Here is a 122292-nt window from a genome sequence, read left to right as displayed (position 1 = left end):
CCGATACGGACAATATCCAGGATAGAGGTCAATACACCCACTAATAATCTGTGATTCTCTTGTCATGAATCTCTCAGGTGTTTCAGATCCCTGTAACTTCTTACAGTATACAGTGCTGTACAGAAAGTGATGTGAGAATAGAATAAGGGGTTCACTGTGTACAGTATTGGACATGATGGCAACTTTAAAAGTGACACATTTAAATGGCATTACATAAGTCTAGATTAGGGAGCCTGTTTTAATTGCGGCCGTGCTTTGAGGAGCAGGGCTGTGTAATAGGAGCTGACAGACATATGATATGAGTCCTGTGATCACTTATTAGACTATAAAGGCTGTGGCTGCTCCTCTCTGCTCTGCTCGCCCTCCCATTCATTTACACTGTGATTGACTGTTTTATTTCGGGGACAGCTCCATTAGTTATATTTCGATGAGTGGTCGTTCGTCAGAGAAAATTATTAAAAGTAATCATCTCATCCGGGTTGTCTCACTCACTCACTCTCACACACTCTCTCTCTCTCACACACTCTCTCTCTCTCTCTCACACACACACACACACACACACACACACACACACACACACACACACACACACACACACACACACACACACACACACACACACACACACACACACACACACACACACACACACACACACACACACACACTTTCTGTGTGTAGGTAGGTTCCTCTGATCACCCAGTGTTCATGTTCCATCATTGTATATGTTTGTTTAACCCCTAAAACAGACATTTGCAATTGGAGGAGGAAGGGAGACTTTTTCCAATGTGCTTGTGGTTTCATACAATGCATATGAAGAAAAAAAAACCCTCAGTGCTCGTATTCAAAGGATTATTTTTAATTTCCAAGTGTGTCTGAGACAGTCCCATTTGCATAGAGCCTGTCTCAGACACACTTGAGGATGATGCTCATTCACAGACTTGAATAAAGACAGATTTGAATGCATCACACTGGCACACACAGATAACTTAACATAGTATCATTACTTTTGTCAATACTTCTTTCATGATACTGTAGCTATGCAGTATAAGGCAATGGAAGAGCCAGACCACAAAATAAGCGATTTACTAGTATGCATTCACTATAGCACAATTCAGAAATCACAGTTTGGGTTCTCGGTTCAAGAAGTGTAACTAACGATATAGTAAAATATAAATGCTATTAAAACTTTAAGATAAGGTGTAAATCCTCACTATTAATAATATATTACAGTAATACTAGCAACTAACTCCAAGCTTTAGGCACAACAGGTCCTCTTGTCTGTTCATGAATCCATCCATTGCTGTAGATAAAATGTCCTTATCACTTCTTCTCCAGGCCGAAGATCTCTGGGCTCTCAATGAGGATGAACTCCACTATCTGGTTCTGATAAACCATGTTGACCGCCATGTTCCCACAGTCCAGCTCAGGCCACATGAGTGTCGGGCCAAACACGATGCTGATGCCTTGTGTCGACATCAGGTTTTTCCGTGAACACGTCAGAATCCTGCAGAGAGATAATGGTTAAATTATCTGGGAAAATAAGAGAGAGCTTGGATTTAGATGGTTGAGATGGAAACAATGGGATATTAACTCATGAGTCACGAAACAAGGTTTTTCAAGTCAACATCAATGATCATCACAAAAACAGACATCTCATTGCCACCGGAAAATGGTGGATCATTTCTGCACACATTCAGTAGATTTGTTAGCAAGGCTGATTTTTACCCTTGAATGGCCCCTGTTGAAAACATCTCTTATTTCAGTATTGGTAACTCTGTATATAATTTGTGCACCCAGCTTTGTGTATTCAAAGATCCAGGTTCAGCCACAACTAAACCTCTCACTTCATGCCACACATTCAGCACCGGCAGTCAACTGCGGAACATCTATTGACTAGAGGTCGACCGATTATGGTTTTCAACGCCGATACCGATTAATCGGGTGATTTTTTATTTATTTGTAATAATGACAATTACAACAATACTGAATGAACACTTATTTTAACTTAATATAATATATCAATAAAATCAATTGAGCCTTAAATAAATAATGAAACATGTTCAATTTGGTTTAAACAATGCAAAAACAAAGTGTTGGAGAAGAAAGTAAAAGTGCAATATGTGCCATGTAAGAAAGCTAACGTTTAAGTTCCTTGCTCAGAACATGAGAACATATGAAAGCTGGTGGTTCCTTTTAACATGAGTCTTCAATATTCCCAGGTAAGAAGTTTTAGGTTGTAGTTATTATAGGAATTGTAGGACTATTTCTCTCTATACGATTTGTATTTCATATACCTTTGACTATTGGATGTTCTTATAGGCACTTTAGTATTGCCAGTGTAACAGTATAGCTTCCGTCCCTCTCCTCGCTCCTACCTGGGCTCGAACCAGGAACACATCGACAACAGCCACCCTCGAAGCAGCGTTACCCATGCAGAGCAAGAGGAACAACTACTCCAAGTCTCAGAGCGAGTGACATTTCAAACGCTATTAGTGCGCACCACGCTAACTAGCTAGCCATTTCACATCGGTTACACCAGCCTAATCTTGGGAGTTGATAGGCTTGAAGTCATAAACAGCGCAATGCTTGAAGCATTGCGAAGAGCTGCTGGCAAAATGCACGAAAGTGCTGTTTGAATGAATGCTTATGAGCGTGCTGCTGCCTACCACCGCTCAGTCAGACTGCTCTATCAAATCATAGACTTAATTATAATATAATAAACACACAGAAATACGAGCCTTAGGTCATTAACCCCTCTTGGGTAGGGGGCAGTATTTTCACGTCCGGATAAAAAACGTACCCGATTTAATCTGGTTATTACTCCTGGCCAGAAACTAGAATATGCATATAATTGTTTGATTTGGATAGAAAACACCCTAAAGTTTCTAAAACTGTTTGAATGGTGTCTGTGAGTATAACAGAACTCATATGGCAGGCCAAAACCTGAGAAGATTCTATACAGGAAGTGCCCTCTCTGACCATTTCTTGGCCTTCTATAGCCTCTTTATCGAAAACAGAGGATCTCTGCTGTAACGTGACATTTTCTAAGGCTCCCATAGGCTCTCAGAAGGCGCCAGAATGGGGAATGATGACTCTGCAGTCCCTGGCTGAAAAACAGTAGCGCATTTGGAAAGTGGTCGATCTGAGAACAATGACACGGGTGCGCGCGTGCACGTGAAGACACCATTTTCTTCTTTCAGTCTTTGAACGAAAACAACGTCTCCCGGTCGGAATATTATCACTATTTTACGAGAAAAATCGCATAAAAATAGATTTTAAACAGCGTTTGACATGCTTCGAAGTACGGTAATGGAATATTTTGAATTTTTTTGTCACGACATGCGTCCGCGCGTCACCGTTCGGATAGGGACCTGAACGCACGGACAAAACAGAGGATATTTGAACATAACTATGTATTATTTTGAACCAAAACAACATGTGGTTGAAAATACTGCCCCCTAGCCATAACAGGTTAATCTAACCACATTGTCCGATTTCAAAAAGGCTTTACAGCGAAAGCAAAACATTAGATTATGTCAGGAGAGTACTTTGCCAAAAATAATCACAGAGCCATTTTCAAAGCAAGCATATATGTCACAAAAACCAAAACCACAGCTAAAAGCAGCACTAAACTTTGATGATCTTTATCAGATGACACTCGTAGGACATTATGTTACACAATACATGCATGTTTTGTTCAATCAAGTTCATATTTATATCAAAAACCATCTTTTTACATTAGCATGTGTTGTTCAGAACTAGCATACCCACCGAAAACTTCCGGTGAATTTACTAAATTACTCACGATAAACATTGACAAAATACATAACAATTATTTTAAGAATTATAGATACAGAACTCCTTTATGCAAACGCTATGTCAGATTTTAAAATAGCTTTTCGGCGAAAGCACATTTTGCTAAATTCTGAGTACATAGCTCGGCCATCACAGGCTAGCTAATTTGACACCCACCAAGTTTGGGGCAACCTAAACTCAGAATTACTATTACAAAAATTGGATTACCTTTGCTGTTCTTCGTCAGAATGCACTCCCAGGAATCCTACTTCAACAACAAATGTTGTTTTGGTTCCAAATAATCTATAGTTATATTCAAATAGCTCCGTTTTGTTCGTGCGTTCAGGTCACTATCCGAAGGGTGACGCGCGAGCGCATTTCATGACAAAACATTTGAAAATATTCCATTACCGTACTTAGAAGCATGTCAAATGCTGTTTAAAATCAATTTTTATGCTATTTTTCTCGTAAAATAGCGAAAAAAATATTCCAATCGGGCAACGTTGTATTCATTCAAAGGCTGAAAGAAGAAAAAAATGGAGTAGTCTCGTGAATGCGCATCTCAGTCTCACTGTCCCCAGGCTGACCACTCACAAACTCTGCTGCTGTTCTTTGCCCAGAGACAGCAGACACCCCATTCTACTTTCTGGCGGATTTATAGAGCCAATGGAAGCCTTAGAAAGTGTCACAGTACAGCACAGATGCTGTATTTTCGATAGAGATGCAACAGAAGGACAACAAATTGTCAGACAGGGCACTTCCTGTATGGAATCTTCAGACACCATTCAAACCGTTTTAGAAACTTTAGAGTGTTTTCTATCCATATCTACTAATTATATGCATATTCTCGTTTCTGGGCAAGAGTAGTAACCAGTTTAAATCGGGTACGTTTTTTATCCGGCCATGCAAATACTGCCCCCTAGCCCCAACAGGTTAAATCATCCCCCGTTTGGCGAAGTTGGCTGTCTTTGTTAGGAAGAAATAGTCTTCACACAGTTCGCAACGAGCCAGGCGGCCCAAACTGCTGCATATACCCTGACTCTGTTGCAAGAGGTGACACATTTTCCCTAGTTAAAAGAAATTCATGTTAGCAGGCAATATTAACTAAATATGCAGGTTTAAAAATATATACTTGTGTATTGATTTTAAGAAAGACATTGATGTTTATGGTTAGGTACACGTTGGAGCAATGACAGTCCTTTTTGCGAATGCGCACCGCATCGATTATATGCAACGCAGGACAGGCTAGATAAACTAGTAATATCATCAACCATGTGTAGTTAACTAGTGATTATGATTGATTGATTGATTGTTTTTTATAAGATAAGTTTAATGCTAGCTAGCAACTTACCTTGGCTTCTTACTGCATTCGCTTAACAGGCAATGTAAAGCAGGTGGTTAGACCATTGGACTAGTTAACCGTAAGGTTGCAAGATTGAATCCCCGAGCTGACAAGGTAAAAATCGGTCGTTCTGCCCCTGAACAAGGCAGTTAACCCACCGTTCCTAGGCTGTCATTGAAAATAAGAATGTGTTCTTAACTGACTTGCCTAGTTAGATAAAGGTGTACATTTAAAAAAAAAAAAAAAGATCGGCAAATCGGTGTCCAAAAATACCGATTACCGATTGTTATGAAAACTTGAAATCGTCCCTAATTAATCGGCCATTCCGATTAATCGGTCGACCTCTACTATTGAATCTAATGTATCTGAATAGGGAAAGTTATTAAATAAATCTGGATGGAGTTTCAGTGTAGAGAGGAGGTCTGGAGAAGGTTTGGGGACTGGATAAAACGGGGGCAGGAAATTAAGAAGCACATGCAACTCTTGTACATTACATACATGCTGTACGATTCTATGCCGCAGTGAGGAAACTGTAGATGATATTCTCTACTGTACGATCTGCAGTGACCTGCTTTTGTTTCACTGTACAGATTTCCTCGCCTTCTTCCTTAGCCATAATCCATTAGATATATATTCCATTATCTTGACATGAGCAGTATGCTATGCAGGGTGTATATGAGGACTCAGTGGTTGTACTTTCTGGAGAAAGCACAGAGAACGTGATACAGGGAGGCTTTTTGAGAAGTATTCTTCCTGAGCTGAGGCTTGGCTGTGGGACAAAGACCCAGGCAGGCCCAAGCAGTGGGACCCACTCCGCTCCAGTCTCTACTCCCTCTGTGGAGGAGGCTGCTGCCCACAGGCCTCTGGGCCCATTATGGAGTGAGGCCTGGAACGGGATGGAAGGGCTGTGGTGTGGGGCGCATCTCCAAGCTGTCAGTGGGATCTTGACGGAGCGTTCTGAGGTGGGATGGGGTCCCTCCGTGCCCAAAACGGATCCACACAGGGCCTCTCAGCAGATAATTGCATCCAAAAGGTATTGTCAGGGTGCCAGGCTTAGGCACTGCAGCGCTGCGGCATCTGAAGCTGGTCTTTTGGAAAGCCCTAAGTGATGTTATCTATGGCTTACATGTCATAAAACAAAAAGCAAAATAAAACAACAGTCTGCATATTTTTTCCATTGCCTAAATGTAGTGCACATGTATAGTAAGAAAACACACTAAAAAAGTTCAATTTTATTTCTTTACCTTTTTCCCCAAAGTATGGAGTTAGTATTCTTTGTGACAACTACTATAATAGTTAAGTCAACATTTTATTTATTTATTTCACCTTTATTTAACCAGGTAGGCAAGTTGAGAACAAGTTCTCATTTACAATTGCGACCTGGCCAAGATAAAGCAAAGCAGTTTGACACATACAACAACACAGAGTTACACATGGAGTAAAACAAACATACAGTCAATAATACAGTAGAAAAATAAGTCTATATACAAAGTGAGCAAATGAGGTGAATTAAGGGAGGTAAAGGCAAAAAAGGCCATGGTGGCGAAGTAAATACAACATAGCAAGTAAAACACTGGAATAGTAGATTTGCAGTGGAAGAAAGTGCAAAGTAGAAATAGAAATAATGGGGTGCAAAGGAGCAAAATAAATAAATAAATACAGTAGGGGAAGAGGTTGTTGTTTGGGCTAAATTATAGATGGGCTATGTACAGGTGCAGTAAGCTGCTCTGACAGCTGGTGCTTAAAGCTAGTGAGGGAGATAAGTGTTTCCAGTTTTAGAGATTTTTGTAGTTCGTTCCAGTCATTGGCAGCAGAGAACTGGAAGGAGAGGCGGCCGAAGGAGGAATTGGCTTTGGGGGTGACCAGAGAGATATACCTGCTGGAGCGCATGCTACAGGAGGGTGCTCTTATGGTGACCAGCGAGCTGAGATAAGGGGGAACTTTACCTAGCAGGGTCTTGTAGATGACCTGGAGCCAGTGGGTTTGGCGACGAGTATGAAGCAAGGGCCAGCCAACGAGAGCGTACAGGTTGCAGTGGTGGGTAGTATATGGGGCTTTGGTGACAAAACGGATGGCACTGTGATAGACTGCATCCAATTTATTGAGTAGGGTATTGGAGGCTATTTTGTAAATGACATCGCCGAAGTCGAGGATCGGTAGGATGGTCAGTTTTACCAGGGTATGTTTGGCGGCATGAGTGAAAGGTGCTTTGTTGCAAAATAGGAAGCCAATTTTTTATTTAACTTTGGATTGGAGATGTTTGATGTGAGTCTGGAAGGAGAGTTTACAGTCTAACCAGACACCTAGGTATTTGTAGTTGTCCACATATTCTAAGTCAGAACCGTCCAGAGTAGTGATGCTGGACGGGCGGGCAGGTGCAGGCAGCGATCGGTTGAAGAGCATGCATTTAGTTTTACTTGTATTTAAGAGCAGTTGGAGGCCACGGAAGGAGAGTTGTATGGCATTGAAGCTCGTCTGGAGGGTAGTTAACACAGTGTCCAAAGAAGGGCCAGAAGTATACAGAATGGTGTCGTCTGCGTAGAGGTGGATCAGAGACTCACCAGCAGCAAGAGCGACATCATTGATGTATACAGAGAAAAGAGTCAGCCCAAGAATTGAACCCTGTGGCACCCCCATAGAGACTGCCAGAGGCCCGGACAACAGGCCCTCCTTAACGTCTAGCTGATGTTAAGGCAGATATACAGGTATGCAAGAGCTCAATCAGGATAGACATCTAAGATGGACTGACACTCATATTAGGGATAGTCCGTCTAAACAGTTGATTTCAGTGCTACAGTATATGTCAATAAAACACGTGTCTGGAAAGGTCACGATCAGGCTGTATCTCTCACCAATGGAAATATGCCTCTAAATCGTTAATCATGTGGGATGGTCAACATCTTGCTCTGCCACATGTCATTATAATATCGACCCGGCGTGTTCATGCCATGCATATTTCTCAAGCTCATTACTAAGAGAAAGGCATGATGATGATCCAACCTGACATAATCATTATGAATAATTATCCTCATCTCACTTTAAGCCAAAAAATAATATTTTCCATAAAATATGCTATCATGCTACAGTGTCAGAGCGAATCTGTATCAATGTACTGTGGTAATTTATGTATAGTAATAATGCAATAGTGCTAGCTTTAGCAATACCAATGTAGCTAGTACTGAACAGTGTCTCCCTGTGCCATAATGCTAGTAAGGCACAGAACACTGGTGTCTTGGAAGGAACTATATTGTTAAAAGAGTGCCATAATTGATTCCAGACGAGAGCACTTACGTTCACAGGTGGGAGTGTAATTGCAGGAAGTGAAATTCACTGCCACCTATTTATCGGTGCTAGCAAAGCAGAATTAGAGATTTACTGTCACCGCATGCATGTGCTGTAAGAGTCTGGTAAAATATATATTTTAGGGGATGACTGGGAAAACAAAGTTTACTGAACGCACGTACTTGAGGTGGACAATATGATGTGCAAGTGCTTTTTATTTTATTTTTGACTTTCTAAATACAGTTGTACTCACCTGATGAATAGAGTTTCTATCCATGCATTTGCCATTACTGTAGGTCTGTGTCTTTGCATGCATGTATGTCCATGTGACTAAGTGTTTAGGAGTGTGTCTTGGAGTGAAACCTGATTAAAATGTGTACACGCTATAATTTCCTATTTATGTCTGCAATTAACCTCAGCCCTGTGCCTGTGTACAGTATATCACTGTTCTCTGCCTGTCTGACCATCAGCGTTTTAACTTAATTAGAACACTGCGATGATCTAAGGGTCTGGATTACCATGCCTAATGGTTCACTAATGATTTCAAATAAGGCGACTCAATTATTAAAGTAATTCCACTGTATATTATTATTATTCATTATTAAAGTAATTCCACTGTATATTCACAGAAGGAATACATCACCTTACTCAGTTCTCAGGATCATTCTGCCTCGGCACAATGGAGACTTGTATAACTTAGTGTAGACTAGCTATTCCTCATCTCCTCTTCCTCTGACTACAACGGCTACAACCTCTAACACTAGCTATACTTACAGGAAACAAAATCACACTTCAAATACTTAACACCCAAACTTGCAAGTAATGACTAGTCACCAACACCCTGGCACAGTGTTTCCAAAAAGCCATGGTGGCATACACAGCTCATATCAGCAATGTCCATCCTACCCTACCCAGAGAGCTGACCAGAGGGGACTCGTGATTTGATCTGACGAATCATTGATGTCTCCTACATGAGCTGACGTGCACGGCCCAAGATGCCAATGGTAATTAATTAGCATCTAGTTTCTCCAGGCGGGGCATGACAGAAAATGAGAGCTGGACCATGATGGGGTCCCCTCCTTCTTCTCCACCTCCTCCTCCTCCTCCCCTCCTTCCCTCCTCCTCGCCTGGAAGGCTCCTCCTAATTGGGTCAGGATCACTGACTCCTTCAGGATCATGGGACAGATAATAAATTGAGGTGGGGATGGGAAGAGAGAGAGGAAGGGGCAGGGAGCCGGAGGAGGTGGGGTGAGGAGGAGAGGGGATGGGGGGGTGCTCTAAAGCTCGAAGGTTGAAACTATAAGTGTCAGTCTCGTAAAGTGAACAGACAGCGCCCCATTTGATCTGAACTAAAAATACCCCATGGGACCAAACATTTGAGTTGAAGTGTTGAAAAGTTTCCAAGAAGCAAACATCTTCTTGGTGCACTATGGTTAAACAACACTGCATTGTATCATGGCAGTTGAGAGCCAATCATAACAGCTGTCCTAGACAGACCTATGTCATCCATTCTGGTTCAGCAGCACCCATTGATTTTGATTCCTCTCCTAGCCTCGGCTATGGCTACCTATCACACCTATAGAGGTTTGTTTTCCACTCTGTAGTAAGGTCAGCGGGAATTGAAAGCCCATGGATTTATTTTTAAAGCCCTTGTGGTAAATGGTACCATGAACAGCAGTGACAAAAACACTTACAAAAAGGAGAATAAATAGAATGGCTAAGTGAAGGTACACTTCAGAGAATCTGGTTTCCTTGACCACATCATCACAATGCAAGTACACAGCTCGATATTGAAGCCAGACCCTATGGATTGGGGGAAAAGGAACACTGGTTCCACACAGGCAGAGAATGAAGCCACAACAAAGCAGTCAGAAAACTTCATAGACTCCTACATTACTGAAGGCACAGCCAACCCAGCCAGGACCGAAATAAAACCGCTCAGTGAAGCCTGGGATCATAAACCACTCTTCCTTCTGGAATAAAAGTTGTTTAATATGGGAGGCAGGGACACACATTCACACACTCTGTAATCTCATTTGATATCCTCGATAAGGCAACATGCACCACTGATAAGCGTTTGTCAGCGTAAACTTCGTACTCTCATTCTTTACCTCTAATTGTCTTTATAAGATTTCTTCAGTGTTCCCCCTCTTTTTGCTCTCTGGCAATCTCTGAGAATGTTTTATACACTGTGCCTGTGTGCCCTCCAATGCTGCTATGCTCTTCTCTTTGGAGGAAAAAAGGCAAATAATAAATAAAAAAAATCACACATGATCCCAATTTACTGTGGTCTGGTGTGAAATTTAGATTAGGCAAACGCATCTAGCCTATGAGAAATAAAGAGTGGAACTGGAAGTGAACGCGGTATGGAGCGAGACAGAGAGCGAGAAAGAGCGAGAGAGAAATAAGTGAATTAGAGCTAAACCACATCAATAGGTAAGGGTGTGGTAGCCAAAGTCCTGGATCTGGTCCCTAGGGGCCCGTTCTCCTGCCATTCTGTCACATGAGACGTTCTGGCTTGATTATTTGCATGGTGAGAGGGCAGGGAGAAGTCATTTTGTGGTGGGGGCAGACTTGGAGGCACTGCCTGGGATTTACTCTGTCCCCACAATCCCCTCGCAATGAAACCGTGTGAGCAAAACAATGTGTCAGTAACATTACTTCACTCAGTCCATTGATAGTTTTTATGAGGATATTATTCAACATATTCTATTATGCAAAGCTGCATAAAGGAGCTGCAAAGAAGAGCTGAGAAGGACTGAGAAATAGGATAGAAATGCCGCTGTAACCATTCCTTGAACTAGGTGTGTCATTGCTGAAAGAGAGAGAGGGGGAACGAGAGGTAGAGATAGGAAGATAGAGCGAAAGGAGAGAAAAAGAAAGAGCCAGAGGAGGGTGGCAGAAAGAGAGAGAGAAAGAAAGAGAGAGATAAAGAGAGATGTTTTGGGGTTATCTCTGCCGGCAATTCTGCATGGGGATATGAATGGGGGATTTGGACTTATTGAGGGACCTGGCATTCGAAAGCAAACAGACAAACACACACACGTCCTCTGCTGTAGCCAAGGGGTATGTTCCAGTTAGGGAGGGGCTCATCAATCTAAAATGAGTCATTTGGCCTCCTGTGTGGGGTGGTAAATATGGAGAAGGGTAAGATGGATAGAACACCTCTCCTGGGACATGGGTTTAGCCATATGGCCCCTTTAGCCTGTCCAGGACAGCCAGAGTGGACCGGGGCCAGGCAACTTGCACACGCAGGCAGCACTGAGGTCATTTCCCCCTGTCCTGCACACATGGGGCCGGGATGCCATGGTCGGGTGGGGGGAAGGGGGATTGGAGGGTCATACGTAACTTTCTACAGAGCTTGATGTTTTAGTGTGACCTCTGAGTCACCCTTTACTGTACGTTTGACCCTCTGTTGTCACTCTACTTTTTAAAAACACTGGGCTAATAGAAAAAATACTATTTATGAGTTAGTAGTACTACTACTGTAGTACTGTAGCATTCGCCTACTGCATTCTACAATGCATCCGAATTCTGGACATTGAATACAACATGTTCTGGCGGTGCTCCAATGACATTAACAGGCTGTGAACTTACTTCTGCAGGTGTCTGAAGAGTACTCTCATGGTGTCCTGGTTGGGTTTAGGGAGCTGAAGTACTAGCTTCTTTATCGCCTGCACCTTCTGCTTGCCAGCCTTCGTCTCTGTTCAGAAGGAAGATTTGGAGGAATATCGTTAAGTGGCAACACTATAAAGATTGATTATCCAAATGTAGATTTTTGTCTGATTATTCACATTCAATTCAAGAGTAAGTGAGACTTTACTTAGTTTTTTTAATGGATGATCATTATTGTTATTACTGGAAACCATTAGAGCCTTTCTGTTACTGTAACACAACACTTGGCTGACCAATTAGCCATCCCAAGGGAACGTCCTAGTCTCCAAAGGGGAGTCAGATGGGCCCTTACCCATAATGCCTTATATAGATGGCAAACTGTTTGGCGACATTGTGTCTGACCTATGACCCTTAGAAATTGGTAGCATCCATCATGTTGTGCTAGCTGATGGGTAACACTTAAGACCGGACCTCCTCTCCCGATACACATGCCTGCAGTACACTGTTCTGTAATGGGTAAGAGGAATACACCAATGAAATCTCTCAAACAATGTGCATGTCTTCCAATTAGACTTTATTTGATTGTAATCAAACCAAATAGAAACCTAACACTATGGTCAGATGAGTTAGATTATCCCAGGGAGAAAATCCTCGATGATTTAGTCCTCATAGGGGCCAGGCCAGGCGAGGACGTCAATACAACCAGTCCAGGGATCAAGCTCCTTTTCCACCCTGAATTCCACCCCAAAACAACTTCGCGTGTTATTAATCTGAACAGATGTTTGCTTTCTGTATTGCTACTCCATTTAGGAAGAGTTGGGGAAACACATGTGAATGTGTGTGTTTGTGTTGATGTATTTGCTGAAGAGGGAGAGAGTGAAAATGACTTGTAAAATAGTTTTTGTTATAAAACAAGACAAATCCAGTCCTTAATCCCTGATAAATATGACAAGAAACTGCAACACTCAGTAACACATCTATAGTCCAAAAACTGTCCCACCCACTGTGGCACTATAGCCATGCAACACCTCCCATCCATCTGTTGAAACCTGCTACCTGTTTTTTTATATCGACATCCTGCAAAGAGGTGACAATAACCTCATGCTTGCTCTACCCTCCCCGTACTCACTGCTCAGCATCCTTCTCTGACCTCCAGAGGAACCCACAGGTTAGGTTAACACTAATGGCCTAATGGAGTCTACTCAGCTCTGCTTGTTCTCATTACCCCAGGTTGTTAGCAGACAGAGCCGCAGAGCGAGGCGAGGACAATGTTTGGCCCCCTGTCTGTCGTACCGTGGAGGCTCCCCTTGAGCACGGCCAGAGCAGATGTCTGCGTGTACACCGAGCTGGCACAGGCACAGGTGGCAGATGCCCACGTCGGGTGCCAACCCTGCCAGTTGGGCACAGATGGACAAACCCGTTCTGGGAGAGAGAGTAGGGCCCCTGACCTTCTGCTCTAGGTGAGCCTAGCCTGAGCTACGCTCTGCGCCGGCCCGGCAGGATGGAATGTGTGGCAGCTTTCCCTGCCCTGCCTGGCGGACAGGCTGTGACTCTGAACAGAGTTTTCCTGTTTAGTTTTTGTCCTCAGTATTAACTATGACTGGAAGTTATCACTGAGATTATTTGAATTGACTAGAGATGACTCACTCTGAAATAGATCAGGCGATAGATCTGTTAAGTGCAATGCAGAACTGTTTATAAGAGGCACCTGCTGCTACACAACTAATCAATAGTAGGCCTCACCCTAAAATATTTAATCTAGTCTACATTACTGGCACAAAGGACATGATTCATTCATTACTTTGCCGTTGGTGGCTGACATATTGGAGATGCCCCTCAGCTCACCATTGTGGACAGATGGCGAGGACAGTGTCATTAATTTAAAGCAGGCTGAAATGCCCTGTTAGGATTATAGCATCTACATTTGCTGATTCACTCCTATGTACCACACACTGAAACATACAACCTGACCCAAAAGTCACACAGGATCATATAATATGGCACTGGATGAGCAATGAAGCCAGATGAATACGGGTAATACTGCTCTTCACACAAGTACTCTAAACCAGAATATCATTTTCAGCCTTCTTATAAATGAAGCTCTGATTATTTAATTGACTGAGCTGACTTTTGGCAACCATAGCAAGCATAGAACATTAAGTGTGGTACCATTTCCTGGAAGACCCAATTTCCTTTTTTTGCAAATCCAATATTGTTATGAATCTGGCATGGACAGGAGTCAAGCCTCTCAATGATGGGAACCATCTCAAGGGATAGAGCGTACCCCACAGAAGACTAAACGAACATTAGTCATGTCAACTTTAGTCCCGGGCCGCAGCATTATGCAGCTTTCGGGCACCTACAGGGGATTGAGTGATTTATGAGCTGCTATGACAACAGACCATTACAACTCCCCATCCAGGTCTGTATACAACAACACAAACAAACACGGCTGTGCCAATGAAAATCAATACTGTGTATGGGGTGTAACCCATGGAATAGTCCTTTGATCCCAAACAAATATTTAAGAATTGCGGATCTGTATAGATTGGAACAAGAAGGTAAATGCCAAACAAATGCATACAAACTTTTTTTAAACCTGTAAGTCTGTAAGCCTACAAGCATTTCGCTGCACCTTTTATACCTGCTGTAAACTGTGTATGTGACAAATAACATTTGATTTGTTTTGTTTTGAGGTATCAAGTTGGGACAATAAGATTTATGGAATTGTAGACATTTTTGCATTTGTGCAAAGTTACTTTCCTAGTTATTAAACATTCGCAATGTAAATCTTAAAACCCAATGTTAGTAATTTGAGAATGTCAATAGCTGTATATTCATAGAGATTTCTGTGAGAACCAATTACTGTACAATAGCCTCAAGTTTTTCTTCTCTTTTTGATTTCTGATAAGTGTTTCAATCGGTGACACAGTGACTAGATACACATTCAGCATCTAAACCTCTGTGTATATAATCCCATTATAAACGGGGAAATGTATTTTGTTTCAGGAAATCTAGCTGTACAACCTCATCTCCAGGCTTAGTGTACTGCATGGCTCACTAAAGCCCCGTCAAGGCAAATATTAGCAGAAAGCAAATAATCCTGCAGGTTGTGATTAAGATTTTAAATGGATCCCAATTGTGTGCTTTTGGTTAATGAATAACAAAGTCTTGGAGGATGGTGTCTGTAATTTATTAAACATGAAAAGCTCCTTGATGAAATATAGAAACTAGATATTTTTGCATTTCAAACGATTTGCATGGCCAGCTTACTTCGCATGCAAATTTGTTTTAGAGCGTTATAAAAAGAAATGAACTAATAAGTACCATTGAATGCCCCCGTTTCATAAAAAGGTAGTATCTTCAAGTATCTTGATCAAAGGTAAAGCTTAATTATGAGGAATTATTCTTCTCAAACTGAAACATTACCTACCAACTTAAGAAGTCTCAGCACAGTAGCACAGAAGTGCAGAATTTCTAGATCGTTTTTTCAAATTTGTTCAATCTTTAATTGCATATTCATGAGTGCTTTGCACCACATTCCCCGTTACAGAAAATACACAAACATAATTAATACTCATTATGAACACAGGTCGTAAGTTAATAATCCATCTGTGATTATGATGAGTGCTCTGTATGCTCTCAATAAGTCAGAAATAGAAACAAACCAAACAATGTCAAACTAATAAAAACAACTCCTTTGTATGCTACAGGACTTGTTGGGCTCTGGGCTCTCTGCCTTTCTGTGATGTGCGCTTTGTATTTGAGGTAGACTATAGAATGCTATTCTTTCCTACTGTAATGGTGATTTTATCAACTAAACTACACCAGATCATAAATATGTGCAATTATTTACATGTAAATGACGTGTCTCTTTGAAGCTTGAGAAGTGGTGTGTAACCCAAGATGACCTGGAGATAGCGCTGGACTGTACCATTTTCCAAGAAAATATGCATCTGATGAACTGGCCCAATTGTAGTCTGGCCCTTCCTGTAGAATATCACCATTATAACCATTTACAAACGCATTTCAAACAGATACCAAACACTATAGAGAAATGTGATTCTCTCTTACGTTTGTCATGTACAGGCATTTTGTCTTCCCTAATCTACAGTATTATCATAAATACTGAACCCACATTGGTAAAGTTATTGCTTAAGTGGGTGAATCAACCAACCCCAACTGAGACACAATAGATTCCCTCGATTCTCTCTGCAGTAATGTTTTTCTGCTGTGTTTCTGTTTCTGTGTCAGTATGGTGAATAAATAAGAGCCATGTATAAAACTGTGCTAGCTAGTTAATGAAGAGAAAGTCCCTGGCTTGGTGGAGATGCGGAGGGAGCAGTATTTAGACTTCTCTCCTCGTCTGTGTGGCCCAGTTACTAACTCACATGACTCCATTTCCATGGTTACTGAGGGCATAGACAAGGACCAAACAACTTGGGAAAATATGCATATTTTTCTAATTAGCATTTTAGAATTAACAGCAGAAGAATTTTAAGGATGCCAGCCAATCTGAAGTTCTGGGAGCCAAAATTTTTAATAAAATCACTTATGTTAAGAGAGTTCAAATCGTTGTAAATATCAACAGTTAAACACACACATGCATGCATACAGATAGCATCCACTGAGCCATGAACATGTGACATCTTAGTTCTTGTAACCAGTGTAAAAATGTCTCAACCCAAGACTCCGCTACTCCCCCGAAACATTTACACTTTTACGGCAACACTATCAATGCCGCCACCATCCTCTACAAAACTATAGAAGCAGTGCTCTAACAAGATCAAACTCAATTCATCAGTGTTTGCATTGATTTGCTTGCGAAACAAAAAGGAGCGTTTGTCTGCGAGACAGGTGGCTGGAGATTCCAGATACCCCTCTCTGATACTGAGGCCCACATGAATAATAGAACGTGGTAAGTTGGTGCCAGGATCACGGCCTGCAAACACAGCTGCTCCTCTCAGCCTTCCAAGAATGAACAGCTCACTTGGAAGGGAGACAGGGAGACAAGGCCTGCATGGACACCACCTGAGGACCTCAGACTGAACAACTAATCAAACCTACGGGGCTGAGAGGGAGGGAGGGGAGGGAGGGAAGGGGGCATCTGTTCATACAAAAGTAGAGAGAAAACAAATGAAACAGGAGACCAGAGAAAGAAAGAAAGAAAGAAAGAAAGAAAGAAAGAAAGAAAGAAAGAAAGAAAGAAAGAAAGAAAGAAAGAAAGAAAGAAAGAAAGAAAGAAAGAAAGAAAGAAAGAAAGAGAGGGAGGGGGGAGGTGTAGGACTGAAGATATGATGTGTTTGCATTGTGTTTAGGATATTTAGGAGATAACAATATCATGTCTCCATTATCCGTGGCAGAGAAAATCCTTTCATATGATGTGAATGGACTGGACTACATCCAATGCTACACTAACCATCATGTTGTAGTACTTGTAAGTCTCTTTGTCCAATGGGACCCAAGCGCTTGGCCCATGATTCCGGTAACGACACTGCCCATTCGTAACAACACATGCACACTGCCCATGGTTCCAGTAAGCTGCAACACTGTTGGCTCTTGGAACGGTGGTTTCAATTAGAGACCTGGTGATGTGTACTGAAACCTGCCTAATCAGCTCACCTCCCGTCCACACAAGCCACGGACCCATAGGATCTCCCCGTAATGCAACCCCATTACAGGGCCAGCCAGCACGGGCAACGCGACTCTAATGATGACGACCCATCATCTCCATCACCAGGAGACTCTCGCCCTGTCTCAAGGTCCTAAATGGGGCATGAAGTCAAACAACTTTTTACTAATAATGTGTTGGCTACAGATGAGGCCTTGCTCTCATGTTCTGGACAGTTCAACCAGCTCATTATCTTGGACTAGGACTAGGTCGTCTTAAATGACGTGGGGCAGGCGATTGCCATGTGCTGTCATTTTTTTTCTCAGTATCTTTGCAATGTAAATGAATGGTGTACGTCACCATATGGTCACTAATGCATCTATTTAGCTGCACAACTACATTCACTTAGTGGCGAATCTGTAGTGACTCCACCCCTGGCCGTTTCATCTCTACAGCGGAGCATGGCGTACCAGGTTATCCTAATTACACCTCCTGCTATGAAGGGCTTCCTACACTGCTAATTAGTTGTCTAAACGCTGTCTGAGACTCATCAGCCGTGCACATACTTATCTGATTAACTGGATGTAACCACCTTGAGCGCCAGAGGGGATTCTGGCCTACATTCTGGAGCATGTAAATATTTATTGCCAAATTATAACACCACCTTGGGATTGTTTTCGCAATCTGTTTCCGGGGGCTTCGAGGGTCTCAGAGAGAATATTTGGGTATGGGATGGGACAGCATTGACAACAGCAGGCACTTTTGTACAAATGACACATATAGAACAAATGAAAAAATAAATAAGGGGTAGAAGAAAAAGCATTATTCAATATAATTTCCTTATGTTTCATCCATGGAGCTCAGGAGAGAGCTGATGGCCCCTGTATTCCAACCCTGAGGTGGGGTTACAGGGCCCAGGTAGCATTTCAACACAAGTGCACAACCTTTAACAGTATTGTTTACACAAGGTTAACACTGGCGTCAGTAGGACGGCAGCTAGGGTGGGAGCCGGAACAATGGCATGATGGGGGTTAATTGAGACGTGGGTTGGAGGCGTGTGTGTGTGTGTGTGTGTGTGTGTGTGTGTGTGTGTGTGTGTGTGTGTGTGTGTGTGTGTGTGTGTGTGTGTGTGTGTGTGTGTGTGTGTGTGTGTGTGTGTGTGTGTGTGTGTGTGTGTGTGTGTGTGTGTGTGTGTGTGTGTGTGTGTGTGGTGAAGTAGAGTGGAAGTATGTCGACACATGACTCAGTGTCAGATCTGATCTTGTGTTAGCTTCTGTCTGGACTTCCAGCCCTGGCTGCCGTGACCTTTGACCCGTGGAATTCCCCCCACTAACCACCAGGGGATGTCAGGGGTGAGAGAGAGAGGTGACCCACCTCACAGTTCTACAGCGACCTCTTTTGACTGGACAGATTGAGAGAGGCAGAGAACTCTGCTACCTTTTTGAGACCACCTGGTGTAAGTGGAGTCAATGATACACTACACTGTACATACTGTGTAGATCTATCTGAATGTTTGAAGAGTTTATTCACCGCCTCCAAATGCAACCTAAAGTTCTAACTCTGAGGTTGTTCTCCTCTGGGCCCATACATACTGTATGTGCCAAGTGACCATGTGGAAATATGGCTATTGATTTCACCCCTGTTGCTTAGCAGAGAGTGGAGTATCAACTTAGCATACTGTACCGCGGCTCAATCCTCAGTGGTCTTTCTCTCTCTCAGCCTCTCTGAATGAAAAATCGTTTAGTGTTTAAGTGAGCTGCCTTGAGGACAACGTTTCTAGAGGCAAATAAAAGCGCATGGAGTACAGTATAAACAGGATTAATGCTAACACACCACAGGGCCTGATGCATGTGTTACTATATAAAACCCAGGAAAGCCTGCCCATTTCACTGGTAGAATAGCAACCGTTACACAGTTCTGACACAAACCATTATTAATCTGCATCTGGAGAATTTCATTGCATTCCATATTTTCAGTCTTCTTGACCTCAAAATGAAAGTGACTGAAATCTGACTGCAAGCGCAAGCTTTGCGAATATGCTTGAATATGCTGACACAAACTAATGTGCTGATGACAACAACAAAAAATCTAGACTGTATACTCACTGATGGCCTCCACAAACAGATCAAATAATGGGAAGGGAAACAGGGGCTCTGGCAGCTCCCGGAAAAACATCTTGAGTGCCCCGGTGACGACGTGGATGTCCTCCCATTGGCTGTCGTCCAGGTTAAACTCCTCCTCTGGGACAACACCAGGAAGAGAGGGGGCAAGAGAGAGAGGGGGAAGAGGGGGAAGATGGGGAGAGAGGTGGGAGTGGGAGACAGAGAAAGAGAGAGAAGGAACAGGAGCAGTGAGAGAGAGAGAGAGAGAGAGAGAGAGAGAGAGAAGGAACAGGAGCAGTGAGAGAGAGAGAGAGAGAGAGAGAGAGAGAGAGAGAGAGAGAGAGAGAGAGAGAGAGAAAGAACAGGAGAGGGAATAGAGCGGGAACAACAAAGCTTTAATTGGGAGAATTTGCAAAGGCTAATTACTATGCTAATGTTTACCTGCTAACAGCGGCACTCGCTAACAGGCTCCCAGCTACCCAGAGGTCTGATGAAGCCACATGTGTTGGATTGGGTTTCTGTTCTAGACTGACATATACCCTCTGTTGAAATCAGTTAATTCTGATAGGGCTGAGAATAGAGAAAACCCCTGGTAGTGACAGAGACAGGCCATCAGGTGACGAAGTGATTCAGAGGCACCAGGCTCAATATGCCACAGGAGGGGTGCAGGATGATCCAAAGCCAAGATGACAGGCCTGGAGGTCTGAAGACAGTGGAATGGTACAGCACAAAGTCACATTATGCTGTATGTTGAAACTGGAAATAAGCAATCGTTCGTTTCAGACAACCCTGTTACATGATAATAGGAGTATAGTGCCATAGGAACTTCTGAATAATTTTCATAGAGATAATTATCTTAGAGAGATTTTATCCATGATTTGAAATTAGAGTAATGTATTTGGCATGTCAAGATGATCTTAGATCTTCCCTTCAATCCTTGGCCAACCAAAAACAAAGGCAATGTGTTGGAGAGCCAGAGTCATAGAAAATTACATAAAGCGAGTGGGTATTTCTTATTTTGTTCTGCACAGTTTTAGGTACTCCCTAGAAAAAAGCCCAGACTTTCAATTAGCCAGCCTCTCCAGTGTGTGCACTTGACACATCTGAGCTGATTGCTAATCAGCCCAAGGTTTCCTTGTTTGTACTGAATCCTGGTACAAAAACCCACTCAGGGAAACTGAACCTGCTGCGTTCAATGGTCCTGAAGGACATAGTAGCCTACTACATGGTCAATGTTTTCAACCCACTCTCACTTGAGATTGTACTGTACTGGCTCTATATAACTATGGGGGTTGGGAGCACATTCAGGATAAATGGAATGTGTGGGACAGAATGTAGGCACATGGTGTCATTGTGTCAGAATGCTTGGAATGTGCAAAATGTTGATGATGTCACTCTCCCCTCAATGTCCCGCATCACAAACCACTTCTTTAATCTCTAGGACTGCAGGGCACAGTAACAAATAATGGTGTATCTAAATAAAAAGAAGGTTGCTAGCTACCTCAAGACAGAGAAATACATTCCAGAGTGATAAATTAGGCTAAAGGTCAACCAGTATATTCTTTATTCTCAGAGCCTGGACAACAACAAAAGTTATCTTGTTGGTTTGCTGGAGAAATGCCCCAGGAGTCCCTTACAGGAAACATTGGATAATTCAGATGAAGTACGTAGACGTGTTTCACTGGAGGCCCAGATCTGACTTGAATTCTCATGAGGGATGCTTTATCCTTCCTTTAACTCTGAAAGATCCCATTCTTAAGGTATTCGTCAATCATTTTTTACTTGCCAAAGAATGCCTTGTGATCCGTTACTCATTCATCATCAATGTCTCTACAGTTACTCATAATTAAGCTGTAAAGTAGAGTTACTCAGTAATTACCCAGAATAATCCATGATTATTGAAGATGGCGGCGGAGAGGATGGCTGCTGTTTTATTTGTTCTTAACCAACCGTGCTATTTTGTTCATTTTTTTTGCATTGTTTGTAACTTTTATTGTACATAATGTTGCTGCTACCATCTCTTATGACCGAAAAGAGCTTCTGGACATCAGAACAGCGATTACTCACCTCGATTTGGACAAAGAATGATTCTTAAATAAGTCAGATGGGAAGGATATACTGCAAACACCTGAAAACGCCCTCATCCCGTCATTCGCTGGAAAAAGAAACTGAGATTTTACGGAAAGAGATCGGGGTGCCTTGTGAGGACCAGGCGACGAGTGGCTAATCTGCCGTTGCCATCCGTACTGTTAGCTAACGTTCAATCACTGGAAAATAAATGAGATAAACTGAAAGCACGTATATCCTACTAATGGGACATTAAAAACTGTAATATTTTATGTTTCACCGACTCGTGGCTGAATGATGACATTAATAACATACAGCTGACGGGTTATGCACTATTGGCAGGATAGAACAGCAGCTTCTGGTAAGACACGGGGCGGGGACCTATGTGTATTTGTAAACAACAGCTGGTGCACGATATCTAAGGAAGTCTCAAGGTTTTGCTCGCCTGAGGTAGAGTATCTCATGATTAGCTGTAGACTAGACTATTTACCTAGAGAGTTTTCATCTGTATTTTTTGTAGCTGTCTACATACAGTGGGGCAAAAAAGTATTTAGTCAGCCACCAATTGTGCAAGTTCTCCCACTTAAAAAGATGAGAGAGGCCTGTAATTTTCATCATAGGTACACTTCAACTATGACAGACAAAATGAGAAAATGTATTTATTTGCAAATTATGGTGGAAAATAAGTATTTGGTCAATAACAAAAGTTTATCTCAATACTTTGTTATATACCCTTTGTTGGCAATGACACAGGTCAAACGTTTTCTGTAAGTCTTCACAAGGTTTTCACACACTGTTGCTGGTATTTTGGCCCATTCCTCCATGCAGATCTCCTCTAGAGCAGTGATGTTTTGGGGCTGTCGCTGGGCAACACGGACTTTCAACTCCCTACAAAGATTTTCTATGGGGTTGAGATCTGGAGACTGGCTAGGCCACTCCAGGACCTTGAAATGCTTCTTACGAAGCCACTCCTTCGTTGCCCGGGCGGTGTGTTGGGGATCATTGTCATGCTGAAAGACCCAGCCACGTTTCATCTTCACTGCCCTTGCTGATGGAAGGAGGTTTTCACTCAAAATCTCACGATACATTCATTCTTTCCTTTACACGGATCAGTCGTCCTGGTCCCTTTGCAGAAAAACAGCCCCAAAGCATGATGTTTCCACCCCCATGCTTCACAGTAGGTATGGTGTTCTTTGGATGCAACTCAGCATTCTTTGTCCTCCAAACACGACGAGTTGAGTTTTTACCAAAAAGTTATATTTTGGTTTCATCTGACCATATGACATTCTCCCAATCCTCTTCTGGATCATCCAAATGCTCTCTAGCAAACTTCAGACGGGCCTGGACATGTACTGGCTTAAGCAGGGGGACACGTCTGGCACTGCAGGATTTGAGTCCCTGGCGGCGTAGTGTGTTACTGATGGTAGGCTTTGTTACTTTGGTCCCAGCTCTCTGCAGGTCATTCACTAGGTCCCCCCGTCTGCTTCTGGGATTTTTGCTCACCGTTCTTGTGATCATTTTGACCCCACGGGGTGAGATCTTGCGTGGAGCCCTAGATCAAGGGAGATTATCAGTGGTCTTGTATGTCTTCCATTTCCTAATAATTGCTCCCACAGTTGATTTCTTCAAACCAAGCTGCTTACCTATTGCAGATTCAGTCTTCCCAGCCTGGTGCAGGTCTACAATTTTGTTTCTGGTGTCCTTTGACAGCTCTTTGGTCTTGGCCATAGTGGAGTTTGGAGTGTGACTGTTTGAGGTTGTGGACAGGTGTCTTTTAAACTGATAAGTTCAAACAGGTGCCATTAATACAGGTAACGAGTGGAGGACAGAGGAGCCTCTGGTCTGTGAGAGCCAGAAATCTTGCTTGTTTGTAGGTGACCAAATACTTATTTTCCACCATAATTTGCAAATAAATTCATTAAAAATCCTACAATGTGATTTTCTGGATTTTTTTTTCTCATTTTGTCTGTCATAGTTGACGTGTACCTATGATGAAAATTACAGGCCTCTCTCATCTTTTTAAGTGGGAGAACTTGCACAATTGGTGGCTGATTAAATACTTTTTTGCCCCACTGTACCACCACAGACCGATGCTGGCACTAAAATCGTACTCAATGAGCTGTATACCGCCATAAGCAAACAGGAAAATGCTCATCCAGAGGCAGTGCTCCTAGTAGCCGGTGACTTTAATGCAGGGACACTTAAATCAGTTTTTCTATCAGCATGTTAAATGTGCAACCAGAGGGAAAAAAAACTCTAGACCACCTTTACTCCACACACAGAGACGTGTACAAAGCTCTACCTCACCCTCCATTTGGCAACTCTGACCCTAATTCTAAAATTCTATCCTGATTCCTGCTTACAAGCAAAAATTAAAGCAGGACGCACCAGTGAATCGGTCTATAAAAAAGAGATCAGATGACGCAGATGCTAAACTACAGAACTGTTTTGCTAGCACAGACTGGAACATGTTCCGGGATTCTTCCGATTGGCATTGAGGAGTGCACCACATCAGTCACTGCCTTCATCAATAAGTGCATCAATGACGTCATCCACACAGTGACTGTACGTACATACCCCAACCAGAAGCCATGGATTACAGGCAACATTCGAACTGAGCTAAAGGGTAGACCTGCTGCTTTCATGGAGTGGGACTCTAACCCGGAAGCTTATAAGAAATCCTGCTATGCCCTCCGACAAACCATCAAACAGGCAAAGCGTCAATACAGGACTAAGATCGAATCGTACTACACCGGCTCCGACGTACAGACTACAAAGGGAAGCACAACAGAGAGCTGCCCAAGTAACACTGAAACATGCATGAGAGCATCAGCTGTTCCGGATGACTGTGTGATCACGCTCTCCGCAGCTGATGTGAGTAAGACCTTTAAACAGGTCAACGTTCACAAGGCCGCAGGGCCAGATGGATTACCAGGATGTGTACTCCGAGCATGCACTGACCAACTGGCAAGTGTCTTCACTGACATTTTCAACCTCTTCCTGTCTGAGTCTGTAATACCAATATGTTTCAAGCAGACCACCATAGTCCCTGTGTCCAAGAACACTAAGGTAACCTGCCTAAATGACTACCGACCCATAGCACTCACGTCTGTAGCCATGAAATGCTTTGAAAGGGTGGTCATGGCTCACATCAACACCATTATCCCAGAAACCCTAGACCCACTCCAATTTGCATACCGCCCCAACAGATCCACAGATGATACAATCTCTATTGCACTCCACACTGCCCTTTCACACCTGGACAAAAGGAACAACTATGTGAGAATGCTATTCATTGACTACAACTCAGCGTTCAACACCATAGTGCCCTCAAAGCTCATCACTAAGCTAAGGACCCTAGGACTAAACACCTCCCTATGCAACTAGATCTTGGACTTCCTGACGGGCCGCCCCCAAGTAGTAAGGGTAGGTAACAACACATCCACCACGCTGATCGTCAACACGGGGTCCCCTCAGGGGTGCGTGCTCAGTCCAGTCCCTTCCTGTACTCCCTGTTCACCCGTGACTGCACTGCCAGGCACGACTCCAACACCATCATTAAGTTTGCCAATGACACAACTGTGGTAGACCTGATCACCAACAACAATGAGACAGCCTATAGGGAGGAGGTCAGAGACCTGACCGTGTGATGCAAGGACAACAACCTCTCCCTCAACGTGATCAAGACAAAGGAGATGATTGTGGACTACAGGAAAAGGAGGACTGAACTCGCCCCCATTCTCACTGGCAGGGCTGTAGTGGAGCAGGTTGAGAGCTTCAAGTTCCTTGGCGTCCACATCACCAACAAACTAACATGTTCCAAGCACACCAAGACAGTCGTGAACAGGGCACAACAAAGCTATTTCCCCTCAGGAGACTAAAAGATTTGGTATGGGTCCTCAGATTCTCAAAAGTTTTTACAGCTGCACCATCGAGAGCATTCTGACGGGTTTTATCACTGCCTGGGATGGCAACTGCTCGGCCTCTGACTGCAAGGCGCTACAGAGGGTAGTGCGTACGTCCCAGTACATCACCGGGTCCAAGCTTCCTGCCATCCAGGACCTCTATACCAGGCGGTGTCAGAGGAAGGCCCTAAAAATTGTCAAAGACTCCAGCCACCCTAGTCATAGACTGTTCTCTCTGCTACCGCACGGCAAGCTGTACTGGAGCGCCAAGTCTAGGTCCAAGAGGCTTCTAAACAGCTTCTACCCCAAACCATAAGACTCCTGAACATCTGAACATCTAATCAAATGGCTACCCAGACTATTTGCAATGACCCCCTCCCCCCCTTTTACGCTGCTGCTACTCTCTCTGTTATTATCTATGCATAGTCACTTTAATAACTATAACTATATGTACATATTACCTCAATTACCTCAACACTGGTGCCCCCGCACATTGACTGTCTCGGTATCCCCTGTATATAGCCCCGTTATTGTTATTTACAGCTGGTCTTTTATTATTTGCTTTTCTTACTCTTACTTTCTTTGGGTATTTTCTTAAAACTGCATTGTTGGTTAATGGCTTGTAAGTAAGCATTTCACTGTCAATTCTACACCTGTTGTATTCGGCGCATGTAACAAATACAATTTGATTTGATTTCAACAGAACACACTGTCTTAGTTGTTTTCATTGTATCACAAAGAAACCCCCCTAATTGAACCCTATTTGAATCCTGTTGTGTTCATTATATGATATCCAGTAGAAACTGAACTGTATGAAGTCAAGTACTGTTACAAACACTATAACATAGTCAATCACAAGTGAATTAAACGACAGAACATACCTTGGTCAACCAAGAATCGTAACTTCTGGATGGTGGCTAGATTACCACTCACTCTGTAGATGCCATCAGCCTCTAAACCTGGTGGATACAAGTTAGACATTAAATACAAGCAGATTTGACAAAACTACGTTTTGATTTGGACTTATATGACCATAAATGACACATTTAGATACAATTCCTGGGTTTTACAATAGACAATGTGTACATTCATTGCAGTGGAATGGATAGTTGACATCTTGCCTAGATAGGGGCTTGGACTTGGACAACATACGGCTCTATTTCACTGTGACATTTTGAGCATTACTTTGATTATAGAGTCTGACTGCCATTTTCTTTTGCATCCAAGTACAGAAGACCAGCCTGCCAAACCAGCTCAACAGCATTTGATAGATTGTCATGCTTTCATTGTCCATACTCTAAAAACAAGCCATTTAAAAAATATATAAATTAAAAAGTGACCAGCATTTAAATACACAAGGCTGGAGGCTTAAAAGTTGAAACACAGGCTAGGCTACAGATTGTAATGCTAAATATTTGAGTCTCACTGTTGTCAGTGCAAACTAACACTGCCGCTGCATAGAGGTAGCTGGGGCGACACTTTCCTCTGGCCCTTTCTATCAATTGCTCTAATGAATGTCCGTCCACATTCCCGAGCATTTGACAGTGGCACGCTATGTACTGTACTATACCGCTGTCACTGGTGGGGTAACTTAAGGATATGGTTGTCTTGAAAAGTAAAGAAGACGTACGTTTCATTCTTTGCAAGGCGTTCTTGTATAACGTCCTGGCTATTTTCTGCAGCTCAAGTGTTAAGATGTCCAGAGGAATTTCACCCCAGTGTTTGGCCCTTTGTTTACATAGAAAGCAGTCAGAAGTTGTTTGTTTGTTCTTTCCCTGCTGTGTCCAGAGCCCAGCCAATGGCCTCCCAAATGTTGTTTGTGTGTTTGTGTGTGTGTGTGTGTGTGTGTGTGTGTGTGTGTGTGTGTGTGTGTGTGTGTGTGTGTGTGTGTGTGTGTGTGTGTGTGTGTGTGTGTGTGTGTGCGAGTGAGTGAGTGAGTGCGTGTCTAAAGGTTTATTTTCTAACACACTAAAGTCCATCGTGTATCAAGAAATGCAACAGACCTTTAGATCATAATCATTACAGTTAAAAGACGTTCTTAATCATTATTATTTTCTCAGCGTGTTTATCGGGCCACAGCAATTTTACCCCCAGATAACTAATAGTCCTGAACAAATGTTCAGCCAAAACCACAAACGGAACCCATTACACAAACACATAATTCAGTCTCAATTTCAGCGCGTTATAAACAGTCTGAAGTGGACTCGGAATTGGACGCGGACCAGGAGTGAGTGATTTGGGATGCCGAGGAGCATTTTCCTCAGGGTTCAGCGCCTTTGCCTGGCCAGCTATGTGACGGAGCCTGGGAAACTACTGATCACACACATTGTGTGAGAACACTACGAGTCAATGACCGGGATACACGTCTTATAAAACAGGCACTCTCAACTATAGGTCTTTTCATATTCACTCTCAAATGTCAAAACAGAGGGGGAAGTGTAAACAGTGGTGAAATGCTGAAGCAGCTACTGTAACTGTGTGAGATGAAGCATCACTGAGGTGGACAGGCTGACTCGACAGGGTCAGGGTGTGGAGAAGGGTCAAACTCCCAAATAGAGGAGGACAATACAGTACATACTTCCCACACACATCTTATCCATTGTTGATTTATTTCCCATAAACAAAGTATTAATTAAATATAAAAAAAATTGTAATAGTGCATACCTCTTTTTTCGACGGCCTCCACACACTGCCTGACAAACTTTGGCACAGTGGTCCCTTCCCGCTCGCAAAGTGCCAACAAGTGACATCCAAACACTCGATCTGTGAGGAAAAAAAGACATGATTTGTTCAGTAAAAAATCTATTTCCCAGAACTACTGAACTAGAGACAGTGTAAAAATATAGATATTAGCAGTAATCATCAGATATTGCATTTAATTGCATCAAAAGTCCTCAAACGTGGAATGTGTTGAAATGTCTGTTTTCAGATCTCAGGAATTTTGGTGGAACGGTAAAAGGTCTGTTTAATAAGTCATTCCATTCACGCTTGAAAAATCTCATTAATACTGTCCATTGATCATCATCATCATTATGTGGAGGGATAGGTAATTATTTCATAGCATGAGTAGTAACACTCATCGCTCTTGACTCCTACTGCCCTGCTTTCCTCTGATGGCTGTTTCCAGAACAGTGCTACTAACAGTAGGCTACATGGATTCCACGGCCACATTGGTAAAGGATAAACAATCTAATGTTTAATCACACACTTAGCATTTTATCGCTAACATTTTTTCCCATGAACCCTGAGAATCCCAGGCCGCTTTGCTCCAATCAGAGGAAGAGGGGAGACACATTTTCTTGCCTTATATGAACATTCCCATTGCTTCATTACTCTACTTTTGTCCATTTAAATGTACTGAGGCGTCCCTCATTTAACCTGTCCTTACTGGCAATAAACTCAGGTTCTGTGGTCACTAACTCTGGTCAGTTAATCTCCAGTAGACGCCCTATAGGGCTAGCAAAAGCTAGGGTTAGCAAAGCATACCTCATCAATCATAGACAGGAATTCAAACTGACTGTGCCCAGAGGTACACTTTCTCACTCATCAACTGGCTTATGTTACATTATCGGGACTCTTGAACAGTGCTGTCTCTCTAGCACTGTGCAACATCAAAGATCGCCCTCTCTTGTTTATACACTGGAGGGGAGTGTGCACCAAATACATAAATGACTGCAAGCACGGCACCTTTGCATACAAAATGCACTTCCCAGCGCTCGGCAGATAAGCAAGAGAAAAGACGAGGGAGAGGGGAAGGGGGGCAGAGAAATGGAGCAAAATTACCCCTCCTAAAGGAATTCAAATAACCCTCGCGTTGCATGGATTTAATTTGCATTCTGAAGTACGATAGGAAAGGGGGGGGGACCTGATTTGAGGAAGCACACTCTCTGAAGTGGCTTGCCCACCAGCCCTGCCAAATAGGACAGTCTGGAGGCCACCTGCCCCACTCCTTAATCCAGAAGTATTTCATTTATTCCGTCAATAACGTCCTCTCCCTTTGATCTAGCGTTTGTCCCGTGGACACAACATTAAAGGGTCTCCTTGAAGCTGGGGGAAATTCCAAATACCGTTACCTTCTTCTAAGGATTGCAAATGTGCTTAAATATGCCCTTTAATGGTGTATTTTCCTTCAACCGTGAGCTCAATAAATTAGTTCCCCCTTAGAGGAATGGATTCTGTGGTTGCCGGTTGGATTGGCATGGTTTGTTCAAGTAAAGTGCATTCAGTTTAATTTTATCAATCACTGTTGTTCTGTGACTCCTAATAAATGTGGAAAGACCTTTTTAAATCAGTATAATAACTCATTATCATCACTAGTTATTCTATATTTACAATCAATTATAAAATAAATTGTGACATCTGGGAATATACAGACACAGTTAACTCTCTTTTTTCTTCTTTGAAGGGCTGTCCTAATAGAAAAAGATGACAAAATGTACAACACATTTTGAAAGATTTGTGTTCTTCACAACATGTGAGGCGTGGTGGAAAATAATACACTTATACTGGTACATTTAAAACAGAATACTGTGTTACCTTTGATGATGCCTTTCTCCTGTAGAGTCTTCATAGAAGGCCGTCTTGAGATGAACTTTTTGAGTCTGTTCTTCACCCCATTCTTATCAGCACTGTCCGACATGCTGTAGGTGAGCTTGGAAGACTTGAAAACTTGTCAGGAACACACAGACACACGGTTAAATGGCAACAAGTGAAAGGGAAAGCTAGGGTGTTTAAATGTGTCTTTAGAAAGGCTCAGTAGGCCTATATGCCTTTACAATGTTCAACCAGTAAAGTGGAGGTGGATAGTATGGTTCCCCTCATCTCTCTACCTGACCCTCGCTAATTCCCCCCTCACTCTCTCTCTCTCTCTCGTTAAAGTCCCACTGTTATTTATTAATTAGGCATCCTTCCAGGGGTCTCTCCCATGGCTGTCTTTTTCTATTATTCATTCCAATTGAACTTCTCCATGTCTAGAGGAATTCCCTGCAGTTTTTTAAAGTCCGGGTCCTGCTTGTCATTCTAAAAAAAAACGAACACTGCTCCTCCCAAATGAATCAAATGACCTATTTTGTCTACGGACTAGCTTTGCCATACAAGAAACAAGTTGAATATATTTATTATATTACAGTTGGGTAAGACAGAGTTGCAAAGCAAGTAATATTGTTGTCAGGTGATTGTATATAATTTCCTGAAAACATACAGTAGGACCTACAGTGGAAAAAAAGCTATCCATGTTGCTCTCCAGTTTGTGTAAAGTACTGTCTTTTTCATGGGCATAAATTCACATGAACATAGCCAGAATCATACCCATAATGAAAGGTTCAAGTAGCTGAATAGAAGAGACTGGATCTTGGCCTCTATGTCCCTGGCCCCTAATTAGAGATTTTAATATGCTCATCCAACATCAATATATTCGTCTCGCAGCGCTTAAGGTGATGAGATTGATTTGAACCAATGACAGGGATTAACATAATTGCTACTTGACATACGATGACATAATGTTAATTAGCATGTTCTTGTGTCATGTTCCTACAAGAGCCATAATTGAAATCAACAGTCCCACACACATTTTGGGCATATAAAAAGAAAACACAAAAAGTGCCACTAAAAATCAGGAAAGCTGTCAGACCTTATCACGTTGGTGGGTAAGGGAAATGAGCACACATACATTATGCAAATGTTGAGCAACCGTTTCCCTGGAAAAGTTATGTTTTGAGCAATTAAATCCCTACAGTAGCACAGATAAGAGACAACTTTTAATCAGCATACCTCAGAGTTCCAGATTGTACTAACACGTCACGAAGTGTTTTGATTAGCAACTGTAGTAGAACTATAGATGTTGGAGACAACTTACTGAGTGAGCGTCTGTGTTCAGGTTCCTTTGTGCAGGAGGAATCAGGTGCAGGTTTTGGCAGTGACAGTGTCTTGCTAGGCAACCCATGTCTGGGTAGGTACTCTGTGCTGTTTGCTCTCTGTATGCCAGGCTTGCCAGAGGCCTGTCCTCCAGCTCCTTTAGACTACATCAGAAAGGAGGTTACAACCTTTTAGAGTCCAAGGTAACTGGTTGCATACAGTAACTCATTATTATCTGTCATTATTCAGTGAAGAGATTATCTGCACTACGTGGAACATACAATTATATGTTTGACCTGATACATAGTCAATGATTTATGGAATTGTCTTACTTTCATTTCGAGAAGCATGTTATGACTAAGCAATATTCGGAATGATTTAGTCATAATTTCAATATCCAAAATCATAAACACTTCAGAAATGTTGAACTTCAGATACACCGTCTGAAAGAAACAGGAAACTGCTTACCAAGTTGTCAGCTGTGCTTTTAATAGCATCATGCCATTTACATATTGTGGGGTAATTGTCAGCCTGGAGAAGGAACTCACTGCCAGAGCTGGTTGTTATCTGGAACAGAGAATGTTCAAATTGACCTCAATAAAGGTACAACAACAAACAGGCCTTTACCTAATGCATTCCCGTGAAGCGGGGCATAATACATATCGAATAGCAAAGGTTGGAATTCATAATACCCTAAACTAACAATCAATATTTACATTTTCATATCATTTTAATGACACCTACTGATCCACATGAGTTTGTAAGACTATGCTCACTCCAGCATCAGCAGAATTTGCACTTGATACTCATTCCCTTGGTCTGTTGAGTCTTTTCAGCTATGTGCCTGTTAATGTGTGCTCTCTGTGTTTGACAAGAAGCTCACGTTGTGCAGTGTGTGTGTGTGTGTGTGTGTGTGTGTGTGTGTGTGTGTGTGTGTGTGTGTGTGTGTGTGTGTGTGTGTGTGTGTGTGTGCGCCAAAAGAAGAGACAAATGCAGACTGTATTCTCAGAGGGGAAAACATAATTAGTGTGATACTTGTCATCTTAATATCAGGCCTGTTCTGCATCTCTGCAACAGTGTAGTAACAGCATTTGGCGCCGTCAAACAGAATAACTGTACTGTTAGTAAAAGTCTTTGAGAAACCCTGACATCAAGGTCAGCATTGTCAAGTGTGGTTGATATTACAGCTGATTAAATTTTGCTCATGTTTTGTAACAAAAATTGTAAAAATAACATAAAAGGAGACAAAATGGTATTTCATACCATACATAATGAAGAAACGTATTTTCGCATGTTATTAACTTCCTAAATTAGTTAAAATGTTGACAATTGTTCATCATTCATCTATGTGTTAATTCCTTAGAGGAAGTGTTTTTACCGTATGGAGTTTGGGATGTGAGTAACCTTTCCCCCTTCGTATATTAATATCTCTTTAATCCAGCATGAAAAGCCAGACCAGACTGTAATTATTTTTGTCACACGAAACCTTTTAACAAATTCTGAGGAGGAAATTTCATATTTTATCAACAACTATGCTTGCAAAGTCACTTGTAGCCTTGGGGAGTAGCATCTCACATCTTGCTGTCCCAATATTCCACTCATGCAATCATGGTTACCCTACATGGACCTTCAAAGTTTGGGACTATTGTGGAGCTGACTTTTGTGACTTCCTTACAAAGCGTCAGGAGCAGTTAAGCAGCATGCTTTTGTGATGCCAGATAAAAACAGAGAATGGTTAGGGGCACAATCCTTGTCAGAGTGAGTTTGCCATCCCTCCTTTCTTGGGTTACAAGCATCTGAACAAGCATGTTTGCTCTGGAACATTGTTTTTCCTGGAGGCTTCCCCAGGACGTGTCAGTAATAGGCTCTGCAATCACGCTGCAATGTGGGGGACAGGTTACGAGGAGGCTCACTGGTGAATCTGAAAGTGCTCTCAAAACAATCACAAACACACAAACCTTGGGCTCCGAGGATCTATTTTCTGTTCTCTAACATAAAGTATGTGTAGTCAGATACACAAAACATAAAAAATGCATACAGGAACCTGTGTAAAAAAAAATTCAACCATTACCATGTACAGTACTGTATATCCTATAAATAACAACACAGATCGGTTGTGTTGGTATCACCTCTTCTCTCCATGATTAACTGGAACATAATGGACTTGGATAGGTTGTTTTATAACCCAAGTTAGATGTATTTGCATGAATTTTGCATTAGTTACAGTCTGTTCCTCTTATAAATGTTAGATGGTGGACACACTGAACTCCCTCTCTATTCCCACAGGGGACTGATCTAGCTACCTTCAACTGGGATGACTGTATGCATTGATGTTTCATTTTGCCATTCACAGCCCTTCATAATTGTATAATTTGGCAGAAATGATTTACGCCAGTATGTCAGAGCTCTAGAATCATAGTACGAGTTGATTTGAAGTATGAGTAAAGCAACCTTTCACGTACATTATTAATATCAATGGGAGATTTGCAAAGATTTATAAGTTATGTGCCTGGATGTCAACTTCAAATCATAAGCCTAAAATCCTAGGCCTTGAAAGAGGAAACCAATATTAGTGACTATTTATTAACTGGTCCCTGCAACTTGGAATCTCTGTTGAAATCCAATGTGTCCATATCATGGTGAAGCTAGCCTACAATCCTCTTCATATTGGGGTTTAAGACTCAGGATTTATCATGTAGTCCATGGGATCCTCATACAGAAAAGCATCCTGAACATTACGTCCTTTCTCTTCTCCTGTCATCTTGGAAACAGAACCCTATTGAAATGTCTGGCTTACACCAAAGTATATCTGACTTCCTGATAAGGCAGACTCTTCCCTCTGAAGTTTAATCAAAAATTGAGAGCAAACTGCTTAAAAAATATATATTTTTTTAGGAGCATCTTAAAGATGCATTTAAGATTATCTGAAGCAGCGCAGAGAAATGACAGCGGACGCTTGGTGTCTATTCATTCAGTTAATCAAAAATGGAGATAAGCTCCTTCAACTAAATATGGCCCTACCCAGTCTCCATGTTCACATGTCAACTGTCCTAATCTGAGCCAGCACAAAGGTACAGTGTGTAGGGCACCGCCTCTCAGGCTCATATTGAGCTGTAGGTCCGTTGGGATGACGCAAACTCCTTAATATGCCATGATATTAATCCTGACGTGCACAGGCCTCTTGAACTAAGAGTTGGTGATTTTAATTAGCATGGTCATTTTATTCTCAGGCAAATGTTTGCTGGAGATGCTAATGTATGTGAAAGCAGATAGATCCCCCAAAGGCCCTTCATATCAACATGCTAGCTATAGTCCAAATGGAACACTACAGACAATGTAGGAGGTGCAAGCTAATGCAACACTCACATCCAGGTCTCCACAGTCAAACAAAACAATAGGCAAACATATGAATTAATAAAGAAGGACAATGGGAAATCAAAATGTAATTAAATAGTTTATACCACTGATTAACATTGTTCTTTATAACCAACAGACCAATAGTTGGTAATTCATAGACTGTTATGAAATGTGAGGTATTATAGTAGATAATCAGCTTTGACAATGCAATGGAAATGCATTGTAAAATGACTGCATATAAAGGGTATGACTTGACTTCTATTCAGGGAATATATTCAGCTCATTGCCACTATATAAAAACAAAAGTCAAAAGTTTTATGTTTATTTTTAAGAAGTGAAATTCAGTTATAGTAACCAGTGCAAAGTAGTGTTTTGCTTTTAGAAATGAAAAAGAATATGAAATAAATCAATTTTTTTCATCACATTTCTTAATAAAGAGGGTGTTGAATTTCTGGGCTTTATTTTGACTGGATCCATTAATATTTAAATATGCACAGCGGAGCAGAGAGGAGAGTGCCATTTGTGCCTTTACATTTGCATGTGGCTCTTAAATTAAACATTAATTGTGGTTCTTCATAAAGGAACAATGCAATGTTGAAGCATTCTACTTTGCCAAGTTAATTATTTCCAATTTGCAACAAAATATCTGTAGATGTGTCAAAACTGCGATGATAATCACAGAAAGAAAAGTTCTTAGAATAACAGTGGAAACAGTGTGAAATTAAAGAGTATCTAAGTGTTGGATGCTTTTTATTTAGGTCTGACCTGAGCAGAATGTTAATCCTGCAATGTACTGCTGAGTTATCTTAGGCCAAGGCAACAGTTGTCATAAGAATGTTCTATCATTTGCAGAAAATGTAATAAATCTCCACAATTTATAACCCACAAATTGCTCACTGCTCTTCTCTTTGCTCCATGACCTGAACTCATCCCAGATGCTCAATCTTGGTGGCTCACATTTCTCCACATAAGAAAGGTATAACATTTAATACTGTGTGATGCATGTCTGGCTAGAATTAAGTCATGTGGTTTAACTGAAGTTCATTTCTAAGTTGTAATCTCCAAGGCAATCTGCTGTTGGGGGTTTAAATCCTTCCACCGTACTGGCGATTAACATACTATATACTTTCACTGTTTCTCTGAAGAACCAAATTAATGCCCACTTCAATGTAAGCAGCTTTGAGGAAGAAGGGCCACACCACAAATACCTTTTCTACGCTCTGGGACTACCAGAGAGAGACTGTCATTTTAACGGATTAAGTCCTCATCTCAAGTCTCCGGAGACCCACTTCAGAGGGAGCATTACGAAGGTAACTTACAACTACGCAATCAACGTAACGCAATGATGATGCAATTTAATAAACTATTATGTTTTCCACTTGTTTCCCTTCTTTGAATAAGAACACTGTGTTCCAGTGACAGAATGGATAAAAGCCTTTTTAAAACAAAGGGTGGGGGGGGGGGGGGGGGGGTTGCGTGCGAGAAAGGACCAGCTGAGAGAATGACATGGGGAACCTGACTACGTCTTGTAGGGGTCAGGCCTTAGATGACGGCTAGTGTTTCACAAGGTGACATTCTGTGTTAATCTGGGACTATTGCCAGCTGCCTTGCGACTCCGTTGTCATAAAGTATCTGTGTTTAAGGGTTACAGGGAAGAATCTTTCAAACGCTGTCATTGTTTTTTTGTTTTTTTTACATGGTTTGTGGAGAAAGAGACAAGATATAAAAATCACAGTGCCACTTTACTTCACAGCTTAGAATAAATGTGTAATAACTTAGTAACAAAGTGGTGCTGTAACTACCCTTATTCCGAGCTGGGATTAATGTGCTATCCATATGTATAAAAATACAACGTATGATGGTACTCTTACCAGACCACAGAGTGACAAACGGACAGGCGTTCCTCTCATAACAAACAAAACACATTACCATTATGTGAATAGATTGATATACAATAATCTTACGACCCCATTTGAAGCCCTAAGATTTTGCCATCCTCCTGGGCCAATTAGCCATAACACTTATCACAAAGTCACTCCGAAGCATATCAATCCGTGCGCATGGCCGTGAGGTACAGTGTGAAACGCCAGTTGTGATAACACTGTTAAAGAGCTCTAGACTCCCGCAGCTCTGACACCACGGAGACATGCATCGCTACAATATGGTGCATGTCTTAGTGGTGCGGTCTCTACCCTCCAGCCAGAAGGACAAGAAATGACAAGACAACAAGAGGGAGGTGGATGAAGGAATAGCAGGGGAGAATGAAATGCAAGGATATGCTCATTATATAAAATGTGATTGCTCAAAATCAAACAAAATGTGGTATTATTCATTCATTGATCTGGATATTGCTATTATGGTCCAACTAACCTTTCCATTAACATTCTAGTATAGGCTGTATTTTAAATAAACTAAGCTACTTGTTGTTGGCCGATGCCTACTGTCATCAACACTATGGAAGTTAGGAGTTTCTTTTTGGGTGTAGCCCTTTCCTGCAGTCAAATGACCAAATCACCATCTAGTGGGTTCATGGGTGGAATGTTATTAATATTTTTCATCATTTCATAACTAATAAACATGAAAACCAAAAAATACGCAGAAAATACGGTGTTTCTATGTGAAACGGTTTTGTTATATTTCAGTCTTCTGTGATGTACATAAAGTTTAATATTTGGATAAACTCCAAATTAAATACATTCAACTCTATATCTGACATGGTACAGGTGTCTTCTTTTTTCCCCCATAACCATCTCTGTGAGGTATATACTTTTGTTTCAAAGTAGATTTGTTTAAGACTACCAAGAAACACTCTGTGTGACCCTGATTTAGCCCACTGCAGTAAAAGGTTAACCGCAGGTCAATCTCCTAGACCTCACCAAAGTAGTGTTGGCTAGTACAAGCACAGTCTGTGTCTGTGAGAGGCTACCTCTATTTGTGTGTGATGTGATGTGGGATCCATTTTGGGAGCGAGCCACTCCTATTCACAATCGTAATCACGGCTGGTCATCAAGAAGCAATCAGGCACCGTGAGCTTTAAGACAGATGGCATTAAAGTAGTCAGGTCAGCAGCTTTGGACGATTACATCCTGGGATCAGGGGACCAGTAGGCACTGGATAAATCCTACTCCTACTGTACAAACTATAACCTGCTCTGACTATCTACTGTACTGATCTTTCAGTTGCTTTCAATAGTAAATACATTCATTTACATCGATCTGGTCCAGCTTTTTTTATTTACTCCACTCAAGATACAGCTCCTACACTTCAGGGCCTGACTGATGCATAATGATGTGGAGGTGTTTAGTATTTCTGTGTTGGTGTAACAAGGGCCAAGCCAGTTGTAAAAGTCAATGCCTTTCATCTGACTGAACTTTAGAAAGGTTGAGGCTCATACAGAAATCCGAAGATCAAAAACTGTGCTAACCTCAATGAACTTCTTCCGAAAAAATTAGGATGACATCCTGCCAGTTTAATTCACCTTTAACACTCAGAAGGACGCTTCCTGAAGTGATTACGGGTCTTTCGCAAGAATATTAAACTTTCCTGTTGATTAGTCAAGACAAAGCAATGTTTTTAGAGTGGTGGCAGGTTAAAGCTCCTCCACTAAAATGGACTCATTATTTTCTAGCCCTGGGCTCTATTTCATCATCTTAGTTGTTTCTGTCTTCTCTCCATGGTTGTTGTTGAAGTCTGTTTTTCCACATCGTGACTATGAGAACGATGTTTGTCAGAGCAGAGAGGGTACAGGGGGCTCACAGCGAGAGTCGCCCAAAACTCCAAAGAATCAATTAGTGATGAGAGAAGGATGCTGGTGTTGACGTCTCTGTAGCAGCGGCCAGTGGTTAAAACCAGACGCCTTTGACACTACACTACTTTTTGTCTCTCTTTCTTCTGGTGGAGTTGATGCAATTTGGACTTTTCTGCTCCTTTTGTTATTTGCTTTTAACTCACTCAAGCCAGACTCAAACACTTAAATATGCAGAAAGGCATGAAAAATGCATGACCACTTATTCAAAGTTGTGCTCCTTTTCATTTGTTGAGCTATGTCAGAGATATTTCTAGTTTTATTAGCCTCGTGGGATAGTTTTTGAGCCGTTAGTCCTTTTCAAACAGACTATCTGCTTTCATCAATGCTGATAATAGTTTTTTTTTTAAACTAATAATGTTGAAATTCTTATGAATTGCTTTTGGTTATAAAGACAGTGTGCCAGGTATTTCCATTCAGTCTTCTGAAACAGACATTTTGACATATTATTTTTAGTATATTATTTGGGGGGTGCTTATATTTGTCCTGTTAAACACAAGTTTGTAATGGAAATGTGTTTTTTGCATATCCCAACCCTCTGAAACCCCCAAAGGGAGTAGGGTCACAGTCACCATTGAACAGCACCGCTGAGGCAATTAGGGTTAAGTGCCTTGCTCAGCTACAGATTTTTTTATATACATTTATTATCTTGTCAGCTCCGGTCCTCGAACCAGCAACCTTTCAGTTACTGGCCCAACACTCTAACCTCAAGGCTACCTGCCACCCCTGGTATGACAGCTCAATATAGGTAGACTGCAGTTTGGAATACAGAGTTCTGCTCATTGTGTCTGACTTTGATCGGACAATGTTAGCCTTATATAGCCTTATATATGGTCTGGTTTATGGTTCCCCAAGCTAAAGTATGTCCTCTCCTCATGTCCCTTTTCTGCATCATGTCCCCTCCTACCTCTATGCTTCTTTAAATGTTTTTTTTTATCGCAGTACAAATAGTGAAGTTTAAACAATCTCTGTTCTTCAGTGAACCTTTTTGTATGTTTATACAATCTTATGTATCATAAGGCAGCTGTGTGACGAACAATGACATATCTCATATCTCATATTGCAGTCAAAAATGTGTATTTCCTGTCAATCCTCATGCGATGTTTAACCTGAGACTGATACAGACGCAGAAGTGACTTACTCTCAGCCTCAAAACAACCACATCACAATTGACCACAGTTTTCTCTGGTTTCTAACTATGTTTGTGTATGCATTCTTTCCGTGAGCATGGCACAAGATATGGGGGTCCCTCAGGTGTCAAAGGAATCCAAATACAAAGACCAGAGCTCCCTCCTTGTTTCTGCAAGGTTACGTTTCACTTTGTCAACCCTGGCTGTGTAACTGATAGCCTGATAAAAAATGTAGCAGACATGAACCTTGCATTTTTTTAAGAATTTCATATGTAGAGACCAAGTGAAGGTTAATCACAGTGTCTCGCTAAGCTGAAGTGTGGAGTAACCTTGAAAGAAAACAAAGTCCCTCCTTCCTTAAGCTCCTGGTAGGGCAATACTGAATCATGAAGAACAATGTCAATCTATTCATAAACACAAATTATGATATTGGTGAGTGAAGAGATAACGGGAAGGGTGAGTAACAGACTTGTGTCAAGTCTAAAAAGAAGCCTGCAGCTGAATAAATACTGTGGGTGACAATGGCCTCAGTTAACACCCTCCTCCCATTCCCATCCTCTTTCCCCTGCTTGTGGAATATGGAAGACCTTTGTGTCACCAACCTTGTCACTCCTCCACAACGACAAAAAGAAAGAAAAAAAGTGAATAAATAAACTGTGTAGATGAATAACATGAACACCTATTTCTGAACCATTTCCATCAACAACATTTTCTAACACTTTTACTATTCCTTCAGCTGCCCTCGAGCCAAACCAGAGCTCTCTTCTAACCATGTTAATCCCCTTGCAGGACCCCCATAAAGTGATTGAACCACTTCCTCAGTCGATCACACATTCACTAAACTTTCAACTACATAGATAAGAAAAACATACTTTTTTTTCAGGCGGGCATTGCCTTAATGAGTCAGTTTCAGCTCTCCTCTATCATTTTACCCATGACTTCCTCTAGAAAGAGCAGGTTGGCTGCTTCCTGCCTGCCAAGCAGCCATGTCGCTGATCTGAAAAGCTACTGTGGGGAAAAACAGCTGGTGAGCACTGAGGTCTTAGAAAGTCAACGCTGACTGACTGAGAGGCACATTTCTCAGGGTCATGACCCATGATCTTTGGCTGGGTAGCCTGTTAATGACAACACTGTCCAGGGAGGACGCTTCCTTACTGGAATGTTCACAGAGAATGATAGTGATAGAGAGCTGAGTGGAAAATAAGGTTTGATTGCAGAATTTATTGAACTGAGGCTCCTTGTCATATTTGGACATTGGATTTGAAGCGCATTCAATCGATATATCTTGTGCATTTGAAATGTTGGATTTGGAAGAAATACGCTGAAATACACTGAGTGTACAAAACATTAGGAACACCTGATATTTTCATGACATAGACCGCTCAGGGGAATCCAGGTGAAAGCTATGATCCCTTACTGATGTCACCTGTTAAATCCACTTCAATCAGTGTAGATGGAGGGGAGGAGACAGGATAAAGAAGGATTTTTAAACCTTGAGACAATTGAGACATGGTCATTGTGTATGTGTGCCATTCAGAGGGGGAATGGGCAAGACAAAATATTTAAGTGCCTTTAAATGGAGCATGGTAGTAGGTGCCAAGCACATCGGTTTGTGTCAAGAACTGTAATGCTGCTGGGTTTTTCACACTCAACAGTATCCCGTGTGTATCAAGAATGGTCCACCACCCAAAGGACATCTAGCCAACTTGACACAACTGTGGGAAGCATGGGATTCAACATGGGCCAGCATCCCTGTCGAACACTTTGGACACCTTGTAGAGAGTCCATGGCCCAACGAATTGAGGCTGTTCTGAGGGCAAAAAGATGTGCAACTTAATATTAGGAAGGTGTTCCTAATGTTTTGTACATTCAGTGTATATACTGATGCCATCAATGAAGGTTTAAAGTTGAGAGTCACATTTATGTCTGCAACCACTGGGTACTTTGCAGGAAATTTTAATTACTCCATATCAAATCTAGTGAATGGCCTTTTGAGATCACCATTTGCAATAGTGCCAAACTCATCAAGTCAGTAAACCGGCCCTTAGTTTACATGGTTCAATAGAGCAATTATGTTGTCATCGTCCTTGAATTATCTTAGAAATTGGGATCTATCTGGAAGTCAGAGATATGGGGAGCGGAGATACTGTATAAGCGGGCGAACAAAACAAAAATGTCTATTATATTTTTGTAATCGTATCTACCCATCTGACAGGCATATCTTTGTGAGGTATTTCTTCGATTATTGTATAAATCAGTCTCTGGAATGGTGCGAAATTAAAAGTAACTTTCCGTACTAATTTTATCTGTAATCCTAGTGTTGATTGACAATGTTGTCAGAACTCAGAATAGCTTTGCGTCGGCATTACACACACTTTTCTGTCCACAGCACTTGGATTATTTAAGATTATGGTGTAATTCCCATTTTAATCTTCACTGCATTAAGATTTTGAGGCTGAAATACTGTGCGGAAGAGTAGCGACCGGCAGCGATGAAGTGTCTTAAGCGTCTGATGAGATCGTGAAATCTGCTCTCATCCTCTTCCTTTTCTCCCGCTTATCACAGCATTTTTTTTCTCATGAAAACTTGTGCTGCCACCGCCAATGAATTGATCATCAGTTTGCTTTGCTGGCTTAAGCTTTTACCAAAGAGTATCTTGAAAAGGCAATAAGAAGATAGTACTGTGAAGTTCAAAGGTCTAATTCCCTAAACTAAAGGCCATTGGGTCTGAGGAGACAAGATGTTGGCTTAACATCACCTTCAAGTGCAATCTGACTCAATTGAAATATCTTCTCTGAACAGGTGGTTGAAGCAACGAAAAATAATTTATGAAAATTGATCAAATATTTTAAGTTGAGTCTATTATATACTGAAATTATCAAGGAAAGAGTGCATCCGAGAACATCCCATCATCAACAACTAAAACAGACAATTTGCAGGCTGCTTAGTCTTGTTGTGAACTTACTTGATCCTTGTCTTTACGCAGAAACAAAATGGCCGTACCTGAACCACGTTCTTCCGGCTGGACCTCTCTGTTGTCCATTCAACCACGGCCCCACAGAGATCCACCCCATCAGGGCTGCATCCAGGTTTCTACAGACATATAAGAGGCAGAGTGGAGAGGTGTTTAGTGAATAAAGGTTACTATACTGAACAAAAATATAAACACAACATGTGAAGTGTTGGTCCCATGTTTCATGAGCTGAAATAAAAGATCCCACCAAAATCTTATTTCTCTCAAATTTTGTGATCAAATTTCTTTAGTTAGTGAGCATTTCTCCTTTGCCAAGATAATCCAACCACCTGATCATTACACAGGTGCACTTTGTGCTGGGGACAATAAAATGGCACTCTAAAATGTGCAGTTTTGTCACACAACACAATGCCACAGATGTCTCAAGTTTTGAGGGAGCTTGCAAATGGCATGCTGACTGCAGGAATGTCCTCCAGAGCTCTTTCCAGAGAATTGAATGCTCATTTCTCTGCCATAAGCCAAAAGTCGTTTTAGAGAATTGAGCAGTACGTCCAACCGGCCTCACAACTGCAAACTAAGTGTAACCACGCCAGCCCAGGACCTCCACATCTGGCTTCTTCACCTGCGGGATCATCTGAGACCAGCTACCCGGACATCTGATGAAACTGTGGGTTTGGAAAACTGAACAATTTCTGCACAAACTGTCAGAAACCGCCTCAGGGAAGCTCAGCTGCTGCGTGCTCATCGTCCTCACCAGGGTCTTGACCTGAATGCTGTTCGGCGTTGTAACCAACTTCAGTGGCCAAAGACTCACCTTCGATGGCCACTGGCATGCTGGAGAAGTGTGCTCTTCAGAGGAATCACGTTTTCAACTGGCAGATGGCGTGTATGGCGTCGTGTGGGCGAGCGGTTTGCTGATGTCAACGTTGTGAACAGAGTGCCCCATGGTGGCAGTGGGGTTATGGTATGGGCAGGCATAAGTTACAGACAACAAAAACAATTACATGTCAATTTGATTGCACAGAGATACCGTGATGAGTTCCTGAGGCCCATTGTTGTGTCATTCATCCGCCGCCATCACCTCATGTTTCAGCATGATAATGCACAGCCCCATGTCGCAAGGATCTGTACACAATTCCTGGAAGCTGAAAATGTTCCATGTCGACCATGGCCTGCATACTCACCAGACATGTCAACCATTGAGCAAATTTGGGATGCTCTGGATCGACGTGTACGACAGCATGTTCCAGTTCCCACCCATACTCAGCAACTTCACACAGCCATTAAAGAGGAATGGGACAACATTACACAGGCCATAATCAACAGCCTGATCAACTCTATGCGAAGGAGATGTGTCGCACTGCATGAGGCAAATGGTGGTCACACCAGATACTGACTAGTTTTCTGATCCCGCCCCTACCTTTTTTTAAGGTATCTGTGACCAAAAGATGCATATCTGTATTCCCAGTCATGAGAAATCCACAGATTAGGGCCTTATGAATTTATTTCAACTGACTTATTTCATTTTATGAACTGTAACTTCTTTGAAATTGTTGTGTGTTGTGTTCATTGTAGTTTCACTGCTGTGTTTGTGAATGGGACTCCTAAATGTATCATAGTTGTGCAGTAAATATCAAAATCAATGTTTAATGAGGGACGCTTTCTCTATAATGGACAGATATTTGATATAAATCACGATAAATAAACAAAAGGAAGTGCTCTACCCAAATATCAGATTTTACCCTTTTGCTATAGCACTTTTTCATATTCATTACGCTGTAAACTGAGAAATGTACATGTGCTGTAATTCTCTATCATTCAAACCTTTAATATCTTATTCATATCCTCTATGGAATTAAAGAAGCGGTGTGTAACCGTATCAAAATAAGAACGGTATAATTTTCAGACAAAGAGAATGTGATTTAGAAAATGTAGCTTTTTTAAAGAAGAACTAATCAGTGTTAAAGGCATAGGAACTCATTTAGATATAATTTCCCTTTATTGTGGTCTCAGACGAGGGAAATCATGGGTAAATTATAGTGAGATGCTGTAGAAAATTAAGATGATAAGGACATTCTACAACAGTATTACAATGTAGTATCACAATACATTGTAAACACCATAAATCAGAATCAAATCAAGCCATCTTGGGCCTTGATTTGCTCACTGAGATCCCACATGCCCAGCCTGGAATAAACTGAACCTTGACGACTCAATTAACTACCTTGGCTGACAGGTACACTATTGGATAAATTAGGTGATATTTGATTTATAGTACCTGCCTCAGACAGAGTAAACTACATGTGTTTAAGTTGGATGATGTATAATACTGCCCATTCTTGTTTCTACTAAATAAATAACTCCCCTTACAGAATGATGTACACATTGCAGGTGTATATTTAGACCCAAACCTAAATACTGCCCACAGCGACCAAATGATAACACAAGAGATTAATAAGCTGTTTATTCTACTCTGAAACAAAGATAAACTAAATTATCAAATGAACACACACACACACACAAACCACCACCACCACCCCAAACACACACAACCACCCTCCACTGTACCAACTATTTCCATCGGAAAGGGGGGGAGATATGTCAATCTATGTGGAAGTGGAAATGTCTCTCTCGCCCATAATGAACTATTGGACGGGGAGAGTCTGACAGACCGTTGCCCTGGTGGGGCTCAGTAAGGGAGAGGGCTTTGATTAAGTCCTTGGAGCTTCATTAAAAAGCATGGCAAGCTCATTTTAGAGACTCCCCCCAACCACCCCTTCTCTCGCTCTCTCTCTGCCAGTCACCAGTTTCTCTCTGTCTCGCTCCACCTCTCCCTCTCCCTCTCCCTCTCCATCTCTCTCTCTCTCTCTCAGAACCACATCAGGGCAGGGTGGATTAAAGTCACATCCTATACACACATAGACAGACACACATGCACACACACACACACACACACACACAAACACAAACACACACACACACACATATGCAGTCCACTTCACAAGGGGGTAAACAGTTCCTCAGTGCTTTTTGATGGGGTGAGCTCCAGTCCTTGGGATCAAAGCCAAAGTTAATTTGCCAGTTTGAGAAATCAGAAAATGAAAAGAAAACGCTTCATTTCTGGCATCAAATTAAAATGCACATAGCGTGTGTTCACTCAACATTTGCACTCATAATGCTAATAGGCAATCCCTCAGAAGGTTGATTTGAGGCTGTAATTGAACACTGCCCCCTCGTATTCAGCAGGTTACCAACCTATTGATGTCACTTTTTTACTTTACTGAACTGTCACTTTTTACTTTACTGTGTGTGTGTGTGTGTGTGTGTGTGTGTGTGTGTGTGTGTGTGTGTGTGTGTGTGTGTGTGTGTGTGTGTGTGTGTGTGTGTGTGTGTGTGTGTGTGTGTGTGTGTGTGTGTGTGTGTGTGTGTGTGTGTGTGTGTGTGTTGTAAAAACCTACCAAATTCGTCAGGGCTTCTTGCTTGCTCTCTTTATAAAACAGAAGTTTATCAGTCTCCAGGACTACCCAAGTTGAAGCCCAGTTCTTCCTCAGTTTTTTCCCTCCATCTGATATTTTGGCTTTATTCAAATATTCACCTTTCAAAACAACCTGAAATGCATGATGTAACATTTAGCCTATAACATATATTAAATCAATGAAATATTAAAATAAAACACATGCTATTTTATCAATATAAACAAAATAAATATACCTATTTTAATAAGTAAAATAGGCCTGCTGAGTTAAAAGCATAGAAACATATTTATAGTGAATAATACTTAAAAGTTAGACTTATAGAAATAGTCTAATAGCCAATAGCAACCACATAGCAACAAAGTATAATAAACCAAAAACATTCCTTCACATATGTTGCCATACAAACAGTTATTTATGATGACCTGTCATACTCACAAGAGTCTCTGCAGCTCCAGCTCCACCAATGTTATGCTGAGACTGGTTCCTCCGGTGCCGAGAGATCTACAGAAACAGAAAAGCAGAAAAATATATTGAAGAGGAGCCGATTTCCCTGACTGTTTCAAATCAGAGCTGTTGCTTGATTGTGGCCATATTGTCTTAGCTAGTAAAATCGGTTCAGTGAAATTAAAGGCGTACAGGTACTGCTAAGAGTCCATGTATTCCATGCAGTAAAGATTATGCAATATACTGCATACAGAGTATGGTTACGTGTGAATGTATCATCAATGTACTAACATATACAACGTCTATATCATACAAGACTATACAGTCTCTGATAGGAATGTGTATGGAAACACAGTGGGGTTAATGAGATGAGACCTCGCATTGTGACAACAGATTAACAACGCACACAACCCGGTGCTAACCAAAATCAGACCATGAGAATTCAGATTAATATCACAGCAATGTAAACACTCATTCCAAAAGATAAACATGGACACAAATACAGCAAGATTATTGATAGTGTCATTTGACAAATCCATTCTCAACTGCATGTATTTCAGTATTGTAGTAATAGAGAAGCAGCAAAAGCAGTACTAGGTATAGCTATAGTAAAGGTAGCTTAGAAGAGGTTGAGGTTATACATAGTTGAACAAGAGTTCTGCGATATCCACACCCTTTACTATGGAAACACAGCTCACAGAATGTATCGTTTGGTAGTCAGTTTTATCCTTCAGCACAGTGCTGGCCTGCCCTCTACTGTTCAAAGGATAGGCCTACCCCGGCACGCCGAACCCCTAGAGAGTCCTATATTCATTATGATTGGGTCCTGCTATATTCTCTCATTAATCACAGTGTAAGAGGGTGGAGCTGGTACAGCTGGTTTTAACACACTTACTTCCATACATTGGAGGAGGTCAAGAAAGCATTTCTCTGCTCTCTGGTAACATATCTAATACATGGGAGTAAACAAATAACGTTTATTTTGATGTCTGTTAGATGAGACCCTTTGTGTAATGAATGTACTGAAATGAAAAGAACATCTGAAATACGAACAACATTCTGGAACACTGATGCAATGTTAAAGCAACACTAACGTTCCGTGTTCCGTGTTCTGTGTTCTGAGTTGTGTTTGTTCCGAGTTGTTAATGACCATGTTTGTAGTCCGTAGGAACTGGTTCATTATCTCCAGTAGCCTTTGCATCGCTGTCCTCTGGACAAACTGTATTATTGCAGTATAAGACGTCTCACAAACAAGTATCATCTGCATAATTAGCAAACAAGCAACCCAACAAAAGCCCAGACGTGGCCTCACGGCAGTGATCATCTGAATAATTCAGTTTGCTGTCAATTACTAATAAACCCTATGAAGGTTTACAATACAACTGTGTATGTTAAGCAATCTAAACTGACGGATTGAAGGTCAATGGCCTGTTGTAAACACATCTAATACTATTTTGTATCTGAAATTTTGCAGATGAACATTCCAGCCAACAGACAGATGTATTGTATGATACGATGCATGAACCATGCTAAACAGAGGTGTCAGCCAGCCCCTCCACCAGCTTATGAAAAATATTAAATGGTTGGGGTTATGTCCAGGTCATTGTCAACATGGTAGCTACATTATTCCAATATGCAACACCAGATTGCTCATTTTGTAAATGCATCATCTGTTTTATCTTTACCCTGATTTTCCCACAGGGAAGTGCTCAGAGTCAAACAGAGATCAGCTCAATTAAGCTAATGATAATCACCTAATGCGCGACAACAGTTTATAAACAATATAATCATAATTACTGGAATTTATATAAGCACAGTTCACCAAATGGCTAACAATATTCAATAAGCCTCTAAAATCTGTATATCCGGCTGATAGGTGTGTGTGTACGCCTACACTGAGTGTACAAACATAAGGAACACCTCATCTTTCCATGACATAGACTGACCAGGTGACTGCCTTGGTCTGGATGTATGATCCATTACTGATGTCATCTGTTTAATCCACTTCAATCAGTGTAGATGAAGGGGAGGAGACAGGTTAAAGAAGGATTTTTAAGCCTTGAGTCAATTGAGAGATGGATTGTGAGACAATTGTGTATGTGTGCCATTCAGAGGGTGAAAGGGCAAGACAAAATATTTAAATGCCTTTGAACGGGTTATGGTAGTAGGTGTCAGACGCACCAGTTTGAGTGAGTCAACTGTCAAGAACTGCAACGCTGCTGGATTTTTTCACGCTCAACAGTTTCCCTTGTGTATCAAGAATGCTCCACCACCCAAAGAACATCCAGACCAAGGCAGGCCGGTGGTCGAAAACAGATCATTGACGAAAGAGGACAAAGGAGGCTGACACAAAATGTGCAGAGCAACAGATGAACTGCAGTTAGTCAACTGACAGTCCAGTACAACATTGGTGTCCAAAGAACCATAAAATAATGCACAACTCGTTTGAACTTAACACAAATGGGGTATGGCAGCCGACGACCTTACAAAGTTCCACTTCTTTTAGCAACAAAACAAAAAACTGCGGTTGCAGTGGGCTAAGGAACGAAAACACTGGACACTGGAGAATGTGAAAAACATTGCCTGACCTGATGAATCCTGGTTCCTGCTGTTTCACGCTGATGGGAGGACTAGGGTATGCAGATAACCACATGAGTACAAGCATCTAACATGCTGTGTGTCAACATTGCAGGCTGATGTAGGTGCTGGGATGGCACACATTGGGCTTCTTGATGAAAGTGGAGCAACGTTTGAATGCCACAGGCTATCTAAACATCATTGCCAATCAAGTGTATCCCTTCATGACAACAGTATATTTTTAAAAGAGGATAATGACCCTAGGATAGGACTGTCCAGGAATATCAATCCAATTGAGCATCTGTGGGATGAGATGGAATGAGCTATTTGGAGTAGAGATCCACTACCAGCCAACTTGACACAACTATGGGAATCATTGGAGTCTTTCAGTACCTTGGAGAGTCCATGCACCTACAAATTGAGGCTGTTCTGAGGGCTAAAAGGTGTACAACTCAAGATTAGGAATGTGTTCCTAATGTTTTGTACACTCAGTGTATACTCACAGGTTTGGGAGGCAGGTCAGGATCCTGCAGGACCATGGACTTGGTTTGACTCAGGCGTTCCCCGCTGCTCTGAGAGCTCTTGATGCGCATCTGGACTGTACCTTGTGCTGCTCCGGTCAACTGGTGGGGCAGAATCAGAGGTGGCTGTTTCCCTACATTCTGAAGATTGGTGATTCTGGTCAAAAGGAGATGAAAACATAAGTGGATGTTAAGATCAGAATATTGATGAAAAAAAACAAGTATTATCCAATTGATAAGATTTCTTATAAATCAATGGATGTAAAATAACCTACATACTGAAGAAGGCTATTAAGTCAAAATGTCTGTGTATGCTATCCTGATGCAGTAAAAAAACAATACCTTTTTGAAAATGAAGTATGCTTCATGCAACATCTTTTTGAGGGCCCAAACAAACTTTTGGGAAAGCATGATGGTCCTCCTTTGATTCAAATATTGATAAATAATAAGTAGTATCCAACTGATAAGATTTCTAATAATTAAATGGATGTAGAACACTTCATGGAATGCCGTTAAAAGTGCTGTTTTTGCTTTTGGTGTCACATCCTGACCAGTAAAAGGGGTTATTTGTCATTGTAGTTTGGTCAGGGTGTGGCAGGGGGTGTTTGTTTTGTGTGTTTCGGTGTTTTTGGTTTATGTTCTATGTTATCTATTTCTATGTGTTTATCTAGCTTTTCTATTTCTATGTGAGTTTTGGCAATGACCTCCAATTAGAGGCAGCTGGTGGTTGTTGTCTGGAGGCCATATTTAGTTGTGTTTGTTTTCACTTGTGTTTTCTTTAATAAAATAAGAAGATGAGCACTTTACCCGCTGCGTTTTGGTCCACTCCTTACGACGTCTATGACATTTGGGAGTGCATTAATTCTTTAGGTTTAGCTGTGACGTTCAGGAGATGAGGAACATTTAGGGGCAGACGCTACTAGAAGTCGGGTCTAAGCTTGAGGACTTTAACTTTCCTTCCTGTAATGGTTGCCTCATCAAAGCATTGCAAAACATCCCTCTTGCTGTAATGTGTCTTTCGATGAGCAGGAAAAAACTCAGTCTGCTTATTTAAGGATTCTCACAAATCTACCCACTGACAAAAATCTATGTTAAATCTAAACAATGATCATGTAAATACTAAGGCACATCCAGCCAATGTCATAAAATATTTTGGTGTTTTTTTTTTCTTTTCTTTTTTACCAAATGTGTGTTATATACTGATGTTTATTTGAAAAGTTGCACAGTGTCTCACAACAGGAAGCAAATCTAAAACTCCCTCCCCAAAAAACAGATTCAGAAATCATCCAAAGTACTTAATGTTTGCATAGAGCCTAACATCTCTTCTTCTTACTGATTACCACATTAAGAATGCAGTAAATAATGATGGCCATGTGATACAAATCGTCATATTTCTGGTAAAGACTTGTGCAGAAATGTCAATTGACAGACAGGATAATGAATGCAGTTTCAAAAAGTTCAAAAAGTTACCTTAGCAATGTAAAAAAAAGAGACATACAAATTCTCTATATTTTTTGAATTCACACTTGTTCAACAGCAAATCTACGGTATCCTGTGGCATCTAGCATGTCCTGTTTTAACTGCACGTAGACAGGGCATTCATAAACAACATCTACCATGTTATAATGATTCTGGACTATAATGCTAAAAAATAACGGATATTCCTCACGTGTCAACAACTTTCCACCTATCAGCCAAGTCCAGTAAAGACACAGGCCACTGACACCATTGCCCAGGTGTTACATCTCTTTAAGTCACCAATGGCCCCCACTAAACCCCAAATACTCTTAAAAGCAAGGAAACAGCAATGACAGCATCTTTCAATTTTCAAACCCAAACCCACTAGAATGGTGTCTTTCTTACCTCGTCCCCGCCATGCCTCTATCAAATCAATCTGCCACAGATCACAAAAAGAGAGAAAGAGTGCAAGTCTTCCTTTTAGAGGAAGTAGGTTTCATCACGTGTTGTAGTCAAACCATGTCTTTCACTGCTGCTCTACAGTTGATGTGAACATCTGTTATATGTCGCAGGCTCAGGTCCCCACTTCCTGAAGGGTGCTACTTGCACAGAAATAGTCTGACTGAAACTTGCTTTAATTTCAAAAGTGAATACACATTACTAACGCATGTACAGTAGATGTGAGATCTGACCATCACACAATCTGAGAACAGGGTCGATCAGAATTATCTCCCTCCAGTAGCAGAGAGTTGGTGTACGAGACAACAACTTGTGTGGTTTTCCGCTTCTCCTTTTTGGCCTGTTTTTAGTAACAGCTTGTTTCAAACATCTCCCTTGCCCAAAGTGTAGTTTGAAAGTTAGTTGTGCATGCCTTGTGGTAAGTTTCACTGCAGTTAATGTTGTCCTAACTTAAATTCTATTTGGTTACAGGGATTTTTATAGTTTGCATCAATAAAAAAAGTGATCATATGAAGCAGATGCTAAACTACAGGACTGTTTTGCTATCACAGACTGGAACATGTTCTGGGATTATTCCGATGGCATTTAGGAGTACACCACATCAGTCACTGGCTTTATCAATAAGTGCATCGAGGACGTCGTCCCCACAGTGACATACATACCCCAACCAGAAGCCATGGATTACAGGCAACATTCGCACTGAGCTAAAGGGTAGAGCTGCCGCTTTCAAGGTGGTGCGGGACTCTAACCCGGAAACTTACAAGAAATCCTGCTATGCCATGCGATGAACCATCAACCAGGCAAAGATCAAAACAGGGCTAATATTGAATCATACTACACTGGCTCTGACGCTCGTCTTATGTGGCAGGGCTTGCAAACTATTACAGACTACAAAGGGAAGCACATCCGCAAGCTGCCCAGTGACACGAGCCTACCAGACGAGCTAAATCACTTCTATGCTTGCTTCGAGGCAAGCAACACTGAGGCATGCATGAGAGCATCAACTGTTCCAGACGACTGTGTGATCACGCTCTCCGTAGCCGACGTGAGTAAGACCTTTAAACCGGTCCACATACACAAAGCTGCGGGGCCAGAAGGATTACTTAATCCTATCCCAGGTATTCCTTAAAGAGGTGGGGTTTCAGGTGTCTCCGGAAGGTGGTGATTGACTCCGCTGTTCTCCCGTCGTGAGGGAGCTTGTTCCACCATTGGGGTGCCAGAGCAGCGAACAGTTTTGACTGGGCTGAGCGGGAACTGTGCTTCCGCAGAGGTAGGGAGGCGAGCAGGCCAGAGGTGGATGAACGCAGTGCCCTTCTTTGGGTGTAGGGACTGATCAGAGCCTGAAGGTACGGTGCCGTTCCCCTCACGGCTCCGTAGGCAAGCACCATGGTCTTGTAGCAGATGCGAGCTTCAACTGGAAGCCAGTGGAGTGTGAGGAGGAGCAGGGTGACGGGAGAGAACTTGGGAAGGTTGAACACCAGATGGGCTGCGGCGTTCTGGATGAGTTGTAGGGGTTTGATGGCACAGGCAGGGAGCCCCGCCAATAGCGAGTTGCAGTAATCCAGACGAGAGATGACAAGTGCCTGGATTAGGACCTGCGCCGCTTCCTGTGTGAGGCAGGGTCGTACTCCCCCTCCGGTACTCCCTGTTCACCCACGACTGCATGGCCAGGCACGACTCCAACACCATCATTAAGTTTGCAGACGACACACCAGTGGTAGGCCTGATCACCGACAACGACGAGACAGCCTATAGGGAAGCGGTCAGAGACCTGGCCGGGTGGTGCCAGAATAACAACCTATCCCTCAACGTAACCAAGACTAAGGAGATGATTGTGGACTACAGGAAAAGGAGGACCGAGCACAACCCCATTCTCATCGACGGGGCTGTAGTGGAGCAGGTTGAGAGCTTTAAGTTCCTTGGTGTCCACATCAACAACAAACTAGAATGGTCCAAGCACACCAAGACAGTCGTGAAGAAGGTACGACAAAGCCTATTCCCCCTCAGGAATCTAAAAAGATTTGGCATGGGTCCTCAGATTCTCAAAACGTTCTACAGCTGCAACATCGAGAGCATCCTGACTGGTTGCATCACTGCCTGGTACGGCAATTGCTCGGCTACTGACTGCAGGGCACTACAGAGGGTAGTGCGAACGGCCCAGTACATCACTGGGGCTAAGCTGCCTGCCATCCAGGACCTCTACACCAGGCGGTGTCAGAGGAAGGCCCTAAAAATTGTCAAAGACCCCAGTCACCCCAGTCATAGACTGTTCTCTCCTACCGCACGGCAAGCGGTATCGGAGTGCCAAGTGTAGGACAAAAAGGCTTCTCAACAGTTTTTACCCCCAAGCCATAAGACTCCTGAACAGGTAATCAAATGGCTACCCGGACTATTTGCATTGTGTGCCCACCCGACCCCTCTTTCTACGCTGCTGCTACTCTCTGTTTATCTTATATGCATAGTCACTTTAACTATACATTCATGTACATATTACCTCAATTGGGTCGACCAACCAGTGCTCCAGCACATTGGCTAACCGGGCTATCTGCATTGTGTCCCACCCACCACCCGCCAACCCCTCTTTTTACACTACTGCTACTCTCTGTTCATCATATATGCATAGTCACTTTAACCATATCTACATGTACATACTACCTCAATCAGCCTGACTAACCGGTGTCTGTATGTAGCCTCACTACTTTTAAAGCCTTGCTACTGTATATAGCCTGTCTTTTTACTGTTGTTTTATTTCTTTACCTACCTATTGTTCACCTAATACCTTTTTTGCACTATTGGTTAGAGCCTGTAAGTAAGCATTTCACTGTAAGGTCTACACCTGTGTATTCGGCGCATGTGACAAATACACTTTGATTTGATTCGATTTGTTTTTGCAAGGGACCAGCATACTTCCATTACCAAAATGTAGATATACACTGAGTGCACAAAACATTAAGAACACCTTCCTAATATTGAGTTTCACCCTGCTCTTTTGTCTTGCTCATTCACCCTCTGAATGGCAGGCACACACAATCCATCTCTCAATTGACTCAAGGCTTAAAAATACTTCTTTAACCTATCTCCCCCCTTCATCTAAACTGATTGAAGTGAATTTAACAGGTGACATCAATAAGGGATCATAGCTTTCACCTGGATTCACCTGGTCAGTCTATGTCACGGAAAGAGCAGGTGTCCTTAATGTTTTGTACACTCAGTTCACAATATGAATGGTATACACTTTATATCAAGATATATACCATAAGATTTAAAACTAATGTTGTAACATTATCAATAAGCTCCAAAACAATTGTTTGTTGATGACATTGGTTGAACCAAGATTTTACATCATTTTGGGGTTTTCCTGTGGTCTGGGGGAATTAACCCAAAGAAGGTGGATAAATAAAGATGTCTTACTGAGGTTGTTAACAATTGAAAATAATGTGTCACAGTTTCAGTCTGCTTAAGCAAGGGCTGGCTCTCCCATGGATACCAATAGGATAGCAGCTGGGTTTGGTCTGCTTAGTTCATTGACTGTATGAACCAGAAAAAATGAACGTGTAGAATGTCTCTCTTCTTCATCCTTCTCGGATTGACCTTAACAACACTCCTGAGAGATGATGTCAGCTTGGTTCTTTACAGTGAGGACACGCTGTCAGTTTAATTTGAATGTACAATTCAAAATGTGGTCTTCATGGGCGCCATCCTTGGTCAAACTTTAACATAATAACCTATAAATGTTTTAAACGGCATAACGTTTTAGAATAGACCATGAGGAAAGTGTACAATAGTCAATAAACTATGAATTTCCCATTTACTTCCAGAAGATGGGGCAATTGCAACTTCACATTCACAATCCCATTGGCCCTAATCCAGGAAGTGTTTTTCAAAACTCATTGTTGCCTTTTATGGAGCTGAAAGGGGGTGGAGACTGCAAAAGGGGAAGTACAGAATTACAGGAAGAGAAAGACAGAGGGAAACCGACACTCAAGTTCTGCCTATATAAGTCTATCAGATCAACCACCAGCACAAGGTATCAATTTACTGCACTAGCTCGATTTGTATTGTGTACATTCGATAATTCTACACAATACATCTCATATCTCTGTGATGTTTGTCTTTGATCATTGATGGTTCAGTGACTCTCATTATGGTTGACAGCCTCATATCTCGTCTCAACAGCTTTTTTCTGTATTTTATATTAATTGACATTCAATGTCACATTCAATTAGTCAATGATCCAATGGAATCTCTTACAGAAGTAATTGAACACCAACCAGATCTCGCCATGTCAGACACGGTCCCCCTTGAACAGAGGTACAAGGCCAGCATGGTCCTAAGTGGAGTAGGAGATGCCCTGGGCTACAACCATGGTATCTGGGAATTTGAAACGGATGGCATGTTAATACATGAGGAAGTTCAGAAGAGAGGAGGTCTAGAGAAGCTGGATGCCATAGACTTCCCTGTTAGTGATGACACCGTCATGCACCTGGCTACAGCTGATGCTCTGGTCAAGGTAGGGGAGGGGGAAGGGGCGTCCCTCCCTGTGCTGTATCGAGCCCTGGTGGAGAAGTACATTGTAAGCATGACAGACATGGGTGGAAGAGCAGCAGGTATGTAACAGTTTATATTCCTTTATGAGGTGTGTCATGTTGTGTTAACATGAGTTGCAAATGGCAATATTTCTGCACACTTGGGCATAGTACACTTAACTTAGATATAAAGTCCCCTATATAGGGGACTTGCATGGTTCTGACTGACATTTACACTAAAAATCAATCTGTGACCACCGTAGATCGAAACGGCTTGCATTGAGCAATAGCCCTGGTTCCCACGTACACAGTAGTATTTTTTATGAGCCTGTGTGTCGTATGATGTGAAATCTGAAACCACTTTAAGCTGGGATGTCCCTTCTACCATTTAATTCGCTCTTTCGACTGTCCATCAACTCCTGGCTGAACCCTACCTCACATCTAAAGCACATGCCTGTGATCGTTACATGATAGCACAGCAGGAGAGTGTGGTTTCATTATGGTAGCACATTCAGAGAATTTATAGCCATTCATCTAAAAGAATCACTTTCCTATTGTCATAGACAGACAATATTAGTATGAGATGAAAGGTGCGTTCCTAACGAGTTCTGGAAGCCAATCTAGAGCTCTGTGAGACGTTCACAGATGGGGGAAGATGTTTTGATCAAGAGAGACCTTTAGAAAACCTGCACATACAAATATTTTAGCATTTACATTTTTTGTCATTTTGCAGACACTCTTTTCCAGAGCAACTTACAGTAGAGTGCAGATATTTTCATAGTGTTTTTCATACTGCTCCCCTGTGGGAAACTAATTGCAAGCACCATGCTCTACCAACTGAACCACATGTATTTTACAGTTATAATGAAGTTGAAATCTTATAGTCATTTTATAATTTACAGTTTTGTTGAATAGGAAATACAGTTGTAGTCAGAAGTTTACATACACCTTAGCAAAATATATTTAAACTCAGTTTTTCACAATTCCTGACATTTAATCCTAGTAAAAAACCCTGTTTTACATCAGGTAGGATCACCACTTTATATTAAGAATGTGAAATGTCAGAATAATAGTAGAGTGATTTATTTCAGCTTTTATTTATTTTATCACATTCCCAGTGGGTCAGAAGTTACATACACTCAATTAGTATTTGGTAGCATTGCCTTTAAATTGTTTAACTTGGGTCAAACGTTTCGGGTAGCCTTCCATAAGCTTCCCATAATAAGTTGTGTGAATTTTGGCCCATTCCTCCTGACAGAGCTGGTGTAACTGAGTCAGGTTTGTAGGCCTCCTTGCACGCACACTCTTTTTCAGTTCTGCCCACACATTTTCTATAGGACTGAGGTCAGGGCTTTGTGATGGCCACTCCAATACCATGACTTTGTTGTCCTTAAGCCATTTTGCCACAACTTAGGAGGTATGCTTGGGGTCATTGTCCATTTGGAAGACACATTTCTACCAAGCTTTAACTTCCTGACTGATGTCTTGAGATGTTGCTTCAATATATCCACATAATTTTCCTCCCTCATGATGCCATCTATTTTGTGAAGTGCACCAGTCCTTCCTGCAGCAAGCACCCTCACAACATGATGCTGCCACCCCCGTGCTTCACGGTAAAGATGGTGTTCTATTTTTGTTTCATCAGACCAGAGGACATTTCTCCAAAAAGTACGATCTTTGTCCCCATGTGCAGTTGCAAACCGTAGTCTGGCTTTTTTTATGCCGATTTTAGAGCTGTGGCTTCTTCCTTGCTGAGTGGCCTTTCAAGTTGTGTCGATATAGGACTCGTTTTACTGTGGATATAGATACTTTTGTGCCTGTTTACTCCAGCATCTTCACAAGGTCTTTTGCTGTTGTTCTGGGTTTAATTTGCACTTTTCGCACCAAAGTACGTTCATCTCCAGGAGACAGAACGCGTCTCCTTCCTGAGCGGTATGACGGCTGCGTGGTCCCATGGTGTTTATACTTGCGTACTATTGATTGTCCAGATGAACGTGGTACCTTCAGGCATTTGGATATTGCTCCCAAGGACGAACCAGACTTGTGGAGGTCTACAATTTTTTTCTGAGGTCTTGGCTGATTTCTTTTGATTTTCCAATGATGTCAAGCAAAGAGGCACTGAGTTTGAAAGTAGGACTTGAAATACATCCACAGTTACAATTCCAATTGACTCTAATGATGTCAATTAGCCTGTCAGAAGCTTCTAAAGCCATGACATCATTTTCTGGAATTTTCTAAGCTGTTTAAAGGCACAGTCAACGTAGTGTATATGAACTTCGGACCCACTGGAATTGTGATACAGTGAATTATAAGTGAAATAATCTGTCTGTAAATAATTGTTGTAAAAATTACTTGTGTCATGCACAAAGCAGATGTCCTAACCAACTTGCCAAAACTATAGTTTGTTAACAAGAAATTTGTGGAGTGGTTGAAAAACGAGTTTTAATGACTCCAACCTAAGTGTATGTAAACTTCTGACTTCAACTGTACATCATATAAATATTTCATACTTTCATGTTTTTTATCATATTTGTACTGTGCAGTTGAGTGTATGTCCTCAAAAGTGACAGCAATTTATAACAATTTTTACCAGAAAGGTGATATTTTACCATTTATTGGATTATGCAGCATTACTAGTTAGTGATTATGGCCCTATCATCAAAAATAATGACTTTTGGGGATTTCGTAGATTACATTTAAACCCACATGTTGATCTTTATTCAATAATTTTACTCTCTCTGTCTCCGCTGTAGGCATCACCTGCATCGACAGCGTTGCAAGGCACAGACAGAGAACTGACAAGGACATTAAGATTCCCTTCAACAAGAGGGGCGGAGGGTGTGGGGCAGCCATGAGGGCCATGTGTATCGGCCTGCGCTTCCCTGACCCTGAGCAGGAGCACCTGCTGATAGCAGTAAGTGTGGAGAGTGGACGTCTGACCCACCACCACCCCACAGGCTACCTGGGAGCCCTGGCTGCAGCCCTGTTCACGGCCTACGCAGTGAGGGGCACCATGCCCGTGGAGGCCTGGGGACACAGACTCATGGAGGTCCTGGACAAAGCCAAGGAGTACGTCAGGCGTTCAGGCAATTGTGTGGAGCTGAACATGGAGCACTGGTGAGGCCTTTGTTGTGGTTGGCTGCAGAGGAGGCTGGTGGGCGGACTGGAACGGTGTCAATCATATGGTTTCCATGTCTTTGATATGTTTGATACCACTCCATTCCAACCATTATAGTAAGCCTGTACTCCTATATCTCTGCCCAACAGCCTCCTTTGTTTGACTGTATGCATGTCACACTTCACACAATGTTCTTGCGCTGCAGGAAGTGCAGATGAGCTTCATGGTTTATGTAAATTCACAGAGAACTGCACTAACACCCAGTTATATTAACAGTATTCCACTTTTTATATATCCTCATTTTACCAGCTGATAGCCTAATCACCGATCACGTAACATTATTGGCTAAACGATAAATTCCTGTTGTTGCGGAATTATTTTGCTGCGACAATACATGCCAAATTAAATTCCTACATCTATGCCTGTGTTTACAAAGTAGAATGATGTGTAAGTTTCATCTGCTTCTGACTAATCTCATTTTTCCAGGGCCTACTTTGGAATTCAGTGGAAATCCTATTTAGAAAAGAGAGGCATTCTGGATGGAAAGAGCAAACCTCAGTTCCCAGAGTCCTACGGAGTGAAGGAGAGGGAGAGTTTCTATAGGGCGGTGAGCTTCAATGGTATGGGTGGCGCCAGTGGGCATGATGCTCCCATGATAGCTTACGATGCCCTCCTGAGGGCAGGCGACTCCTGGGTTGAGCTGGCCAATCATGCCTTCTTCCACGGCGGGGACAGCGACTCCACGGCTGTGATCGCTGCTGCCTGGTGGGGCGCACTGTTCGGCTTCAGAGGGGTGCCAGAGATCAACTACCAGAGGCTTGAGTACCGTGACAGGCTATCCAAACTAGGGCAACGGCTATACGAGCTCAGGGGAAAACCTCTTGGAACTGAGAAAGAATGATGTAAATTAAACCAATAGATGGTTAAAGGTGAAATTCATTACATATCCTGCAGATGATCAGTAATTTCTCCTTTTTTAACACTAATTTTGCATCCCTTGGTTTTTTATTACATATTTTTAAAGAATATGACTGGATATGGAAAGATTTATAGAGTATTTATGATCTCAAACTGCAGTCTACCTACTGACTAGGAGATGGAGCCATACGCAGCTGCAGAATTTGCTCTATAATCACAAACGTTTTCTTTAATGGCAACGGAAAATGTTTAATTTCTAGCCTATAATCAATCCTTCACTAACATACTTTACTGCTACAGTTGTTGTGCTATTATTGTAGCACATTAGCGACGGCAGAGTGTAAAAACGGATTGCTTTACTTCAGATTAGATTGACATTATTGTGTACATCTTCAAAATGAAGACTACAAGTACGGTGGAGACCAGAGGGTGGCAATGTAACTTAACAAATCACTCTTGAAACTCCCTCCTCTCTCTCTCTTTCTCTCTCCATCTCTCTCTCAATTCAATTTCAATATAAGGTCTTTATTGGCATGGAAAACATATGTTTACATTGCCAAAGCAAGTGAAATAGATAATAAACAATTAAAATGAACAGTTAACATTACACTCACAAAAGTTCAGATGTCATATTATGTCTATATACAGTGTTGCAACGATGTGCAACTAGTTAAAGTACAAAAGGGAAAATAAATAAATCATATTTACAATGGTGTTTGTTCTCCCTCTCTCTCTCTTTTTCTTTGTCTTTCTCTCTCTCGCTCTCTCTCTCCCGCCGCCCTCCCTCCCTCCCAGAAAAACCTGCTGTTCTCTTTTCTGAAGCTTGGTTTTCCAGTGATGCCTGTTTAACAGTGTGGCTTCTATCCCATACCAGCTTGTTATATGAAAGTGGTTGCAACCATCACTGTAGAAAATTATGAACAATTTAAAAGTGTCTGGCTCAGTCTTTGATATCCTTAAAGTAATTTTTCCTATCTGCTGATAAGTTAAGATAGGGCAATTCCACTCTAGATTGTTCTGGTAGTTCTCACATAGGAACTTCATTGGATATTTACAGAGGAGTGGCCATTTAAGGCCCTTTTTAGACCTATTCATGCCTCCTGCAAGACCCTATGATCTGTGAACTGTACATGATACAGACACATCTTGTGTCATTATACTCCATATAGTGTTCCCTCAAATATGGAGTACTGTATGTCTAGATTCTGAAATACAAATGTTCACATTCATTTATTCAATATAAAAAATATGAGTATCTCAAAACTACCCTTTTTGATTTAGCTTATTTTTAGACATATTGTTTGTAATGTAACATTTCCAGAGTGGGCTCTCTGGTACTTTTAATGAAATTACCCATTGTTTACGTTATAGGTCATTATCCAATTACAGCCCCCCTTTAGGATTTCACATTCACCAAGTCACCAGCAGAGGGAGTTCTCTTTAAATCCATTTTCCTATTCACTGTGTTGGTGCTGGTCGTAAAATTGACCACACCTTCACTCTGGAAATGTGAAGTACTTGCTGAGTAAGTTGTTCCAAACAGTATGGTCTTAAAATGAACGGTAACATTTTACTTGACACCTAGCATCATAACACGTCATGACATGGTCATAATCATGTCATATTATATTGGTATTTTTGGTATTTTATTAGGATTCCCATTAGCTGTTGCAAAAGCTACTCTTCCCGGGGTCCACACAAAACATGAAACATGACATAATACAGAACATTAAAAGACAAGAACAGCTCAAGGACAGAACTACATAATTTAAAAACAGCCTACATATCAATACATACACACAAACTATCTAGGTCAAATAGGGGAGAGGCGTTGTGGCGCTGAGGTGTTGCTTTAATTGTTTTTGGAAACCAGGTTTGCTGTTTATTTGAGCAATATGAGATGGAAGGAAGTTCCATGCAATAAAGGCTCTATATAACACTTGATGCTTTCTTGAATTTGTTTTGGATTTGGGGACTGTGAAAAGACCCCAGATGGCATGTCTGGTGGGGTACAGTTAAATTCAGAAGTTTACATACACTTAGGTTGGAGTCATTAAAACTTGTTTTTCAACCACTCCACACATTTCTTGTTAACAAACTATAGTTTTGGCAAGTCGGTTAGGCCATCTACTTTGTGCATGACACAAGTCATTTTTCCAGCGAATGTTTACAGACAGATTATTTCACTTATTCCAGTGAGTCAGAAGTTCATATACACTAAGTTGACTGCCTTTAAACAGCTTGGAAAATCCCAGAAATTGATTTCATGGCTTTAGAAGCTTCTGATAGGCTATCAAAAGAAATCAGCCAAAACCTCAGAAAAAAATTGTAGACCTCAACAAGTCTGGTTCATCCTTGGGAGCAATTTCCAAACACTTGAAGGTACCACGTTCATCTGTACAAACAATAGTACACAAGTATAAACACCATGGGACCACGCAGCCGTCATACTGCTCAGGAAGGAGACACTTTCTGTCTCCTAGAAATTAACATACATTAGTGCGAAAAGTGCAAATCAATCCCAGAACAACAGCAAAGGACCTTGTGAAGATGCTGGAGGATACAGGTACAAAAGTATCTATATCCACAGTAAAACGCGTCCTATATCGACATAACCTGAAAGGCCACTCAGCAAGGAAGAAGCCACTGCTCCAAAACCTCCATAAAAAAACAGACTACGGTTTGCAACTGCACATGGGGACAAAGATCGTACTTTTTGGAGAAATGTCAGTCAGGAAGTTAAAGCTTGTTTGCAAATGAGTCTTCCAAATGGGCAATGACCCCAAGCATACTTCCAAAGTTGTGGCAAAATGGCTTAAGGACAACAAAGTCAAGGGATTGGAGTGGCCATCACAAAGCTCTGACCTCAATCCTATAGAAAATGTGTCGGCAGAACTGAAAAAGTGTGTGTGCGCAAGGAGGCCTATAAACCTGACTCAGGTACACCAGCTCATCAGGAGGAATGGGCCAAAATTCACCCAACTTATTGTGGGAAGCTTGTGGAAGGCTACCCGACACGTTTGACCCAAGTTAAACAATTTAAAGGCAATGCTACCAAATACTAATTGAGTGTATGTAAACTTCTGACCCACTGGGAATGTGATGAAAGACATAAAAGCTGAAATAAATCATTCTCTCTACTATTATTCTGACATTTTACATTCTTAAAATAAAGTGGTGATCCTAACTGACATAAGACAGGGAATTTTTACTTGGATTAAATGTCAGGAATTGTGAAAAATTGAGTTTAAATGTATTTGGCTAAGGTGTATGTAAACTTCCGACTTCAACTGTGTGTTTGTCAGAGCTGTGTGTAAGTTGACTATGCAAACAATTTGGGATTTCCAACACATTGTTTCTTATGAAAATATATCATATATATATCATAAGAGCTGACATGTCATAACCTGCATAATATGGTCATAACACTGTCATGACCAATATATTTACCATATCTTTACAGCTGTTGTGACATAAATTCTTGTATTTTCTAGCTGGTTATGACACCTACTTTTAAGAGTGTCACACCCACCTTTATTCAAATGTGTTTTTTCCCTGCCAAGAAGTTTCCTTTCAATTGAAAGTTTGTTTCTTAAATCTTTTGTTGTAGTAATTACATTTTTAGTCATATTTTTTTTCCATCATGTTTTAAATAATTTGTAGAAAATACACTTTGACACTGTCAAGAAGCATTATGACCATCCTGTGTCACTTTACTTGGACTAAGAAAATACACTGAGTATACAAAACATTAAGAATGTCCATGTACGTCATAATTATTCCAGTTATTCCAGGTGAAAGCTGTGATTCCTTATTGATGTGACTTGTTAAATCCACTTCTGACAGGTTAAAGAAGGATTTTTTAAGTCTTGACACAATTGAGACATTGATTGTGTATGTGTCATTCAGAGGGTGAATGGGCAAAACAAAAGATGTATGTGCCTGTGAATGGGGTATGGTAGTAGGTGCCAGGTGTAACCGGTGCTGTACTGCACCACTGTAACTCTGCGTTGTGTGTGGTTGATTGAGACTATAGACATGGACTTTGGAGATCAGGTAGTTTTAATTAAGCAGAATTCACTCTCTGCATCCTTCATCTGCATCCAAAAGAAAATAAAACATTTGTAGAGCACATATGTTCTGCGAATCGTCGCTGTCAAGGTGTGGGTGTAGCTGGTGCATTGGAAGTCAGGCGCAGGAGAGCAGAGATGAGTGGACAAGGCACTTTACTGAGGCAATATATGAATAGAACGCAACCGCGTCACAAAAACAAATGCCCTCAGAACAAGTGAGGTAGCACTAAGTACAAAATAACAAAGTACAAAGTACAGGCTGTCAAAAGGCACGGGTGTAAAATATAACCTGGCGCAAACCAGCCGGAAGAGTGCCAACAATTACACACACAGACATGGGGGGAACAGAGGGTTAAATACATGACAAGTAATCAGGGCAATGTAAACCAGGTGTGTGGGAAAACAAGACAAAACAAATGGAAAATGAAAAGTGGATCTGCGATGCTAGAAGACCGGTGACGCCGAACGCCGCCCGAACAAGGAGAGGAACCGACTTCGGCGGAAGTCGTGACAGTCGCCTCTTTCTCTCATAGTGCATCAAAATGATTTTCGAAAACAAAATTAGTACAGCCTCTCCTTATTATGCATCAACACATAACATATATTTTACATAGATAAAACCACATACCTGCATCCAAAAGAAAATAAAACATTTGCAGAGCACATATGTTCTGCGAATCGTCGGCTCTTTCTACAACAGATGTACAATACAAGGGACTGGGATCATTCGAGGAGCTAGCCATCGTTCACACATACAATAGCCTGCTAATACCTTAGCTAGCTATTAACCACATGTTGAATTCAAAATGTTGATATCATCCTAAAAAGTACAATTACATCTTAACAATACCATCCACTTATAAGTAACCTCTAAATATACAACATTATTCATGAACAAAACACTGTGTGTATGACTTTGTGCTTAAAAGAATCAAACATTTCTGAAGACGTCAGAAAAAGAGTGCCTACCTCTCATAGTGCACCAAAATGATTTGAGCACGAGCACGCAGGGCAAAACGTAAGTACACACTCCCCTACTCCCAGGATGCAGGTGTGCATAATAACAAATCAACATGACATTTTAATATATGAACCTGGTGAAATTCACACAGTACTTTAACAACTGTTACACAGGCATACTGGTTTCTGTCAAGAACTGCAACGCTGCTTGTTTTTTCACGATCAACAGTTTCCCCTGTGTATCAAGAATGGTCCAGCACCCAAAGGACATCCAGCTAACTTCATACAACTGTGGGAAGCATTGTATCAAGTCAACATGGGCCAAGTCAACATGTACATTATTGTCTTGTTTGAGAAACAGACGCATCACAGAGGGGAGGATTGGTAAACCCTCCATCAGGGTGATGTTTGACATTCACAGCAAAAGGAGGACTACAATTTAGTTGATTTCATGACGGATTCATTATGACATGTCCTTGTTCTTTTTTATTTTCTTTTTTTACAGATCAACAGCTGATCTTGAGTCCTACCACAACCATTTTCTGATGTACGCCAGCCAGCATTTTTCCTTTTCACCACCAGTCTGAGGCCAGAACACTGCTGGCAGCACTAGATTACAACTTCCACAAGGACAGACCAGCCTGGCAGAATGCAGATGGAACCAAGTTGTAAGTCCCCACTCTATTTGAAGTTGATAGGTTAGAGGAGGAAGTTTTGAACAACAGAACTTTTCAAGTCTGCCCCACCCACATGTTCGCACTCACACATTGGCCAAACACAGTGTCTTTTAAATTAATATTTCCTGAATCGCTTACATCTTCTCTCCTTGCCTCCTTTTCAAAACCTATTGGAGAAGAGGGTCTGAGGAGAGTGACCCTGGACCTTCTTCTACCATACGATTGAGAAGTAGGCAAGGATGTGGGATGCAAGAACATTTTTGTCATTTCATATAAAAAGGAATTTCTAAGTGTATTTACAATGTGATACACATTTTTTTTCACACTTTCAAACACTACATTTATATTTTCCAACGGGACTATACATTTGGGTGAGGTTTATTTCTCACCTGAGTAGCCTCGTTTCACTGCCAAAAATAAAATTAAACCATCTAGTGTTCAGTGAAATAACAACACAATGTCAAATACAGGTAGCCTAGTCAAATAATTAACATCCAATCACATTAATCGTTACTCTCTCGTGGGAATTCCACTAACGGTCCATATGTAGCCAAACGTAGCTGCTGCTCATTCCGTTTGCTCGAAAATTGATAAATGGTTAAAAAGAGTAAGGCCCGCGTCCACAGAGACACATACCAGCTCCAATAGTAGTACTGCTACTACCAGCAGTACTACACCTGCACCTGTCAACGACACAAGTTGTTCTGCTTCCACGAGCACATCCAATGCTAGCATCAGTAATTCTACATTTGTTGTTATCCCAGCTAGCATGGACACTGACAGTTGTGAATCTATTGCAGCTGAAGAGCTACTGCCCCTATAACCGGGAAAGCACCGAACATCAGACAGGGACGGTGGATCATCAAAGAGGCGCAAATATGATGAGAACTACATTGATTTGGGGTTCACTTATATTGGGAGTAGTGCCTTTCCTCAGCCACAGTGTGTTATATGTGCAAAAGTACTATCTCACAACTCGATGAAACCTTCACTCTTGAGCAGACATTTAGAAACAAAACATGGCAATTTGAAAAATAAGCCACAGGAGTTTTTTGAGCGAGAATTAAGACGACTTTCGAGTAGTAAGACATGTATAAAAGCAACAGATACCATTAATAAGAAGGGGCTAGAAGCATCTTATATGATGAGCTACCGAACGGCTAGGACAGTCAAGCCCCATACTATTGTGTAGGACTTAATTCTTCCTGCTGCCGCTAATATGGCTGGGACAATGCTGGTGGAAAAGGCCAAGAACCTATACAGACAATGTCTTCATCAAACAACACTGTTTCACAACGTATCAGTGACATGGCAGAAGATGTTTTGAAACAATTACTGCTTCCCATACAAGCCAGTGAATTCTATGAGTTACAGCTGATGAGTCAACAGACGTTGCGGGCCTGGCACAGCTCCTTGTATATGTCCGTTATGTTTATGGGGGTCAATTAAGGAAGACATCCTCTTCTGCAAACCACTGGAAAACAGGACAACAGGAGAGAATATTGTTTAAGTACTGGACAGCTTTGTGACTTCACATGGACTTTGGTGGTCAAGATGTGTTGGTATCTGTACTAATGGCGCAACAGCCATGACAGGGAGACATAGTGGAGTGGTAACGGGCGTACAAGCAGTTTCTCCAAGACGCTACTTGGGTACACTGCAGAATCCACCGAGAGGCTCTTGCTGCCAAGGGAATGACTGACAGCTTGAAAGATGTTTTGGATACTACAGTGAAAATGGTTAACTTTGTTAAAGAAAGGCCCCTGAACTCTTGTGTATTTTCTGCACCATGCAATGATATGGGCAGCGACCTTGTAACGCTTTTACAACATACAGAAGTGCGCTGGTTATCAAGGGGCAAAGTATTGACATGTTTTTTTTATTTACATTTTTTTAATTGAAAGACGAGCTTAAAGTTTTCTTTACTGACCATCATTTTCACTTGTCTGACCGCTTGCATGATGACGCTTGCATGATGACGTTTCTCACACGACTGGCCTATCTGGGTGAAGTTTTTTCTTCCCTGAATGATCTGAATCTAGGATTACATGGACACTCCGCAACTATATTCAATGTGCGGGACAAAATTGAGGCTATGATTAAGAAATTGGAGCTCTTCTCTGTCTGCCTTAACAAGGGCAACACACAGGTCTTTCCATCATTGTATGATTTTTTTGTGTGCAAATGAACTCAAGCTTACGGACAATGTCAAACGTGACATAGCGAAGCACCTGAGTGAGTTGGGTGTGCAATTACGCAGGTACTTTCCCGAAACGGATGACACAAACAACTGGATTCGTTTTCCCTTTTGTGCCCTGCCTCCAGTCCACTTACCGATATCTGAACAAGAGAGCCTCATTGAAATTTCAACAAGCGATTCTGTGAAAATGTAATTTAATCAGAAGCCACTGCCAGATTTCTGGATTGGCCTGCACTCAGAGTATCCTGCCTTGGCAAATCGCGCTGTTAATACACTGTTTCCCTTTGCAACCACGTACCTATGTGAGAGTGGATTCTCGGCCCTCACTAGCATGAAAACTAAATACAGCTACAGACTGTGTGTGGAAAATGATTTAAGACTGAGACTCTCTCCAATACAACCCAACATTGCAGAGTTATGTGCATCCTTTCAAGCACACCCTTCTCATTAACCTGTGGTGAGTTATTCACAATTTTTGATGAACAAATTAGGTTTTATATGTAAGATGGTTAAATAAAAACCAGAATTATTGATGATTATTATGTTATTATTTGTGCCCTGGTCCTATAAGAGCTCTTTGTCACTTCCAACGAGCTGGGTTGTGACAAACTCACACTCATTCTTATGTTTAATAAATGTATCGTATAGTGTGTATGTGGCAGGCTTACAATGATGGCAAAAACCAACATTTGAGATTGCGCTGACCCTGGTGCTGTATGAAGCTAAAGGTTGAATGTTTGAAGGGTTATGGGACTATAAAAAGTTTGGGAACCACTGCTCTAAACCATTGAGGGAGGTGATGCACAACCTTATTTGTTCTGTTGTGCTCAGATTGCAAGATCTGTGACCTTACTAATTGTCCTTGAAAGTAAATTTTTTAAATATTTTATAACACAATGTATACTGTCAAATTATGTTGGTTTATAGATATAGAAGACTGTATAAAAAATGCTAAATATTGGAGTGTCTACTCACTAAAGACTAGTAAGACATATGGACACATTCCAGATCCCCAATACAAGATTTTGAGGAAGTGGTTGGAATCTGGTGGTGGGATGCCAAGGAGAAGAACACGAAGACCCTAGAAGACTTGGACTCCTATTCCCTAGTCCTCCACCAACAACTGAGGACCTTGTGCAATCACAAGTGAGAAGAGGCCTAGGAAAGTAAAAAACTGAAGGCAGGAATATCAGGTAGAATTGCATCAGACCTCAGAGTGAGTAAAACAAACCCTGTAGGAGATGATACCAATGCAGTCAATTAATAGTTGTCTTTTTATAATTTCACGGTATCAATATACGAAACCTCCACATTCCTCATTCTTTCCCTCCCCCCTAGCGTTGGGTGAACTTCGAGACGATGCAGGAGCTCCAGAAACCTCCTCCAGCTCAGCAACCCTGTGAGAAACCCAGGTAACGACCCACATACATACAAACCACTTTACACCAAGCACATTACAATCACAGAATTTGAAAGAAGCTGTTTCATTGACTTTTTGCACAACAGAAGACTTTGCCCCTCACAGTAACAATTATATTTTTTCTGAATAACCTGTTGGAATACATCTCAAGATTGACATTAAATGCCCTGATGAATCAAGGCCCCTGCTGCTGGACCTCTTTAAAGACCCCTCTGAAGCCTTCACTATTAAGCAACTAGGGCAGTGGTACTCATTGCACTGCGTAGCCCGCAGGCTCGCTGTGATTTTCTTATTTTCCATTCATAATTCATAACAATGATACAATTTAAATTCAATGTGTTTAATGCAGGCCTGAATCACTTCATTGAATATATCTACTGTTCCCTGGACGCAGATAGATGGCAGTATAGGGCCTCCCGAGTGTCGCAGTAGTCTAAGGCACTGAATCGCGGTGCTAGCTGTGCCACTAGAGATTCTGGGTTTGAGTCCAGGCTCTGTCACAGCCGGCCACGACCGGGAGACTCATGGGGCGGAGCACAATTGACCCAGCATCGTCCGGGTTAGGGGATGGTTTGGCTGGCAGGGATGTCCTTGTCCCATCGTGCACTAGCGACTCCTGTGGCGGGCCGGGTGCAGTGGACGCTGACACGGTCGCCAGGTGTATGGTGTTTCCTCTGACACATTGGTGCGGCTGGTTTCCGGGTTAAGTGGGCATTGTGTCAAGAAGCAGTGTGGCTTGATGTTTCGGAGGACGCACGGCTCTCGAACATAGCCTCTCCCGAGTCCGTATGGGAGTTGCAGCGATGAGACAAGACTGTAACTACCAATTGGATACCACGAAATTGGGGAAAAAAGGGGTAAAAAAAAATGAAAATGAGGGGGAAGAGCTATGAATGACCAACCAGAGAACCAGGAAAATCAGGAAGATAGCGGCAGGGAAATGAGCTAGTTAACGTAGCTAACATGCCTCCGGTGGCTAAGAGAAGGATACGGTCGGTTCAAGAAGAAGACAGAAAGTTCCAAGAGAAATGGACAGACATTAATTTTTTTGTACTCCATGATGGGACTAGCTCACTTGGTCTTATTTGCCAGAAGGCAGTCAATTGTTTTAAATGAGCAAATTTTGAGCGACATTTCCAGTCACACCAAAATCAAAACCATGCCCACTTTGACAAAACATATCCGCCACACAGCAACCTCAGAAACAACAAAATAGGGCAACTCAAAGGACAGCTCTTCAGTTTCTTGGCAATTTCTCTCATGAAATAGCCTTCATTTCTCAGAACAAGAATAGACTGACAAGTTTCAGAAGAAAGTGCTTTGTGTCTGGCCATTTTGAGTCTGTAATTGAACCCACAAATGCTGATGCTCCAGATGCTCAACTAGTCTAAAGAAGGCCAGTTTTATTGCTTCTTTAATCAGTACAACAGTTTTCAGCTGTGCTAACATAATTACAAAAGGGTTTTCTAATGATGAATTAGCCTTTTAAAATTATAAACTTGGATTAGCTAACACAACGTGCCATTAGAACACAGGAGTGATGGTTGCTGATAATGGGCGGCCAGCAGAGATAGGTGGGATGGGCTGAGGGAAGCTGAGGGTTGGGATGTGGAATTGGAGACAAGTGGGAGAAGAGTTGCTGGGCGGGGGAAAGAATGACGGTCAAAGAAAAGTCACCAAAAAAAGTCAAAATAAACATGACAAAAAGTATGTTTGAATGACACTCAGGGGCAGCGTTGTTACAGCTAATGCCAGTTTGCCTGAGGCTGATGCTGTGCAGGTGTTTGTACACATGCATATACACACACTCTCATTCAAATGCACACATGTGCACATACACACACTTAAATAGTGCCATACATGCACTCAAACATATTCAGTTGGCCTTGCTGTTATGATTTTTGTTGCCCTTTATGTCTTTTGTTTGTTGCATTGTTGTATTCTGTTTTCTTTTGTCTTTCTCTTTTTTGTCTTTTGTTCATTTACTTGGTTGTTGATCCATTTGAGGGGTCTCAGATGGTTAAAGGATATCTCTTGGGGAACTGTGGGGGGATCTTGGAGGGCTGGTGGCCTGGCAGTTCTGAGCTTGGGCCGGTGGCTGATGGATCACTGGTTCGGGCAGGGCATTGACCCTGGTTGCTTCTGTGTGTCGCTCTGGATGGGAGAATGTTAGATGACTAATGTGATGTAGTTGTTGAGCGTCTTCACTGCAAGTATATTGTATGTTTTAAATATTAAAAACAAAACAAATAAATACAAATAATGCCTTCACAGACGCAGAGATTGTCAAAGAATGTTTTTAGGCCTCAGCCGAAATATTGTATGCTGATTTCACAAACAAGGAAGCTATTTTAAAGCAAATTAAGGGACTTGACCATAACAAGACGCATAGAGGACGTCGGCGAGGACATCGGTAAGCAACTGATTACTGACATATCCGTGGCGCAGTGTTTTAGTATTGCCCAATTATGTGTTTGTGTCCGCTTCCCTCAATCTCTCCAAGATGGCGTAGCAGTCAGAGGTGTGTTTGTCTTGTCCCGTGTAAATAGTCATTTTCCAAAAAATGTTCGTATATATTTTATTCTAACTTTCCATCTACGGATTGAGTATACTTTCCTGCAAACCGCCTCACCCAATGTGGTAGGGATCTGCTATTTTTATACTTTAGAACCGGAACCCCCATCAGAAGCTAGCCAGCTTACTAGCTAGTAGTCAGTTAGCCACTGCTAGCGGTCTTCACCATTAACTCGGACACCAGCCAGCTTCCGCTCGGTCAATACCTGCCAGTCTGCACAGCGCGATATCAACCCACAGCATATCGGACAGCTTTTTCTCTACCACATCACCGGATTCCTGCCGCAAGCTCTGGACCATAACTAGCTGCAATCGAGTGGCTACTGCTAGCTAACGCCTCTGTCCCGAAGCAAGCACCAGTTAGCCTTGAGCTAGCCCCGAGCTAGCCGAAGAGGTCCTTCAGCCAATTCTTGGGCTACAATACCTCTTTTGCCAATTGGCCTGGACCCTTTATTGCCGACTCGGAGACCCGCCAATCCATCACCACTGGTCTGCCGACATAATCGTCCGAGGTGGTTTCAACAGGCTTTTCCGTTGCGACATCGCCAAAGAACCATCTACTAGCCCCGGCCCGATAGCTTTCTGAATCGCCTTATCTCCAGCTCGCCTAGCGTAGTAGCGACTACCGAACGGCTCCCTGACTCACCTATTGCTGCTCTTTGGACCCTATGATCACTCGGCTACACATACCTCTCCCTAATGCCTTGTCTACTGCTGTTTATGTTAGTTATTATAGTTTTTTTCACTGTAGAGCCCACAGCCCCGTCCAACATGCCTTAGATAGCTCTTTTGTCCCACCCCCAAACACATGCGGAGACCTCACCTGGCTTAAATGGTGCCTCCAGAGACACAATCGCTCTCATCATCACTCAATGCCTAGGTTTACCTCCACTGTACTCACATGCTATCATACCCTTGTCTGTACATTATGCTCTGAATCTATTCTACCACACCCAGAAATCTGCTCCTTTTATTCTCTGTTCCCAACACACTAGATGACCAGTTTTTATAGCTTTTAGCCATACCCTTATCCTACTCCTCCTCTGGTGATGTAGAGATTAACGCAGGCCCTGTAGCCCCCAGTTCTACACCTATTCCCCAGGTGCTCTCATTTGTTGACTTCTGTAACCGTAAAAGCCTTGCTTTCATGCATGTTAACATCAGAAGCCTCCTCCCTAAGTTCGTTTTATTCACTGCTTTAGCACACTCCGCCAACCCTGATGTCCTAGCCGTATCTGGCTTAGGAATTCCACCAAAAATTCTGAAATTTACATCCCCAACTACAACAGTTTCCGAAAAGATAGAACTGCCAAGGGGGGCGGAGTTGCAATCTACTGCAGAGATGTTCTGACATACTATCCAGGTCTGTACCCCAAAATTTCGAGCTTCTACTTTTAAAAATCCACCTTTCCAGAAATAAGTCTCTCACCGTTGCCACTTGTTATATACCCCCCTCAGCCCCCAGCTGTGCCCTGGACACCATATGTGAATTGATTGCCCCCCATCTATCTTCAGAGTTCGTACTGTTAGGTGACCTGGGATATGCTTAACACCCCAGCCATCCTACAATCTAAGCTAGATGCCCTCAATCTCACACAAATTATCAAGGAACCTACCAGGTACAACCCTAAATCCATAACAATGGGCACCCTCATAGATATCATCCTGACCAACTTGCCCTCTAAATATACCTCTGCTGTCTTCAACCAGGATCTCAGCAATCACTGCCTCATTGCCTGCGTCCATAATGGGTCCGCAGTCAAACGACCACCCCTCATCACTGTCAAACGCTCCCTAAAACACTTCAGTGAGCAGGCCTTTCTAATCGACCTGGCCCGGGTATCCTGGAAGGATATTGACCTCATCCCATCAGTAGAGGATGCCTGGTTGCTCTTTAAAAGTGCTTTCCTCACCATCTTAAATAAGCATGCCCCATTCAAAAAATGTTAAACTAAGAACCGATATAGCCCTTGGTTTCTCTAGACCTGACTGCCCTTGACAAGCACAAAAACTTCCTGTGGCATACTGCATTAGCATCGAATAGCCCCCGCGATGTGCAACTTTTCAGGGAAGTCAGGACCCAATATACACAGCCAGTTAGGAAAACTAAGGCTAGCTTTTTCAAACAGAAATTTGCATCCTGTAGCACTAATTCCAAAACTTTTTGGGACACTGAAAAGTCCACAGAGAATAAGAGCACCTCATCCCAGCTGCCCACTGCACTGAGGCTAGGAAACAATATCACCAATCTACGATAATCTATAAATTCAAGAAGCATTTTTCCACGGCTGGCCATGCTTTCCACCTGGCTAACCCTACCCCGGCCAACAGCTCTGTACCACCCGCAGAAACTTGGTTTCTCAAATGACTGCCTCGCCTGGTTCACCAACTACTTCTCAGAGTTCAGTGTGTCAAATCGGTGGGCCTGTTGTCCGGACCTCTGGCAGTCTCTATGGGGGTGCCACAGTGTTCAATTCTCGGGCCGAGTCTTTTCTCTGTATACATCAACTTGCACACTCATCTTCTGCACATCTATCACTCCAGTGTTTAATTGCTATATTGTAATTATTTCGCCACTCTGGCCTATTTATTGCCTTACCTCCCTTATCCTACCTCATTTGCACACACTGTATATAGACTTTTTCTATTGTATTATGGACTTTATGTTTGTTTATTCCATTTGTAACTGTGTTGTTGTTTGTGTTGCACTGCTTTGCTGTATCTTGGCCAGGTCACAGTTGTAAATGAGAACTTGTTCTCAACTAGCCTACCTGGTTAAATAAAGGGGGCATATAAGCAGTCAATGAAAGCTCTTGCAATATTCAATGATTACATTTCTCAGGTTATACTGTAGGCTACATAAGCACCGCCGAGTCAGAACAGTAGGTGAAATTAATAGGGGTAAATATACCACATTTTTAGGGTGAGGCACATGGGCTACTAACATCTTACTACACAACTAGTATTACTTTCTTAGCTACAGTATACTTATCTCCCTGGTATATTACATAATTTATGCAGCAGCATACAATACATTTTTGGACTTACCTTGTTGTGCTGTGCTCACTTGAACAGGATGGTGGCACGGCAGTCCTTTGTGGCCAAATTTTGTCATCAAAGTCTGGCATTCTCTGGATTTATGGTGCTTTCAAAACAACTGGAGGTCAAATTTACAATTCCGAGTTGGATGACCGTTCAAAATTTATTTTCCCAGCCGGAGCTGTTTATTCCCGACTTCCCAGTTGTCTTGAACTCACTGGGGTCAAGTTTTCGCAGTTCCCGAGTTAACAGTTGTTTTGAGCGCGGCACAAATCATGCTTCATTGTCAGCAAGGCCAATGTTGAATGTTTATCATTTTAAACTTGGAAAAGAGACCCTTAATCCCAGATTTGGGAAAACACAGCCACTGTCACTTCCAAACCACTCGTTGAATTTGCGATTTCCAACTTTTTGTGTAAAATTTATGTCCAATGAGCACTGATACGTTTTATCTATAATTTCTCTTCATATGACAAGGATTAAAAAGGATTGTCGACTTCATTCATGATGATGAATGCTAGCTAAGATTTTGAAAGTATGCTGTTGACATGATCAGTCCAATCAAAGCTACTGTACATATAACGTGATTTGAAGTAATTTTATCTGTGGCCAATGACCTTGAGCATTCTTGGATGGGCACTTCTAATGTAACTCTATGGCAGCACCCCAAATGGTTAGAATTTTCGAGGTCTCCTTATAGCCTTTGCTTTGACGTAGTGTCCCCATGAGTGACAGAACACAGAGCCAATCACGGCGCAACACTCCGTATTTTCTGCTGGCTTCCCCCACCACCACAGAAAGCACTGAGCTAGGCTGAAACACCTGCATTTTGGAGCTGCCTTACTCAAGAAAACAAATAAAGAGACCATGTTTGTGTGCGGCTTTATTAACTCAATGATATATATATATATATAATTTTTAATTGTTTAAATTTCATTTTTTTTTTTTTTTTTTTTTTTTTTTACATTGTTTGCAAACTGATATATGACTCATTAATGCCAAATAGCATGCAAAACAGGCAACCCCCCACCCCACCCAAAACAATTATAATACATTTTCAAAGCCCCACCTGACCTGAAAGATGGGTCGCCACTGCTCAGTGTACAATATGAATGGTTTACACTTTATATAGATATATAGCGTAAATTGTAAACTAATTTGGTAACATTATCAATAAGCTCCAAAACAATTTTTTATTGATGACATTGGTTGAACCAGGATTTTACATAATCTTGGGGTTTTCCTGTGGTCTGGGGGAATTCACCCAAAGATGGAGGATAAATAAATACGTCTTACTGAGATCGTTCACAATTGATTTTTTTCGGTCCGCTTAAGGGTGGCTCTCCTATAAACACCAATGCGATAGCAGCTGGGTTTGGTCTGCTTAGTTCAATGACTGTGAAGCAGAAAAAAATAACGAGTAGAATGTCTCTCTTCTTCATCGTTATCTGATTCACCGTAACGGCACTCCTGAGGGACGCTGTCAGTTAGGTTTTTCACAGTGAGGACACACTCAGTTTAATCAACAGTTAACTATTTCGTTGTACAATTCAAAGTGTGTATCCTTGGTCAAACTTTAACATTAACAATAACCTATAAACGTTTTATGCGGCATAAAGTGGATAATAGACGTGAGGATAGTGTACAACTTACTTCCAGCAGATGGGGCAATTGCAAATTCACAATCCGAATGTCCATTTCCCAGGAAGTGTTTGTCATGGCTCGTCGTGGTTGAAATGTTTACTTGTATGGAGCTGGGAGGGATTGGATTCCGCACAATCGAAACTGAACATTCCGAGGATGGGAACCGAACATCAAGTTCTGCCTATATAAATCTATAAGATCAACCACCAGCACAAGGTATCAATTTACTGCACTAGCTCGACTTGTATTGTGTACATTCGATAATTCTACACAATACATTCATATCTCTACATTCTGTGACGTTTGTCTTTGATGGTTCAGTGACTCCCATTATGGTTGACAGCATCATATCTCGGGTGGGTATAATTTGTGGAACGTTCCAACAGGAATCTATTCCAAAAACTTCGGAAATAACAAGGTTGCCAAAAAACAACGCATACAAAGTTGTATAGCGGCAGAATAAGATACCGGGTAGGGAGTGGTCTATTTCATTGCGTTTTATACTCATCACGTTTATTCCGAAAAATGTCTGTCCTCACTCTGGTTGCCTATGGACAAACATTAAGAATAAGCTACGTGGTGAGTTAATGCCTATTTGGCAGCTAGTTAACTAGGTTTGTATGCGTTGTTGGTTGGCAACCTTTTACTTTACGTTTTTTGGAACAGATTCCTGTTGAAACGTTCCACAAATTATACCCACCCTCATATCTCGTCTCAATAGCTTTTTTCTGTATTTTATATTAATTGACATTCAATGTCACATTCAATTAGTCAATGATCCAATGGAATCTCTTACAGAAGTAATTGAACACCAACCAGATCTCGCCATGTCAGACACGGTCCCCCTTGAACAGAGGTACAAGGCCAGCATGGTCCTAAGTGGAGTAGGAGATGCCCTGGGCTACAACCATGGTATCTGGGAATTTGAAAAGGATGGCATGTTAATACATGAGGAAGTTCAGAAGAGAGGAGGTCTAGAGAAGCTGGATGCCATAGACTTCCCTGTTAGCGATGACACCGTCATGCACCTGGCTACAGCTGATGCTCTGGTCAAGGTAGGGGAGGGGGAAGGGGCGTCCCTCCCTGTGCTGTATGGAGCCCTGGTGGAGAAGTACATTGTAAGCATGACAGACATGGGTGGAAGAGCAGCAGGTATGTAACAGTTTATATTCCTTTATGAGGTGTGTCATGTTGTGTTAACATGAGTTGCAAATGGCAATATTTCTGCACAGTACACTTAACTTAGATATAAAGTCCCCTATATAGGGGACTTGCATGGTTCTGACTGACATTTACACTAAAAATCAATCTGTGACCACCGTAGATCGAAACGGCTTGCATTGAGCAATAGCCCTGGTTCCCACGTACACAGTAGTATTTTTTATGAGCCTGTGTATCGTATGATGTGAAATCTGAAACCACTTTAAGCTGGGATGTCCCTTCTACCATTTAATTCGCTCTTTCGACTGTCCATCAACTCCTGGCTGACAGGTAAAGCACATCGTTACATCATAGCACAGCAGGAGAGTGTGGTTTCATCATGGTAGCACATTCAGAGAATTTATAGCCATTCATCTAAAAGAATCACTTTCCTATTGTCATAGACAGACAATATTAGCATGAGATGAAAGGTGCGTTCCTAACGAGTTCTGGAAGCCAATCTAGAGCTCTGTGAGACGTTCACAGATGGGGGAAGATGTTTTGATCAAGAGAGACCTTTAGAAAACCTGCACATACAAATATTTTTGCATTTACATTTTTGGTCATTTAGCAGACACTCTTATCCAGAGCAACTTACAGTAGAGTGCAGATATTTTCATATTTTGTTATTTTTTCCATACTGCTCCCCTGTGGGAAACTAATTGCAAGCACCATGCTCTACCAACTGAACCACATGTATTTTACAGTTATAATGAAGTTGAAATCATATAGTCATTTTATAATTTACAGTTTTGTTGAATAGGAAATACAGTTGTAGTCAGAAGTTTACATACACCTTAGCGAAATACATTTAAACTCAGTTTTTCACAATTCCTGACATTTAATCCTAGTAGGTTAGGATCACCACTTTATTTTAAGAATGTGAAATGTCAGAATAATAGTTGAGTGATTTATTTCAGCTTTTATTTCTTTTATCACATTCCCAGTGGGTCAGAAGTTACATACACGCAATTAGTATTTGGTAGCATTGCCTTTAAATTGTTTAACTTGGGTCAAACGTTTCGTGTAGCCTTCCACAAGCTTCCCACAATAAGTTGTGTGAATATTGGCCCATTCCTCCTGACAGAGCTGTGTAACTGAGTCAGGTTTGTAGGCCTCCTTGCTCGCACACTCCTTTTCAGTTCTGCCCACACATTTTCTATAGGAATGAGGTCAGGGCTTTGTGATGGCCACTCCAATACTATGACTTGGTTGTCCTTAAGCCATTTTGCCACAACTTTGGAGGTATGCTTGGGGTCATTGTCCATTTGGAAGACCCATTTTGACCTAGCTTTAACTTCCTGACTGATGTCTTGAGATGTTGCTTCAATATATCCACATAATTTTCCTTCCTCATGAGGCCATCTATTTTGTGAAGTGCACCAGTCCCTCCTGCAGCAAGCACCCTCACAACATGATGCTGCCACCCCCGTGCTTCACGGTTAAGATGTTCTTCGGCTTGCAAGTGTCCCCCTTTTTCCTCCAAACATAACGATTGTCATTATGGCCAAACGGTTCTATTTTTGTTTCATCTGACCAGAGGACATTTCTCCAAAAAGTACAATCTTTGTCCCCATGTGCAGTTGCAAACCATAGTCTGGCTTTTTTATGGCGGTTTTAGAGCTGTGGCTTCTTCCTTGCTGAGCGGTCTTTCAAGTTATGTCGATATAGGACTTGTTTTACTGTGGATATAGATACTTTTGTGCCTGTTTACTCCAGCATCTTCACAAGGTCCTTTGCTGCTGTTCTGGGTTTGATTTGCACTTTTCGCACCAAAGTATGTTCATCTCTAGGAGACAGAACGCGTCTCCTTCCTGAGCGGTATGACGGCTGCGTGGTCCCATGGTGTTTATACTTGCGTACTATTGTTTGTACAGATGAACGTGGTACCTTCAGACATTTGGAAATTGCTCCCAAGGATGAACCAGACTTGTGGAGGTCTACAATTTTTTTTCTGGGGTCTTGGCTGATTTCTTTTGCTTTTTCCAAGCAAAGAGGCACTGAGTTTGAAGGTAGTCCTTGAAATACATCCACAGTTACAATTCCAATTGACTCTAATGATGTCAATTAGCCTGTCAGAAGCTTCTAAAGCCATGACAACATTTTCTGGAATTTTCTAAGCTGTTTAAAGGCACAGTCAAAGTAGTGTATATGAACTTCTGACCCACTGGAATTGGGATACAGTGAATTATAAGTGAAATAATCTGTCTGTAAATAATTGTTGGAAAAATTACTTGTGTCATGCACAAAGCAGCTGTCCTAACCAACTTGCCAAAACTATAGTTTGTTAACAAGAAATTTGTGGAGTGGTTGAAAAACGAGTTTTAATGACTCCAACCTAAGTGTATGTAAACTTCTGATTTCAACTGACATCATATAAATATTTCATACTTTCATGTTTTTTATCATATTTGTACTGTGCAGTTGAGTGTATGTCCTCAAAAGTGACAGCAATTTATAACAATTTTTACCAGAAAGGTGAGATTTTACCATTTATTGGAGTATGCAGCATTACTAGTTAGTGATTATGGCCCTATCATCAAAAATAATGACTTTTGGGGATTTCGTAGATTACATTTAAACCCACATGTTGATCTTTATTCAATAATTATACTCTCTCTGTCTCCGCTGTAGGCATCACCTGCATGAACAGCGTTGCAAGGCACAGACAGAGAACTGACAAAGACATTAAGATTCCCTTCAACAAGAGGGGCGGAGGGTGTGGGGCAGCCATGAGGGCCATGTGTATCGGCCTGCGCTTCCCTGACCCTGAGCAGGAGCACCTGCTGATAGCAGTAAGTGTGGAGAGTGGACGTCTGACCCACCACCACCCCACAGGCTACCTGGGAGCCCTGGCTGCAGCCCTGTTCACGGCCTACGCAGTGAGGGGCACCCTGCCCGTGGAGGCCTGGGGACACAGACTCATGGAGGTCCTGGACAAAGCCAAGGAGTACGTCAGGCATTCAGGCAATTGTGTGGAGCTGAACATGGAGCACTGGTGAGGCCTTTGTTGTGGTTGGCTGCAGAGGAGGCTGGTGGGCGGACTGGAACGGTGTCAATCACATGGGTTCCATGTCTTTGATATGTTTGATACCACTCCATTCCAACCATTATAGTAAGCCTGTACTCCTATATCTCTGCCCAACAGCCTCCTTTGTTTGATTGTATGCATGTCACACTTCACACAATGTTATATAATATAACAACCCAGTTATATTAACAGTATTCCACTTTTTATGTATCCTCATTTTACCAGCTGATAGCCTAATCACCGATCACGTAACATTATTGGCTAAACGATAAATTCCTGTTGTTGCGGAATTATTTTGCTGCGACAATACATGCCAAATTAAATTCCTACATCTATGCCTGCGTTTACAAAGTACAATGATGTGTAAGTTTCATCTGCTTCTGACCAATCTCATTTTTCCAGGGCCTACTTTGGAATTCAGTGGAAATCCTATTTAGAAAAGAGAGGCATTCTGGATGGAAAGAGCAAACCTCAGTTCCCAGAGTCCTACGGAGTAAAGGAGAGGGAGAGTTTCTATAGGGCGGTGAGCTTCAAGGGTTGTGGTGGTGCCAGTGGGCATGATGCTCCCATGATAGCTTACGATGCCCTCCTGAGGGCAGGCGACTCCTGGGTTGAGCTGGCCAATCATGCCTTCTTCCATGGCGGGGACAGCGACTCCACGGCCGTGATCGCTGCTGCCTGGTGGGGCGCACTGTTCGGCTTCAGAGGGGTGCCAGAGATCAACTACCAGAGGCTTGAGTACCGTGACAGGCTATCCAAACTAGGGCAACGGCTATACAAGCTCAGAGGAAAACCTCTTGGAACTGAGAAAGAGTGATGTAAATTAAACCAATAGATGGTTAAAGGTGAAATTCATTACATATCCTGCAGATCTGTAATTTCAGCTACTTAAACTTTTTTGACACTAATTTTGCATCCCTTGGTTTTTTTTGCTTATTTTTAAAGATTATGACTGGATCTGGAAAGATTTATAGCATATTTATGATCTCAAACTGCAGTCTACCTATTGACTAGGAGATGGAGCCAGAATGTTCTGTATAATAACAAACATTTTCTGTAATGGCAATATTTTTTACTAATTTCCAGCCTATAATCTAGTCTTCACTAACATACATTGATGCTACAGTTGTTGTGCTATTATTGTACCATTTTAGCTATGGCAGAGTGTAAAAACGGAAATGTTTTACTTCTGATTAGCCTGATGTTAAACGAACACTAAATGAATTCTACAAGTACAGTGGTGACCAGAGGGTGGCAGTGTAACTTAACAAATCACTCTTGAAACTCTCTTTGCTGTCTCACTCTCTCAATTAATTACATTTCAATTTAAGGTCTTTATTGGCATGGAAAGCAAGTGAAATAGATAATTAACAAAAGTGAAATAATAACAAATTAACATTACAAATGTTCCAAAAGAATAACGACATTTTAAATGTCATTTTAAATGTCTATATACAGTGTTGTAATGATGTGCAAATAGTTAAAGTACAAAAGGGAAAATAAATAAACATGGGTTGTATTTACAATGATGTTTGTTTTTCACTGGTTGCCCTTTTCTTGTGGCAACTAGATTGTTCTCACAAAGGAACTTCTTTGGGAGGAAGGATGTTTAATTGGCCATTTTAGGCCCTTTTTAGATCTATTAAGACCCTATGATCTGTGAGCTGTACATGATACAGACACATATTGGTGCCATTATACTCCATATAGTGTTCCCTCAAATATGGCGTACTGTATGTCTAGATTCTGAAATACAAATGTTCACATTAATTTATTCAATATAAAAATATGAGTATCTCAAAACTATCCTTTTTGATTTAGCTTATTTTTAGACATATTGTTTGTAATGTAATATTTCCAGAGTGGGCTCTGGTACTTTTAATGAAATTACCCATTGTTTACATTATAAGTCATTAACCAATTACATCCCCCCTTTAGGATTTCACATTCACCAAGTCGCCAGCAGAGGGAGTTCTCTTTGAATCCATTTTCCTATTCACTGTGTTGGTGCTGATCGTAAAATTGACCACACCTTCAATTAGCATAGAGCCCACTCTGGAAAGGTGATTGTTCCAAACAATATGGTCTTAAAATGAACACTAACACTTTACTTGACACTTAGTATCATACTGTCATGACCCATATATTTACAGCTGTTGTGACATATATTGCATTATTTTATAGCTGGTTATGACACCTACATAAGTGTCAAACCCACAGTGATTTAAATGTTTTATTTCCCTGCCAAGAAGTTTGCTTTCGTTTGAAAGTTTGTTTCGGAAATCCTTTGTTGTACTCAGTACATTTTTTTCAAAAAAAAAAAATCTCATTTTAAATTACTTGTAGAAAATACACTTTGATACTGTCAAGAAGCATTATGACCATCCTGTGTCACTTTACGTGACTAAGAAAATACACTGACTATACGAAACATTAAGAATGTCCATGACATAGACTGACCAGGTGAATCCAGGTGAAAGCTATGATTCCTTATTGATGTGACATTTATGTCTTGAGACAATTGAGACATGGATTGTGTATGTGTCATTCAGAGGGTGAATAGGCAAAACAAAAGATTTCAGTGCCTGTGAATGGTGTGTGGTAGTAGGTGCCAGGCGCACTGGTTTCTGTCAAGAACTGCAACGCTGCTTGTTTTTTCTCACTCAACAGTTTCCCCGTGTGTATCAAGAATGGTCCAGCACCCAAAGGACATCCAACTAACTTCATACAACTGTTGGAAGCATTGTATCAAGTCAACATGGGCCAAGTCAACATGCACATTAGTGTCTAGCTTGAGAAACAGACGCCTCACAAGTCGTCAACTGGCAGCTTCATTAAATAGTACCCGCAAAACACCAGTCTCAACGTCAACAGTGAAGAGGTGACTCCGGGATGCTGGCCTTCTAGGCAGAGATGCAAAGAAAAAGCCATATCTCAGACTGGCCAATAAAAGAAAAGATTAAGATGTGCAAAAGAACACAGACACTGGACAGAGGATCTCTGCCTAGAAGGCCAGCATCCCGGAGTCACCTCGTCACTGTTGACGTTGAGACTGGTGTTTTGCGGGTACTATTTAATGAAGCTGCCAGTTGATGACTTGTGAGGCGTCTGAAAGGCCACTTGTTGAGTGGCCTTTCATGTTATGTCGATATAGGACTCGTTTTGCAGTGGATATAGATACTTTTGTACCTGTTTCCTCCAGCATCTTCACAAGGTCCTTTTGCTGTTGTTCTGGGATTGATTTGCACTTTTTGCACCGAAGTACGTTCATCTCTAGGAGACAGAACGCGTCTCCTTCCTGAGCGGTATGACGGCTGCGTGGTCCCATGGTGTTTATACTTGCGTACTCTTGTTTATACAGATGAACATGGTACCTTCAGGCATTTGGAAATTGCTCCCAAGGAAGAACCAGAGTTGTGGAAGTCTCCAAAAAAATGTCGGAGGTCTTGGCTGATTGCTTGACATCATGGGAAAATCAAAAGCAAAGAGTCACTGAGTTTGAAGGTAGGCCTTGAAATACATTCACAGGTAGACCTCCAATTGACTCAAATGATGTCAATTAGCCTATCAGAAGCTTCTAAAGCCATGATATCATTTTCTGGAATTTTCCAAGCTGTTTAAAGGCACAGTCAACTAAACTGTAATTGCGATACAGTGAATTATCATTGAAATAATCTGTCTGTAAACAATTGTTGGAAAAATGACTTGTGTCATGCACAAAGTAGATGTTCTAACCGACTTGCCAAAACTATAGTTTAACAAGAAATTTGTGGAGTGGTTGAGAAACGAGTTTTAATGACTCCAACCTAAGTTTATGTAAACTTCCAACTTCAACTGTAAGTGTATTTGCAGTGTATTGTAACCCATCCAATCTCCTTTCTCTAAACCATTGAGGGAAGTAATGCACAACCTTATTTGTTCTGTTGAACTCAGATTGCAAGATCTGTGACCTTACTAATTGTCCTCGAAAGTAATTTTGTATTTATTTTATAACAATGCATACTCTCAAATGATGTTGGTTTTTGCTATAGAAGACTGTATAAAAAAAAACAGCAAAACATTGGAGTGTCTACTCACTAGAGACAAAGAAGACATATGGATACATTCCGGACCTCCAATACAAGATTTTGAGGAAGCGGTTGGAATCTGGTGGAGGGATGCCAAGGAGAAGAACCCTAACGCCCAAAGACTTGGACTCCTAACCCCTATTCCTCCACCAACAACTGAGGAACTTGTGCAATCACAAGTGAGAAGAGTGCTAGGTAAGTAAAAAACTGAAGGCAGGAATATCAGGTAGAATTACATCAGACCTCAGAGTGAGTTACAACAAACTCTGTAGGAGATGATACCAATGCAGTCAATTAATAGTTGTCTTTTTATAATTTCATAGTATCGCAGTGGAGGCTCCTCGGAGGAGGAAGGAGAGGACCATCCTCCTCAGTGAAATTTCATAAAAATAGTGAAACACAAAAAAAGTTATCCTTTTTAGATTAAACTATACTAAATATATTAATATGTTACCAAATAATTGATTAAAACACACTGTTTTGCAATGAAGGTCAAGAGTAACTTCAACAGCACTCTCTGGTAGCACATGTTGTAGCCAGAGAACAGCTAGCTTCTGTTCTCCTCTGTGTCCATTGACTTCATTACAAAACCTAGGAGGCTCGTAGGCCTCACCCCCTTCCATAGACCTACAGTCATGGCCAAAAGTTTTGAGAATGACACAAATATTAATTTTCACAAAGTCTGCTGCCTCAGTTTGTATGATGGCAATTTGCATATACTCCAGAATGTTATGAAGAAATGAAAACATCACTGCATTTCAGCCCTGCCACAAAAGGACCAGCTGACATCATGTCAGTGATTATCTCGTTAACACAGGTGTGAGTGTTGACAAGGCTGGAGATCACTCTGTCATGCTGATTGAGTCCGAATAACAGACTGGAATCTTCAAAAGGAGGGTGGTGCTTGGAATCATTGTTCTTTCTCTGTCAACCATGGTTACCTGCAAGGAAACGTGCCGTCATCATTGCTTTTCACAAAAAGGGCTTCACAGGCAAGGATATTGCTGCCAGTAAGATTGCACCTAAATCAACCATTTATCGGATCATCAAGAACTTCAAGGAGAGAGGTTCAATTGTTGTGAAGAAGGCTTCAGGGCGCCCAAGAAAGTCCAGCAAGCGCCAGGACCATCTCCTAAAGTTGATTCAGCTGCGGGATCGGTGCACCACCAGAACAGAACTTGCTCAGGAATGGCTGCAGGCAGGTGTGAGTGCATCTGCACGCACAGTGAGGCGAAGACTTTTGGAGGATGGCCTGGTGTCAAGAAGGGCAGCAAAGAAGCCACTTCTCTCCAGGAAAAACATCAGGGACAGACTGATATTCTGCAAAAGGTACAGAGATTGGACTGCTGAGGACTGGGGTAAAGTCATTTTCTCTGATGAATCCCCTTTCCGATTGTTTAGGGCATCTGGAAAAAAAGCTTGTCCGGAGAAGACAAGCTGAGTGCTACCATCAGTCCTGTGTCATGCCAACAGTAAAGCATCCTGAGACCATTCATGTGTGGGGTTGCTTCTCAGCCAAGGAAGTGGGCTCACTCACAATTTTGCCTAAGAACACAGCCATGAATAAAGAAAGGTACCAACACATCCTCCGAGAGCAACTTCTCCCAACCATCCAGGAACAGTTTGGTGATGAAAAATGCCTTTCCCAGCATGATGGAGCACCTTGCCATAAGGCAAAAGTGATAACTAAGTGGCTCGGGGAACAAAACATTGATATTTTGGGTCCATGGCCAGGAAACTCCCCAGACCTTAATCCCATTGAGAACTTGTGGTCAATTCTTAAGAGGCGGGTGGACAAACAAAAACCCACAAATTCTGACAAACTCCAAGCATTGATTATGCAAGAATGGGCTGCCATCAGTCAGGATGTGGCCCAGAAGTGAATTGACAGCATGCCAGGGCGGATTGCAGAGGTCTTGAAAAAGAAGGGTCAGCACTGCAAATATTGACTCTGCATTAACTTCATGTAATTGTCAATAAAAGCCTTTGACACTTATGAAATGCTTGTTATTATACATCAGTATTCCATAGTAACATCTGACAAAAATATCTAAAGACACTGAAGCAGCAAACTTTGTGGAAATTAATATTTGTGTCATTCTCAAAACTTTTGGCCACGACCTCCAACCAGTAAAAGCTTTTGCAGTATGAGCTGACATGTTGTCCATACAATCATATGATTAGAATCAGAGAATGATGTATTGGGGTTGTGCCGCAGAGCATTATGGAGGAGGTTATATATGTTGAGAAGCTTGGTGAGTTGGTGACATTATTGCATAAAGATTGAAAAGTCATAGTTGAGCAATTTTGGGATATTCAATTCAAGTTCATTTCTTCAAAATACAGGAAACGGAGGTGGTAGATTATAATTTGTTTTCTTAGTTTTATAACTTTGTGGGTGTCCAGTTAGCCAATTCATTTCAATTAACTAACTAGCTAGCAGCTCAAGTGTGCAGTTTTCGACGCCAAAGCTACTGAAAATGTTGACTTTTTGTTGAAGAACCCATTTCATTCTCTGGGGTGCGCGGAAAAGGTGCAAATTAAAACCGAGGGTCGACCTCTGCCTGAAATCAGTTTCGTGAACAAGGATGAAAGGTGAGGGCGTTCAATACCAATTGGTATCTAAAGTATAGCTGGTTAACAGGGAGGCTTTCATCAAGCCGCTTGTATTGCTGGCCAAGCCTGCTTTTTGGAAAGTCTGAGCCTTGGGCGAAAGGGGGAGTACAGTGACCTGAAGAACATCGATCATTCAGCTAAACAGAAAAACAAAAGCAGGGAGCATATAAATGCCCACATCAGATTCAAGCTTCTGGGAACAAGTCACATCGATCATGACGAAGGTCTGCGTATTCAAAATGCGCAACACAACGAGAAAGTAAGAAGAAACAGGGATGTTCTCAAGCGGCTTATCAACACCACTGCGTTTTTGGGCATGCAAGAATTGGCTTTTAAAAGGACACAACGAGAGGGAAAGTTTCGCTAACAAGGGCAACTACAATGAGCTTGCAGTGGTAATTGCGCGTTACGATGTTTTACTTGCTGAACATATGGAACTTTCGACTGTCTTTTCTGGGATGTTGAAATCAATTCAGAATGATTTAACCTGTTGGGGCTAGGGGGCAGTATTTGCACGGCCGGATAAAAATCGTACCCGATTTAATCTGGTTACTACTCCTGCCCAGTAACTAGAATATGCATATAATTATTGGCTTTGGATAGAAAACACCCTAAAGTTTCTAAAACTGTTTGAATGGTGTCTGTGAGTATAACAGAACTCATTTGGCAGGCCAAAACCTGAGAACATTCCTTACAGGAAGTGGCCTGTCTGACCATTTCTTGCCCTCCTTGATCATCTCTAACAAATACAGGGGATCTCTGGCATGACGTGACACTTCCTACGGCTCCCATGGGCTCTCAGAAGGCGGGAAAAAGCTGAACGATGTAATTCCATCCCCAGGCTGAAACACATTAGCGCGTTTGGCAAGTGCTCTATCAGAGGGCCATTAGACTGAGGCTCGTGCATGAGGGGATAGCATGCTTTTACTTTCACTCTCTTTGTAATAAAAAACGATTTCCCGGTTGGAATATTATCGCTTTTTTACGAGAAAAATGGCATAAAAATTGATTTTAAACAGCGGTTGACATGCTTCGAAGTACGGTAATGGAATATTTAGAATTTTTTGGTCACGAAATGCGCCATGCTCGTCACCCTTATTTACCCTTTCGGATAGTGTCTTGAACGCACAAACAAAACGCCGCTATTTGGATATAACAATGGATTATTTTGGACCAAACCAATATTTGTTATTGAAGTAGAAGTCCTGGGAGTGCATTCTGACGAAGAACAGCAAAGGTAATAACATTTTTCTTATAGTAAATCTGACTTTGGTGAGTGCTAAACTTGCTGGGTGTCTAAATAGCTAGCCCTGTGATGCCGGGCTATCTACTTAGAATATTGCAAAATGTGCTTTCACCGAAAAGCTATTTTAAAATCGGACATATCGAGTGCATAGAGGAGTTTGTATCTATAATTCTTTAAATAATTGTTATGTTTTTTGTGAACGTTTATCGTGAGTAATTTAGTAAATTCACCGGCAGTGTTCGGTGGGAATGCTAGTCACAAGCTAGTCACATGCTAATGTAAAAAGCTGGTTTTTGATATAAATATGAACTTGATTGAACAAAACATGCATGTATTGTATAACATAATGTCCTAGGGTTGTCATCTGATGAAGATCATCAAAGGTTAATGCTGCATTTAGCTGTGGTTTGGGTTTATGTGACATTATATGCTAGCTTGAAAAATGGGTGTCTGATTATTTCTGGCTGGGTACTCTGCTGACATAATCTAATGTTTTGCTTTCGTTGTAAAGCCTTTTTGAAATCGGACAGTGTGGTTAGATTAACGAGAGTCTTGTCTTTTAAAATGGTGTAAAATAGTCATATGTTTGAAAAATTGAAGTTTTTGCATTTTTGAGGTTTTTGAATAACGCGCCATGGGATTACACTGGCTGTTGAGTAGGTGGGACGCTTGCATCCCACCTAGCCCATAGAGGTTAAAGCTTCCATCGCATCATCCATTAAAAGTTAGATTAAAGAGAGAGGTTGGCGCAGCGCATGTTTTCCGTGTGCGCTCAAGTAAGCTTTCCACTTTACACCTGTATTTATTTATTTAGCAAAGATGATAACACAATCACTCCGGACAGACCCAAGCAAAAACTAATTCCATAAATGTTGCAGTAGCCTACGCTACACCAAAACATGTGAGATCTGACATGCTGTATGGGATGGAAACGAGACAATGTTTCATTCTGATCAACTGTAGTCTACAAATAAGAGCAGCTGCATACAGCCTATGTGCCCTGCCCATTTGGTCAGGGTAAACTAATTGGTAACGTTATGTATTTATAGTTCATTTGTGTGTCAGGATAAAATGTGAACGTGTTCAAATTTGGTTTATATTCAAAATTGGGCTGGCTAGGCTGTCTATATGTTTTCAAACAACATAATAGTGATGACAGCAGATTTTTTTATGAAGCCTAAAGTTGCATAGGCGTGCATAAAGCAAGCTCAGCCCTGTGAGTTCTATTGTCTATCAGTTTTCTCGATGTCTGGGTAGAGGAAATCCCCCCCCTTAATCTAGTCTAAATATAATTAATACGGACAAGTAACAGGTTGTTGCAGTTTGACAGGGATTTCATCCCCCAGGGCAAGGAGTATTTTTCAGGAGATTTTTAAAACCATGTGACCTGATCGGGGCGGCAGGTAGCCTAGTGGTTACAGCGTTGGACCAGTAACCGAAAAGTTGCTAGATTGAATCCCCGAGCTGACAAGGTAAAAATCTGTCATTCTGACCCTGAACAAGGCAGTTCACTGTTCCTAGGCAGTCATTGTAAATAAGAATTTGTTCTTAACTGACTTGCCTAGTTTTTAGGAAAAACTGGTCCCATCATAGCCCTTATAAAACCTTTTTTTTAACTGATTAAGCACTGTCATACCTTATAGGATCTAGAGTTTTCCTGGTTAGGTTAACAGATAAGGAAAACCTCCGGGCCCCAGAGGGTAAACATTGCCCCACCACTCTGAGACCTATGGTGCCACCAGTCTGCTTGGTGTTGTCAGTTATCGTCAGGTATGTGGATTTATTCAGGAACTTTTCTTGGGCTACTTTGATGTGTCAAGTGTGCGAGATGCGCAGTCTGTGTTTTACTTTGTGAATTTTGAGATGTGTGAGTTTAACTTCATGGAGAAACTTGTAGTTCAAACCTACAATGTCGCTGCTGTAATGGAATGTATCTACTATTTGTATTTCCAGCTAAGTCCCCTCCTGTTCCCTGATTTAAGAGGTGATGACTACTCCACTACCATGTCAACTCTCTCCTGACATGAACTGAAGCCACATCTCATGTGTCCACTCATCCACTGGCACGTTGAATGTTTCCTCTCCAAGCACTGAGTGCCCCTCTTCATTTTCTCTCATTACTGTATGTCGAGTCAATTACATACACAAACACAATCACATTATTACACATCAATGATTTTACTCCTTGCTTGGACTAACTCATTCTTAGCTCTTTTGTCTAACTGTGTAGTGTGTTACTGTTTTGTCTTCCCAGTCAAATCCTGTCCTGCACTGAAGTCAAGCCTCTGAACACCTCAACTCATGCCTCATACCCTCATTCAATCACTGCTGTGATCCCTTCCCAACAATGTGTAAGTAGCCCCCTCATTCCCATTCCCCATAATATTGTACTATAAATGTCTCTATTAAATTCTTTAGGTTAAAATAATTCGTCTTTGATGATTTTTTTAAACACACTTTGTTGTCTCAGTGCGTTCCACGCCTATGCCATGAGTCTCCCATCCTCAAAGGTCACCAGTTTCCACTGCGGTATCGATATACTAAACCTCCACATTCCTCATTCTTTCCCTCCCTTCTAGCGTTGGGTGAACCTCGAGACCATGCAGGAGCTCCAGAAACCTCCTACAGCTCAGCAACCCTGTGAGACACCCAGGTAACGACCCACATGCATTCAAACCGCTTTACACCAAATACATTACAATCACAGAATTTGAAAGAAGCAGTTTCATTTACTTTTTGCACTACAGAATTCTACAGGGCCCCTGGTTCTCCCTCTACCCCTGCCTCTTGCCCTGCTAGTCGGACTGCCATCAACATTGTCCAACGCAACCAGTGCATACAATGAATGACGTTAGCAAGATGTTAGATGTCCTGCTATGTGAAATACTTTCTTACATACATTGGCTATTATAAAACAATTTCACAAGGTTGGAACTATTGCAGCTAGCACAGAAACTTGACAAATTGCACAACTGTTGTTGTAAGATGCCAAGAAAAATGGGGATATCTCCTTTAAATCACCCAGAAAATATACCTCTGTTGATATCCCATACATTATCAAACATTTCACAAGTTTTCCAGATGCTGACTGTTAACTCTTGGTCTGTAGCAGCTTCCCAGCAGAATAGGCTTCGGGTAGGGCAGATGAACCTGTAGCCATATTACTTCAACAATATTTAACATGAGATCCTCTCTAAGCTTTATAGGAATGTGGTTCTGAATATAAACGGTAACACCTCCACCTTTTGGCATTTCTGTATTTTCTGTAGATGTTATAACCATGTATTGCTTCCACCGTATCATCAAAGGTATTATCTAAGTGAGTTTCAGAGATTGTCAGAATTTTAATGTAATCAGTTACCAGCAAATTATTGATTTCATGAACCTTGTTTCTTAAACTACACATATTAACATGGGTTTATTTTTAGCACTTTTTTAGCACCCATGAGAAGCAGGATAGCGTACGCCCGCTGCTCCCTGCGATAGGTCCAGACCTCCCACAGCAGGCAGTGCCCTGTCAGATCCAGAGCGAGGGAAAGGAGCCGAACTCGACGATGAAACCGCTGCTGGAGTCAGCGTAGTTGGAGTCAGCGTAGTTGGAGTCACCGTAGTTGGAGTCAGCGCCCATGTCCCAGACACAGGCAATCCCAGCAATGAAGGCGTATGTAGATCAGGCACCAGTGCAGTGACACTATTCCTTATGTCAATCTGCTCCGAACCTCTCGCAGTCACTCCCGTCAGCTTAGCAGCAGGCCGCTGCGTTCGGTTTCCACGACTTGTGACATGGGACCAGCGTTGATTGGAAGAATCTTCTTGCTGTTCTCCATCTACTTCACTACAAGATGTAAGAGACGGAGACGACTTCTTTGGCAGGCAAGTTCAAGGTAGCACAGGCCATTCTGATAGGGACGGATGACAAAGCGAGGAAACATCCATCAGGCCCGAGCAGCATCCATTAACGGGAGTTGAGAATGAGAAAGTTCCAGTTTGCGTTTTCCCCATATGTTTGTGCAGATTTAAGGTTTGCTTGCTAAGCATAGCCACCTCATTCCTGTAATCCTCCACTAGCAAACAATTTCCGCATTGGAATTATGGATTGTCGATATTTTCCCAGACGAGAGTAATAAACACAGCTTCTACAGCGCTGGAAACGTTCGTTAGCTATTCCAGGCAAAGTGGGCTCCATTGCAACCTATCTAACCGGCTAGTTGGTAGCAGGTGTTGACACAAAAACCTATGAGCAAAATAAAAAGGAGGTATCCGAGTTTGAGACTTATGCCATGTTCATATATCTGAGTGAGAGTAGATAAGTGTGTCACCAAGACTCTGTTGGAGAAAGTTGTGTCTCTGCTCAGAGTGTGATGAAGTGTGTTGATGGGTTATGAAGTGTTATGACAAGTTATGTCAGCTGTTATGACATGGTTACCAAATGAACAAAATCAGAAAGGGTAGTTTTGAGAATATTTTTTATGTTGATTAAATGAATGTGCATTTGTTTTATTTCACAATCAAGACATACTCCATATTTTAGAGCACACTGTAAGGAGTATAATGACACCAAGATGTTGTCTGTATCATGTACGTTTCACAGATCATAGGGTCTTACAGCAGGCATGTACACAGGCATGTATGTGAGAATTGCCAGAACAATCAGAGATACCAAAAATATTTTCCCCTCCCGCTGGCGTGGAATCGCCCAATAGGCTGTCTTAGAAAAATGAGAACCATTGTCAAGGTGTTAGTCTTATCTTTGAAAAACTGGATAGACAACATGAGAAATGTTCCACCGCTTTTCATGTCAACAATATACGCCAGACCGTTATGGGTTTTTACAGGGGAGTTTGAAATTGAATCTGACAGGCACCCTCTGCAGTTCCATGGAACAAAAACACACGTTCCTAGCTTGCATGTTCTACACACACACACAGACAGGAGACTTGCACCTCAACTCAGAACAGAGAGGAAAGGAGCACCCTCCTCAAAGCAAATATTAGCAGGTTTATTTCACGGAGCTAGAGTTGTAAATGTAATATTTTTATTGACATTGCAGACTTAGGATTATAAGGATGTGGAATGTGTCACAGTCACCTGTTGTTGATGGTATTCAGGTGAACAATTAAGAGAAAGGTCAAGTGGTCAACTTCTGCAAGTAGCAACAAGCTTTCCAGGACAAGCTGTCCGCAACTGCTGGGGAAGAAGCAGTCCACTGCATACAGTTTAACATTCACCATCAGTGAAGAGTAAAATAGTTATAAGTAGTGCAACTACTGGTCTCAGTCATTTAGACCAAAAACTATTCTATTCACTTGATTTGCCTAATGTGATGTCACTAAATGATATGTGTCAGCAGTGTGAAATTCCGTCCTCACCAGTGGAGCTCATGACTAACCTCACTGAACCTGTAGGTAGATTGCTGTCTTAGCGCTGAAGGAAATCATTATTCAAACATGGAAAACTGTCAGTGAGGAGGTAGCGAGGAGCCATGTCTGTCAAGAGCAACACGTGTTGCTTAGAGCTCTTCCCCTTGAGGTGTTGGATCTTACACAACACTGCACTACCAGTCTTTATCAGTCACCACAGCGCCAGGCCCACCGTTAGCCATTACATTCCTCACTGGAGTATGTCATACTGCCTGATTACTCTGTCAAACTTTTATCTCTCTAATCAATAAAGTCACAGTTTGGATTACAGTATATCTAACAAGAACTAGGTCATAACATTTACATTTGAGGCAATGGAGACTGAATAAGTGTTCTTTCTCTTCATATGTAGCAATAGCTGGTAACAGGAATACAAGTTGATCAGAAGGCCTATAGTTGCAGGCTTCAAAAGACGTGATGTGAGAGAATGGCAAGGAGGCAGAGAGGAAATGATTGCCACCATATAATTTCTTTCATGACATTTGCAATCTCCGCTCTCCAACAAAAAAGTAATTGCATGTCCCAGATCGACATTAACCAGAGGGAAAATATATGGGAGCGTAGAATGATTCAGTATATATTGTAATGTTTCCATAATATCAAGTTACTAACTAAACATGCTGTACCGTATAGTTATGCGTTTTATTTTTGGCATGGAGTATGTCACCCTATGTCTAGTATTTTACTCCATTAGAAACAACAAATATGTTTTTTTGGTTGCTTTAAAAACAGTCAGATAAGAAATAACGTCACGCCACAGAATGAAATAAGCCAGTTATTGATACAGTACAAGCCAGAGAACATTGGGCTTATCCTTATCTGTGTAGAACTAGCAACATAATCAGTGTTTCACTGTGTATCAATGTGAAACCAAAAGAAGCCAAAAAAATACAAACTGACGTCAAACTATTTCAAGGAACTTGGGGTTTTTAGAGTTGTGTGGTCAGCTTTTCAGACTTTTTCCTAAAAGTGAAAGAAAAGGCAATTAATGAACACAAGCATTGCTATTGCCATGGTTTATCAGAAGAATAAAAAACATGGTTCCAACTTATTATGAAAAGTGAAGCAGTTGGGCTGACTAACATCTAATGTGATTGATGTGGGGAGTTAGTCACCATAGAACACATCACCTCTTGATAATTTCAACAGATAATGTAACTAGTAAGACATCATCACATATCTACCACCCCCAGTTAACCCACCATCTCTGCGTTACAGTACAGTGCAATGCTGGCAACATTGTGACCCATGAGCAATGTAAACATGTCATTAATATTTTATTGGGGTATTGATTTGAGGTCTCGAGGTGGGGGAGCAGGTTAGCCTCTGTAGCAGCTCAGCTGAAATTATTTGTGGTTTTTTCATGTCCAGGAACTCCTAGGAAGGGACACAAACACTATCACACCTTACATGCTCAGGTTTGGGATGGCTCTTCCTTTCCTCGTCCTCCTGAAGCAAAAATGAGACGGAAGCATAGCAATTATATTAGCACAGCAATTATATTAGCACAGCTGAAAACTGTTGTTCTAATTAAAGAAGCAATAAACCTGGCCTTTAGACTAGTTGAGTATCTGGAGCATCAGCATTTGTGGGTTCGATTACAGGATCAAAATGGCCAGGAACAAAGAACTTTCTTCTGAAACTCGTCAGTCTATTCTGGTTCTGAGAAATGAAGGCTATTCCATGCGAGAAATTACCAAGAAACTGAAGATCTCGTACAACGCTGTATACTACTCCCTTCACAGAACAGCACAAACTGGCTCTAACCAGAATAGAAAGAGGAGTGGGAGGCCCCGGTGCACAACTGAGCAAGAGGACAAGTACATTAGAGTGTCTAGTTTGAGAAACAAACGTTTCACAAGTCCTCAACTGGCAGCTTCATTAAATAGTACCCGCAAAACACCAGTCTCAACGTCAACAGTGAAGAGGCGAAAATGCCATATCTCAGACTGGCCAATAAAAAGAAAAGATTTAGATGGGAAAAATAACACACTGGACAGAGGAACTCTGCCTAGAAGGCAGGCATCCCGGATTTGCCTATTCACTGTTGACGTTGAGATTGGTGTTTTTGGCCTGAATGCAAAGTGTCACGTCTAGATGAAACCTGGCATCATCCCTACGGTGAAGCATGGTGGTGGCATCATCATGCTGTGGGGATGTTTTTCATCGGCAGGTACTGGGAGACTAGTCAGGATTGTACAAACTCCAAAAAGGTCTGGGACACTGTAAAGTCCATGGAGATTAAGAGCACCTCCTCCCAGCTGCCCACTGCACTGAGGCTAGGAAACATTGTCACCACCGATAAATACACGATAATTGAGAATTTCAATAAGAATTTTTCTATGGCTGGCCATGCTTTCCACCTGGCTACCCCTACCTTAGTCAAAAGCCCTGCACCCCCCACAGCAACTTGCCCAAACCTCCCCCATTTATCCTTCACCCAAATCCAGATAGCTGATGTTCTGAAAGAGTTGCAAATTCTGGACCCTTACAAATCAGCTGGGCTAGACAATCTGGACCCTCTCTATCTAAAATTATCTGCCGCAATTGTTGCAACCCCTATTATTAGCCTGTTCAACCTTTCTTTCGTATCGTCTGAGATTCCCGAAGATTGGAAAGCTGCCACGGTCATCCCCCTCTTCAAAGGGGGAGACACTCTAGACCCAAATTGTTACTGACCTATATCTATCCTACCCTGCCTGTCTAAGGTCTTCGAAAGCCAAGTTAACCTGTTGGGGGTAGGGGGCAGTATTGACACGGCCGGATAAAAAACGTACCCGAATTTAATCTGGTTAATACTCCTGCCCAGTAACTAGAATATGCATATAATTATTGGCTTTGGATAGAAAACACCCTAAAGTTTCTAAAACTGTTTGAATGGTGTCTGTGAGTATAACAGAACTCATATGGCAGGCAAAAACCTGAGAAGATTCCTTACAGGAAGTGCCCTCTCTGACAAGATCTTGTTCTTCTTGTCTCTGTTTATTGAAGACTGAGGATCTTTGCTGTAACGTGACACTTCCTACGGCTCCCATAGACTCTCAGAGCCCGGGAAAAAGCTGAATGATATCGAGGCAGCCCCAGGCTGAAACACATTTGCGCTTTTGGCAAGTGGCCGATCAATGGGCTTAGGCGTGTGCACGAGTCGACCCCATGCTTTATTTTCTTTCGTCTTTTTACCTAAACGCAGATTCCCGGTCGGAATATTATCGCTTTTTTACGAGAAAAATGGCATAAAAATTGATTTTAAACAGCGGTTGACATGCTTCGAAGTACGGTAATGGAATATTTAGAATTTTTTTTGTCGCGAAATGCGTCGTGCTCGTCACCCTTCTTTACCCTTTCGGATAGTGTCTTGAACGCACGAACAAAACGCCGCTGTTTGGATATAACTATGGATTATTTGGGACCAAACCAACATTTGTTATTGAAGTAGAAGTCCTGGGAGTGCATTCTGACGAAGAACACCAAAGGTAATAACATTTTTCTTATAGTAAATCTGACTTTGGTGAGTGCTAAACTTGCTGGGTGTCTAAATAGCTAGCCCTGTGATGCCGGGCTATCTACTTAGAATATTGCAAAATGTGCTTTCACCGAAAAGCTATTTTAAAATCGGACATATCGAGTGCATAGAGGAGTTCTGTATCTATAATTCTTAAAATAATTGTTATGCTTTTTGTGAACGTTTATCGTGAGTAATTTAGTAAATTTTTTAGTAAATTTACCGGAAGTTTGAGGGGGGTATGCTAGTTCTGAACGTCACATGCTAATGTAAAAAGCAGTTTTTTTTATATAAATATGAACTTGATTGAACAAAACATGCATGTATTGTATAACATAATGTCCTAGGTGTGTCATCTGATGAAGATCATCAAAGGTTAGTGCTGCATTTAGCTGTCTTCTGGGTTTTTGTGACATATGCTAGCTTGAAAAATGGGTGTCTGATTATTTCTGGCTGGGTACTCTGCTGACATAATCTAATGTTTTGTTTTCATTGTAAAGCCTTTTTGAAATCGGACAGTGTGGTTAGATTAACGAGAGTCTTGTCTTTAAAATGGTGTAAAATGGTGTAAAATAGTCATATGTTTGAGAAATTGAAGTAATAGCATTTCTAAGGTATTTGAATAACACGCCACAGGATTCCACTGGCTGTTACGTAGGTGGGACGATTTCGTCCCGCCGACCCTAGAGAGGTTAACAAACAGATCACTGACCATTTCGAATCCCACCGTACCTTCTCCGCAATGCAATCTGGTTTCCGAGCTAGTCATGGGTGCACTTCAGCCATGCTCAAGGTTCTAAACGGTATCATAACCACCATCGATAAAAGACAATACTGTGCAGCCATATTCATCGACCTGGCCAAGGCTTTCAACTCTGTCAATCACCACATTCTTATCGGCAGACTCAACAGCCTTGGTTTTTCAAATTACTGCCTCGCCTGGTTCACCAACTACTTCTCAGACAGAGTTCAGTGTGTCAAATCGGAGGGCCTGTTGTCCGGACCTCTGGCTGTCTCTATGGGGTGCCACAGGGTTCAATTCTCGGGCCGACTCTTTTCTCTGTATACATCAACTTGCACACTCATCTTCTGCACATCTATCACTCCAGTGTTTAATTGCTATATTGTAATTATTTCGCCACTCTGGCCTATTTATTGCCTTACCTCCCTTATCCTACCTCATTTGCACACACTGTATATAGACTTTTTCTATTGTATTATGGACTTTATGTTTGTTTATTCCATTTGTAACTGTGTTGTTGTTTGTGTTGCACTGCTTTGCTGTATCTTGGCCAGGTCACAGTTGTAAATGAGAACTTGTTCTCAACTAGCCTACCTGGTTAAATAAAGGGGGCATATAAGCAGTCAATGAAAGCTCTTGCAATATTCAATGATTACATTTCTCAGGTTATACTGTAGGCTACATAAGCACCGCCGAGTCAGAACAGTAGGTGAAATTAATAGGGGTAAATATACCACATTTTTAGGGTGAGGCACATGGGCTACTAACATCTTACTACACAACTAGTATTACTTTCTTAGCTACAGTATACTTATCTCCCTGGTATATTACATAATTTATGCAGCAGCATACAATACATTTTTGGACTTACCTTGTTGTGCTGTGCTCACTTGAACAGGATGGTGGCACGGCAGTCCTTTGTGGCCAAATTTTGTCATCAAAGTCTGGCATTCTCTGGATTTATGGTGCTTTCAAAACAACTGGAGGTCAAATTTACAATTCCGAGTTGGATGACCGTTCAAAATTTATTTTCCCAGCCGGAGCTGTTTATTCCCGACTTCCCAGTTGTCTTGAACTCACTGGGGTCAAGTTTTCGCAGTTCCCGAGTTAACAGTTGTTTTGAGCGCGGCACAAATCATGCTTCATTGTCAGCAAGGCCAATGTTGAATGTTTATCATTTTAAACTTGGAAAAGAGACCCTTAATCCCAGATTTGGGAAAACACAGCCACTGTCACTTCCAAACCACTCGTTGAATTTGCGATTTCCAACTTTTTGTGTAAAATTTATGTCCAATGAGCACTGATACGTTTTATCTATAATTTCTCTTCATATGACAAGGATTAAAAAGGATTGTCGACTTCATTCATGATGATGAATGCTAGCTAAGATTTTGAAAGTATGCTGTTGACATGATCAGTCCAATCAAAGCTACTGTACATATAACGTGATTTGAAGTAATTTTATCTGTGGCCAATGACCTTGAGCATTCTTGGATGGGCACTTCTAATGTAACTCTATGGCAGCACCCCAAATGGTTAGAATTTTCGAGGTCTCCTTATAGCCTTTGCTTTGACGTAGTGTCCCCATGAGTGACAGAACACAGAGCCAATCACGGCGCAACACTCCGTATTTTCTGCTGGCTTCCCCCACCACCACAGAAAGCACTGAGCTAGGCTGAAACACCTGCATTTTGGAGCTGCCTTACTCAAGAAAACAAATAAAGAGACCATGTTTGTGTGCGGCTTTATTAACTCAATGATATATATATATATATAATTTTTAATTGTTTAAATTTCATTTTTTTTTTTTTTTTTTTTTTTTTTTTACATTGTTTGCAAACTGATATATGACTCATTAATGCCAAATAGCATGCAAAACAGGCAACCCCCCACCCCACCCAAAACAATTATAATACATTTTCAAAGCCCCACCTGACCTGAAAGATGGGTCGCCACTGCTCAGTGTACAATATGAATGGTTTACACTTTATATAGATATATAGCGTAAATTGTAAACTAATTTGGTAACATTATCAATAAGCTCCAAAACAATTTTTTATTGATGACATTGGTTGAACCAGGATTTTACATAATCTTGGGGTTTTCCTGTGGTCTGGGGGAATTCACCCAAAGATGGAGGATAAATAAATACGTCTTACTGAGATCGTTCACAATTGATTTTTTTCGGTCCGCTTAAGGGTGGCTCTCCTATAAACACCAATGCGATAGCAGCTGGGTTTGGTCTGCTTAGTTCAATGACTGTGAAGCAGAAAAAAATAACGAGTAGAATGTCTCTCTTCTTCATCGTTATCTGATTCACCGTAACGGCACTCCTGAGGGACGCTGTCAGTTAGGTTTTTCACAGTGAGGACACACTCAGTTTAATCAACAGTTAACTATTTCGTTGTACAATTCAAAGTGTGTATCCTTGGTCAAACTTTAACATTAACAATAACCTATAAACGTTTTATGCGGCATAAAGTGGATAATAGACGTGAGGATAGTGTACAACTTACTTCCAGCAGATGGGGCAATTGCAAATTCACAATCCGAATGTCCATTTCCCAGGAAGTGTTTGTCATGGCTCGTCGTGGTTGAAATGTTTACTTGTATGGAGCTGGGAGGGATTGGATTCCGCACAATCGAAACTGAACATTCCGAGGATGGGAACCGAACATCAAGTTCTGCCTATATAAATCTATAAGATCAACCACCAGCACAAGGTATCAATTTACTGCACTAGCTCGACTTGTATTGTGTACATTCGATAATTCTACACAATACATTCATATCTCTACATTCTGTGACGTTTGTCTTTGATGGTTCAGTGACTCCCATTATGGTTGACAGCATCATATCTCGGGTGGGTATAATTTGTGGAACGTTCCAACAGGAATCTATTCCAAAAACTTCGGAAATAACAAGGTTGCCAAAAAACAACGCATACAAAGTTGTATAGCGGCAGAATAAGATACCGGGTAGGGAGTGGTCTATTTCATTGCGTTTTATACTCATCACGTTTATTCCGAAAAATGTCTGTCCTCACTCTGGTTGCCTATGGACAAACATTAAGAATAAGCTACGTGGTGAGTTAATGCCTATTTGGCAGCTAGTTAACTAGGTTTGTATGCGTTGTTGGTTGGCAACCTTTTACTTTACGTTTTTTGGAACAGATTCCTGTTGAAACGTTCCACAAATTATACCCACCCTCATATCTCGTCTCAATAGCTTTTTTCTGTATTTTATATTAATTGACATTCAATGTCACATTCAATTAGTCAATGATCCAATGGAATCTCTTACAGAAGTAATTGAACACCAACCAGATCTCGCCATGTCAGACACGGTCCCCCTTGAACAGAGGTACAAGGCCAGCATGGTCCTAAGTGGAGTAGGAGATGCCCTGGGCTACAACCATGGTATCTGGGAATTTGAAAAGGATGGCATGTTAATACATGAGGAAGTTCAGAAGAGAGGAGGTCTAGAGAAGCTGGATGCCATAGACTTCCCTGTTAGCGATGACACCGTCATGCACCTGGCTACAGCTGATGCTCTGGTCAAGGTAGGGGAGGGGGAAGGGGCGTCCCTCCCTGTGCTGTATGGAGCCCTGGTGGAGAAGTACATTGTAAGCATGACAGACATGGGTGGAAGAGCAGCAGGTATGTAACAGTTTATATTCCTTTATGAGGTGTGTCATGTTGTGTTAACATGAGTTGCAAATGGCAATATTTCTGCACAGTACACTTAACTTAGATATAAAGTCCCCTATATAGGGGACTTGCATGGTTCTGACTGACATTTACACTAAAAATCAATCTGTGACCACCGTAGATCGAAACGGCTTGCATTGAGCAATAGCCCTGGTTCCCACGTACACAGTAGTATTTTTTATGAGCCTGTGTGTCGTATGATGTGAAATCTGAAACCACTTTAAGCTGGGATGTCCCTTCTACCATTTAATTCGCTCTTTCGACTGTCCATCAACTCCTGGCTGACAGGTAAAGCACATCGTTACATCATAGCACAGCAGGAGAGTGTGGTTTCATCATGGTAGCACATTCAGAGAATTTATAGCCATTCATCTAAAAGAATCACTTTCCTATTGTCATAGACAGACAATATTAGCATGAGATGAAAGGTGCGTTCCTAACGAGTTCTGGAAGCCAATCTAGAGCTCTGTGAGACGTTCACAGATGGGGGAAGATGTTTTGATCAAGAGAGACCTTTAGAAAACCTGCACATACAAATATTTTTGCATTTACATTTTTGGTCATTTAGCAGACACTCTTATCCAGAGCAACTTACAGTAGAGTGCAGATATTTTCATATTTTGTTATTTTTTCCATACTGCTCCCCTGTGGGAAACTAATTGCAAGCACCATGCTCTACCAACTGAACCACATGTATTTTACAGTTATAATGAAGTTGAAATCATATAGTCATTTTATAATTTACAGTTTTGTTGAATAGGAAATACAGTTGTAGTCAGAAGTTTACATACACCTTAGCGAAATACATTTAAACTCAGTTTTTCACAATTCCTGACATTTAATCCTAGTAGGTTAGGATCACCACTTTATTTTAAGAATGTGAAATGTCAGAATAATAGTTGAGTGATTTATTTCAGCTTTTATTTCTTTTATCACATTCCCAGTGGGTCAGAAGTTACATACACGCAATTAGTATTTGGTAGCATTGCCTTTAAATTGTTTAACTTGGGTCAAACGTTTCGTGTAGCCTTCCACAAGCTTCCCACAATAAGTTGTGTGAATATTGGCCCATTCCTCCTGACAGAGCTGTGTAACTGAGTCAGGTTTGTAGGCCTCCTTGCTCGCACACTCCTTTTCAGTTCTGCCCACACATTTTCTATAGGAATGAGGTCAGGGCTTTGTGATGGCCACTCCAATACTATGACTTGGTTGTCCTTAAGCCATTTTGCCACAACTTTGGAGGTATGCTTGGGGTCATTGTCCATTTGGAAGACCCATTTTGACCTAGCTTTAACTTCCTGACTGATGTCTTGAGATGTTGCTTCAATATATCCACATAATTTTCCTTCCTCATGATGCCATCTATTTTGTGAAGTGCACCAGTCCCTCCTGCAGCAAGCACCCTCACAACATGATGCTGCCACCCCCGTGCTTCACGGTTAAGATGTTCTTCGGCTTGCAAGTGTCCCCCTTTTTCCTCCAAACATAACGATTGTCATTATGGCCAAACGGTTCTATTTTTGTTTCATCTGACCAGAGGACATTTCTCCAAAAAGTACAATCTTTGTCCCCATGTGCAGTTGCAAACCATAGTCTGGCTTTTTTATGGCGGTTTTAGAGCTGTGGCTTCTTCCTTGCTGAGCGGTCTTTCAAGTTATGTCGATATAGGACTTGTTTTACTGTGGATATAGATACTTTTGTGCCTGTTTACTCCAGCATCTTCACAAGGTCCTTTGCTGCTGTTCTGGGTTTGATTTGCACTTTTCGCACCAAAGTATGTTCATCTCTAGGAGACAGAACGCGTCTCCTTCCTGAGCGGTATGACGGCTGCGTGGTCCCATGGTGTTTATACTTGCGTACTATTGTTTGTACAGATGAACGTGGTACCTTCAGACATTTGGAAATTGCTCCCAAGGATGAACCAGACTTGTGGAGGTCTACAATTTTTTTTCTGGGGTCTTGGCTGATTTCTTTTGCTTTTTCCAAGCAAAGAGGCACTGAGTTTGAAGGTAGTCCTTGAAATACATCCACAGTTACAATTCCAATTGACTCTAATGATGTCAATTAGCCTGTCAGAAGCTTCTAAAGCCATGACAACATTTTCTGGAATTTTCTAAGCTGTTTAAAGGCACAGTCAAAGTAGTGTATATGAACTTCTGACCCACTGGAATTGGGATACAGTGAATTATAAGTGAAATAATCTGTCTGTAAATAATTGTTGGAAAAATTACTTGTGTCATGCACAAAGCAGCTGTCCTAACCAACTTGCCAAAACTATAGTTTGTTAACAAGAAATTTGTGGAGTGGTTGAAAAACGAGTTTTAATGACTCCAACCTAAGTGTATGTAAACTTCTGATTTCAACTGACATCATATAAATATTTCATACTTTCATGTTTTTTATCATATTTGTACTGTGCAGTTGAGTGTATGTCCTCAAAAGTGACAGCAATTTATAACAATTTTTACCAGAAAGGTGAGATTTTACCATTTATTGGAGTATGCAGCATTACTAGTTAGTGATTATGGCCCTATCATCAAAAATAATGACTTTTGGGGATTTCGTAGATTACATTTAAACCCACATGTTGATCTTTATTCAATAATTATACTCTCTCTGTCTCCGCTGTAGGCATCACCTGCATGAACAGCGTTGCAAGGCACAGACAGAGAACTGACAAAGACATTAAGATTCCCTTCAACAAGAGGGGCGGAGGGTGTGGGGCAGCCATGAGGGCCATGTGTATCGGCCTGCGCTTCCCTGACCCTGAGCAGGAGCACCTGCTGATAGCAGTAAGTGTGGAGAGTGGACGTCTGACCCACCACCACCCCACAGGCTACCTGGGAGCCCTGGCTGCAGCCCTGTTCACGGCCTACGCAGTGAGGGGCACCCTGCCCGTGGAGGCCTGGGGACACAGACTCATGGAGGTCCTGGACAAAGCCAAGGAGTACGTCAGGCATTCAGGCAATTGTGTGGAGCTGAACATGGAGCACTGGTGAGGCCTTTGTTGTGGTTGGCTGCAGAGGAGGCTGGTGGGCGGACTGGAACGGTGTCAATCACATGGGTTCCATGTCTTTGATATGTTTGATACCACTCCATTCCAACCATTATAGTAAGCCTGTACTCCTATATCTCTGCCCAACAGCCTCCTTTGTTTGATTGTATGCATGTCACACTTCACACAATGTTATATAATATAACAACCCAGTTATATTAACAGTATTCCACTTTTTATGTATCCTCATTTTACCAGCTGATAGCCTAATCACCGATCACGTAACATTATTGGCTAAACGATAAATTCCTGTTGTTGCGGAATTATTTTGCTGCGACAATACATGCCAAATTAAATTCCTACATCTATGCCTGGGTTTACAAAGTACAATGATGTGTAAGTTTCATCTGCTTCTGACCAATCTCATTTTTCCAGGGCCTACTTTGGAATTCAGTGGAAATCCTATTTAGAAAAGAGAGGCATTCTGGATGGAAAGAGCAAACCTCAGTTCCCAGAGTCCTACGGAGTAAAGGAGAGGGAGAGTTTCTATAGGGCGGTGAGCTTCAAGGGTTGTGGTGGTGCCAGTGGGCATGATGCTCCCATGATAGCTTACGATGCCCTCCTGAGGGCAGGCGACTCCTGGGTTGAGCTGGCCAATCATGCCTTCTTCCATGGCGGGGACAGCGACTCCACGGCCGTGATCGCTGCTGCCTGGTGGGGCGCACTGTTCGGCTTCAGAGGGGTGCCAGAGATCAACTACCAGAGGCTTGAGTACCGTGACAGGCTATCCAAACTAGGGCAACGGCTATACAAGCTCAGAGGAAAACCTCTTGGAACTGAGAAAGAGTGATGTAAATTAAACCAATAGATGGTTAAAGGTGAAATTCATTACATATCCTGCAGATCTGTAATTTCAGCTACTTAAACTTTTTTGACACTAATTTTGCATCCCTTGGTTTTTTTTGCTTATTTTTAAAGATTATGACTGGATCTGGAAAGATTTATAGCATATTTATGATCTCAAACTGCAGTCTACCTATTGACTAGGAGATGGAGCCAGAATGTTCTGTATAATAACAAACATTTTCTGTAATGGCAATATTTTTTACTAATTTCCAGCCTATAATCTAGTCTTCACTAACATACATTGATGCTACAGTTGTTGTGCTATTATTGTACCATTTTAGCTATGGCAGAGTGTAAAAACGGAAATGTTTTACTTCTGATTAGCCTGATGTTAAACGAACACTAAATGAATTCTACAAGTACAGTGGTGACCAGAGGGTGGCAGTGTAACTTAACAAATCACTCTTGAAACTCTCTTTGCTGTCTCACTCTCTCAATTAATTACATTTCAATTTAAGGTCTTTATTGGCATGGAAAGCAAGTGAAATAGATAATTAACAAAAGTGAAATAATAACAAATTAACATTACAAATGTTCCAAAAGAATAACGACATTTTAAATGTCATTTTAAATGTCTATATACAGTGTTGTAATGATGTGCAAATAGTTAAAGTACAAAAGGGAAAATAAATAAACATGGGTTGTATTTACAATGATGTTTGTTTTTCACTGGTTGCCCTTTTCTTGTGGCAACTAGATTGTTCTCACAAAGGAACTTCTTTGGGAGGAAGGATGTTTAATTGGCCATTTTAGGCCCTTTTTAGATCTATTAAGACCCTATGATCTGTGAGCTGTACATGATACAGACACATATTGGTGCCATTATACTCCATATAGTGTTCCCTCAAATATGGCGTACTGTATGTCTAGATTCTGAAATACAAATGTTCACATTAATTTATTCAATATAAAAATATGAGTATCTCAAAACTATCCTTTTTGATTTAGCTTATTTTTAGACATATTGTTTGTAATGTAATATTTCCAGAGTGGGCTCTGGTACTTTTAATGAAATTACCCATTGTTTACATTATAAGTCATTAACCAATTACATCCCCCCTTTAGGATTTCACATTCACCAAGTCGCCAGCAGAGGGAGTTCTCTTTGAATCCATTTTCCTATTCACTGTGTTGGTGCTGATCGTAAAATTGACCACACCTTCAATTAGCATAGAGCCCACTCTGGAAAGGTGATTGTTCCAAACAATATGGTCTTAAAATGAACACTAACACTTTACTTGACACTTAGTATCATACTGTCATGACCCATATATTTACAGCTGTTGTGACATATATTGCATTATTTTATAGCTGGTTATGACACCTACATAAGTGTCAAACCCACAGTGATTTAAATGTTTTATTTCCCTGCCAAGAAGTTTGCTTTCGTTTGAAAGTTTGTTTCGGAAATCCTTTGTTGTACTCAGTACATTTTTTTCAAAAAAAAAAAATCTCATTTTAAATTACTTGTAGAAAATACACTTTGATACTGTCAAGAAGCATTATGACCATCCTGTGTCACTTTACGTGACTAAGAAAATACACTGACTATACGAAACATTAAGAATGTCCATGACATAGACTGACCAGGTGAATCCAGGTGAAAGCTATGATTCCTTATTGATGTGACATTTATGTCTTGAGACAATTGAGACATGGATTGTGTATGTGTCATTCAGAGGGTGAATAGGCAAAACAAAAGATTTCAGTGCCTGTGAATGGTGTGTGGTAGTAGGTGCCAGGCGCACTGGTTTCTGTCAAGAACTGCAACGCTGCTTGTTTTTTCTCACTCAACAGTTTCCCCGTGTGTATCAAGAATGGTCCAGCACCCAAAGGACATCCAACTAACTTCATACAACTGTTGGAAGCATTGTATCAAGTCAACATGGGCCAAGTCAACATGCACATTAGTGTCTAGCTTGAGAAACAGACGCCTCACAAGTCGTCAACTGGCAGCTTCATTAAATAGTACCCGCAAAACACCAGTCTCAACGTCAACAGTGAAGAGGTGACTCCGGGATGCTGGCCTTCTAGGCAGAGATGCAAAGAAAAAGCCATATCTCAGACTGGCCAATAAAAGAAAAGATTAAGATGTGCAAAAGAACACAGACACTGGACAGAGGATCTCTGCCTAGAAGGCCAGCATCCCGGAGTCACCTCGTCACTGTTGACGTTGAGACTGGTGTTTTGCGGGTACTATTTAATGAAGCTGCCAGTTGATGACTTGTGAGGCGTCTGAAAGGCCACTTGTTGAGTGGCCTTTCATGTTATGTCGATATAGGACTCGTTTTGCAGTGGATATAGATACTTTTGTACCTGTTTCCTCCAGCATCTTCACAAGGTCCTTTTGCTGTTGTTCTGGGATTGATTTGCACTTTTTGCACCGAAGTACGTTCATCTCTAGGAGACAGAACGCGTCTCCTTCCTGAGCGGTATGACGGCTGCGTGGTCCCATGGTGTTTATACTTGCGTACTCTTGTTTATACAGATGAACATGGTACCTTCAGGCATTTGGAAATTGCTCCCAAGGAAGAACCAGAGTTGTGGAAGTCTCCAAAAAAATGTCGGAGGTCTTGGCTGATTGCTTGACATCATGGGAAAATCAAAAGCAAAGAGTCACTGAGTTTGAAGGTAGGCCTTGAAATACATTCACAGGTAGACCTCCAATTGACTCAAATGATGTCAATTAGCCTATCAGAAGCTTCTAAAGCCATGATATCATTTTCTGGAATTTTCCAAGCTGTTTAAAGGCACAGTCAACTAAACTGTAATTGCGATACAGTGAATTATCATTGAAATAATCTGTCTGTAAACAATTGTTGGAAAAATGACTTGTGTCATGCACAAAGTAGATGTTCTAACCGACTTGCCAAAACTATAGTTTAACAAGAAATTTGTGGAGTGGTTGAGAAACGAGTTTTAATGACTCCAACCTAAGTTTATGTAAACTTCCAACTTCAACTGTAAGTGTATTTGCAGTGTATTGTAACCCATCCAATCTCCTTTCTCTAAACCATTGAGGGAAGTAATGCACAACCTTATTTGTTCTGTTGAACTCAGATTGCAAGATCTGTGACCTTACTAATTGTCCTCGAAAGTAATTTTGTATTTATTTTATAACAATGCATACTCTCAAATGATGTTGGTTTTTGCTATAGAAGACTGTATAAAAAAAAACAGCAAAACATTGGAGTGTCTACTCACTAGAGACAAAGAAGACATATGGATACATTCCGGACCTCCAATACAAGATTTTGAGGAAGCGGTTGGAATCTGGTGGAGGGATGCCAAGGAGAAGAACCCTAACGCCCAAAGACTTGGACTCCTAACCCCTATTCCTCCACCAACAACTGAGGAACTTGTGCAATCACAAGTGAGAAGAGTGCTAGGTAAGTAAAAAACTGAAGGCAGGAATATCAGGTAGAATTACATCAGACCTCAGAGTGAGTTACAACAAACTCTGTAGGAGATGATACCAATGCAGTCAATTAATAGTTGTCTTTTTATAATTTCATAGTATCGCAGTGGAGGCTCCTCGGAGGAGGAAGGAGAGGACCATCCTCCTCAGTGAAATTTCATAAAAATAGTGAAACACAAAAAAAGTTATCCTTTTTAGATTAAACTATACTAAATATATTAATATGTTACCAAATAATTGATTAAAACACACTGTTTTGCAATGAAGGTCAAGAGTAACTTCAACAGCACTCTCTGGTAGCACATGTTGTAGCCAGAGAACAGCTAGCTTCTGTTCTCCTCTGTGTCCATTGACTTCATTACAAAACCTAGGAGGCTCGTAGGCCTCACCCCCTTCCATAGACCTACAGTCATGGCCAAAAGTTTTGAGAATGACACAAATATTAATTTTCACAAAGTCTGCTGCCTCAGTTTGTATGATGGCAATTTGCATATACTCCAGAATGTTATGAAGAAATGAAAACATCACTGCATTTCAGCCCTGCCACAAAAGGACCAGCTGACATCATGTCAGTGATTATCTCGTTAACACAGGTGTGAGTGTTGACAAGGCTGGAGATCACTCTGTCATGCTGATTGAGTCCGAATAACAGACTGGAATCTTCAAAAGGAGGGTGGTGCTTGGAATCATTGTTCTTTCTCTGTCAACCATGGTTACCTGCAAGGAAACGTGCCGTCATCATTGCTTTTCACAAAAAGGGCTTCACAGGCAAGGATATTGCTGCCAGTAAGATTGCACCTAAATCAACCATTTATCGGATCATCAAGAACTTCAAGGAGAGAGGTTCAATTGTTGTGAAGAAGGCTTCAGGGCGCCCAAGAAAGTCCAGCAAGCGCCAGGACCATCTCCTAAAGTTGATTCAGCTGCGGGATCGGTGCACCACCAGAACAGAACTTGCTCAGGAATGGCTGCAGGCAGGTGTGAGTGCATCTGCACGCACAGTGAGGCGAAGACTTTTGGAGGATGGCCTGGTGTCAAGAAGGGCAGCAAAGAAGCCACTTCTCTCCAGGAAAAACATCAGGGACAGACTGATATTCTGCAAAAGGTACAGAGATTGGACTGCTGAGGACTGGGGTAAAGTCATTTTCTCTGATGAATCCCCTTTCCGATTGTTTAGGGCATCTGGAAAAAAAGCTTGTCCGGAGAAGACAAGCTGAGTGCTACCATCAGTCCTGTGTCATGCCAACAGTAAAGCATCCTGAGACCATTCATGTGTGGGGTTGCTTCTCAGCCAAGGAAGTGGGCTCACTCACAATTTTGCCTAAGAACACAGCCATGAATAAAGAAAGGTACCAACACATCCTCCGAGAGCAACTTCTCCCAACCATCCAGGAACAGTTTGGTGATGAAAAATGCCTTTCCCAGCATGATGGAGCACCTTGCCATAAGGCAAAAGTGATAACTAAGTGGCTCGGGGAACAAAACATTGATATTTTGGGTCCATGGCCAGGAAACTCCCCAGACCTTAATCCCATTGAGAACTTGTGGTCAATTCTTAAGAGGCGGGTGGACAAACAAAAACCCACAAATTCTGACAAACTCCAAGCATTGATTATGCAAGAATGGGCTGCCATCAGTCAGGATGTGGCCCAGAAGTGAATTGACAGCATGCCAGGGCGGATTGCAGAGGTCTTGAAAAAGAAGGGTCAGCACTGCAAATATTGACTCTGCATTAACTTCATGTAATTGTCAATAAAAGCCTTTGACACTTATGAAATGCTTGTTATTATACATCAGTATTCCATAGTAACATCTGACAAAAATATCTAAAGACACTGAAGCAGCAAACTTTGTGGAAATTAATATTTGTGTCATTCTCAAAACTTTTGGCCACGACCTCCAACCAGTAAAAGCTTTTGCAGTATGAGCTGACATGTTGTCCATACAATCATATGATTAGAATCAGAGAATGATGTATTGGGGTTGTGCCGCAGAGCATTATGGAGGAGGTTATATATGTTGAGAAGCTTGGTGAGTTGGTGACATTATTGCATAAAGATTGAAAAGTCATAGTTGAGCAATTTTGGGATATTCAATTCAAGTTCATTTCTTCAAAATACAGGAAACGGAGGTGGTAGATTATAATTTGTTTTCTTAGTTTTATAACTTTGTGGGTGTCCAGTTAGCCAATTCATTTCAATTAACTAACTAGCTAGCAGCTCAAGTGTGCAGTTTTCGACGCCAAAGCTACTGAAAATGTTGACTTTTTGTTGAAGAACCCATTTCATTCTCTGGGGTGCGCGGAAAAGGTGCAAATTAAAACCGAGGGTCGACCTCTGCCTGAAATCAGTTTCGTGAACAAGGATGAAAGGTGAGGGCGTTCAATACCAATTGGTATCTAAAGTATAGCTGGTTAACAGGGAGGCTTTCATCAAGCCGCTTGTATTGCTGGCCAAGCCTGCTTTTTGGAAAGTCTGAGCCTTGGGCGAAAGGGGGAGTACAGTGACCTGAAGAACATCGATCATTCAGCTAAACAGAAAAACAAAAGCAGGGAGCATATAAATGCCCACATCAGATTCAAGCTTCTGGGAACAAGTCACATCGATCATGACGAAGGTCTGCGTATTCAAAATGCGCAACACAACGAGAAAGTAAGAAGAAACAGGGATGTTCTCAAGCGGCTTATCAACACCACTGCGTTTTTGGGCATGCAAGAATTGGCTTTTAAAAGGACACAACGAGAGGGAAAGTTTCGCTAACAAGGGCAACTACAATGAGCTTGCAGTGGTAATTGCGCGTTACGATGTTTTACTTGCTGAACATATGGAACTTTCGACTGTCTTTTCTGGGATGTTGAAATCAATTCAGAATGATTTAACCTGTTGGGGCTAGGGGGCAGTATTTGCACGGCCGGATAAAAATCGTACCCGATTTAATCTGGTTACTACTCCTGCCCAGTAACTAGAATATGCATATAATTATTGGCTTTGGATAGAAAACACCCTAAAGTTTCTAAAACTGTTTGAATGGTGTCTGTGAGTATAACAGAACTCATTTGGCAGGCCAAAACCTGAGAACATTCCTTACAGGAAGTGGCCTGTCTGACCATTTCTTGCCCTCCTTGATCATCTCTAACAAATACAGGGGATCTCTGGCATGACGTGACACTTCCTACGGCTCCCATGGGCTCTCAGAAGGCGGGAAAAAGCTGAACGATGTAATTCCATCCCCAGGCTGAAACACATTAGCGCGTTTGGCAAGTGCTCTATCAGAGGGCCATTAGACTGAGGCTCGTGCATGAGGGGATAGCATGCTTTTACTTTCACTCTCTTTGTAATAAAAAACGATTTCCCGGTTGGAATATTATCGCTTTTTTACGAGAAAAATGGCATAAAAATTGATTTTAAACAGCGGTTGACATGCTTCGAAGTACGGTAATGGAATATTTAGAATTTTTTGGTCACGAAATGCGCCATGCTCGTCACCCTTATTTACCCTTTCGGATAGTGTCTTGAACGCACAAACAAAACGCCGCTATTTGGATATAACAATGGATTATTTTGGACCAAACCAATATTTGTTATTGAAGTAGAAGTCCTGGGAGTGCATTCTGACGAAGAACAGCAAAGGTAATAACATTTTTCTTATAGTAAATCTGACTTTGGTGAGTGCTAAACTTGCTGGGTGTCTAAATAGCTAGCCCTGTGATGCCGGGCTATCTACTTAGAATATTGCAAAATGTGCTTTCACCGAAAAGCTATTTTAAAATCGGACATATCGAGTGCATAGAGGAGTTTGTATCTATAATTCTTTAAATAATTGTTATGTTTTTTGTGAACGTTTATCGTGAGTAATTTAGTAAATTCACCGGCAGTGTTCGGTGGGAATGCTAGTCACAAGCTAGTCACATGCTAATGTAAAAAGCTGGTTTTTGATATAAATATGAACTTGATTGAACAAAACATGCATGTATTGTATAACATAATGTCCTAGGGTTGTCATCTGATGAAGATCATCAAAGGTTAATGCTGCATTTAGCTGTGGTTTGGGTTTATGTGACATTATATGCTAGCTTGAAAAATGGGTGTCTGATTATTTCTGGCTGGGTACTCTGCTGACATAATCTAATGTTTTGCTTTCGTTGTAAAGCCTTTTTGAAATCGGACAGTGTGGTTAGATTAACGAGAGTCTTGTCTTTTAAAATGGTGTAAAATAGTCATATGTTTGAAAAATTGAAGTTTTTGCATTTTTGAGGTTTTTGAATAACGCGCCATGGGATTACACTGGCTGTTGAGTAGGTGGGACGCTTGCATCCCACCTAGCCCATAGAGGTTAAAGCTTCCATCGCATCATCCATTAAAAGTTAGATTAAAGAGAGAGGTTGGCGCAGCGCATGTTTTCCGTGTGCGCTCAAGTAAGCTTTCCACTTTACACCTGTATTTATTTATTTAGCAAAGATGATAACACAATCACTCCGGACAGACCCAAGCAAAAACTAATTCCATAAATGTTGCAGTAGCCTACGCTACACCAAAACATGTGAGATCTGACATGCTGTATGGGATGGAAACGAGACAATGTTTCATTCTGATCAACTGTAGTCTACAAATAAGAGCAGCTGCATACAGCCTATGTGCCCTGCCCATTTGGTCAGGGTAAACTAATTGGTAACGTTATGTATTTATAGTTCATTTGTGTGTCAGGATAAAATGTGAACGTGTTCAAATTTGGTTTATATTCAAAATTGGGCTGGCTAGGCTGTCTATATGTTTTCAAACAACATAATAGTGATGACAGCAGATTTTTTTATGAAGCCTAAAGTTGCATAGGCGTGCATAAAGCAAGCTCAGCCCTGTGAGTTCTATTGTCTATCAGTTTTCTCGATGTCTGGGTAGAGGAAATCCCCCCCCCTTAATCTAGTCTAAATATAATTAATACGGACAAGTAACAGGTTGTTGCAGTTTGACAGGGATTTCATCCCCCAGGGCAAGGAGTATTTTTCAGGAGATTTTTAAAACCATGTGACCTGATCGGGGCGGCAGGTAGCCTAGTGGTTACAGCGTTGGACCAGTAACCGAAAAGTTGCTAGATTGAATCCCCGAGCTGACAAGGTAAAAATCTGTCATTCTGACCCTGAACAAGGCAGTTCACTGTTCCTAGGCAGTCATTGTAAATAAGAATTTGTTCTTAACTGACTTGCCTAGTTTTTAGGAAAAACTGGTCCCATCATAGCCCTTATAAAACCTTTTTTTTAACTGATTAAGCACTGTCATACCTTATAGGATCTAGAGTTTTCCTGGTTAGGTTAACAGATAAGGAAAACCTCCGGGCCCCAGAGGGTAAACATTGCCCCACCACTCTGAGACCTATGGTGCCACCAGTCTGCTTGGTGTTGTCAGTTATCGTCAGGTATGTGGATTTATTCAGGAACTTTTCTTGGGCTACTTTGATGTGTCAAGTGTGCGAGATGCGCAGTCTGTGTTTTACTTTGTGAATTTTGAGATGTGTGAGTTTAACTTCATGGAGAAACTTGTAGTTCAAACCTACAATGTCGCTGCTGTAATGGAATGTATCTACTATTTGTATTTCCAGCTAAGTCCCCTCCTGTTCCCTGATTTAAGAGGTGATGACTACTCCACTACCATGTCAACTCTCTCCTGACATGAACTGAAGCCACATCTCATGTGTCCACTCATCCACTGGCACGTTGAATGTTTCCTCTCCAAGCACTGAGTGCCCCTCTTCATTTTCTCTCATTACTGTATGTCGAGTCAATTACATACACAAACACAATCACATTATTACACATCAATGATTTTACTCCTTGCTTGGACTAACTCATTCTTAGCTCTTTTGTCTAACTGTGTAGTGTGTTACTGTTTTGTCTTCCCAGTCAAATCCTGTCCTGCACTGAAGTCAAGCCTCTGAACACCTCAACTCATGCCTCATACCCTCATTCAATCACTGCTGTGATCCCTTCCCAACAATGTGTAAGTAGCCCCCTCATTCCCATTCCCCATAATATTGTACTATAAATGTCTCTATTAAATTCTTTAGGTTAAAATAATTCGTCTTTGATGATTTTTTTAAACACACTTTGTTGTCTCAGTGCGTTCCACGCCTATGCCATGAGTCTCCCATCCTCAAAGGTCACCAGTTTCCACTGCGGTATCGATATACTAAACCTCCACATTCCTCATTCTTTCCCTCCCTTCTAGCGTTGGGTGAACCTCGAGACCATGCAGGAGCTCCAGAAACCTCCTACAGCTCAGCAACCCTGTGAGACACCCAGGTAACGACCCACATGCATTCAAACCGCTTTACACCAAATACATTACAATCACAGAATTTGAAAGAAGCAGTTTCATTTACTTTTTGCACTACAGAATTCTACAGGGCCCCTGGTTCTCCCTCTACCCCTGCCTCTTGCCCTGCTAGTCGGACTGCCATCAACATTGTCCAACGCAACCAGTGCATACAATGAATGACGTTAGCAAGATGTTAGATGTCCTGCTATGTGAAATACTTTCTTACATACATTGGCTATTATAAAACAATTTCACAAGGTTGGAACTATTGCAGCTAGCACAGAAACTTGACAAATTGCACAACTGTTGTTGTAAGATGCCAAGAAAAATGGGGATATCTCCTTTAAATCACCCAGAAAATATACCTCTGTTGATATCCCATACATTATCAAACATTTCACAAGTTTTCCAGATGCTGACTGTTAACTCTTGGTCTGTAGCAGCTTCCCAGCAGAATAGGCTTCGGGTAGGGCAGATGAACCTGTAGCCATATTACTTCAACAATATTTAACATGAGATCCTCTCTAAGCTTTATAGGAATGTGGTTCTGAATATAAACGGTAACACCTCCACCTTTTGGCATTTCTGTATTTTCTGTAGATGTTATAACCATGTATTGCTTCCACCGTATCATCAAAGGTATTATCTAAGTGAGTTTCAGAGATTGTCAGAATTTTAATGTAATCAGTTACCAGCAAATTATTGATTTCATGAACCTTGTTTCTTAAACTACACATATTAACATGGGTTTATTTTTAGCACTTTTTTAGCACCCATGAGAAGCAGGATAGCGTACGCCCGCTGCTCCCTGCGATAGGTCCAGACCTCCCACAGCAGGCAGTGCCCTGTCAGATCCAGAGCGAGGGAAAGGAGCCGAACTCGACGATGAAACCGCTGCTGGAGTCAGCGTAGTTGGAGTCAGCGTAGTTGGAGTCACCGTAGTTGGAGTCAGCGCCCATGTCCCAGACACAGGCAATCCCAGCAATGAAGGCGTATGTAGATCAGGCACCAGTGCAGTGACACTATTCCTTATGTCAATCTGCTCCGAACCTCTCGCAGTCACTCCCGTCAGCTTAGCAGCAGGCCGCTGCGTTCGGTTTCCACGACTTGTGACATGGGACCAGCGTTGATTGGAAGAATCTTCTTGCTGTTCTCCATCTACTTCACTACAAGATGTAAGAGACGGAGACGACTTCTTTGGCAGGCAAGTTCAAGGTAGCACAGGCCATTCTGATAGGGACGGATGACAAAGCGAGGAAACATCCATCAGGCCCGAGCAGCATCCATTAACGGGAGTTGAGAATGAGAAAGTTCCAGTTTGCGTTTTCCCCATATGTTTGTGCAGATTTAAGGTTTGCTTGCTAAGCATAGCCACCTCATTCCTGTAATCCTCCACTAGCAAACAATTTCCGCATTGGAATTATGGATTGTCGATATTTTCCCAGACGAGAGTAATAAACACAGCTTCTACAGCGCTGGAAACGTTCGTTAGCTATTCCAGGCAAAGTGGGCTCCATTGCAACCTATCTAACCGGCTAGTTGGTAGCAGGTGTTGACACAAAAACCTATGAGCAAAATAAAAAGGAGGTATCCGAGTTTGAGACTTATGCCATGTTCATATATCTGAGTGAGAGTAGATAAGTGTGTCACCAAGACTCTGTTGGAGAAAGTTGTGTCTCTGCTCAGAGTGTGATGAAGTGTGTTGATGGGTTATGAAGTGTTATGACAAGTTATGTCAGCTGTTATGACATGGTTACCAAATGAACAAAATCAGAAAGGGTAGTTTTGAGAATATTTTTTATGTTGATTAAATGAATGTGCATTTGTTTTATTTCACAATCAAGACATACTCCATATTTTAGAGCACACTGTAAGGAGTATAATGACACCAAGATGTTGTCTGTATCATGTACGTTTCACAGATCATAGGGTCTTACAGCAGGCATGTACACAGGCATGTATGTGAGAATTGCCAGAACAATCAGAGATACCAAAAATATTTTCCCCTCCCGCTGGCGTGGAATCGCCCAATAGGCTGTCTTAGAAAAATGAGAACCATTGTCAAGGTGTTAGTCTTATCTTTGAAAAACTGGATAGACAACATGAGAAATGTTCCACCGCTTTTCATGTCAACAATATACGCCAGACCGTTATGGGTTTTTACAGGGGAGTTTGAAATTGAATCTGACAGGCACCCTCTGCAGTTCCATGGAACAAAAACACACGTTCCTAGCTTGCATGTTCTACACACACACACAGACAGGAGACTTGCACCTCAACTCAGAACAGAGAGGAAAGGAGCACCCTCCTCAAAGCAAATATTAGCAGGTTTATTTCACGGAGCTAGAGTTGTAAATGTAATATTTTTATTGACATTGCAGACTTAGGATTATAAGGATGTGGAATGTGTCACAGTCACCTGTTGTTGATGGTATTCAGGTGAACAATTAAGAGAAAGGTCAAGTGGTCAACTTCTGCAAGTAGCAACAAGCTTTCCAGGACAAGCTGTCCGCAACTGCTGGGGAAGAAGCAGTCCACTGCATACAGTTTAACATTCACCATCAGTGAAGAGTAAAATAGTTATAAGTAGTGCAACTACTGGTCTCAGTCATTTAGACCAAAAACTATTCTATTCACTTGATTTGCCTAATGTGATGTCACTAAATGATATGTGTCAGCAGTGTGAAATTCCGTCCTCACCAGTGGAGCTCATGACTAACCTCACTGAACCTGTAGGTAGATTGCTGTCTTAGCGCTGAAGGAAATCATTATTCAAACATGGAAAACTGTCAGTGAGGAGGTAGCGAGGAGCCATGTCTGTCAAGAGCAACACGTGTTGCTTAGAGCTCTTCCCCTTGAGGTGTTGGATCTTACACAACACTGCACTACCAGTCTTTATCAGTCACCACAGCGCCAGGCCCACCGTTAGCCATTACATTCCTCACTGGAGTATGTCATACTGCCTGATTACTCTGTCAAACTTTTATCTCTCTAATCAATAAAGTCACAGTTTGGATTACAGTATATCTAACAAGAACTAGGTCATAACATTTACATTTGAGGCAATGGAGACTGAATAAGTGTTCTTTCTCTTCATATGTAGCAATAGCTGGTAACAGGAATACAAGTTGATCAGAAGGCCTATAGTTGCAGGCTTCAAAAGACGTGATGTGAGAGAATGGCAAGGAGGCAGAGAGGAAATGATTGCCACCATATAATTTCTTTCATGACATTTGCAATCTCCGCTCTCCAACAAAAAAGTAATTGCATGTCCCAGATCGACATTAACCAGAGGGAAAATATATGGGAGCGTAGAATGATTCAGTATATATTGTAATGTTTCCATAATATCAAGTTACTAACTAAACATGCTGTACCGTATAGTTATGCGTTTTATTTTTGGCATGGAGTATGTCACCCTATGTCTAGTATTTTACTCCATTAGAAACAACAAATATGTTTTTTTGGTTGCTTTAAAAACAGTCAGATAAGAAATAACGTCACGCCACAGAATGAAATAAGCCAGTTATTGATACAGTACAAGCCAGAGAACATTGGGCTTATCCTTATCTGTGTAGAACTAGCAACATAATCAGTGTTTCACTGTGTATCAATGTGAAACCAAAAGAAGCCAAAAAAATACAAACTGACGTCAAACTATTTCAAGGAACTTGGGGTTTTTAGAGTTGTGTGGTCAGCTTTTCAGACTTTTTCCTAAAAGTGAAAGAAAAGGCAATTAATGAACACAAGCATTGCTATTGCCATGGTTTATCAGAAGAATAAAAAACATGGTTCCAACTTATTATGAAAAGTGAAGCAGTTGGGCTGACTAACATCTAATGTGATTGATGTGGGGAGTTAGTCACCATAGAACACATCACCTCTTGATAATTTCAACAGATAATGTAACTAGTAAGACATCATCACATATCTACCACCCCCAGTTAACCCACCATCTCTGCGTTACAGTACAGTGCAATGCTGGCAACATTGTGACCCATGAGCAATGTAAACATGTCATTAATATTTTATTGGGGTATTGATTTGAGGTCTCGAGGTGGGGGAGCAGGTTAGCCTCTGTAGCAGCTCAGCTGAAATTATTTGTGGTTTTTTCATGTCCAGGAACTCCTAGGAAGGGACACAAACACTATCACACCTTACATGCTCAGGTTTGGGATGGCTCTTCCTTTCCTCGTCCTCCTGAAGCAAAAATGAGACGGAAGCATAGCAATTATATTAGCACAGCAATTATATTAGCACAGCTGAAAACTGTTGTTCTAATTAAAGAAGCAATAAACCTGGCCTTTAGACTAGTTGAGTATCTGGAGCATCAGCATTTGTGGGTTCGATTACAGGATCAAAATGGCCAGGAACAAAGAACTTTCTTCTGAAACTCGTCAGTCTATTCTGGTTCTGAGAAATGAAGGCTATTCCATGCGAGAAATTACCAAGAAACTGAAGATCTCGTACAACGCTGTATACTACTCCCTTCACAGAACAGCACAAACTGGCTCTAACCAGAATAGAAAGAGGAGTGGGAGGCCCCGGTGCACAACTGAGCAAGAGGACAAGTACATTAGAGTGTCTAGTTTGAGAAACAAACGTTTCACAAGTCCTCAACTGGCAGCTTCATTAAATAGTACCCGCAAAACACCAGTCTCAACGTCAACAGTGAAGAGGCGAAAATGCCATATCTCAGACTGGCCAATAAAAAGAAAAGATTTAGATGGGAAAAATAACACACTGGACAGAGGAACTCTGCCTAGAAGGCAGGCATCCCGGATTTGCCTATTCACTGTTGACGTTGAGATTGGTGTTTTTGGCCTGAATGCAAAGTGTCACGTCTAGATGAAACCTGGCATCATCCCTACGGTGAAGCATGGTGGTGGCATCATCATGCTGTGGGGATGTTTTTCATCGGCAGGTACTGGGAGACTAGTCAGGATTGTACAAACTCCAAAAAGGTCTGGGACACTGTAAAGTCCATGGAGATTAAGAGCACCTCCTCCCAGCTGCCCACTGCACTGAGGCTAGGAAACATTGTCACCACCGATAAATACACGATAATTGAGAATTTCAATAAGAATTTTTCTATGGCTGGCCATGCTTTCCACCTGGCTACCCCTACCTTAGTCAAAAGCCCTGCACCCCCCACAGCAACTTGCCCAAACCTCCCCCATTTATCCTTCACCCAAATCCAGATAGCTGATGTTCTGAAAGAGTTGCAAATTCTGGACCCTTACAAATCAGCTGGGCTAGACAATCTGGACCCTCTCTATCTAAAATTATCTGCCGCAATTGTTGCAACCCCTATTATTAGCCTGTTCAACCTTTCTTTCGTATCGTCTGAGATTCCCGAAGATTGGAAAGCTGCCACGGTCATCCCCCTCTTCAAAGGGGGAGACACTCTAGACCCAAATTGTTACTGACCTATATCTATCCTACCCTGCCTGTCTAAGGTCTTCGAAAGCCAAGTTAACCTGTTGGGGGTAGGGGGCAGTATTGACACGGCCGGATAAAAAACGTACCCGAATTTAATCTGGTTAATACTCCTGCCCAGTAACTAGAATATGCATATAATTATTGGCTTTGGATAGAAAACACCCTAAAGTTTCTAAAACTGTTTGAATGGTGTCTGTGAGTATAACAGAACTCATATGGCAGGCAAAAACCTGAGAAGATTCCTTACAGGAAGTGCCCTCTCTGACAAGATCTTGTTCTTCTTGTCTCTGTTTATTGAAGACTGAGGATCTTTGCTGTAACGTGACACTTCCTACGGCTCCCATAGACTCTCAGAGCCCGGGAAAAAGCTGAATGATATCGAGGCAGCCCCAGGCTGAAACACATTTGCGCTTTTGGCAAGTGGCCGATCAATGGGCTTAGGCGTGTGCACGAGTCGACCCCATGCTTTATTTTCTTTCGTCTTTTTACCTAAACGCAGATTCCCGGTCGGAATATTATCGCTTTTTTACGAGAAAAATGGCATAAAAATTGATTTTAAACAGCGGTTGACATGCTTCGAAGTACGGTAATGGAATATTTAGAATTTTTTTTGTCGCGAAATGCGTCGTGCTCGTCACCCTTCTTTACCCTTTCGGATAGTGTCTTGAACGCACGAACAAAACGCCGCTGTTTGGATATAACTATGGATTATTTGGGACCAAACCAACATTTGTTATTGAAGTAGAAGTCCTGGGAGTGCATTC

General features: G+C 41.6%; 4 protein-coding genes across 9 annotated transcripts; 3 read left to right on the top strand and 1 right to left on the bottom strand.

Annotated features, from left to right (window-relative positions):
* Positions 1 to 838: 838 nt before the first annotated feature.
* On the bottom strand, positions 839 to 51874 carry arhgap15 (Rho GTPase activating protein 15). Its single transcript, XM_014173506.3, has 13 exons — positions 51723 to 51874; positions 49842 to 50016; positions 46753 to 46818; positions 46300 to 46449; positions 42871 to 42960; positions 32044 to 32142; positions 31577 to 31739; positions 30259 to 30390; positions 28387 to 28485; positions 26604 to 26681; positions 19754 to 19888; positions 12020 to 12125; positions 839 to 1507 (listed from the first exon to the last, which is right to left on the bottom strand). Exons 1-13 carry the CDS (start codon positions 51734 to 51736, stop codon positions 1324 to 1326), a joined length of 1491 nt encoding a protein of 496 aa, XP_014028981.1. The 5' UTR covers positions 51737 to 51874; the 3' UTR covers positions 839 to 1323.
* A 3802-nt stretch (positions 51875 to 55676) lies between these two features.
* LOC106586332 (ADP-ribosylhydrolase ARH1) lies at positions 55677 to 62277 on the top strand. Of its 2 annotated transcripts, XM_014173511.3 has the most exons (4): positions 55677 to 55803; positions 56030 to 56383; positions 59056 to 59419; positions 59907 to 62277. In XM_014173511.3, the coding sequence occupies exons 2-4, from the start codon at positions 56059 to 56061 to the stop codon at positions 60319 to 60321; spliced, it is 1104 nt and encodes a 367-aa protein (XP_014028986.1). In that variant the 5' UTR covers positions 55677 to 55803; positions 56030 to 56058; the 3' UTR covers positions 60322 to 62277. The 2 variants fall into 2 exon arrangements, with proteins under 2 accessions (XP_014028986.1, XP_045563524.1); XM_045707568.2 differs by lacking the exon at positions 55677 to 55803 and having other exon boundaries at positions 55810 to 56383.
* A 14691-nt stretch (positions 62278 to 76968) lies between these two features.
* LOC145864035 (ADP-ribosylhydrolase ARH1-like) lies at positions 76969 to 82682 on the top strand. Of its 3 annotated transcripts, none has more exons than XM_082968953.1 (4): positions 76969 to 77141; positions 77724 to 78077; positions 80760 to 81075; positions 81559 to 82682. In XM_082968953.1, the coding sequence occupies exons 2-4, from the start codon at positions 77753 to 77755 to the stop codon at positions 81971 to 81973; spliced, it is 1056 nt and encodes a 351-aa protein (XP_082825079.1). In that variant the 5' UTR covers positions 76969 to 77141; positions 77724 to 77752; the 3' UTR covers positions 81974 to 82682. The 3 variants fall into 3 exon arrangements, with proteins under 3 accessions (XP_082825079.1, XP_082825077.1, XP_082825078.1); XM_082968951.1 differs by having other exon boundaries at positions 80760 to 81123; XM_082968952.1 differs by having other exon boundaries at positions 76981 to 77141; positions 77727 to 78077; positions 80760 to 81123.
* An 18617-nt stretch (positions 82683 to 101299) lies between these two features.
* Positions 101300 to 107013, top strand: LOC100194575 (ADP-ribosylarginine hydrolase). 3 transcript variants are annotated; one of them, XM_045707213.2, is made up of 4 exons: positions 101300 to 101472; positions 102055 to 102408; positions 105091 to 105406; positions 105890 to 107013. In XM_045707213.2, exons 2-4 carry the CDS (start codon positions 102084 to 102086, stop codon positions 106302 to 106304), a joined length of 1056 nt encoding a protein of 351 aa, XP_045563169.1. In that variant the 5' UTR covers positions 101300 to 101472; positions 102055 to 102083; the 3' UTR covers positions 106305 to 107013. The 3 variants fall into 3 exon arrangements, with proteins under 3 accessions (XP_045563169.1, XP_045563168.1, NP_001133133.1); XM_045707212.2 differs by having other exon boundaries at positions 101312 to 101472; positions 102058 to 102408; positions 105091 to 105454; NM_001139661.2 differs by having other exon boundaries at positions 101323 to 101472; positions 105091 to 105454; positions 105890 to 107009.
* The last annotated feature ends 15279 nt before the right edge of the window (positions 107014 to 122292 follow it).

This window comes from Salmo salar, chromosome 25 (genome assembly GCF_965601325.2).
Source record: "Salmo salar chromosome 25, fSalSal1, whole genome shotgun sequence".
NCBI classification, from domain to species: Eukaryota; Metazoa; Chordata; class Actinopteri; order Salmoniformes; family Salmonidae; genus Salmo; species Salmo salar.
This window is presented reverse-complemented; position numbering and strand designations above follow the sequence as displayed.

Bases quoted from the DNA above. Each gene is read 5' to 3' on its own strand.
- arhgap15 (XM_014173506.3), bottom strand. The intron at 46,819-49,841 runs GTGAGTATACAC...CTGTTTCTGTAG, and splicing joins CTGACCTGCCTCCCAAACCT to ATCTCTCGGCACCGGAGGAA. The intron at 12,126-19,753 runs GTGAGTATACAG...CCTTCTGAACAG, and splicing joins TCTGTTTGTGGAGGCCATCA to AGACGAAGGCTGGCAAGCAG.
- LOC106586332 (XM_045707568.2), top strand. From the start codon at position 55,921: ATGGTTGACAGCCTCATATCTCGTCTCAACAGCTTTTTTCTGTATTTT. The intron at 56,384-59,055 runs GTATGTAACAGT...TCTCCGCTGTAG, and splicing joins CATGGGTGGAAGAGCAGCAG to GCATCACCTGCATCGACAGC. The intron at 59,420-59,906 runs GTGAGGCCTTTG...TCATTTTTCCAG, and splicing joins GAGCTGAACATGGAGCACTG to GGCCTACTTTGGAATTCAGT.
- LOC145864035 (XM_082968951.1), top strand. From the start codon at position 77,753: ATGTCAGACACGGTCCCCCTTGAACAGAGGTACAAGGCCAGCATGGTC. The intron at 78,078-80,759 runs GTATGTAACAGT...TCTCCGCTGTAG, and splicing joins CATGGGTGGAAGAGCAGCAG to GCATCACCTGCATGAACAGC. The intron at 81,124-81,558 runs GTGAGGCCTTTG...TCATTTTTCCAG, and splicing joins GAGCTGAACATGGAGCACTG to GGCCTACTTTGGAATTCAGT.
- LOC100194575 (XM_045707212.2), top strand. From the start codon at position 102,084: ATGTCAGACACGGTCCCCCTTGAACAGAGGTACAAGGCCAGCATGGTC. The intron at 102,409-105,090 runs GTATGTAACAGT...TCTCCGCTGTAG, and splicing joins CATGGGTGGAAGAGCAGCAG to GCATCACCTGCATGAACAGC. The intron at 105,455-105,889 runs GTGAGGCCTTTG...TCATTTTTCCAG, and splicing joins GAGCTGAACATGGAGCACTG to GGCCTACTTTGGAATTCAGT.